The sequence below is a fragment of the Erinaceus europaeus genome, chromosome 12 (assembly GCF_950295315.1).
Source record: "Erinaceus europaeus chromosome 12, mEriEur2.1, whole genome shotgun sequence".
Taxonomy (NCBI): domain Eukaryota; kingdom Metazoa; phylum Chordata; class Mammalia; order Eulipotyphla; family Erinaceidae; genus Erinaceus; species Erinaceus europaeus.
In genome coordinates this window covers 85,429,283-85,546,421 of record NC_080173.1, presented here as the reverse complement: position 1 = coordinate 85,546,421, position 117,139 = coordinate 85,429,283, and the positions used below count along the sequence as shown (strand labels likewise).

Below are 117,139 nucleotides of genomic sequence, written 5' to 3'. Positions count from 1 at the left end.
GGACGATGAGCCAGCCATTTCCAACCGCAGTCAGGCAGCACCATCTCCAGGATGAGGTGAGGCACCCTGCATGTACCTAATCCTGGAGGTCTGGACCAGGTACTGCTGCCTCCATCTGTCTGTGCTCAACCCCTGCCCTGCCCCGCAGGCCCTGTATCCCAGAAGGATGAGCACATTGACACCTCTGGGGCCAAGAGTTTCCCCACAAGGCAGAGAACCAGGAATAGAAGCAGAGGGCACCCAGGTGCCCTTCCTCCCCTGCCTTGGGCTTAGGGTGGAGGGTGGGTGTGGGGCCCAGTCCTGTTCAGAGCAGCCCTCACAACAAGCCTATCGAACCACACTGGTGCTGCCTTAGCTAATCCATTTCTGCTTTGATCCCTGATATCACTGGGCTCAACCTCTTCAACCTCCCCATGTCAACCTCTCACTTTCTCTCTTTGGAGCCTTTGAATGGCTGGTCCTGCTGCTTGGAAGTCTTCCTCTCCATATTCCAAGCTGGCTTTTCTAAGTATAGGAAGCCGAGCCTGGATGGGTGGGGTCTTCGCCCCTGTACCCCACGATCCATGTGATTTCCCCTCACTGCACTGTTGCTCTTGTAGAATTTGTTGATCATGTGTCTTTTTTTTAATATTTATTTATTTATTCATTTTCTCTTTTTGGTGCCCTTGTTTTATTGTTGAACTTATTATTGTTGTTATTGATGTCTTCGTTGTTTGATAGGACAGAGAGAAATGGAGAGAGGAGGGGAAGACAGAGAGGGGGAGAGAAAGACAGACACCTGCAGACCTGCTTCACCGCCTGTGAAGCGACTCCCCTGCAGCTGGGGAGATCATGTGTCTTGTCTCCTCTGCTAGACTCCAAGTTCCAAGTAGAACTTCATCTTGCCTGGGTATTACTGTATCCCCTATGTGCAGTCTGGCTCATTTAATAAGGAATCTTAGGGGTAGGTAGCATAATGGTTATGCAGAAAGACTCTCATGTCTAAGTCTCTGAAGTCCCAGGTTCAATCCCCCACACCACCACAAACCAGAGCTGAGTAGTGCTCTGGTAAAATAAATAAATAAATAAATAAATAAGAAAGAAAGAGAGAGAGGAAGAAAGAAAGGAAGGAATCTGTCGTATGCTTTACATTGGTTTGTTCTAGCCCTCCCCCGCCAAGAGAATTGCATCAGTCCTGTTAATTTCGCGGGCCTGCTTGGCCCCACCCCAAGGAACCCCGAGAGAGGGCTCCTGAGTCCGAGAGTTCCTGAGTTCCAGAGTAAGGGAGAGAGTTCCTGAGTTCGAGAGTTTCAGGGTTACAGAGTAAGAGAGAGTTCCAGTGTGCCAGAGTTTCAGAGGGTTCCCCAGTACGAGAGTTCCAGAGTTCCAGAGTAAGAGAGAGTTCCTGAGTTCGAGAGTAAGAGAGAGTGCTTGCACTGCCGCAAAGAGACAGCAGAGTTCTGTTTGGTGATTAGTTTGTCTTAGTTTGTGAATCGTTGTTCCTGAATAAAGAAATACAGCTGCCCTGCCCAGCCGTTGTCTCCGCGTCTCTGTTACCCGCCCGTGAAGCTAGACCCGCCCGGCAAGAGCCCTCCGAATTTTAACAACAAATGGCGCCCAACGTGGGGCACGAACCCACGACCCTGAGATTAAGAGTCTCATGCTCTACCGACTGAGCTAGCAGGAATCTTTGTTGAACAGATGGATAAGATAGTGATTTTAGTTGAGTGGAACCATTTTTTCTCTGTCCTATCAAATTAAAAAAAAAAAAAAAAGTAAAATGGCCACTGGGAGCAGTAGATTCCTCATGTAGGCACCAAACAATGACCCTGGTGATGATTAAAATAAATAAATAAATAAAATAAGAAGTGACGGAAATATTTATTTTATGAGACAGAGAGAGGTTCTAGTGAGAGCAACTTTTTTTCCCTCCAGAGTTATTGCTGGTGCTCTGTGCCTGCACTATGAATCCACTGCTCCTGGCAGCATTTTCCCCTCATTTTTTTGGATAGGACAGAGAGAAATTGGGAGGGGAGGAGAAGACAAAGAGGGAGAGAAAGATAGACAGACACCTGCAGACCTGCTTCACCGATTGGGAAGCATCCCTCCCCCTGCAAGTGGATCCTTGTGCGCGTCCTTGATGAGTAACTCTCAGTCACAGGTAATTCCGGGGATTTGGCCTGAGGACTCATACACTCTGTCCTCTGAGCCACCTCCCCTGTCAACAAAAGTGACTCTGACATTAAGAGCTACTTTTCCAAGAGTGGTGGTGATAATTTTTTTTCTATTTATTTATTTATTTTCCTTTTCTTTTTCTACCAAAGCACAACTCAGCTCTGGTTTATGATGGTGCAGGGGCTTGAACCTGGGACTTCGGAGCCTCGGGCATGAGAGTCTCCTTTCATAACCATTATGCTATCTACTCCAACCCTTTTTTAAAAAATGTATTTATTTATATATACCAGAGCACTGTTCAGCTCTGGTTTATGGTGGTGCAGAGGAGTGAATCTGAGACTTTGAACCTCGGATATGAGAGTCTCTTTGCATAATCATTATGTTATACAGGAAACTAAGAGTTACAAAGGAAATAAGTTGAACTTAGATTAGGACTTCTTTACTTTTTTTTTTTTTTGCCTCCAGGGTTATTGCTGGAGCTAGGTGCCTTCACCACAAATCCACTGCTCCTGGAGGCTATTTTCCCCCCTTTTGTTGCCCTTGTTGTTTTATCATTGTTGTGGTTATTACTGTTGCTGTTATTGATATTATTCACCATTTGTGAAGTGACCTCTTTGCAGGTAGGGAGCCGGGGGCTTGAACCAGGATCCTTAAACTGGTCCTTGTGCTTCATGCCATGTGCACTTAACCTGCTGTGCTACCGCCCAGCCCCCAGGACTTATTTTCTTTGTAACTCTTTTTTTGTTTTTTAAATATTTATTTATTTTCTCTTTTGTTGCCCTTTTTTTTTCATTCTTGTTATAGTTATTGATGTCGTTGTTGGATAAGACAGAGAGAAATGGAGAGAGGAGGGGAAGACAGAGAGGAGGAGAGAAAGATAGACACCTGCAGACCTGCTTCACCGCCTGTGAAGTGACTCCCCTGCAGGTGGGGAGCCGGGGGCTCGAACCGGGATCCTTGCGCCGGTCCTTGTGCTTTGCGCCACGTGCACTTAACCCGCTGCTTTGTAACTTTTTAAAAAAATGATTAGTTATTCCCTTTTTGTTGCCCTTGTTGTTTTATTGTTGTAGTTATTATTGTTGTTATTGATGTCGTTGTTGTTGGGTAGAACAGAGAAAATGGAGAGAGGAGGGGAAGACAGAGAGGGGGAGAGAAAGATAGACACCTGCAGACCTGCTTCACTGCCTGTGAAGGAACTCCCCGCCAGGTGGGGAGCCAGGGGCTGGAACTGGGATTCTTAAGACAGTCCTTGTGCTTTGGACCGCCTGCGCTTAACCCACTGCGCTACCGCCCAACTTCCCTCTTTGTAACTCTTAGGGCTTCCTGGATCTGAAATTTAAAAAAATATATTTATTTATTCCCTTTTGTTGCTCTTGTTGTAGTAGTAATTATTGTTGTTGTTGATGTCATTGTTGGATAGGACAGAGAGAAATGGAGAGAGGAAGGAAAGACAGAGAGGGGGAGAGAAAGATAGACACCTGCAGAGCTGCTTCACCTCTTGTGAAGCGACACCCCTGCAGGTGGGGAGCCGGGGGGCTCGAACCCGGATTCTTACACAGGTCCTTGTGCTTTGTGCCACCTGTGCTTAACCTGCTGCGCTACTGCCCGACTCCTGGATCTGAAATTTTATCTTCTTCAATTTGCAGATATTCTCAGCTTCTATTTCTTCTTTCTTTTTTTTTTTTTTTTTCCAGAGCACTGCTCAAAAAATGGTGGTGCAGAGGGATTGTGGTTTATGATGGTGCAGGGGGATTGTACCTGGGACTTTGGAAACCTAGGTGTGAGCGTCTTTTTGCATAGCCATTATGCTATGTACCCCCACCCCAATTTTCATTTCTTACAACCACATGGTAAGCTCTTCCCAGATTGTCAGGTGACACTGACACCTTTCTGCACAGTCATCTTGTCCACCTCCCAAACACCCTGAGGTCTACCCTTGCACAATTTACACTTGTGTCTTCAGTTGTTGGAGCCATCAGTCGGTTTATCACATTGTACGTGTCTGTTGGCTGGCTTTCCAAGATGGAAGACTTTTTTCCCCTTTTGTTGCCTTTTTTATTGTTGTAGTTGTTATTGTTATTGATGTCATAGTTGTTGGATAGGACAGAAAGAAATGGAGAAAGGAGAGAAAGAAAGAGAGGGGGAGAGAAAGATAGACACTTGCAGACCTGCTTCACCGCCTGTGAAGCGACTCTCCTGCAGGTGGGGGGGGTCTTGAACCGGGATCCTAATGCTGGTCCTTGTGCTTTGCTCCACGTGCGCGTAACCTGCTGCGCTACCGCCGGACTCCCGCTGGAAGACTTTTTACAATCACAATATTCCTTCACTCTTGGTGGAGCAGATACACGGACACATACAATACTGCACTGTAGCTTCACCCATGACTCTAGAACCTCATTGCTGAGCTGCTATCTTCCCACCCCCTTAGTTTTTCTCTTCACTTTTATTCTTTCTTTTTCTTTTTAAATATTTTTACTTATTATTGGATAGAAACAAAGAAATTGAAAGAGGGGGAGGAGATAGAGAGAAACCCGCAGCCCTGCTTCACCACTCTTGAAGCTTCCCCTATGCAGGTGGGGCTTGAACCTGGGTGCTTGCACACTGTAATGTGAGTGCTGAACCAGGTGTGCCACCGCCTGGCCCCTTCTTCTTTTTCCACCAGGGTTATTTCATTTATTTATTTATTTATATTTTTGTTTTTGCCTTCAGGGTTATTGCTGGGTCTCAGTGCCTGTACCATGAATCCACTGCTCCTGGAGGCCACTTTTTCCCCTTTTGTTGCCCTTGTTTTATCATTGTTGTGGGTATTATTATTATTGTTGTTATTGATGTCATTGTTGTTGGCTAGGACAGAGAGGAATGGAGAGAGGAGGGGAAGACAGAGGGGGGAGAGAAAGATTGACAACTGCAGACCTGCTTCACCGCCTGTGAAGTGATTTCCCTGCAGTTGGGGAGCGGGGGCTCGAACCAGGATCCTTGTGCCAGTCCTTGTGCTTTGCACCACATATGCTTAACCCGCTGTGCTACCGCCCAGCCCCCACCAGGGTTATTTCTTTCATTTTTTTTTTATTTATTTACTTACAACAACAACATCAAGAACAACAACAAACAATAAGGGCAACAAAAGGGAAAACAAATAAATAAATAAAAATAAAAAAAGAGCCCATGCCAAAGGGCAAAATTAAAAAAAAAGAAAAGAAACAGTTTTGCATCCCTGGATGGTGGCACAGTGGATAAAGTGTTGAACTCTCAAGCACAGGTTCCTGAGTTCAAGCTCTGTCTTTGTACATGCCAGGGTGATGACTTGGCTCCTCTCTCCCTCTCAATAAATAAAATTTTAAAAACAAAAAGAAGGGGTTGGGCGGTGGTGCGCCTGTTTGAGGACACATGTTACAGTGTTACAGTATGCAAGGACCCGGGTTCGATCTCCTGGTCCCCATCTGCAGGGGAATAGCTTTGCAAGTGGTGAAGCAGGGCTGCAGGTGTCTCTTAGTCTCTCTCCCTCTCTATCTCTCCCTTCCCTCTAGATTTCTGGCTGTCTCTATCCAATAAATAAATAAAATAATAAATTTTAAAAAAAAGAGGAGCTATCTCCATCCAAGGCTCAGAGCATTCTTCTCAGAAGAGGCAATGTGTGAGTCAAAAGAGAGGGCATCCCAGATGCAGGAACAAGCCCAGGCAAAGGCAAAAGAACAGGGGAAACAGTGTTTGGGCAATTGGAAGTGATTCAGTTTGCCTGTGGGTGGGCAGAGCTGATGGTTAAGGCATCAGGAACATGTAAGCGCCAGGCTCCAGGAGATATTACAAACGTAGGTCACTTACTGAGAAATGAGTTTGTGTCATGTGCCAAGACAGTAAGAGAATGTCTGACACCGGCGCTGCTGCTCAGCCTGAGAGAGATGGCAGGAAGGGGAGGGGACCTTAGGGAAGTTGGTTCTGGTCAACTCGAGTCTGAAGTGCTTATGGAGAATCCAGTTCCATCTGTGTTTGGACAGCTCTGGCCCGAGGACTAAACAATACTGTGAGGAGTTGCTGAAGGAGAGCCTTCAGGGAAGGAGAGAACATCAGGGCAAAGGGCTGGGCCTATGCTCTCTAGCCAAGCAAAAGCTAGGGAAGGAAAAGCTGTCTGTGTGCCATTGGGTGCTGGCTGATACAGAATGAGGGCCTATTATATGTTTGTGTGTTTGGTTGTTTATCTGTTGCCACCAGGGTTATCACTGGGGCTAGGTGCCTGCATGACAAATCCACCGCCCTCTGTGGCCTTTTCTTTTTGATAGAAGTTGAGAGGGAAGTGGTGACAGAGAAGGAGAGAGAGAGGCACACTTTCTTTCCAGCACTGCTTCTCTGCTCCTGAAGCTTCTCTTCTGCAGGTGTGGACCAGAAATTTGAACCCTGGTCCTTGAGTGTGGTAATGAGCATTCTTGCAGGTGCACTGTTACAGGAAAAGAGAGGCAGAAAACCCAAGGCTGTCAGCAGGAAGCACGTTTATTGATGCCAGAAGGCCCAGAGGGTTCTCCCCATTTTCTGGACTCTGACCAAAGGCAGATTTCTCATTTTATATATTTTTCGGTTCTTCAAAATGACGTGGTTACATATATGCCAGTCACACTCTGATTGGCACCCACACACATCAAGGTCTGCTAACTGGAAAGAGCACGAGAGGAAGAAATAGGCAAGAGGGGCGGGGAAGCAACCACAGAAGTGCTGCTGTCTGCCCACAGCCAGGACATTCTAGTCTATATATTTTCTTAATTTCAGTTTTTACAAGAGCAGCTTTTCCAAAATCAGCCTTTCACATGCCTCAGTTTTCCAAAAGCCATCCAGCCCCCCCTCCCATTACATGTTGGGCATAGTCTGAAACATTGTATGGGGACCTCTTTTCCCTCACAGTGATCCTGTAAATTAAGTACTGCTGCATTTCATTTGACTATAAGGTATCAGCTGGGGCTGAGAGACAGCACAACCTATAGGGTGTGTAGTACCTTACCGTGTGGGAAGCCTGGGGCTATGACACTGGGGTAGAGCCACTGATAGTGGGTCCGTGCTGTGGTTCTCTCTCCCCATATATATCACATATTAATGAGAAAAATCAACCCAGGAGCAGTGAAATCACACAGGCATGAGGCCTCTTCACTAAAATAAATACATTAATTAATTAATAAGATATCATCAACTGAAATACAAATGAGGATGGGCAAAATAACTCTCTTGGATAATGTACTGCTTTGCCATGAATGTGACCCAGATTTGAATCCAGTCCTCATGAATTAAAGGAAGCTTTATTTTTTTATTTTTTTTTTTAGGTTTTTTTTTTTAATATTTATTTTATTTTATTTATTCCCTTTTGTTGCCCTTGTTGTTTTATTGTTGTAGTTATTATTGTTGTTGTCATTGTTGGATAGGACAGAGAGAAATGGAGAGAGGAGGGGAAGACAGAGAGGAGGAGAGAAAGATAGACACCTGCAGACTTGCTTCACCGACTCCCCTGCAGGTGGGGAGCCGGGGTTCGAACCGGGATCCTTATGCCGGTCCTTATGCTTGGCGCCACCTGCGCTTAACCCGCTGCGCTACAGCCCGACTCCCTAAAGGAAGCTTTAGTGCTGTGGTCTCTCTTTGTGTGTGTCTTTCTTTATTATTAAAAAAACAAACCTGTTATGCTATAGCATGTTTTCAATTTAAGATAGTATCTTCACAGATGTTAAAATGTAACTAGAAAAAAAATGTATAGAAGGGGCCGGGTGGTGGCGCACCTGGTTGCTCACATGTTACAGTGCACAAGCACCCAGGTTTAAGCCCCTGGTCCCCACCTGCAGGGGGAAAGCTTTGCAAGTGGTGAAGTAGGGCTACAGGTATGTCTCTGTCTCTCTCCCTCTCTATCAACCCCTTCCCTCTTGATTTCTGGAAATTTCTATCCACTAAATAAACATTTAAAAAATGTTTAAATGTATAGATCAATGAAATGCAAGAGGAAGTTGCCAGGCAGGGAGGCACCTAAGCAGGTAGGGCATAGGACGTGAATGCTTGAGACCCAAGGCCTTGATCTGATCGCTGGTACTGTTTGCCAGAGCAGAGAGGTGTTCTGATCTCTCTTTCTCTCTTAAAAGCCTTTAAGGGACCAGGTGGTGGCGTACACCACCTGGTCCCTTATGTGTTAAGCACACATAGTATGAAGGATCTGGTTCAAGCCCCCGGCTTCCCACCTGCAGGGGGGTTGCTTCACAAGCAGCGAAGCGGGACTGCATGTGTCTATCTTTCCCCCTGTCTACCTTCCCCTCCTCTCTCAATTTCTCTCTGTCCTATCCAATAAAACGGAAAAAATGGCTGCCAGGAGCAGTGGATTAGTGCAGGCATCAAGCCCCAGTAATAACACTGGAGGGAAAAAGATTAATTTGTACATCTGGGGGGTTGGGGGGGAGAGAACTCTGGCACATGTGATACCAAGGATCCAACTTAGGACCTTGTGCTTGAGTCCAACAATTTATCCATTGTGTTACTTCCTGGGTCACTATAAATTTTTTAATTATTGGGGCAGGGGAGATAACATAATAGTTATGCAAAGAGACTTTCGTGCCTGAGGCTTCAAAGTCCTAGGTCCAATCTTCTGCGCCATAAGCCAGAGCTGAGTGGTATTTTGGTAATAACAAAATTATTGTTTATTTTTTACTTTTTCAAATATTTATTTATTCATTCCCTTTTGTTGCCCTTGTTGTTCTATTGTTGTAGTTATTATCGTTCTTGTTATCGATGTCATTGTTGCATAGAACAGAGAGAAATTGAGAGAGGAGGAGAGACAGAGAAGGGGAGAGAAAGATGGACACCTGCAGACCTGCTTCACCGCTTGTGAAGTGACTCCCCTGCAGGTGGGGAGCTGGGGGCTCGAACTGGGATCTCTGAACCAGTCCCTGCACTTTGTGCCACCTGCGCTTAACTTGCTGCGCTACCGTCCGACTCCCTATTTATTTATTTTTAAATATTTAATTTATTTATTAATGAGAAAGATAGGAGGAGAGAGAGAAAGAACCAGACATCACTCTGGTACATGTGCTGCTGGGGACTGAACTCAGGACCTCACACTTGAGAGTCCAATGCTTTATCCACTGCGCCACCTCCCAGACCACTATTTATTTATTGTTAACCAGAGCACTGCTATTATAACCACTGCTATAATAACATATATAATATATTATAGCACTGCTATAATAACCCCTGTTATTATCATTTTTCTTTTTTTTATTGGGGGGGATTGACGGTTTATAGTTGACAGTTAAATACAGTAGTTGGTACGTATGTAACATTTCTCATTTTTCCGCTTGACACTCCTCCCACCTAGATCCTCCTCTGCCATCATGTCCCAGGATCTGAACACTCCCCTCCTCCAAGTCCTTTACTTTGGTACAATGCACACATTATTTTTATTTGTTTAAAGAATTTATTTATTTATTCATGAGAAAGAATAAAGGAGAGAAAGAACCAGACATCATCTGGTACATGTGCTGCTGGGGATTGAACTCAGAACCTCATGGTTGAGAATCCAGTGCTTTATCCACTGCTCCACCTCCCAGACCACCATATTATTATTTGTAATGCAACAATGAGGAATAAGCTCAAGTCTCTTGTGCATGTTCAGTACTGCTGTACAACTTCTCTGGCACAATTATTTTTTTTTTAATGTTTATTTACTGAAAGAAAAAAGAGAGACTATAGGACCACCTCACCATCCACAGAGTTCCCCCAGCCATCCATGTGGTTCCCATGGGACGCTGGGTTTCAAGGCCAGGAGTTCATGCATAGTAAAGGACATGCTCTGGGGCCAGGCAGTGGCACACCTGGTTGAGTGCACATGTTACAGTGCACAAGGACCCGGTTCAAGCCCCTGGTCCCCATTTGCAAGGGGAAAGTTTCACGAGTGGTGGAGTAGGGCTGCAGGTGTCTCTCTGTCTCTCCCTCTTTCCATCTCCCCCTCCTACCTCTCAATTTCTGGCTATCTCTTCCAATAAATAAATAAAGATAAAAAAGTTAAAAAAAAAAAAAAAAGGACATGCTGTCCCCGGTGAGCTATCTCCAGGGCCCCTCTCAGATGTCTTCAGCACGTGCTCTACTGGGTGCACCACTGCCCAGTCCCTATCTCATACAGCTTTAAAATGGCGGGAGGTGGCACACGGGGTTAAGTGCACACACTACTGTACACAAGGATCCAGGTTCAAGCCCCTGGTCCCCACCTGCAGGGGAGAAGCTTCACAAATGGTGGAGCAGGGCTGCAGGTGCGTCTCTACTTCTCCCCCTCCCCTTTCTCAGTTTCTCTGTCTCTGTCCAGTAAACAACAAAAAGCCGAAAGCCCTGTAAGAGGTGGGACCGCGGAGGTGGGGGAGATAGTATCAGTTATGCAAAAACATTTTCATTCTTGAGGCTCCAAAGTTCTAAGTTCAAACCCCAACATCACCATAAGCCAGAGCTGAACAGTGCTCTGGTAATAATAATAATATAAAAGTAAATAAAATAGAGGGGCAAGCTGGAAAGACAGCATAATGATTCTGCAAAAGACTCTCATGCTTGACTTTGTAAAGTCCCAATTTCAATCCTTAGCACCACCATAAGACAGAGCTATACAGAAGCCAGACCTTCCACCTTCTGCACCCCACAATGACCCTAGGTCCACACTCCCAGAGGGATAAAGAATAGGAAAGCTATCAGGGGAGGGGATGGGATATGGAGATCAGGTGGTGGGAATTGTGTGGAGTTGTACCCCTCCTATCCTACGGTTTTGTTAATGTTTCCTTTCTTAACTAAATAAAAAAAATACCAAATTTAAGGGCCAGGAGGTAGTGGGCCTGATTAAGTACGCATGTTACCATTCACTGGGTTCAAGCCCCCTTGGCCCCCACCTGCAAGGGGAAAAGTCTCACAAGCAGTGAAGCAGGGCTGCAGGTGTCTCTTTGTGTCTTTCTTCCTCTCTGTCTCCCTTCCCTCTCAATTTCTCTCGGTCCCATCAAATTAAATAAAGTTTAAAAATCTTAATAAAAAAAAGACAGAGCTGAGCAGTGCTCTGGTAACTCTCTGTGTATATCTTTCTCTTGGTCTCTCTCTACCATTTAAAAGAAATAAATAAATGATAAAATAGAGGGGCCAAGTGGTGGCACTTCTGATAAAGCACAAGTTTCCACATGCCGGGATCCAGGTTCAAGTCCCTGGGGAAAGGTTTTGCAGACCCAGGACCTCATACTCTCAGCTCCACCACTATAGTCACTGCGTCATCTCTCTGGCCAATAGAAAACAAAACAAGCAAAAATTAGGAGACAGCCCAGAGCACCACTGTAGCATATGCAGTGCTGCCAGAGATCAAACCTGGGGATGTCTATGTGCAAATCCTTCACTTTTTAAAAAAAGATTTCATTTATTTATTAATGAGAAAGGTAAGAGGAGAGAGAAAGAACCAGACATCACTCTGGCACATGTGCTGCTGGGGATCGAACTCAGGACCTCATGCTTGAGAGTCCAAAGCTTTATCACTGTACCACCTCCCAGACCACAAATCCTGTACTCTTAACTGCTGAGATGATGCTGAGTGTTGGAAGAGGGTGGAGTGTGTACTGGAGTCCCAGTGTATGATGGTGCAAAAGGATCTTAGTTGGGGCTGAGAGTGTTTCAAAGAATTTATCTTAGGGAGATGAGAACTAGATGTCAACCACTGTACTGTAAACCATTATCCCTTCCACCCCTGATAAAATGATTTGGAATTTATTTATTTATTTGATCATTGCTAGGGCTTCATCACTCTGGGCTAAATTTTTCAGATATATAGAGAGAGCAAGAGTAATAGAGAGACCACTGCACTGAGGCTTCTCTCCAGGGAAGTCTTTCTTTTTTTCCTCCACAAGCATAATTACAGGGGCTCAGGACCTACACAACGAGTCCACTGCTCCTAGTGACCATTTTACTTTTTTTTTTTAAATAGAGTCAGAAATTGAGGGGAGGGGAGGAGTGAGGGGGAGAAAGGAAGAGAGACAGACAGACATATGCATCACTGCTTCACTACTCATGCCTCCCCTGCAGGTGGGCACTGGAGACTTGAACCTGGATCCCTGAGCATGGTAATGGTGTGTTACCAGCCAGCTGCAATGTATTTATTTCTGAGGGGGGAGGAGAGGGGAGGGGAGGGGAGAGGACCAGAGCATCATTCTGGTACATGGAATGTCAGAGGTAGAACATGAGACTTCACACTGCATCAGGGGCCCAAACATTGGTAAGACTATTGTCATTTATTTTTTTTCACTGCGCAGATGGTGCAAAGCGCAAGGACCAGCGTAAGGATCCCGGTTTGAGCCCCTGGCTCCCCCACCTGCAGGGAGTCGCTTCACAAGTAGTGAAGCAGGTCTACAGGTGTCTGTCTTTCTCTCCCCCTCTCTGTCTTCTTCTCCTTTCTCCAAATCTCTCTGTTCTATCCAACAACAACAACTACAATAATTACAATAATAAACAACAAGGGCAACAAAAGGGAATGAATAAATATAAGAAAAAAATATTTTAAAAAAAGAAAAGAAAGAAAGGACACCACAGCACGAAGCTTCTTCCAGCATAGTGGGGGCCAGACTCAAACTTGGGTCACACACAGGCACACTATCAAACTGAGCTGTCTTCATAGCCCAGCACTGGAAACATTTCTGGTAAGATTTGATTTTTTTTTTCTTCTTTTTTGCCTCCGGAGTTATCACTAGCACTACAAGCCCACTGCTCCTAGCGGCCACTTTTTCCCTATTTTATTGGGTAGAACAGAGAGAAATTAAGAGGAGGGAGAGAGAGGGAGAGAAAAAGATAGACACTTGCAGACGTGCTTCACCACCTGTGAAGTTACGTCCCTACAGGTGGGGAACCAGGGGCTCAAAAAGGGATCCTTACGCTGGTCCTTGCACTTTGCACTGCTGTGCTACTGACCGACTCACTTTTGTGAGATTTTTTTTTTTTAAGATTTTATTTATGAGAAAGATAGGAGGAGAGAGAAAGAACCAGACATCACTCTGGCACATATGCTGCCGGTGATCGAACTCTGGACCTCATGCTTAAGAGTCCAAAGCTTTACCACTGCGCCACTTCCCGGACCACCTTTGTGAGATTTTTAATTGATGTATCACATATGAGAGTGTCTGTGCTTTACATGAGATGGAAAGAAAATCCACTGCACTGTTCAGTGCTGAAGGTGGAGCTGGGAACCTTAGGCATAAGAGTCTGACGCTCTACCAGTTAAGCCATCTCCCTAGCTGCTTAAAAAAAAGATCTGGTGGTGGCGCACCTGGTTGAGTGCACATGTTGCAATGCTCAAGGACCCAGGTTCAGCTCGCGGTATCCAACTGCAGGGGGAAAGCTTTGCAAGTGGTGAAGCAGGGTTGCAGGTGTCTTTCTGTCTGTTGCCCTCTCTGTCTCCCCTTTCCTCTCAATTTCTGCCTCTATCCAATAAATAAAGATAATAAAAAAAATTTTTTAAAGGTTTTTAAACAGATTTATTTTTTAAAAAGATTTTATTCCGCAAAGCACAAGGACAGGCATAAGGATCCCGGTTCGAACCCCGGCTCCCCACCTGCAGGGGAGTCGCTTCACAGGCGGTGAAGCAGGTCTGCAGGTGTCTATCTTTCTCTCCTCCTCTCTGTCTTCCCCTCCTCTCTCCATTTCTCTCTGTCCTATCCAACAACAACAACAATAATAATAACTACAACAATAAAACAACAAGGGCAACAAAAGGGAATAAATAAATAAAATAAATATTTAAAAAAAAAGATTTTATTTATTTATTTATGAGAAAGATAGGAGAAGAGAGAGAAAGAACCAGACATCACTCTGGCACATGTGCTGCTGGGGATTGAACTAGGGACCTCATGCTTGAGAACTCAGGGCTTTATCCACTGTGCCACCTCCCAGACCACAGATTTATTTATAAATGAGACAGACAGATGAGAACATCACTCTGATATATGCAATTCCAGAAACTGAACTCAGGACCTCATGCTTGAGATTCCAAAGCTTTACCCACTGTGCCACCTTCTGGGTCACTGCCTTGATTGTGTGTATGTGTGTGTGTGTGTTTGATAGTTTTTTTTTGTTGTTGTTTAATCATGTTTTTTAAATAGAAACAGAAAAGTCAGAGAATAATCATAGCACTGCAGCTTCCTTCAATGTGGTAGGGGCCAGGTTTGAAACTGGGTCTTGCACATGGGAAGCAATGCACTGTCCAAAAGTATGCTACTTCGCTGGCCTAATGAGTTATTTCGCTGACCCACCTTGGTAGTTTTCTAATTTTTTTAAAAGATTTTATTTATTTATTGATGAGAAAGATAGGAGGAGAGAAAGAACCAGACATCAGTCTGGTACATGTGCTGCCGGGGCTTGAACTCAGGACCTCACGCTTGAGAGTCCAGCACTTTATCCACTGCGCAACCTCCTGGACCACAGTAGTTTTCTAATTTTATTTTTAGGTAGAAGAGTGATTGAGAGGGAAGGGGGGAGACAGAGAGGGAGAGTGAGAGAGAGAGAGAGAGAGAGAGAACTGCAGACATGCTTCACCACCACTCCTGAAACTTCCACCCTGCAGATGGGGATCGAGAACTTGAGCCCAGTTCCTTGCACATGGTGACGTGTGCCATTGCCTGGCCTCTCACCTGTTTTTAAAATCACCCAGGTGCAGCCCAGGAGGTAACACATAAGTACTGTTAAGCATAAAGTATAGAATTAGATTCCTGGATGGAATACTAGAATGATGCTGTGGTTCTCTCTCTCCTTCTCTCTCTCTCTTACATAAATCTTAAATAAATAAAGTCATGGAGCCAGGTGGTGGAGCACCTACTTGGTCATGAATGCTATAATGCACAAGGACCTAGGTTCAAGTCCTTGGTCCCCACCTGCAGGAGGAAAGCTTTGCGAGTGGTAAAGCAGGGCTGCAGGTGTCTCTCTGCAGGTGTATCTCCCTCTTCCCTTTCAATTTCTGGCTGTCTCTATCCAGTAAATAAAGATACTTTTTTAAAGATTTTATTTATTTATGAGAAAGGAGGAAAGAGAGAGAACCAGACATCACTCTGGCACATGTGCTGCCGGGGATCGAACTCAGGACCTCATGCTTGAGAGTCCAAAGCTTTACCATTGTGCCACCTCCCAGACCACAATAAAGATAATTTTTTTAAAAAAGCTATAAATAAAGTTACCTAGGTGGTATAGATAGGCATCTGGTTAAGAAACTTGTCCTGGATTCTCCAAGTGCCCAGCTGAAAACCACTGGGCAAGTTGAGAGCTAGGATTCCTTCTGGGCCTAGGCCCTTATGATTAGTGAGAAGTCTTTTTTTTTTTTTTTTATTTTTAACACCAGCTCTGCTTATGACTTATGGTAGTGCAGGGGATTGAACCTGGGACTTCGGAGCCTCAGGCATAAGAGTCTCTCTGAAGTCTTATTTTTCATGTCCCATCTTTCATCCTCACACCACACACTCCTGAGAGCCAGGCAACCAACCAAGCAGCAGGACTCCTTAACCCGCACTAGTGGCTCCCTGACCAAGAGACTTCTTTGTGGTGGACACTCCTGTGTTGAGCAGTATCCCTGCTCTCAACCAACTAGATGCCAGTAGCATATTCTCCCCATCAAAGCACACACATACACACACACACACACACACAAAATCTTCAGAATTTTCAGATGTCTCCTGGGGTGCAAAACACCCCCCCATTGAGGACCACTGTGCTCCAGTGATCCTCCCAGTCTCCCTGAACCCTCCCCAGTTGCAGACAGAATGCAGGCAGGGGCGGAGGCCACTGGACAGAGGTTTAGTTAGGCCTGGCAGAAGGGAAGCCTATGCAAGGCCAAGACTGTTAACAGAGGGGATGCACTGCAGCCAAGGCACTGATTGATGTGGTCTCATCCAGAGGGAGGGAGTTATCCAGAACAATCATTCCCAGATTTCTAATCAGTCATCCAGGCTTCTGGGGCAGGCAGCCCCCCCGCTTTCTGGGAAGAGGCAGCAGGGGGTGTAGGAGTGGCAGTGTGTGTGTGTGTGTGTGTGTGTGTGTGTGTGTGTGTGTGTGTGGAGCTGAGAGGATTTTTTTTCTTTGTAGATATTTTCCTGGCATCAGTAACTGCCCGCAGGAGGGGAGGAAATGTTCTAGCTGTGGGTGCCTGGGCCTCTGGAGGCCACCCAACACTGCGACTTGTGGAGTTGTCTGGGTTGCAGGGTCAGAGTTTGACGATTTTAGGGCTGTAACTAAGGGGGCATTAGACTCTGTGAAGTGAACTGGAAGCTGTGGGTTCGCTCTCATTGGAGTCGGAAGTAGGTGGGAGGGGGGTGTCACCGGCATCTTCACAAGTTACCTTTTGCTTGGAGGTAGCTGGACCTGAGGAGGGAGACACAGGATGGGGGGCTGGGAAGGGGACTGGCAGGGAGGAGTACTAGTCAGCTCAGAGGCACTGTGACTGTCTCCTGCCCTGATCCCCAACTTACTCTACCACGAGGCTCACAAAGCCCAGGAGCAGGACAGCCGTGAAGACAGAGAGGAGCAGAATCCTGGCTTCCCATAGGTCGTGGCTTCCTGCAGCAAACCCAGGAGGCTGTGACTGATTTCTGGGGACCACAGCCTCAGCCTCTGGGGTAAGCTAGGAGCTCATTGATCCGGGATGCGGCAGGGATGGGGGCGGAGGTGGGTAAGGACCTGGGAAGCAGCGCTTTCGGGGCCAACAGTACACCTCAAAACCCGCGCAGGTAGAGCAGTTGTACAGGGTAGTGCTGCCCCCTGCAGGAGACAGCGGGAATGGAGCTGGGTGGGGAAAGCACGCCCAGGCTCCACCCTGCAGGGCACCTCACTTCCTCCAGAGCCAGGCTCTCCGATGGCACCGGGAGCTCGGTCCTCTGTCCTCGCTACCCCTTTCCTTTCTTTCCTTTTCTACTCACGGCAGGCAGGAGCACAGAGAGCTGAAATGAGAGATAAAGAGGCTGTGACGGGGAGATGTGCCGCTCAGCCACACGGCTCTTTGCTGGGGTCAGACCCCAGGCACCCCGAACCCTCCCACCCAAGGTCAGTACCTTCCCTGGTGTACTCGGGGATCTTGGTGTTTTGAAGCCATTGCCAGTATGAAGGGAGTGAGGAGATCAAGCCCTTGATCTCTGTGGAGACAGAGCAGCTCTAAGGGAGGCCGGGCAGTTGGCCTACAAGGACCAGTGCAAGGATTCTGGTTCTAAGCCCCCCACACCTGCGGGGGGGGGGGGGTTGGGGGTCGTTTCACAAGTGGTGAAGCAGGTCTGCAAGTGTCTGCGTTTCCCTCTGTCTTCCCCTCCCCTCTCAGTTTGTCTGTCCTATCAAATGAAAAAAAAAAAAAAGCCACCAGAAGCAGTGTATTTGTAGTGCTGGCACCAAGCCCCAGTGACTGGAGGGGGAGAACACACACACACACACACACAGGCTAAGATGGTGGCTCACCTGGTTAAGCGCACACATTACTGTGCTCAGGGACCCAAGTTCAAGCCTCTAGTCCCCATCTACAGGGGGAAAGCTTCACAAAGTGGTGAAGCAGGTCTGTAGGTCTGTCTCTCTCCATCTCCTCCTCCCCTTTCAATTTTTCTCTGTCTCTATCTAATAATAATAACAACAGAGCAGCTTTATCACCCAGGGCCACCCTCAGCATCTCCCTAATACACCCACCTGCTTGTCCCTGCTTCCATAGTCCCCTCATTCAGTCCCACTCACCGCATCTCCCTCCTAAGCAAAAAGTCCTACACTACTTAACTTTCAGACCCCTGCCTTCCCAGTGAGCTCACCTATGACCCTCAGGACTCTGTGAGTCTTCTCCGTGACTTTGCTCATGGACAACTCATCTGTGGAGATGGGCCAGGATCAGCAAGTCCCTCATCAGAGGAGGTGGGACTACTGGGGGGCTTTCCTGACTTTCCCTGTACCTCTCTTCTCCCTCTTGGAGAGGAGAGAGAGGCTGGTGTCCAGAGAGGGTTGTGGTCTGAAGTAACAGATGACGGACACAACTGGGAGCCACATGCTACCCAGCTTGGGGGGCGGGGTGACCATTGCAGGGGCCAGTCTCTGGAAGGTTGGTCTTACCTAAGGCAAAAGTCGAGAAATTCCAGGAGGCCTCACAGTCTGCCCACTGGACCTCCAGCTGGCTGCAGAGCTGAGCTAGGCGGCCTGGCAGGTCTCGATGTGGGAGGTGGCAGAAGATACAGGCCTGGGCAGCTGCCAGGAAGGCCACACCTGGTACCAGCAACCACATGAGGCCCACAGAAGGGAATTAGGGGAGCTGACTCCACCAAGGTTGGGAAAACCTCTAATTATTGGGGTTCCTGATTCCAGTGATCTCCCTGGAGATTCTAGAGTGTTCCATAATAGTAGGAGGTTTAAGAGAATTCCAGAACAATGCCACTATTTACCTTCCTGGCTTGGGTAAAGAACTAGCAACCAAGGGCAGAGGGGAGACAGCATAATCGTTGTGCAAATGAACTCTCATGCCTTAGGCTCCAAAGTCCCAGGTTCAGTTCCCTACACCACAAGATAGAGCTGAATAGTGCTCTGGTAACAACAAAAAGACCCTGGCAACCAAAAGACATCTTCTCGAGAAAGTGGCAATGGAAGAGGAAATGGAGCTTCCGCTGCAAGAGGAACAGCCACCACCACCACCACCACCCCCGCCCCCAAAGGAAAAAGGAAAAAGAAAACCTTGGCCCCAGAGCCTGTACAAGTTTGTGGTTCCAAAAGCATTTTATTTTTCATTCTGTAAATCCTGCTCGATGAGTGAGTGCCTCTCCCAAGTAAAGCAGTTGTGCAGGAGTTTCCCATCCCCTGAAAGATCCAGAAATCCTATCCTTTATCCTCCCCCACTCTCTTAAACTACCTCTTCTCTGGCCAGGGCAGCCTTGGGCCTACCCCAGCTATCTCCTAGCAACAACCCATGTTGCCTTAGCAACCCAGAGTTCCTTACAGGCCTCAGAGGCCTGCTAAGCCCAGTGACTTGCCTTACCTCTCACCAGGAAGAGCCTGGTGACTCACATTCCAACAGGTCCCTCCTGCCAATGTGACGATGTGATTGCACATGCGTGCGCACAGGCACACCCCCTGTGATTAAGCTATTAATTTTTCATTCACTGACATCCACACCACAGACACACCTGGTACCAAACCAGTTGCTGGGCAACCCCAAACAGGTCTGGGCATGCAGAGAGCATGGGAAGGCCGGCGCCCAGACACCGGTGACACAGATGGGAGTCAGGGTGCCAGGAACACATATCTCAGACACCGGCTGAAGTGCGCACACGAGAAAGAAGAGAAGCCAGCCCCTGGCAAGATGCCAATCCCCCCTCCCACCATGACTAGCACCACCATCAATACTGAGCCACGTCGGACACTCAGGCTTCTAAAGGGAATCCTCCCTAGCTCCCTTCTTGCTGTCTTCTGAAGGAGGTGACCTGGAGAGCAGCAGAGTCCTCTTCCCCATGTTCCATAGTGCCCTGACATCTCACTGGTCAGGCCAGGCCTGGCCACCTTCCCTCTCAGAAGCCATCCAGAAGACCACATAAAAGCAACCCAAAGCCCCTCTCCCTCCCAGACTGAAGTGACCTTCCAGGGTCCATCCAGGCCTAACTGTTGTGCCCCCACTCCTCTGGACCTTGAATACTGAGCTATAACCAAGGAAAGGAGGTTCCCCAGACTCAAGCCAGGAAAACTTCCCCTGCCCCACTGGGGGCCAGGGCCGGCCCAGGTCCTCAAAACCACTGTGAGCACAGGGCGGACTCAGGTTCCACACTCTTGCCCGTGTGTCAGGTGCAGTGGGGTCCCCAGCTCTCACAGCGCACAGATCAGAGTGGAGAAGAGGCGTTAGGGGAGCCTCCATACCCTCTACTACCATGCCCACCCCCCAATCAAACCGAAGCTACTGTTCTTAGTTCTCAGTGTCGCACAAAGCGCAGGGATCGCGAGTTGAGAAGGTCTTCGGGATCAGGGAAGACAGAGTCTAGACGGAAGCTGTGCTCCAGGGCTACGCGCAGCACCTCCTCCAGGAAGCCTGGTGTGCTCAGGACCTCCCTGCGCTCTCCCGGCCCCCCAGTCCACAGTGGTTGGAGCCCCAGTCTCCTGTACTCCACCTCGGGGAGTTCCCTGGGGCGGGGGGCCCACTCCAGTCGAAAGTGTGGCCCTCCCTCTGCCCTGTCCTCACTGGCTACACCAAATCGGGCCCGCAGGGCACCCAGACACTCAGAGTCAGTGCAGAACAGGTTGGCTCGGAAGGTGTCCACCTGGACGGAGCTCAGCTCATAGTGGTGTGGGCCCTGGCGAGCAGAGAAGTGTACCAGGCGGGGGCTGGCATCGACATCTGCGTGGAGCAGGGCAGCTGTGGGGGCAGCGTTCCCCCGAGAAGCCTCCAGTTCCTGCAGGGCATCCAGGAGGGGCCGGATCTGGTAGAAGTCAGCCTCAGCCTTGAGAAGGGCAGTTTCCCCATACCCCCGGGGCAGGTCCAGGCGGCCCAGCCTCAGAAAGTTGAGAATGTGCCGGAAGGCCTTGCCATCCCTGTCAATGAAGTAGTGGCCGCCTCCCTGTGGGTTGAGATTGGGAGACATAGGAGTGCCAGCCCTAAACATGGCTCCCAGCATGGAATCTGGGAATCGAGTCAGGGTCTCCAAAGTGGTGGAGTATAGCGTGCCCCCCACATTCAGGGTCACTGGGCCCCCAAAGGAGGGGGACGAAGAGGGCACAGGAGGAGGGGAAATTTTGGGGCGTACAGGACACACCAAAGGAGAAGAGGCAGCACTTCCTGGGGGGTGGGGGGAAGGCTTGCAGGATTTTAGGTGGTTGCGGTTCTTTCTGGCTCTTGAGTTGGAGGCACGGGCTGGAGAACAAGGCAGCAAGGTTTGCGGCTCACCCCCAGCTACCAGGTGGTGGCGGTGGCGGGGAGGAGGGGGTAGCAGTTTCCGGTCACGGAAACCTCCGGAGGTTGAGAAAACTGATGAAAAGCGTAGGGAGACTGCAGTCCGGGCGTGTTCTGTTCTGGGCGGCCGGCAGTGGGTTTCCGGAATCCAACCAGCAGGTGACGGTGGCGAGCCCGGGCCGAGCCTCAGAAGGCCCCGGCTGCCGAGTCCTGCGCGGCCAGTCCACGGCGGGCTGGGTGGGGGCGCGGGGGGCCTGGGCGCGGGTCCCCGGAGCGGGAGGCGGCGCTGCCTGGACGGCGGCCGGAGCTTCCGAGAGGGCTGCGCAGCAACGGTGCAGGCTCGGCCCGAGCGGGCAGTGTCTGAGCGCCGCGATGGGCTCGGCCCGCAGGCTCCCGATGCTGGCGGCGCGGCCTCCCCCCGAGTCGCCGCAGCCTCCCGAGTCCTCTCCGCCCCCAGGAAGTGGCCTTCGGGCAGCCGCGCGGGCCCTTTAAGGGCCGGCCCCACCCCCGGCGCCCCGCCCCCCGCTCCCCGAGGGCCGGAGTCCCGAGCCCCGAGCCGCGAGACGGGGCGGACGGGCCGGGCCGGGCCGGGCCGGTGGGCGCGGGCGGGGTGGGCCCGGAAGGTGACTCAGGCGCGGCTCCGGAGGCGGCCGCCAGGCCTCAGGTGCGCGGCCGCACGTCTGCAGCTCGGCCAGGCTCCGCCTGCAGGCCGGCGGTGGCCGCCGTCGGGGGCTGGGCTGCGGGACTCGCTCTCTCCCGCAGGGAATTTCCGAGGAGGCGGGTGCTGAGCCGCCGCATTCCAGGAATGCCTCCGGGCCGGGGTGGCTGAAGCCAGCCTCTCCATCCTGGGGTGGAGCCGGCACCCCCTAAGGGAAAGCTGCCCCCCCACCTCCCACGCCGGAGCCCTCGGCCAGACTGACCGGCCAGGCTAAACCGGTCCGGCCACGTCGCCAGAGCTCAGAGCCCCGCCCGGCTGCCCGGGGCCAGGGCCCAGGCCAAGCTCACTCCCCCGGTCGCCCCTTGCTGCTGACCACCGAGCTGGCAAACTCCCAGTGGCTCCCGGCTACCCGGAGCCCCGGTGCCCCAACCTTGCAGGTGGATGGTGGCGCCTAATAAATGGACTTGAAGGGAAGGGCAAAGCACAGACGCTTTAATGGCGAAAAGGGCCGCGGTGCAGAGGAAAAGGACTGGGGGTGCGGACCGCAGAAGGTCTGAGGATCAAAGGGTGTGGAGATCCTGACTCCTGCGGCTCAACTTTTCTGGGGCGTCAGAAGCCATGAGGGAGAAGTCTCGGAAGATGTCAAGATATGTCTCATCTCCTGCGGGAATGGAAGAAGGGTGGGGAGGACTGTGGGGACAGCCAAGGGCTGACGCTTGTGCTTGGGCGGGGGACATCTGCCCAATCCCTTTCTCCCTCTGTTCTGAGGGTCTGGAGCTTCCGTTGTGTCCAGTGGGTGGTTGGTGTACAAATTAAGGAATTAACCAATTAAGGTGCCGAAAGAGGGGCAGGTGGTCAGAGGCCTGGAAGGCAGAGTTACAATATTAGAGTTTGAGAGGGTGAGAGTACTTTACCTGCCTGGCCCAAGGCCACTTCAGCCTCTCTCATCTTTGCCAGCCGTAGCCTATAGGCAGTGAAATTAAGGCATGAATGACATTATTCTCAATGTCCCGTCCCGTCCCCCACCACCACCACTACCACCAAGCCTCCTCATGTTTAGAGTTTTGCTGCGTTAGTCGTCACTTTCTCCATCACAGTCTAGTGCTTGAAAGATGCCTGATAATGAAACTGAAGCATAAGTGATGTCTTTCAGTATTAACTCATCATGCACAGGTCCCTGCAGGTTCCCATTTCTACTGCATGTCCCAGCTAACATCCAGTGCTTCCTTTCTCCGCCCTGAGCAGGAGCTGGCCTCACCCAACTGAGGAACCAGGTACTCCCTGGCAAGCCTGGGTCTGGTCTCTAGCACCACCCCAAATGGAGAATACAAACACTAATCTTCCCCGCTTTAAGCATCCTCACAGGGTGACAATGTCAGCATTGGCTGTTTCCATGGCAATGGTGAGAGGGTCCCTGCCTTCAGAGTCCAAAGCCCCCAGATCTGCTCCCCGCTTCAGAAACAGGCAGGCCAGCCTGGAAGGACAGTAAACTTCAGCAGACAATTCACCTCCACCCACAGCTTGCCTCCCTCCTCCTTAAAGCCATGATCTCTGCTACCCCTACCCAGTGTGGCCAAGGATGGTGGCATGGTGCAGCGGACCCCGGCCGTGGTTGTCTGCTTGGTTCACATTAGCTCCGTTCTGGAGGAGAAACTCACAGGCCAGAAGAGAATTCTGCATAGAGAAGTCAAGAATGGGAAAAGCGGTATAGCTCTAGAGACAGATTTAAAAAAATGGGGGGGGGGGAGAGGCTGCTGGGAACTCACACAAAAAGAATTTACTCTTCTGGGGCTGACTCCCTTCCACCACCACCATCACTGTTTTTAAATTTCAGATAGGGAGAGAGAAAGAAAGACACTGCAGCATCTCTCCATCATCTGTGGAACTGCCTCTTGTGCTACCCATGTTTCTCCTGTATGGTGCCAGTGGCTGAACTAGGTCTTTGTACATGTAAGGAGTATGCTAAGATGATGAGTTGTCCTTTAAAAAATATTTAAAGATAATTTTATTTTAATTTCTTTGCAGTGAAATTACACATGTAATTGGCTCCTGGGCCAACTCTTTCTTCCTCCTTTTTTTCCTTCCTTTCTTTTACTCAATAGGACAGGTAGAAATTGAGAGGGAAGAGAGAGAGTTGTAGTCTTGCTTCACCACTCATAAAGCTTTCCCCCTGCAGGTGGGGATTCGGGCTTGAACTCAGCTCCTTGCACTTTAGGTGATGTGTGCACTTAACCAGGTGCACTACCACCCAGCCCTGTTTCATTCAGATAGAAAGACAAGAAGCAGGAGGGAAAGACACCATACCCCCAGGACTTGCACATGTGGTGCCAGGGCTCAAAATTGGGTCATATGGTTGGCAAGGTATACATTCTACCTGTTGAGTTATCTCTCCAGCCCTAAAGATTGTTTTAGGAATCTGGGATGCTGTGTCGGTGGATAAAGCTTTGGGATCTTAAGCATGAGGTTCCAAGTTCAACCCCTAGCGTCCTATGTGTCAGAGTGATACTTTGGTTCTCTCATTAACAGATAGATAAATCTTAAAAAAAAAAAATGCCTGGCCATGTGCACTACCCAGGTTCTATCTAGCCTTGCCACTGATGTTTGTCTTTCTTTCTCTCTCTCTGCCTCTTTGTTTCAGTTCTTTTTCCTTTTCTTCCTTTCCTTTCCTTTTTTTTTTTTTTTTATGGTGATGCAGGGGATTGAACCTGAGACTTTAGAGCCTCAGGCACAAGAGTCTCTTTGCATAACCATTTTACTATCTACCCCTTGTGCCTCAACTTCTCTATCTGAAAAAGTCATTCCAAAGCAGTGATAACCAAAAAATTAAATATTAGTGGTCTGGAAGTTAGTGTAGTGGGTTAATCATTAGACCCTCAACCCTGAGGTATCAAATTCAATCCCCAGTAGTGCATATCCCAGAGTGCTGCACTGGCTCCTTCCCTCTCTCATACACACACACACACACACACACACACACACACACACGGTGGGAGTACATAGCATAGTGGTTATGCAAAGAAACTCTCATATCTGAGGCTTCAAAGTCCTAAGTTCAATCCCCCTACACCACTTTAAACCAGAGCTGAGCAGTGCTCTGGTAAATTAAAAAAATAAAATAAAAATAAATAAAAAACTTTCATGTCTGAGGCTCTAAGGTCTCAGGTTCGGTCACTAACACTACTATAAGCCAGAGCTAAAGCAGTGCTCTGATAATAAATAAACAAACAAATAAGTAAGTAATACTAAAAGAAAAGGGGGGGAAAGCTACTTAACATCATTTAGATTGGGGCCAGTGCAAAGAATGGGGTATGAGGATCAGAAATGGAGAGACACATTAGGAGTCCAGCTCAGCACAGCCCATTTAATGTGTTCACAGCCTAAGTCCACAATCCAGCCTTTAAGAGTTGTGTTAGCCCTACTTAAAGATGTGGCTCAGAGGCTCACAACTGTAAGCTGTGAGGCCCTAAATCCAAACCTCCAAACAATACCAGCTCAGCAACCAGTGTCCCTCAGTTACCACTGCCTATGGAGGGAGCATCCTGCAGGTTGAGGGCAGGGAAGAGCAGGGACCCAAGTCAGCACAGAGGTGAGAGGAGTCTGGGGTGGGGAGGTCAGCGGTCACTCACAGCAGCTGTGGCCTGGATCAGCGGCGTGGCGTTCTCCTGCTCCCCATTGACCCAGTTGACATCAGCTCCGTGTGCTAGTGCGTCGGCCATGGTGGGAAGGCATGGAGGCTGCCCAGCAGCTCTAAACAGCAGGGCCCCAGGGTGCAGGCTGCCCAAGTCATCAGAGGGGGACTCTGTTAGGGGGACCAACAGTGAGCCTAGGAAGGGGAGAGGCACTTTCTTCATTGTGGGGAGGCCTTCTAGACTCAGGTGGAGGTTGTAGCAGGAGGTGGGGGCCATGTGTGTCTCCCAAAAGGTGTGGGGTGAGGACAGCATCAGTATAAATAGATACTTGCCTTGTTCAACTGCCCTGACTGGCTGTGATGCCAAGAGTGACCCTCAGCTCTCTGAGCAACTCCCTCTCTTTACCCTAACTCATACCCTCCTTCCTAGGCTTTTGAAACCCCCCTCCCTTTTTTCCCTTACTCTTGAATCTTGTTTTCATGCTTCTGACACCTTCTCAGTCCCTCCCCACCTACTGTCAGCTTCACCACCTTTCTGAAATCCCTGCCTTGTACAGTGCTGATGTGGTCTGGTCCCTGTCGTTGTCAAGGGGAAGAGTGGGGCTTCATTCTGTGTCTCCCCACAGAGCTTAGCACAGTGCCAAACACACATGTGTAGTGAATGGCCAACCAGCTCTATACCTGGCTTGGATTTCAAGCTTCCTGGCCAGAGCCTAACAGAAGGCTTTGGGGGCACAGGAGGGTGTCCTCTTGGGGGCCCCCGGCCACCTCGTCGACCTCGAATCTCAGGGAGCTTGGTCAGGAACTTCTTCTCCACGTATTTGGCATGAATCCAGGCCTCCTTTTCCTGCCTGGAATGAAGGGATGAGGCAGGGCCAGTCTTTCCTCCGCCTAGCCCAGACCTGCTGTCTTCCTCCAAGAGAAGAACCCTAGCACTTCCACCCCAGCCTTACCGAGAGCAGCTGGGCCCTGGCTTCTTCACTGCCATGCCCTCCACTCGGGCCTCGTAGATCTGGTTGATGACTACATTTCCCAGCTCACACATAAGCTTCGGGTGGCCGAGGCAGAAGCAGAGACAGATAAATGGGGGGAAGGTGAGAGTCTGTCTTTACCCCACCCCCGCACAATCTTCATGACACCCCCAATCACCTTCACTAGTTCCGGTTCCCATGAGTCGAGGGTCAGAGACCGGACTTTGGAGAAATGAACTCCGAGGCTCCTGCAAGGCCAGAGTGGGAGTCAGGCCTCCGTGGGCAGTGGATGCACTACCGCTCCAGATAAGCCCGGACACAGTCAGTGTGATGCGGGGGTGTGCTGCGGGGGCGCGGTACACAATGCTGCAGGGCTGGGAGGCCACAGCCGGGGCCTGGTAGCCTTGAACTGGGTCAGGCAGGAACCCGCCTGGCCACATTCTCTTTTCTCCCTTTTCCCCTCACTCCATTGCAAGGCCCAGCCGCCTCCCTTCTCTCGGCACTCCAGACTGGCAACTCCTTCCGAAGTATTCCTCTCCCCTCCTTCCACCAGCCTGACTCTGGGGGAGGGCCACAGAGACTGCCTGCCTAAGGCCTCACAACAGACCTCTCTCTCTGCTGTCAGTGACTTCCCCACCCGCAACAACCCTGACCCCACACCTCTCTGGTCAAGCCAATGGACTCCTCCAGTGCTAGGTCAGGGCACTAAGTGCCGCCTTGGTCTACCTTGTGCCCCACAAATTAGACCCAGGCCTGTGCTCAGTCACTGTCAGGATCTAAGAGAAGAAGGCAGGGTGAAGTGGGGCACGGAAGAATTTCTGGTTTGGGGGTACCACTTTCCACCACGGCAGCTAGGAGGAGCAGGGCTTGCTTGGGGCCTCAGCGAGTGACCTGTGGATGCCAGAGCACTGAATGCAGAGGGTGACGCCAAGGTTGATGCTGGCCCACTCGGGGGCTGGCTCCCGGCAGTCGCAGCACTGGGCATTGCCATCCACACTCTGCACCTGTGCAGCCACGTGCCCACCTCCCCCAGGCTCCCTGCCTCTCGCCATCCCACTGTAGCCCAGGGTGGCAGCGGAGCCCACGGCCAGGTGTCCTGAGCCCTGAGGGAGACAGAGGAAGAAAGAATGGCTGTGGGGCCAAGGGGAACGGGTACCCCACCTCTCCTTACACCCACTGTTAGGGCACCTGGCCTGGACCCCGGGGACTGTCATCCAGGTGAGCCTGGCTGAAGGCCGTGGCGATGCTGCTTTGCACGGCACTGATCCACAGCTGCAGGAGGCGCTCGGAGTCAGCCTGGAGGAGGCAGGACCTGGGTGGGGGCGGGGGTGGAGAGCACAGAGGAGGCTGAAGTCTGGGAAGCCCTGTAGCAGGATGGGCAGGCTGGCATCCAGCTGGGATTCAACTGGCATCAGCCCTATTCAAACCCCTTTGTACCAATCAGTAACATTATTCCAAATATTTCTCCTATCACCCTCTATGCTTCCCCACCCCCAAGGTGGGTCTACAGTCCAGTCACCAAAGGGCTAATACTCCCTACCCATGGCCCTCCTCCAGGGAGGCTTTGCCATTGGCCTGAAATCTCCAACTAATAAATATGGAGCCACATTTAGAGCATTCACCCTGGGACTGCACTCACTTGCTGGGGGACACCACCTCAAAGCAAAAGCGCCTGTCAGAGTCAGGGCAGAGCTTCACCGTGCAAAGACGAAGGTCATCGACCACTACTGTCACAGGGTCCTGGCAGGAAGAGGGGAAGGGGCCAGATGCCCAGGTAACCACAAGCACAGTTTCCCCAGACTCAGGCACCTGGGCCCTGGACCTACTCACCTTGTACTTCTTCTGATAGACCAGTTGGTTGCTCTGAATAGTGAACCAGCGTCTGGAGGAGAGAGGGATTGTGATTATGAACACGGGCAGTCACAGGATGAGGCCTGGGACTGGGAGAGCAGAGAGGATGAACCTTGCCCCGTGAGGATCTTGCTGAGAGGAAGGCCACCTGGACTGCATGCCCTGTGAGAAGCTCCAGAGGACAGTGAGCAATTGCGAAGACACATAGGTGTTATTTACATCCTGGACATCAGAGCGGGTGGAAAGATAATTTTCCAGTAGATGGCAGTAGAATGCTTTTTCTAATAAAACCAGTCTTAATACAATTTGGAGGAGGGGAGTTCTATGATTTCTTCCTTTCTTTTTCTTTTTTTTTTAATTTTAATTATCTCTATTTATTGGATAGAGATAGCCAGAAATTGAAAGGGAAGGAGGAGAGAGAGAAAGAGAGAGAGAGAGACACCTGTGAAGCTTTCCTCCCTGCAGGTGGGGGCTGGAGGCTTGAATCCAAGTCCTCGCGCATTGTAATGTGTGCGCTTAACCAGGTGCACCACCACTTGGCCCCATCCCTCTTCTTCTTTAATATTTATGTATTTATGAAAGAAATTAGGAGAGAACCAGAGCATCACTCTGGTACATGCAATGCCAGGGATGGAACTTGGGACCACATGCTTGAGAATCCAACGTTTTATCCACCTCACCACCTCCAACGCCGCAGGAGCTCTGTTTCCTTCTTTGTTATTTATTTACCGTCTCCTTTTTTATTTTACCACCAGGGCTTTTGACTGGAGGTTCAGGCCTACATGATCCTACCACTCCAAACAGACTGTTTTTCTCTTTTCCACATAGAGGGTAAGAGACAGGAGCAGAAACACCGTAGCACCATTCCACTGTCTGAGAAGCTTCCCCTTGGCATGGTGCTCACATGTGCTGAGCAGGGGCTCAGACACAGTCCCCTCACATGGTGAAGAGTGTGCTTTGTCCGGTGAGCTAGCTCCTAGTACCTGTAGTGTTCCATTCCCTAATTTGCACACAGGTTATGTGTGAATTTCAGTGGCCCTGGAGCATGAAGCAACCAAGACAGAGCAGACTGCCACCCTGCTCTGCACCCTGCAGCGGTTTCTCGTTTCCCTCCGAGTAAAACCAAAGCGCCTGCAAGGGTCAACAAGGCCTTATCAGGACTCACTCTCCCACTGGCTCCAACTTCATTTCTTTCTATTTCCTTCCTCTTCCCTCTTTCTGTCTACACCTATGGCCTCTTCTCTGTTCTTCTAACACTCTAGGTTTCTCAGGGCCTTGACTGCAGACACCTTTACATCCTTCAAGTCTTCACTCAGCAGCTCACCTTCACATGAGGCCAACCTTGACCACCCTAGTAAAAAAGTGCACACCCTTCCCAGCTCTTTGCACACCTTCTTTATATTTTTCCCTTGTGGCACTATAGCTGTCTTCCATAATGCATAATAGACTTAGTTGCTGTATTGATGGTCTTTGCTAATGGAACGTAAACTCTGTTAAGAGGGCGGGTTTGTTCTTCCTTGCTGTGTCCGGCACACTATGCAAGCCACCTGGGAGGTGATGCAGTGGGTAAAGTATCGGACTCTTTTTTAAAAAAAGTATTTATTTATTCCCTTTTGTTGCCCTTGTTGTTTTATTGTTGTCGTCATTGTTGGATAGGACAGAGAGAAATGGAGAGTGAGACAAGAAATGGAGAGAGGGTGAGACAAGAAATGGAGAGAGAGTGAGTAAGACAGAGAGTGGGGAGAGAAAGACAGACACCTGCAGACCTACTTCACCACCTGTGAAGCGAGTCCCCTGCAGGTGGGGAGCCGGGGGCTCAAACTGGGATCCTTACGCTGGTCCTTGCGTTTTGTGCCACGTGCGCTTAACCCGCTGCGCCACTGCCCGACTCCCAGTATTGAACTCTTAAGCATGGAGGTGGCCTAGGCATGTATTGGAATGATGTTCTGATTCTCTCTCCCTCCCTCTATTTTTCATAATTTTTATTTGCTACACTTTCCCCCCAAAATATTTTATTTATCTACTAATGAGAAAAGGGGAAGGGAGGGGGGAAGAGAGAACCAGCTCATCACTTTGATTCATGTGGTTCTGGAGATCAAGCTCAGGACTTCATGCTTGAGGGTCAGTCCAGCGCTTTATCTACTGTGCCACCTCCCAGGCCACATGAATAAATCTAAAAAAAGAGAAAGAAAGAAAGGGAGAGAGATAGAAAGAAAAGAGATGGAAGGAAGGAAGCCAGGGAGACAGTATAGTGGTTCTGCAAAAGACTTTCTTTTTAAAAATATTTTTTAACATTTTATTTATTTATTTATTTATTTATTTTCCCTTTTGTTGCCGTTGTTGTTTAACATTGTTGTGGTTATTGATGTTGTCGTTGTTGGATAGGACAGAGAGAAATGGAGAGAGGAGGGGAAGACAGAGGGGGGAAAGAAAGATAGACACCTGCAGACCTGCTTCATCGCTTGTGAAGCGACTCCCCTGCAGGTGGGGAGCCGGGGCTCGAACCGGGATCCTTTAGGCCGGTCCTTCTGTTTTGCGCTAGGTGCGCTTAACCCGCTGCGCCACCGCCCGACTCCCTGCAAAAGACTTTCATTGAATCTGAGGTCCCAGGTTCAATCCCCAGTACCACCATAAGCCAAAGCTTTAGTCTCTCTCTGTATCTTTCCCTTTGCATCTCTCTTATTAAAATAAATATGTTTGGGAGTCGGGCGGTAGTGCAGCAGGTTAAGCGCATGTGGCGCAAAGCGCAAGGATCGGTGTGAGAGTCCCGGTTCGAGCCCCCGGCTCCCCACCTGCAGGGGAGTCGCTTCACAGGCGGTGAAGCAGGTCTGCAGGTGTCTATCTTTCTCTCCCCCTCTGTCTTCCCCTCCTCTCTCCATTTCTCTCTGTTCTATCCAACAACAACGACATCAACAATAATAACTACAACAATAAAAACAAGGGCAACAAAAAGGAAATAAATAAATTTAAAATAAATAAATGTCTTAGATTAATAAAACACTCAAAATTATTTGATTGGCAGCCTGTGAGCTGGCATAGTGGATAAAGTGAGACTCGAGTTTGATCCCCAGCATATGCTAGATTGATACTCTGGTTTTTTCTCTCTCTCTCTCTTTAATATTTTATTTATTGGCTAGAGACAGAGAGAAATCGAGAGGAAAGGTGTGAGATAGACACAGAGACAGAGAGACACATGCAGCACTGTTTCACTGCTCCTGAAACTTGAACCCAGATCCTTGTGCACTGTAATATATGTGCTCAGCCAAGTACGCTACCAACTGCCTCCCCTTAAAATAAATGTTTCTTTATTTATTTTGGATACAGAGAAATTGAGAGGGAAGGGGGAAGGGGAGACAGAAAAGGAGAGAGAGAGAGTCCCCTGCAGACTGTTTGCTTGTGAAGCTTCCTCGTTGCAACTGGGTTTAAACCGAGATCGTTGCACAATGTAGTATGTATGCTCAACCAGGTGCGCTGCCACCTGCCTGCCCCCTCCCTCTCTTATTCTCAAATATATATATATAATTTATTTATTTATTTTTTAAACCAGAGCTCTGCTCACTTCTGCCTTATGGTGGTGTGGGGGATTGAACCTGGGACTTCGGAGCCTCAGGCATGGGAGTCTCTTTGCATATCCATTATGTTATCAACCCCTGCCCAGTAAATAACTTTTCTTAAGTTTAATTGGATAGGTTTACCTGATTAGGGAGTTCTTTCCTCACCTGCTCCAGGTCTTAAATGCATTGCTGGCCCTTTTGAAGAGATGCCCTTCCATGACCAGGCCACCGGGCCCCTCTCGTAAGCTGGGCTCCGGCTCCTCCCCACCCAGCTCCTGGGGGCACAAGAGTCATGGGGCAATGGAGATGGGCAGAGACTGAGGCCCTAGGCCCCAGGCCCAGCTGCTCCTCCTGTAGCCCCAGCCTCACCTTCTGTTTCAGCAGCACGTGCCTCTGCTCCATGTCCCTCTTCTCTCGAGCCGAATTCAAGACCAGCTGGTGCAACTGGGCAGAGAAGGAAGGGGCTGTATCAGATAGGTAGACCCAGTCTCTCCCAGCTGATCCAGGAGAGTCATTTCATTTCATTTCACTTCTTTCTTTCTCTCTCCCTTCCTTTTTTCTTTCTCTCTCATTCTTTTTCCTTTTTAAAAAAGTTTTTTATATTTATTTATTTATTCCCTTTTGCTGCCCTTGTTTTATTATTGTAGTTATTATTGTTGTTGTTACTGATGTCGTCATTGTTGGATAGGACAGAGAGAAATGGAGGGAGGAGGGGAAGACAGAGAAGGAGAGAGAAAGACAGACACCTGCAGACCAGCTTCACCGCCTGTGAAGCGACTCCCCTGCAGGTGGGGAGCTGGAGGCTCAAACCGGGATCCTTCCGACTGTCCTTGCGTTTTGCACCACCTGCACTTAACCCACCGCGCTACTGCCGGACTCCCTCTTCTTCCTTTTTTATTGTATATTTGTTTATTTATTTTTACAAGAGAACTGCTCAGCTCTCACTATTGTGGTGAGGGGGGGACTAAACCTAGAACCTTGGAGCCTCAGGCATGAAAGTCTCTTTGCAAAACCATTATGCTATTTACCTCACCCCCTCACCCTACCCCCACCGCCCAATTTTTATTTTTTGTCTTCAGGTTTTGGTACCTGCACTATGATTCTACTGTTCCTGTGACCATTTTTTTTCTTCAGTTTTTTTTTGTTTGTTTTGGTTAGGACAGAGAGAAATTGAAGACAGGAGGGGAAGGGAAGGGAAAATAGAGAGGGAGAAAGATAAACAGCTGCAGACCTGCTTCATCACTTGTGAAGCAACACCCCCCCACACCCCCCAGCAGGTGGGAAGCTGGGGGCTGGAACTGGGAACCTTGTGTGGGTCCTTGTGCTTAGTCTGGTGTGCCACTGCCCGCTCTCCACTTTCTTCCTTTTTCTGTTTACTTATTTATTGGATAGAGAATACAGAGAGAAATCAAGATGGAAGGGGAAAGAGAGACAGGTGCAGCTCTGCTTCACTGCCTGAGAAGCTTCCCCCTGCAGGTGGGGACTGGGAACTTGAACCTGGGCCCTTGCACATGGTAACATGTGCATTCAACCAGGTGCATCACCAGCCAACCCCTCTCTTTCTTTCTTTCTTTTTAAAAAAATATTTATTTATTTATTCCCTTTTGTTGCCATTGTTTTTTTTTAATTTTTTAAATTTTTTTTAATATTTATTTTATTTATTTATTCCCTTTTGTTGCCCTTGTTGTTTTTATTGTTGTAGTTACTATTGTTGTTGTCGTTGTTGGATAGGACAGAGAGAAATGGAGAGAGGAGGGGAAGACAGAGAGGAGGAGAGAAAGATAGACACCTGCAGACCTGCTTCACCGCCTGTGAAGCGACTCCCCTGCAGGTGGGGAGCCGGGGTTCGAACCGGGATCTTTATGCGGTCCTTGTGCTTTGCGCCACCTGCGCTTAACCCACTGCACTACAGCCCGACTCCCCTGTTGTTTTATTGTTATTGTAGTTATTACTGTTCTTGTTATTGTTGGATAGGACGTTGTTGTTGGATAGGACAGAGAGAAATGGAGAAAGGAGGGGAAGACGGGGGGGCGGGGAGACAGACACCTGCAGACCTGCTTCACCGCCTGTGAAGCGACTCCCCTGCAGGTAGGGAGCCGGGGGCTCGAACTGGAATCCTTACTCCGGTCCTTGAAGTTTGTGCCACCTGCACTTAACCCACTGCGCTACCACCCGACTCCCTCTTTCTTTACTTTCTTTCTTTCTTCCTCAGCACCATGGCTTCACTTCTCTGAACCATCTTTTTGTTTTTTGCCTTCAGGGTTAATGTTGGGGCACTATGAATCTACTGTTCTTGGCGGCCATTTTTTCCCCATTTTACTGAATAGGACAGAGAGAAATTGAGAGAGGAGGAGCTAGAGAAGGAGAGGGGAAAGTAGACATCTGCAGACCTGCTTCACCGCTTGTGAAGTAACCCCCCCCCCACACAGTTGGAAGCCAGGAACTTGAACCTGGATCCTTGTGCAGGTCCTTGCACTTCATATTATGTACACTTAGCCAGGTGCACCACTGCCCCCTCTGAACCATCTTTTCTCTTTCTTACTTCCTTTTTTTTTTTTTTTAATAGAAAGCAGTGGGGACCAAGTTTGAACCTGGGTTGTGCATCTGTCAAAGCAGGCACACTGTCCAAATAAGCTATCTTTTTTTGTTGTAATATTATATATATTTACTACTAGATAGAGACAGAAATTGAGAGGGGAGGGGGAGACAGAGAGGGAGACCAAGAGACACTTGCAGCCCTGCTTCATCACTCGTGAAGCTTTCCCCCTCTAGCTGGGGACCAGGGGCTTGAACCTGTGTCCTTGCACACTGTAATGTGTGTGCTCAACCAGGTGTGCCACTTATAGGCCCCCCAGGTGAGCTATCTTGACTGTGTGTTTAAGTCTGAGTCACCTCAGAGGCCCCTTCTTTCCCTCCATCACCTGCCCACTCCCTGGGGCCCTACCTGGGCACCTAGCTCCTTGCGATACTGAGCCAGCCGATTTAGCTCCTCATGGCCCTGTTGGAAATGGGTCGCCTGAGCCTCTACCAAGCGCAGCACCTAGGGCACAAGGTGGACAGGGCACAGAGCTGAGGAAGACTCCTCTCTCTTCCCCTCTTCCTTCTGCTCACCATCAGCCACATCCTCCCATCTCGCCCTCAAAACCACAGTAACTCACAAACTCCATGATGTCAAACTTCCTCTTATCCTCAATCACGTTGATCTGAGGGCCCAAAACAGACTCCAGGTCAGTCTTTAAAACATAGTGCTCTGATGCCGCCCAGACTTCCCTGGACAGACAACCCCACCAATGTGTCCTGGAGCTTTGCTTCCCTGGAGCCCCACCCTACTAAGGAAAGAGAGAGGCAGGCTGGGAGTATGGATCGACCTGTCAACACCCATGTTCAGCGGGGAAGCAATTACAGAAGCCAGACCTTCTACCTTCTGCATCCCCACAGTGACCTTGGGTCCATGCTCCCAGAGGGATAAAGAAAAGGAAAGCTGGGGAGTCGGGCTGTAGCGCAGCGGGTTAAGTGCAGGTGGCGCAAAGCACAAGGACCGGCATAAGGATCCCGGTTCGAACCCCGGCTCCCCACCTGCAGGGGAGTCGCTTCACAAGCGGTGAAGCAGGTCTGCAGGTGTCTATCTTTCTCTCCTCCTCTCTGTCTTCCCCTCCTCTCTCCATTTCTCTCTGTCCTATCCAACAACGACAACAACAATAATAACCACAACAATAAAACAACAAGGGCAACAAAAGGGAATAAATAAATAAAATAAATATAAAAAAAAGGAATAGGAAAGCTGGGAGTCCGGCTGTAGCGCAGCGGGTTAATCGCACATGGCACAAAGCGCAAGGACCGGGTAAAGATCCTGGTTCGAGCCCCCAGCTCCCCACCTGTAGGGGAGTCACTTCACAGGCGGTGAAACAGGCCTGCAGATGTCTGTCTTTCTCTCCCCCTGTCTTCCCCTCCTCTCTCCATTTCTCTCTGTCCTATCCAACAATGACAACATTAATAACTACAACAATCAAACAACAAGGGCAACAAAAGGGAATAAATAAATATAAAAAAATAGGAAGCTATCAGGGGAGGGGATGGGATATGGAGATATGGTGGTGGGAATTGTGTGGAGTTGTACCCCTCTTATCCTATGGTTTTGTCAATGTCTCCTTTTTTAAATAAATAAATAAAACATAGTGCTCTTCCCACTGCACACCAGGGCCCCTCCAGCATCAAAGTGACTGAGACCCGGGCACCCCCAGACCACCAGGCTGGGCAGGCACCTGCAGGGCATAATCCAGTGCCCGTCCCCGGTACCCAGCCCGAGCTGTCTTCAGAGCCGCTCCTGCCTCTTCTGCCTCCTGGATCCGGCGCCTGGGGACCTCTGCGTTGTGGGTCAGGGCAGCCTCCAGGCTTTCAGCCCCCCGCCAGAAATCCCGACGAGCCTCTCGAAACCCTCGGAGACCTCTGAGGGTGAAGGAATGACCCAGAGTCACAGATGTACCCACTCGGCCCTCCGGCACAGAAGTCCCAGGTGAAGGTCCACTCAGAGCCTTTTAGTTAACAGTCACAGCTAGAACTCTGCTTGGGATGGAGGGGAACTGTCAGGCTACCAGAAACCTTCACTTTACATGCTGGGAGGGGGGGACTGGTGTCTGGGAAAGAAGGCTCCTTCCCCTCCCAACTCACTCCTTAACCAGGGTTTGGATTTGCTGCTGCAAGGTGTGCTGGGTGGCATCTAGAAGTTCCTGAGAGGAAGCAGAGACCGGCAGGTAGGTGTCAAGGCCATGTCCAATCTGACCCCACCCCCACCCCAGCCAGCTCTGCACCCCTATTCCACTTACCGAGTGACTGTCCAGCTTGTGGTTCAGGCTCTCAGAGAATTTGTCCAGACACTCCTAGTAGGCAAAAAGAGACAGAAGAATAGAGGGAGAAGGAAAGAGAGAGAAAGAGAGAGAAGAAAAAGGAGGAGGAGGAGGGTACCAGACATGGGGTGATGGGAAGCTTCTAATTCTAGACCCAGACCCACTACACCATAGATGGCAGTCACACCCGGTACTCTGACCCAGGCCTAGACACTGCCAGGCCCCCCTTCCTCTCCCACAGGATCTCTCTGCATCTCAGAACCAGCCCCTCGGCACCCCCACCCCCATCCCTCCCCCACCCCAGGGTTTGGGCCCTCCACATACCGCCATCATGGGCTCTGGCGGACCCAGGCGGGCCAGATCGCAAATGCCGGTGATGAAGGCACGGCCAGCTGCCACATAGTGTCGCCCGCTGTCCAGGAGGCCAGTGCCCAGTTTGAGGAGCTAGGAAGCAGCAATGCGGCAAGGAGGTGAGCGGTGAGCTACCAGACTTCCATTCCTGCCCCGTTTTCTCTTCTTTCCCAAGGCTGCACCCCTTTGCACCCCTACTTCCCAACCTTGCCTTCACTGCTCTTTAGCCATGCAGTTCTCCATATCCTTTCTTTTATTTATTTATTTGTTTATTTATTTATTTATTTTTCCTCTTGTTGCCCTTGTTTTTTTAAAAATATTTATTTTATTTATTTATTCACTTTTGTTGCCCTTGTTGTTTTATTGTTGTAGTTATTATTGTTGTTGTCGTTGTTGGATAGGACAGAGAGAAATGGAGAGAGGAGGGGAAGACAGAGGGGGGAGAGAAAGACAGACACCTACAGACCTGCTTCACCCCCTGTGAAGCGACTCCCCTGCAGGTGGGGAGCCGGGGTTTGAACCGGGATCCTTATGCCGGTCCTTGTGCTTTGCGCCACCTGCGCTTAACCGCCCTTGTTTTTTTATTGTTGTTGTAGTTATTGTTGTGGTTATTGATGTCGTTGTTGGATAGGACAGAGATAAATGGAGAGAGGAGGGGAAGACAGATGGGGAGAGAAAGATAGACACCTGCAGACCTGCTTCACCGCCGCCTGTGAAGTGACTCCCCTGCAGGTGGGGAGCTGGTGGGTGGAACCAGGATCCTTAGGCCGGTCCTCGCGCTTTACGCCACGTGCCCTTAACCCGCTGCGCTACCGCCCGACTCTCCTTTCTCTCTTCCTTTTCCTTTCTTTCTTTCCTTCCTTCCTTCTTTCTTTTTTTCTTGTATTTTTTAAATATTTTTTTTATTAGAAAGACAGAGGGGGGAAAGAACCAAAGCATTATTCCGGCACATACAATGGCAGAAATAGAGCTTTGACTTCATGCTTGAAAGTCCAGTGCTTCATCCACTACCACTTGCTGGGCATTTATTTGACCCAGAGCACTGCTCAGATGTGTCTTACAGTGGCGCTGGGGATTGAGCCTGCAGACTCTGGTACTTAAAGTATAATAAAGCCTGTCTGTATAAGCATTACTGTTATTTCTTCAACCCCATTTAAAAAATATTTTTATTTGGAGTCGGGCGGTAGAAAGAAAGAAAAAGAAAAGAAAAAACAAAGTGTGGATGTGGAGGCCAGGCAATGGCTCACTTGGTTAAGTGCACAAGATCCCATGCGCTAGGACCCAGGTTCAAGCCCCTGCCTGCTTTGCATTGCAGGAGGGAAGCTTCATGAGTGGTGACAAAAGCACTGCAGATACCTCTGTCTCTCTCCCTCCCTATCTCCCACTCTCCTCTCAATTTCTCTGTTCTATCAAATAAAGTGGGGGTGAGGGGAATGGCCACCAGAAGCAGCGGATTCCTTGTGTAAGCACTGACCCCAAGCAATAACCTAGGTCATAATTTAAAAAAAAAAAGACCTGTATTCTCCCCACCTACCCACCCACCCCAGAGTCTTTTACTTTGGTGCAATACGCCAATTCCAGTTCAGGTTCTACTTGTGTTTTCTTTTCTGATCTTGTTTTTCAACTTCTGCCTGAGAGTGAGATCATCCCATATTCATCCTTCTGTTTCTGACTTATTTCACTCAACATGAATTTTTCAAGGGCCATCCAAGATCGGCTGAAAACGGTGAAGTCACCGTTTTTTTTACAGCTGAGTAGTATTCCATTGTGTATATAGACCACAACTTGCTCAGCCACTCATCTGTTGTTGGACACCTGGGTTGCTTCCAGGTTTTGGATACAGGTCCAAGAAGGATTCAGAGGACCTAGTGGGGGTTGTATTGTTATATGGGGAACTGGGGAATATTATGCATGTACACACTATTGTACTTACTGTTGAATGTAAAACATTAATTCTCCAATAAAAAAATCAGAGTATAAAAAAAAGAAAAAAGAAAAGAAAATTAAAAAAAAAAGGTAAGAAAGAAACTGTGGGTGCATTGGGTGTTCAAGGGACGCTGCTGAATATTCTCTTTCTTTCTTTCTTTCTTTAAAGCTTTTATTTATTTATGAGAAAGATAGGAGGAGAGATCCAGACATCACTCTGGCACATGTGCTGCCAGGGATTAAACTCAGGACCTCATACTTGAGAGTCCAAAGCTTTATCACTGCGCCACTTCCCGGACCACTGCTGAACACTTTCTCAAGTTAGTGAAGGCTTCAGGGAAATATCTTGACTTGCAGGGAGCTCTACTGTTCTACCGTTTGTGACATTTTCCCCAGCAGATGGGAACTGGGAGCTTGAACCCAGGTCCACCCATGGTAACATGTGGACTCTATTGGGTGAGTCACTACTCTGCCCCTAAGTATGGAACTTTTATAAAACAAGCTTATTTATACAATATAATAGTATTCAGCAATGCAAAAGGAAAAGAGAAAGGAAGAAAGAGAGAGAGAGGAAGAAAGGAAAGAAAGAAGGAAGGAAGGAAAGAAGGAAGGAAGAAAGAAAGGGAGTTGGGCAGTGATGTAGCAGGCTGAGTGCACATCGCCATGTGTAAAGACCTGGGTTCAAGCCCCTGTCCCTACCTGAAAAGGGAAGCTTCGAGTGGTGAAGCAGTGCTTTTTTTTTCTTTAATATTAATTTATTTCTTTTTTGTTGCTCTTGTTTTTATTGTTGTAGTTATTGTTGTTGATATTGTCGTTGTTGGAGAGGACAGAGAGAAATTGAGAGAGGAAGGGAAGACAGAGGGGGAGAGAAAGATAGACACCTGCAGACCTGCTTCACCACTTGTGAAGCGACTCCCCTGCAGGTGGGGAGCCAGGGGCTCAAACGGGATCCTTCTGCTAGTCCTTGCGCTCTGCGCCACGTGCACTTAACCTGCTGCGCTTCCAGTGCTTTTAAGATCTCTCTCTCTCTCTCTCTCTCTCTCTCTCTCTCTCTTTCTCTCCCTCTCAGATAGTGAGCTACTAACACCATTGGTACACATCTTGAATTTACTTTAAGGGCATTATTTTGAATTAAGAAAATTAACTAGTCTTAAAAGATATATACTGTCGTTTCTTTTCTTTCTTTTTTTTTTTTTACCAGAGCACTGCTCAACTCTAGCCTATGGTGGTGCTGGGGATTGAACCTGGGACTTTGAAGCCTCAGGCATGAAAATCTCTTTGCATAACCATTATGCTACCTACCTCCCCACCCCAGTTTCACTTTTTTAAAACTATTTATTTATTCCCTTTTGTTGCCCTTGTTGTTTTATTGTTGTAGTTATTATTGATGTCCTTGTTGTTGGATAGGACAGAGACAAATGGAGAGAGGAGGGAAGACAGAGAGGGGAAGAGAAAGACAGACACCTGCAGACCTGCTTCACCGCCTGTGAAGCGATTCCCCTGCAGGTGGGGAGCCGGGGGCTCTAACTGGGATCCTTATGCTGGTTCTTGTGCTTAGCACCACGTGCTTAACCCTCTGTGCTACCACCCGACTCCCAAATAAATATTTATTTATTTAACCAGAGTATTTTTTAGTTTTGGCTTATGGTGATACAGGGGATTGAACCTATGCTCAGGGATGAAAGCCTTTTTGTAAAACCATTATGCTATCTCCCCAGCCTTATATAAATATTTTTCAAAAGATATATGCATAGGAGTCGGGTGGTGGTGACCTGGTTGAGCACACATGTTAGAATGCACTAAGACCCAGTCCCCTGGTCCCTTCCTGCAGGGAAGAAGCTTCAGGAGCAGTTAAACAGTGCTACAGGTGTCTCTTTTTCTCTTTCTCTCTCCCTCCCCCTTGATTTCTTTCTGTGTCCTTCCAATAAGTACATTTTTAGGAGCCAGGTGGTGGCACACCTGGTTGAGGACACATATTATAATGTGTAAGGACCTGGGTTTGAACCCCTGGTTCCCACCTGCAGGAGAAAAGCTTTGCAAGTGGTAAAGCAGTGAGGCAGGTGTCTGTGTCTCTCTCCTTCTCTGTCACCCCTTTCCCTCTTGACTTCTGGCTGTCTCTATCAAATAAATCAAGATAATTCCAATTATAGCCTTCAGGGTTACTGCTGGGGTTTTGTGCCTGCACTACAAATCCACTGCTCCTGGAGGCCATTTTTCCCATTAAAAATGTTTTAATTATCTTTATTTATTGGATAGAGACAGGCAGAAATCTAGAGGGTAGGAGGAGATAGAGAAGGAGAGAGAGAAGGAGACATCTGCAGCACTGCTTCACCACTCATTCAGCTTTCCCCCTGCAGATGAGGACTGGGGGCTCCAACCTGGGTCCTTGTGCAGTGTAACATGCGCGCTCAACCAGGTGCGCCACCACTGGCCTTCATTTTTCCCATTTTCATTGCCCTTGTTGTTATTGTTGTTGGACAGGACAGAGAGAAATCGAGAGAGGAGAGCAAGGCAGAGAGGGAAAGATAAGACACCAGCAGACATGCTTCACCCCCTATGAAGCAACCCCCTGTAGATGGGGAGCCAGGGGCTCGAACCAGGATCCTTACACTGGTCCTTGTGCTTTGTGCCATGTGCACTCCATGTGTACTTAACCCTCTGCACTACCACCTGGCCCCCCCAAAATTTTTTAAACATAAAAAAAATATATATATACATATATGCAGTATGACATATATGTAATGTAAAATTAGAAACATAATATATATATTTTGTGTGTGTGGACCCAGAGCCTCATCTATGAACAATTTCACCACTCTAGACCATTTTTTCCATTTTTACAGACACATAAAAAGAGGAGGGGGTGTGGGAGTAGATAACATAATGGTTATGCAAATAGACTCTCATGCCTGAGGTTCCATAGTCCCGGGTTCAATCCCCCACACCACCATAAACCAGGGCTAAGCAGTGCTCTGGTGGAAAAAAAAAAAAAAAAAAAGAGGAAGTGGCACCACATCAGTGCCTCTGGTGTCAGGATTTGAACCTGCATCATGAGTGGCACAGCACCACACTACTTGGTGAACTCTCTCTCCAGTTGACAGATGCATGCTGTTTTAAGTCACTGAATTTGTAATCAAGTTACTACATAGAAATCTAACAAGCGGGAGTCAGGCTGTAGCGCAGCAGATTAAGCACAGGTGGCGCAAAGCACAAGGATCCCAGTTCGAGCCCCTGGCTCCCACCTGTAGGGGAGTTGCTTCACAGGCGGTTAAGCAGGTCTGCAGGTGTCTGTCTTTCCCCCTCTGTCTTCCCCTCCTCTCTCCATTTCTGTCTGTCCTATCCAACAACAACGACAACAATAAAATAACGAGGGCAACAAAAGGGAATAAATAAGTATTTTTTAAAAAAGAAATTAACAAGCTAGTAAAAAAATGTCAAATTGAGATAAATATTATAAAGGAAAATAAAGTCGAATGAAAAGTGGGGTAGTGGGGCATTGAAAAAAGCGAGACAAAACTGGAAAAAACGGGATGTGTGTGTGTCACTGTGTGTGCACGCCCACATACCATCTTCTAAAGAGTGGCCAGGGATGGTCTTCCTGTCTTGTGTTTAAATGTATCACTGGCTTGTTCTTCAGTCTATCTGTGGGCTTCCTGGGTACAGTCTTGCTCCCCATAGTGTCCAGGGCCCACCATCATGTAGAACTCAGGAGCTGACCCAGGAAAGTCCACAGTGAGTCTTGCTTGCCAAGACTTCGGTGACCTTGAGGATACCAAGTCACCTATCTGCCTCTTTGGAGCCTCTGTCAACACTCCCCCTCCCACCCCCACCTTTCACCTCCAGTATTTACTCCCACTTGGTAAGTATTCTACATGCCCTGGAACTTATTCTGCCTCCAACTTTCTCCCCGGCCCTGAGCCTATCTGTCATCTTCACCCCATCCCAGGTCACTTCTCCATGTCAGGGTCACCTTTTCCAGCCGGGTCTCCAATTCTGACACTTCAGCTTCCACCAGCTCGATAGAGGCCCTGGAGTAGGAGACATGGGGGTATGGGAACTGAACCTGGGTCTACTTGGTCTGTCCACTTTGAGGGTCGGGGAGAGTTGGAGCTGGGGGGTATAGAGTACAGACAGAAAACGTTGCTGGATTAAAATGACCCCCACCACCATCTTATCTAGCTTGGTTGCTCTGCAGTGTGGTGGCTCTTCAGGCCCCAGCAGGAAGGGTAGAAGGAGGGTGGATGTGGTGAGGGCAGGAAGTTGCTAACCGCTCAGAGCAGGTGCTGGGGGAGGGGAAGGGGTCCCAGCGAGAGACAGGAGGGAATGCCAATTCTGGGGGTGAGAAAGAGACTGGGAGAGCAAAGGCGGAGAGCAAAGACAAACAGCGTCAGAACATCTGGCTTCAGAGCCATCTTGTCCTTTTAAGGCTTACTCCCTGCAAGGATGTGGGCCTGGGGAAAGGTGTGTGTGTGTGTGTGTGTGTGTGTGTGTATGTTGGAGATGAGAGGAGAGAAGAGCAGGAGAAACCTGCCACCCATCATCTGTCCTCAGACCTGCACACGCTTACCGGAATCGGGGTGAGTCCTTGAGACACTCCTCAAAATCCAACTTGACCGTCATCTTGGTTTGACTGGTGTGTGGCCCCTGAGCCCCGGAACCAGGCAGTGGGGATGCAGGGGCAGTGATGGGGTGAAAGGAGATCCTTTCTTGGTTAGAGACTGAGGAGATTCAATTCTCTCTCCAAGGGGAAGGGGGGGCTCCTAGGAAGAGGTCTCACTACACACTTCCAGGCAGAGCAGGGAGGGGCAAGAGGCGGGGCCTGGGGGGAGGAGAGGGACCTGAGATCAGAGAAACCACAGCCCCGCCCTCTGGGAGTGTATGTCACCTTCCTCCAGGGGGCCCTAGTCTCTCTACTTTTTCCTTCAGTGTTGAGTTTAGGAACCTGGCAAAAACATAGGTTCAGTATCTGTCACTTAGATGTTGTGTGACCCTGGCCAAGTTCCCTAGTCCTTGCTTTCCTCATCTAGCAGATAGGACAACAACCCTTACTTCCAGCGTTGTCATAAGAATTGAAGACGAGGAGTCCGGGGCGGGTGTCGCAAAGTGCAAGGACCAATCCCAGTTTGAGCCCTCGACTCTCCACCTGCAGGGGAGTCGCTTCACAAGCGGTGAAGCAGGTCTGCAGGTGTCTTTCTCCCCCTTTGTCTTCCCCTCCTCTCTCCATTTCTCTCTGTCCTATCCAACAATGACGACATCAATAACAACAATAATAACTACAACTATAAAACAACAAGAGCAACAAAAGGGAATAAATATACATCCAAATAATTAAAAAAAAAAAAAGGGAGTCGGGCAGTAACGCAGCCGGTTAAGCGCACTTGCTGCAAAGCGCAAGGATCAGCGTAAGGATCCCGGTTCGAGCCTGGGGCTCCCTACCTGCAGTGGGAGTCGCTTCACAGGCGGTGAAGCAGGTCTGCAGGTGTCTTTCTCTCCCCCCTCTGTCTTCCCCTCCTCTCTCCATTTCTCTCTGTCCTATCCAACAACAACAACAATGGCAACAATAACAATAAGGGCAACAAAATGGGGAAAATGACCTCCAGGAGCAGTGGACTCATAGTACAGGCACTGAGCCCCAGAGATACTCCTGGAGGCAAAAAAAAAAAAAAAAAAAAAAATTGAAGACGATTGGGTGGGGAATTGGTGTCATGGGCAAAATTTCGGGTTCTTGAGCATGAGGTTCTGAGTCTGACGCCCACCATTGTGTGTGCCAGAGCCACACTTTGGTTCTCTCTCTCTCAAGTAAATAAATAAATAAATCTCCTTTGTTGTTGTTTTTTATATTTATTTATTCCCTTTTGTTGCCCTTGTTGCTTTATTGTTGAAGTTATTGTGGTTACTGACGTCGTCATTGTTGGATAGGACAGAGAAACTGAGAGAAGAGGGGAAGACTGGGAGAGAAAGATGGACACCTGCAGACCTGCTTCACAGCCTGTGAAGCGACTCTCCTGCAGGTGGGGAGCCATGTGTGCTTAACCCCTGCACTACCGCCCGACTCCCTGTTGTGGTTGTATTTAATAAATAAAGATGGGTGACTGAATCATCCAGTCGCTGTGCTGCTGAAGCCAGAGCTCCATGGACCTGAGAGGTTTTGTTGTGCCCAGTTCCTAGGCAGCTACTCCAAGCCTCTCTCTCCAACTTCCTGTGTGTCAACTACCCTCTTAGCCCAGTACCCGTGCAGGCCCCAAGTCACAGCACTCAGACTCCTGCTCTTCTCTTTATTGCCTACCCCTAGGGTGGTGAGGGCAGGGAAAGGTTGGCCCTCACCCCATCCCCCAGTGGGCTGTAGTTTTCATTGTCTGCCTTCTTCCTCCTCGGGGGTCCACTGAAGCCACAGGGTCTCATCTGGAGAGAGAAAGGGCTGAGTCATTGACTTTCTTGCAGCAAACATGACATCTGGTCCACTGACCACCCCCACTCCCTACCTAATCTATTTCCTTCCCTGGCCAGTGCAGGCAGCTTCTGGCCCCCACCTTTGCTCCCCTCTGTGTGTCATGTCTGGGTGGCTTCCAATTTCCCCTTCAAGCTTTCTGGGCATTTCCAGTCCAGTTGCCAGTCACTAACACCAACTAACACTGGTTATTACCTGCTATTGGGGCTGGAAAGGTGATGCAAGAGGTCCCAGGTGGGGGGCTGGGTGGTAGGTAGCACAGAGGGTTATGTGCACGAAGCATAAAGACCCCAGTTTGAACCCCTGGCTCCCCCCTGCAGGGGGGGTCGCTTCACAAATGGTGAAGAAGTCTTTCTCTCCCCCTCTCTGTCTTCCCCTCTCTCTATTTCTCTGTCTTATCCAACAATAACATCAGTAGCATGGGAAGTGGCTTAGTGGGTAAAGTATTGGACTCTCAACATGAGGTGCCAGGTTCAATCCTTGGCACTGTCATGTGCCAGAGTGATGCTCTGGTATTCTTTCCTTCTCTCTCTCTCATAAATAAACCCTTTAGCCAACTTTTAAAATAATTTTTTATTTTATTTTTCAGGCAACACTTTTTTCTTTATTGAGGAAAATAATTTTTATTTATTTTTTACTAGAGCACTGCTTGGCTCTGGCTTACAGTGGTGCTAGGTTTAAACCTGGTAGTTGGAAGCCTTAGGCATGAAAGTTGTTTGCATAACCATTGTGCTGTTCCCCACCCCCCCTTTTAAATATTTTGTTTGTTTTTGTTTTGTTTCCAGGGTTATTGCTGGGCTCGGCCTACACTAGGAGTCCACTGCTCCTGACAGCCATTTTTTCCATTTTCTGGTAGCTCTTGTTGCTGCTGTTGGATAGGACAGAGAGAAATGGAGAGAGGAGGAGAAGACAGAGAGGGTGAGAGAAAGAGACACACCTGCAGTCCTGCTTCACCGCTTGTGGGGAGTCAGGTGGGGAGTCAGTCAGGGGCTAGAACAGGGGTCACTGAGTAGGTCCCCGCGCTTCAAACCACGTGCACTGAATCCAGTGCACCACCACCTAGCTCCCTCTTTGCTCTTTATTGCCACCAGGATTATTGCTGGAGTTTGGTGACAAATCCACTGCTTCTAGTTGTCATTTCTTAGTTTTTTTTCTTATTTTTCTAGAAACAGAGAGAAATTGAGAAGGGGGAGATAGAGAGGGAGAAAGAGATAGCTATAACACTGCTTTGCCACTCCCTACAGGTGGGGAGTAGGGGCTTGAACCTAGGTCCCTGTGCATGGTAATATATGCCCTCAAAGAGGTACAACCCTCCCCCCTAGACCTAATAAGTAAATATATATTTTAAAGGCCTGGAAGATAGCTTAGTGGTTATACAAAATGACTATCATACCTGAGGCTCCAAAGTCCCTGGTTCAATCCTTCACACCACCATAAACCTGAGCTGATAAGAGCTCTTGTAAAACAAACAAACAAGTAAACAAGGGGTGTGGTGACGCTCTATGCCCTGACACAGTGGTGACATCAGTTTTGGCGACAGAAGGCTGACAGAGTGTGCAGTGATCTGCACAGGCGCATGGAGGACTGTAGGTGAATCCAGACTGCTGGTGCAAAGCATTGTGGGTAGGCTGAATAGACTTAAAAGGACGGCCAGCCGGAACTCTGGGGCTCTTTGGCTGCAGCTTCTTCTCCTGGTCAGATGTCTCTCAGCGGAGGTGCCCCAAGCATCCATCCGCCATGTCTACTTCTCCTGGGAACCGAGCACGTGTGACTCTGCTAGCCAGTAAACTTTTAGACCCCTCTACAGCCATGAGCAACCTTTACCGGAGCTGATAATTGTTTATCTTATGGGACTAAACTTTGATAACCATATTCAGACTTTATAGACCTAGTGTAGGTTTAACCCTTGATGATAGCTGCTTATTTTGCCTTTTACCTGTTTCACCCTAATAAACCGTGTATTGATTAAACCAGTTCCCAGCTCCCGCTGTGAATTCTTCTATATGCGCCACAAGCAGCCCCGACCCCCATACCTCTTTTTAAGTTAATTTACAACAAAGGGGGTGGGTGGAGGCACACCTGGTTGAGCGCACATGTTAACAATGTGCAAGGATCTGGGTTCAAGCCTCCGCTTCCCGCCTGCAGAGGGAAAGCTTTACGAGTAGTGAAGCAGAGCTGCAGGTATCTGTCTGTCTCTCTCCTTCTCTATCTCCCCCTTCCCTCTCAATTTCTGGCTGTCTTTATCCAATAAATAAATATAATTAAAAAATATCAAAGTGCACAGACCAGCATAAGGATCCTGGTTCCAGCCCCTGGCTCCCCACCTGCAGGGGGGTTGCTTCACAGGTGGTGAAGCAGGTCTGCAGGTGTCTTTCTCTCTTCCCCATCTTCCCCTCCTCTCTCCATTTCTCTTTGTCCTATCCAACAACAACAATGGCAACAATAACATTAACAACAACAAGGGCAACGAAATGGGAAAAATGGTCTCCAGGAGCAGTGGATTCATAGTGCAGGCACCGAGCCCCAGTGATAACCCTGGAGGCAAAAAACCAAGTAAACAAACCAATAGCTCCTCCCAAAAGACTCACTGAGTCTTTGCAGGACAGGGTGGTACCTGGAGTGGGCTGGGTGGCAGAGAGAAGTCAGGGAGGAAGCACAGGGCCAGGCGGTGATGTCAAGCTGGAGGGGGTTCCAACCGCTTCTGAACCTCCCTGGCTCTTTTCCTCACAATTCGAGCCTTGTGCTCCGCGATGTCTGGGGCCTCTCAGACTTTCTGGTGCCGCTCTACTGACCTGAAGAGTGGGGACTGAGAGACAGGAGCTCATCTCCAGTCAGGCCCAGTGAGATGGTGACCTGTGGCCCTTACCACACTGTGATGGTGTCACTTTTTCATTCAGGGAATTCCCAATGGTGTTGTGATCCAGGAAGGGGCTTCTGTGCGACCCAAGTAGGCAGACTTCAGTGCTTAGAGGACTCTTACTCACCCAGGTCAAATCTGGGGAGTCTGGGAGTGTCATGGGGTCATATCAAGCTACTAGCTCTCCGTTCTCCCACCCCTCAGTGCCTCTCACTGTCCTCCTGCTCTTTTTCTGCATCCTCCTCAAACCCTGTGTGGATACAGCATCTCGGGTTTCTTCCTTTATTGTAATACTCCTTGCATTCCAGACCACACTCCTGCATATGGTGGTAGTGGCCACTGGAATCAAGGACTGATTTCTGAAGGCTGGAGAATTTGAGGAGTCGCCTGAATCAATCGAGCTTTATGAGTACCTGGGTATCTGAGCCCCACTGCAGGGAGAAGTGCAACCCCGGGTTCTCACTTTACTGCCATCAGCTCCTCCCATTTTAGAAATCCTCCAGTAGGGGCCAGGGAGTGGTACAACTGGTTAAAAACACACACACACACACACACACACACACACACACACACACTACAGTACGCAGGGACCTGGGTTCAAGTCCCTGGTCCCCACCTGCAGGGGGAAAGCTTCACAGATGGCGAAGTAGAGCTGCAGGTGTCTCTCTGTCTCCCTGTCTACCTCCCCCTTCCCTCTCAATTTCTGCCTATCCAATAATAAATAAATTTTAAAAATAAAAAGAAACTTAGACTTGCAATAAAAAATAAATAAAAGTGCAGAGCTAGATAGAATAATGGTTACACAAACAAACTGTCATGCCTGAGGCTCTGAAGTCACACGTTCAGTCCCTTGCACCACCATAAGCCAGAGCTAATTAGCGCTCTGGTAAGAATAAATAAATAGGGAGTTGGGCGGTAGCACAGTGGGTTAAGCGCAGGTGGTGCAAAGCGCAAGGACCAGCATAAGGATCCCAGTTTGAGCCCCTGACTCCCCACCAGCAGGGGAGTCGCTTCACAGGCGGTGAAGCAGGTCTGCAGGTGTCTTTCTCTGCCCCTCTCTGTCTTCCCCTCCTCTCTCCATTTCTCTCTGTCTTACCCAACAACAACAATAATAACTACAACAATAAAACAACAAGGGTAACAAAAGGGAATAAATAAATATATTTTAAAAAAGAATAAATAAATAACCTCCAGTGTACCACAAACTATTTCCATGTTCTCTTGGGCTTTCTTTTCCTCCTCACCAGAAAGGCTGCACTAGGCCCTATTCCAGTGGGTACCCACCCCATCCCAGCAGTCCTCTGTCTTCCCTGGGGTCACATTCTGGCACTATCTCCCTCTCAGGCCACAGAGTCCTTCGATGAATGGGTGGATGCTGTAGTGGAGAAAGAACTGGACTACAATCCCCTTGAGTCCCTGGGAGGCCCACCATCGATAAACCCTTGGCTCCTGGGATGTGGCTCCTGTCCACCTGGCCAACATCATCTTTGACTCCTCCAGTCTGTCCTCCCTCCCAGTCTCTCTCCACTGGGCCCAGATTGACATTACCCCCACTGCTGCTCTTGTTATTGTCCAAAGATAGGTTTTTCTGAGCCTTGAGGAACTTCCCTTCATTGTAGTGTGACTTGCGGCGCTTTTCGAAGTCGCTGGAGTCTGTGGGCCAGTGGAAAAGCTTGGCTTTTTAAACAGGCTCTTGCCAAAGGCTCAGTCCACCTCCCCCTTCTGCTCAATCTCCATCTGTCTTACTTGTTTTGGAAAAGCTGTCTGGAGACCCTGAGCTTCTGTTATCACCATACTGACGGACTCTGGGGTGGAAATTGTCCATTGCTGCAAGCCTGAAGGGGAGGAAGATTAGTTGGGCCGCCAAAGGGAGAGAGAACATCAGTGAGGGCAGGTGGTGCATGGGCTGAGCGGGCTGCGCCTCCCACCATGGTTCTCCCTGGTCAGTTCCCATGGGAATTGTTTACTTCCTGCTTAGAGGCAAGAGCTGGTTCAGACCTCAGAGCTCAGTGGAGAGGGGGGAGGAAGACACCCCACACCCCAACCAATCTGATAGAATTCTCACCTCTCGCTTAGCATTCCAGGAGTCACTACCTTAGAGGACTCAGAAGGCAGGTCCTCATCGCTGTCCTGCAGTCTGCAGAGGAGGGAGGAAGCAGTGCCAAGAGGGTGTCAGGTGGTATTCAGTGCCTGAGGACTCTGCCTCCTCCTATCTGTCCCCTCCCCTGAATGGGGCAGATTCTGGGATGAAGGGGTAAGGCTGAGGGTTCAGCACCTGTGGTAGGGGGTGCTGGGTTCATCCACCTTCATGAATCCGTAGTCCTTATTAGTCGGGTGGTAGGTGGCCAGGATATTCATCTCATCCCAGTGTTGAGACTTTTTCCTGGGGTGAGCAGCGGACACATAAAAAAAAAGGAGGGGAACCTAGTGACATCCTCACTTATTTTAGTCATTTAAATTATTTTCCTAGTATCCTGGAAGGTGGCTAAGTGAATAAAGCACTGACTCTCAGGTATGAGGCCCCAAATTTGATCTCTGATATCGCATATGCCAGAGTGATGCTTTAGTTCTTGATCTCATTAATAAATAGCTTTTTAAATGATTGTTGGGAGTCAGGCGGTAGCACAGCGGGTTAAGCACACGTGGCTCAAAGTGCAAGGACCAGTGTAAGAATCCCGGTTCGAGCCCCCGGCTCCCCACCTGCAGGGGAGTCGCTTTACAGGTGGTGAAGCAGGTCTGCAGGAGTCTATCTTTCTGTCCCCCTCTCTGTCTTCCCCTCTTCTCTCCATTTCTCTCTGTCCTACCCAACAACTATGATGACATCACTAACCACAACAGTAACAATAACTACAACAATAAAAAACAACAAAGGCAACAAAAGGGAATAAATAAATATTTTTTTAAAATATGATTGTTTCAGGCTGGGCAGTGGTGCATCTAGTTGAATGCACACATTACAGTGCACAGTGACCCAAGTTCAAGCCTCCATCCCTGCCTGTGGGGAAGAAGCTTCATTAGTGGTGAAGCAGTCCTGTAGGTGACTCTCTATCTCTTCCCTTTTCAATTTCTCTTTGCCTTATCAAATAAATAAATATATTGTTTTTGGGGCCAGGCAGTGGCACATGGGATTAAGTGCACATAGTGCGAAGCATGGGAACCAGTGCAAGGATCCTGGTTTGAGCCCCCAGCTCCCCACTTGCAGGGGGTTCGTTCACAAGCTGTGAAGCAGGTCTGCAGGTGTCTTTCTCTCTCCCCTCCTTGTCAATTTCTCTTTGTCCTATACAATAAAATAGAAAAACTGGCCACAGGGAGCAGTGAATTTGTAGTTCTGGCACTGAGCCCTAGTGATAACCCTGAAGGCAATATATATACTATTTATATAATATGTAACAAAAGCATATTATATATTATAAATATATATTTATATAATATATAATAAAACATATTATATATAATTTTTAAATTTTTCTTTATTCATTCCCTTTTGTTGGCCTTGTTTTTTTTTATTGATGTTGTTGTTCGATAGGACAGAGAGAAATGGAGAGAGGAGGGTAAGATAGAGAGGAGGAGAGAAAGATAGACACCTGCAGACCTGCTTCACTGCCTGTGAAGCGACTCCCCTGCAGGTGGGGAGCCAGAGGCTCGAACTGGGATCTTAAGCTGGTCCTTGTGCTTTATGCCACCTGCGCTTAACCTGTTGTGCTACTGCCCGACTCCCTATATATTTTTTTAACCAGAGCACAACTCTGGCTTATGGTGGTGCAGGTGATTGAACCTGTGACTTTGGTGCCTTAAACATGAGAGTCTCTTTGCATAACCATTATGCTATCTACCCCCACTCTATATTTTTAAGTTTTTCTTTTTTTAATATTTATTCGCTTTTGTTGCCCTTGTTGTTTTATTGTTGTAGTTATTGTTGTTGTTATTGATGTCATCGTTGTTAGATAGGATAGAGAGAAATGGAGAGAGGAGGAGAAAAAGATAGACACCTGCAGACCTGCTTCACCACCTGTGAAGTGACTCCCCTGCAGATGGGTAGCTGGGGGCTCGAACCAGGATCCTTACTTACACCAGTCCTTGCACTTTGCACCGCCTGCACTAACCCGCTGTGCTACCGTCCAACTCTCCACTCCTTTTTTCTTTAAAGAAATGTTTTAGGGGTCCATGTGGTGATGCACCTGGTTGAGTACACATGTTACAATGTGCAAGGATCTGGGTTCCAACTCCTGGTCCCCATCTTCAGGGGAGAGCTTTGCAAGTAGTGAAGCAGTGCTGCAGGAGTCTCTCTTTCTCTTTCTCTCTGTATCTCCCCCTCCCTCTCGATTTCTGGCTGTCTCTATCCAATAAATAAATAAAGATAACAAAAAGCGATTTGGGGGGCTGGGAAGATAGCATATGGTTATGCAAGATTTTCATGCCTGAGGCTCCAAAGTTCTAAGTTCAATTCCTAGCAGCACAATAAGCCAAAGTTGAATAGTGCTCTGGTCTTTCTCTCGCTCCCTTAAAATTATCTTTATTTATTTGATAGAGACAGCCAGAAATTGAGAGGGTAGGGGGATATAGAAAGGGAGAGAGTCCGAGAGACACGTGCAACACTGCTTCACCACTCGAAAAGCTTTCCCCTTGCAGGTGGGGACTGGATGCGGGGAGGAAGGCTTGAACTTGGTTCTTGCACATTGTAACGTGTGCTCACCACCACTCAGCCCCCCTTTTTTATTATAATTTTTTACTTTTATTTATTTACTTATTTTTGTGTACAGGGTTATCGCTGGGGCTCAGTGCCTGTACTACGAATCCACTGCTCCTGGAGGCTATTTTTCTCACTTTTGTTGCCCTTGTTGTTGTTGGATAGGATAGAGAGAAATCAAGAGAGGAGGGGAAGACAGAGAGGGGGAAAGACAACTGCACACCTGCTTCACTACTGATAAAGCAACCTCCCTGCAGGTGTGTGTGTGTGGGGGGTGTGTGTGTGTGTGGCTCGAACTGGGATCCTTACTCGGGTCCCTGTGCTTCAAGCCATGTGTGCTTAACCCTCAGTTACTGCCCACCTCCCCCATTTTATTATTATTATTTTTACCAAAGGACTGCTCAGCTCAGGCTTATGGTGGTGCAGGGGACCTTTGAAGCCTCAGGCATGAGAGACTCTTTCTATAACCATTATGCTATCTACCCTTAGCCCTGGTCTTTCTCTATATATTTCTCACTTAGATATTTTTTAAAGAATTATTTATTCATAAGAAAGACAGGCAGAGAGAGAAAGAACCAGACACCACTCTGGTACATGTGCTGCCGGGGATTGAACTTGGGACCTCATGGTTGAGAATCCAGCGCTTTATCCACTGTGACGCCTCCCGGACCACTAAATATTTTTAAAAGAATTTTTCTAGGGGCTTGGCGGTGGTGCACCGGGTTGAGCGTACAAGTTACAAAGCGCAAGCACCAGGGTTCAAGCTGCCAATCCCCACTTGCAGGGAGAAGCTTCATGATTAGTAAAGCAGTATCTCTATCTTCCCCTTCCCTCTTCGCTGCCTCTATAAAAAATTATTTTAAAATGATTTTTTCTAGTATCCCCTTGTAGTTTCAGAGGCACAGAGGAAAGAGAAGTGGTCACACCAAATGACAATCACGTAGTGTGGTTTATCTGGCGCCTGCTGTTTTCCTAGAATCTCTCTCCGTGTTTGTTGCTGCTGTTTGTGTTTTCCCAAGTGCTATTCAGCTTTGGCTGTGGTGGCGCCCTTGGATTGAACCTGCGTCCTCTGGTGCTGCACTGCCCAGGGTGCTATCTCTCCTGTCCTTTTTTTTTTTTTTTTCCTTTGGAAGCTCAGATTCCTCACCCCAAAGCCTTTTCTCACTTCTAGTTCTCAGGACTCCGCCCTTGGCGTGTGGGGAAACCTCTCAGGGCCCGCGCCCTCTGCAGAGCTGGCACCTTACCGCTCCGTGGCGGGGTGGTTCTCCGTCAAAACGGGGCTGTTATTTTTTAGGATGCCTCGCAGTTGGCTTTCACTGGGCTTGCAGGAGTCCAAGCTAACTGACCCGGAGTGCACACTGTTTCCCGGGATGTACACTCCAGGCCCCCCGGGCACAGGGTCGGACACCGTAAACACGCTGGTTCCAGGGGCGGAGGAGCTGAGTCCGTCCAGGTGTCTGCAGTGCCCAAGGCTGTGGTCAGCCGCCTCCCCAGGGTGCTGTCTGCGCCCAACGTTGAGAACCTCTACTCCCCGGGAGGGCTCGCTGGAACAAGGACAGACTGCCCCCGAGTGCAGGGGGTGCCCAGAACCGTGAGACAAGACTGCTCGGGAGGCCACCCCGGCGCCGGCCTCCATGTCCCTGATGCCGCCTGGCTCGTCCCTGGCCGCCCCAGATTCCGCGTTAGCGACTCCAGTAGCCCCCAGAGGTTGCTGCTCGTCCATGGCCCCACCCGGGGGCAGCTGCCCACTAGCCCGCCCCGCCTCCCTGGGGCCCCGGGCCCCGCCCCCCAGCCCCGCCCCATCGCGGGCGCCCGGGGACGCGTGGCGGAGTCGGGGTCCCCTCCCCCTCCCCCCCCCTCCTCCCCCTCGGCCCCCCGCAGACGCCGTGGGCGGAATCGAGACTCGAGATGGAAACCTCGGGCTGGGAGTCCCTCGGCTCGCCCCTCCCCTCCGGTCCCACCCAAAGGTCTTCTTTCTTTGTCTCTGGGACTTGTTCCCGCCCTTCTCCCCATTTCCGCCCTCCCCCGAACTAGCCAATCATAGTCAGGGGTGCTGGTCACGGGGCCAGAAGCCTGAAGGTGACGTCACAGCCCTCGGGCCGGAGCGCGAGCGTCTGAGCTAGGGCTGGTTAATGGCTCTGGGGGGCACCTTTGGGGACCGTTAGTACCGTTGCTTGAAACTGTCTGCCCGACTCTTTAAACTCCGTACACGAGACTTTAAAATCTAAGTGCTGGCAATATAGTTCAACAGTTATGCAACAGACTTTCATGCCTGAGGCTCCGAGTCCCAGGTTCAATCCCCCACCCCCCGCACCGCCATATGCCAGTGCTACACTGTGCTTTGTGATAATAAGAAACAAACAAAAAGGAAAAACGGGCTCCGTTCAAGGCTTTATTCAAAACAACCCGCTCTCCCCCAGTTGGCCTGCTTTTCCTGTTACGGGAGCTGTGTCCCACCGCGGGGAACTGTGACACTGTCGCAAGACATACAGTCTCAGGGGCCCCGCAGGGCAGAACATGCCACCCACAAAGTTATCGGTTCTCTGGGTCACTCACGCCTGTAAAGCGTGCAACGCAAAGGGAGACAGCCCCCTGCCAGAAAGCAAAAATGTATGCTTTATGTCTCCTGCCCCGGGGGGGCGGGGCTTCGGCGCCTCTGACGCAAAGCTGGCAGTGTCGTAAAGAAGCCTGCGGCAGTCGCAAAAGCTCCCGGCTCGGGCTTTCTACTCGGAGCCACTCCGTCACCTCACCGTGCCGTAAAGCAAGCCTGCCCGGCCCGGTCGTCCTTCCATTCCCACCGTGATAGCGATTCATTCCTTTGCCCGGGGATGTTTCATTGCCTGGCCGTGCCGTAAAGCACATCTGCGCCCCCCCCCCCGTCCTGCTCCCTCAGGGTGTCTGTGCACCGCGGTTGCCACGGCGCCGCTAAGCACGGCTGTCGCGCGGCCCCGGTGTCAGCCGAGATGGCGGCGGGGTCGGGTGGGAATGGGGGCTCTGGGGGAGGCCCGGGGCCGGGTGGGGGTGGGGGCGGGGGCCCCGGGCCCAGCGGGGGTCTGGGCAGCGGCGGGGAGCTGCACCCGCGCACCGGGCGCTTGGTGAGTCTGTCGGCCTGCGGGCGGACGGCGCGGCGGCAGCAGCCGGGCCAGGAGTTTAACCACGGGCTGGTGCTAAGCCGCGAGCCGCTGCGCGACGGACGCGTCTTCACCGTCCGCATCGATCGAAAGGTGCGGAGCTGAGGAGCGAGGGGGGTCAGCGCGGGTCACCGCGCGCGGAGCGCGCTGACAGGCCCGGGGCAGCCGGGGGGGCGCGGGAGGGGCGCGGGAAGACGGAGACCGCAGGGGCGGCGGGGTCTCCTCACCCCCGAGACCAGCGGCGAGGAAGGGGGCGCCTGGTGGGACGGTTGCTGAGATGTGGTGGATGAGAGGTCAGGAGACAACGAGGCGAGAAAGCCACCGTCGAAGGGCAAGCTGGCCTGAGCCGGAAGGACAGTCAGGGTGCCTGTCTGCCTGCCTGTCTGTCTGCCTGCCTGCCTGCGTGCCTGTCTGCCTGCCTGTCTGTCTGCCTGCCTGCCTGCGTGCCTGTCTGCCTGCCTGCCTGCCTGCCTGTCTGCCTGCCTGTCTGCCTGCCTGCCTGCCTGGCTGCCTGCCTGGCTGCCTGCCTGCCTGCCTTTCTGCCTGCCTGCCTGCCTGGCTGCCTGCCTGCCTGCCTGTCTGCCTGCCTGCCTGCCTGCCTGCCTGCCTGCCTGCCTGCCTGCCTGCCTGTCTGCCTGCCTGCCTGTCTGTCTGCCTGCCTGCGTGCCTGTCTGCCTGCCTGCCTGCCTGTCTGCCTGCCTGCCTGCCTGCCTGTCTGCCTGCCTGCCTGCCTGCCTGCCTGCCTGCCTGCCTGCCTGCCTGCCTGCCTGCTTGTCTGCCTGCCTGCCTGCCTGCCTGCCTGCCTGCCTGCCTGCCTGCCTGCCTGCCTGCCTGCCTGCCTGCCTGCTTGTCTGCCTGCCTGCCTGCCTGCCTGCCTGCCTGCCTGTCTGTCTGCCTACCTGCCTGTCTGCCTGCCTGTCTGTCTGTCTGCCTGCCTGCCTGCCTGCCTGCCTGCCTGTCTGCCTGTCTGCCTGTCTGCCTGCCTGCCTGCCTGCCTGTCTGCCTGCCTGCCTGCCTGCCTGTCTGCCTGTCTGCCTGTCTGTCTGCCTGTCTGCCTGTCTGCCTGCCTGCCTGTCTGTCTGCCTGCCTGCCTGTCTGCCTGCCTGTCTGCCTGTCTGTCTGCCTGCCTGCCTGTCTGCCTGCCTGTCTGCCTGTCTGCCTGCCTGTCTGCCTGCCTGCCTGCCTGCCTGCCTGCCTGTCTGCCTGCCTGCCTGCCTGCCTGCCTGTCTGCCTGCCTGCCTGCCTGTCTGCCTGTCTGCCTGCCTGTCTGCCTGCCTGCCTGCCTGCCTGCCTGTCTGCCTGCCTGCCTGCCTGTCTGCCTGCCTGTCTGCCTGTCTGTCTGCCTGCCTGCCTGTCTGCCTGCCTGTCTGCCTGTCTGCCTGCCTGTCTGCCTGCCTGCCTGCCTGTCTGCCTGCCTGTCTGCCTGCCTGCCTGCCTGCCTGCCTGTCTGCCTGCCTGCCTGCCTGCCTGCCTGCCTGCCTGCCTGCCTGCCTGTCTGCCTGCCTGCCTGTCTGTCTGCCTGCCTGCGTGCCTGTCTGCCTGCCTGCCTGCCTGTCTGCCTGCCTGCCTGCCTGCCTGCCTGCCTGTCTGCCTGCCTGCCTGCCTGCCTGCCTGCTTGTCTGCCTGCCTGCCTGCCTGCCTGCCTGCCTGCCTGTCTGTCTGCCTACCTGCCTGTCTGCCTGCCTGTCTGTCTGTCTGCCTGCCTGCCTGCCTGCCTGCCTGCCTGTCTGCCTGTCTGCCTGTCTGCCTGCCTGCCTGCCTGCCTGTCTGCCTGCCTGCCTGCCTGCCTGTCTGCCTGTCTGCCTGTCTGTCTGCCTGTCTGCCTGTCTGCCTGCCTGCCTGTCTGTCTGCCTGCCTGCCTGTCTGCCTGCCTGTCTGCCTGTCTGTCTGCCTGCCTGCCTGTCTGCCTGCCTGTCTGCCTGTCTGCCTGCCTGTCTGCCTGCCTGCCTGCCTGCCTGTCTGCCTGCCTGTCTGCCTGCCTGCCTGCCTGCCTGCCTGTCTGCCTGCCTGCCTGCCTGTCTGCCTGTCTGTCTGCCTGTCTGTCTGTCTGCCTGAGTGCGGAGTCCGAGTAGAATTTGGGAGGCTGGAGAATTGGAATGGAGCCAGCCCGTGGACAGACGGACGCTGACAGCTCAGCGGCCGGGGAGGCAGGGCGTGTGGTAGGAGCCCCAGTGCCCGAGCGCAGCCCCGGGTGAAGGTCTGCAGAGGGAGCCGGTCAGCCGAGAGCGGAGGAAGGCCCGGTGCCGGTGGGGCGACCTCCTCCGACCGCTGTCCCCTCACAGGTCAACTCCTGGAGCGGCTCCATTGAAATCGGGGTGACGGCGCTGGACCCCGGCGCACTGGACTTCCCGAGCAGCGCCACGGGACTCAAGGGGGGCTCGTGGGTGGTGTCGGGCTGCTCGGTGCTGAGGGACGGCCGCTCGGTGCTGGAGGAGTACGGCCAGGACCTGGACCAGCTGGGCGAGGGCGACCGCGTGGGCGTGGAGCGCACTGCGGCCGGGGAGCTGAGACTCTGGGTCAACGGGCGGGACTGTGGCGTGGCTGCCGCCGGCCTGCCGGCCCGCGTGTGGGCCGTGGTGGACCTGTACGGCAAGTGCACCCAGATCACCGTGCTCCCCTCCGAGCCGGGCTGCGGCCCCCCCGCCCCCGTGCCCGCAGCCCCCCTCGAGCCCGCCGCCCCGCCTGAAGATTCCGCAGCGGCTGAGCCGGGGACCTCGGGGGACGAAGGTGAGAACCAGCCAGGCCGTGGTGACCTGCCGGCAGAAGCTGGGAGGGGACAGCCAGGGCTAGCAGAGGGGTCTCCCGCCGGTGGGCCCTGCAGCAAGGGCTGAATCCTTATTCCCCTCCCACCCTACCTGGTCCCCAGCCTTCATGGTGTCCCCAGTGCAGCCCCGGCCGGAGACGTTTCCTAACAGCCTTGAGTCGCATAATGGTGAGGGCTTTGGGGAGGCCCTGGGAAGGGGAGTGGGAAGTGAGGTGGGCGAGGGAGGGGCTTCAGGCGAGGGGCAAGAGTGCTGGGGGGGGCTCACTTCAGCTTCTCTCCTCCTCCTCCCTGCTGCTTGGCAGACTTTTCCGGCATGGAGCTGTCCGAGGTGGTGAGCAATGCCATCCTGTCTGCCTACAACGGGGGGCTCCTCAACGTGAACCTGAGTTCCCCACCCGCAGGGGAAGGGTTGGGGCCCATCGGTGCTGCCACCTCGCCCGTCCTCACTTCCAACGACGCCCTGCTCTTCCACGAGAAGTGTGGAACTCTCATTAAACTCAGCAACAACAATAAGACAGCCGAGCGCCGCCGGCCCCTGGATGAATTCAACAACGGGGTCGTCATGACCAACCGCCCGCTTCGAGACAACGAGATGTTTGAGGTGTGCAAGTCTTGAGGTCTGACCGGCACTTCAGCCTTGGGAGCTCAAGTAGGGCTAGATCCCCTGAGGTTGGAAGGGTGGGTCCCAGGAAAGAGGCCAGGGCTGAGTGTCCTTTCTCCGCGCTGACACCCACTGTTGTCTCTCCTGCTGTTGCTGTACCCAAGATCCGTATCGACAAGCTCGTAGATAAGTGGTCAGGCTCGATTGAGATTGGCGTCACCACCCACAACCCCAACAATTTAGAGTACCCAGCCACCATGACCAACCTCCAGTCAGGTACTGTCGGGGTTCCTCGGGGGGAACGAGGCAGGAGTGAGTTCGCTAAAGGGGTCTTCCAGCATGTCGTGGCGGCGGATGATACACAAACCTCTTTAGGGTCCCGTTGCGGGGAACAGAACCTCTTTACTGACGCGGTTACAAGTTTATAAAGGGGTAGCTAGCCATGCAGGGGAAGTAGCCAGCTGGTCAATGAGGTCAATATCTCTTTATAAGGGAAGAGAGAGCAAGGCAGTGAGAGGGTGTGGATGTGATGCGGGAACAGGGAAACAGAAATATAAGGAAGGCGAAGCCCACTAGAAAGAGAGGAGGGGTGGGTGATGCGGCGAGGCTGATAGGAAGGTTGGAATTCCCCCGTGCACTCTGGCCACATCTCGCTCGACCACAGGGCTGGCATGCCAAGGGGAGGCTGATAGACGGACTTGGGGGGGGGTCAGCCACCCATGATCAAGCGCACATCAGACCCACAAGGTATCACCTTGTCAGGGTGAGGGCACAGGACGGGAGGTACTGAGAAAAGGAAGGCCAGACCCTAACCAGGGTGCATGTCCCCCCACTCCCCACCCCCACCAGGCACCATCATGATGAGTGGCTGTGGCATCCTGACCAATGGGAAGGGCACCCGCCGGGAGTACTGTGAATTCAGTCTGGACGAGCTGCAGGTGCGGATGGGCCTGAACCCAGGCCTGGGCCTTTCTCCAGGGAGCCACTGCTACTTTGCAGGCTTCTTTCTTTCTTTTTTGCCTCCAGGGTTATTGCTGCTGGGGTTATTGCTGCTGAGGCTCGGGGGTGCAAATCCACTTCTCCTGGAGGCTATTTTTTCCCCTTTGTTGCCCTTGGTTGTTTTTTTTTTAAACCAGAGCACTGCTCAGCTCTGGCTTATGGAGGTATGGGGGATTGAACCTGGGACTTGAGAGTCTCAGGCATGAAAGTTTCTTTTCATAACCATTATCCATTATGCTATACTCCCACCCCCTTGTTACTTTTTTTTTTTTATAATAATTGTTGTGGTAATTATTGTTGCTGTTATTGCTGTTGCCATTGTTAGATAGGACAGAGAGAAATGGAGAGAGGAGGGGAAGACAGAGAGGGGGCGAGAAAGAGAGACACCTGCAGACCTGCTTCACCGCCTGTGAAGCGACCTCCCTGCAGGTGGGGAGCCGGGGGGATCCTTACTTACACCGGTCCTTGCGCTTTGTGCCACCTGCACTTAACCCGCTGTGCTACCACCCGACCCCCCCTCTTCTTCCTTCCTTTCTCTCTCTCTCTCTCTCTCTCTCTCTTTCTGTTCATTAATGAGGTGGTAAGAGGACCAGAGCAACACTCCTGCACATACAGTGCCCAAGACAGAACAATGCCTGAGAGACTTGTCACTGTCCTGTATGCCACCTCTTGGGCTGTGGGCACTGTAGATCTTTCATGACCTGGAGAAAAGTTTACTTATTTATTTCTGAAAAAAGAACCAGAGCATCACTCCGGCACATGTGATGTGATGCTGGAGGACCAAGCTCAGAACCTTAGGTGTGAGAGTCCACGCGTGCTGCTAGATCTTGTATTCTTTTGCCTGGAGAGTTGGTAAACTAGTTCACTTGGGTAGTGTGCCGCTTTGCCATGCATATGACCCAAATTCAAGCATGGAAGGAAGCTTTGGTCTGTGGTCTCTTTCATTCTTTTTTGTTTATTTATTTATTTATTTCCCCTTTTGTTGCCCTTGTTGTTTTTCAGTGTTGTAGTAGTTATTCTTGTTGTTATTGATGTCATTGTTGTTGGATAGGACAGAGAGAAATGGAGAGAGGAGGGGAAGACAGAGAGGAGGAGAGAAAGATAGACACCTGCAGACCTGCTTTACCGCTTGTGAAGCGACTCCCCTGCAGGTGGGGAGCCGGGGCTCAAGCAGGGATCCTTACGCTGGTCCTTGTGCTTTGCGCCACCTGCGCTTAACCTGCTGCGCTACCGCCCGACTCCCATCTCTTTCATTCTTTCTCTACTTCCTTGTCTCTGTAATAAAAAGGGGGGGTGGGGTCTGGGTGGTGATGCACTTGGTAAAGTGCACACATCACTATGCACAAGGACCCGGATTCAACTGCGCACCCGCACATGTGTTGCAGGTGTCTCTCTCTATTTCTCTCTATCATAGAGGAGGAGGGAAAAAAGAAAGAAAAAGGAAAATATAATAATAATGGCTGCCAGGCTCTATGGATTTGTAGTTTAGGCACTGAACTCCAGCGATAACCCTGATGGCAATAAGTAAATTTAATAATAATAATAATGGCTTATAAAAAGTGAGCGTTGCCCAGCACTTCTGAACTGAGATTTTATTTATTGATTTATTTATGGATAGAGACAGAGAGAAATTGAGAGAGGAGAGAGAGATAGAGAGGGAGAAAGACAGAGACACACCTGAAGTCCGACTTCACCACTCACAAAGCTTTCCCCCTGCATGACCAGGGGTTTGAACCTAGGTCCTTGAGCACTGTAATGTGAGTGTACTTAACCAGGTGTGCCACTGCCTGACCCCCTGCACTGAGACTTTGGAGTCAATGAATTTAGTTCTTTTTTTATATGGCCATCCATGGTAGTGACTGGAAGCTTAAAGCTTGGCTTTGGTGGTTCACTTTTCCTCTCATGTCTGAAATCAGTTTCTCGTTAGTACACTTTTTTTTTTTTTTCTTCATCCAGGGTTATCGCTGGGGCTTGGTGCCTGCACTACGAATCCACTGCTCCTAGAAGCTATATTCCCCATTTTTGTTGCCCTTGTTGTATTGCTGTTGCTGTTGTTGACAGAGAAACCAAGAGAGGAGAGGAAGACAGAGAGGGGGAGAAAAAGACACCTGCAGACCAGCTTCACTTCTTGTGAAGCAATCTCCCTGAAGGTGGGGAGCCAGGGGCTCGAACCCAGATCCTTGCACTGGTCCTCGCACTTCGTGCCATGTGTGCTCAACCCGCTGTGCTACTGCCCGGCCTCTGTGTTAGTACATCTTTTACTTACTGTTTGAGGGTTAGATAAGTTAGTAGAAGCTGGTATAGCTCTGTGCCTGGCTTACGTTAGGCATTCAGGATAGTCAGAAACTCGTGGGAACCTTCTGGAGCCATCCCCCTATGGCCTAGCGAGAAGGCTGGAGGACTGCTCTGCTCTCTCCGCCTGGCAGCTCACTGTTAAATTTCTCTTCTTTGAGTAGGAGGGTGACCACATTGGCCTCACAAGGAAGTCCAACTCTGCTCTACACTTCTTTATCAATGGCATTGATCAGGGTAAGGGGACACTCAGAGAGGGAGGGCCAATGACCAGGCCTTGCAGTGGTGGGAATGGGGGTTGTACCTCATCCTGCCTATCTTGAAGCTTAACCTCCATATGCCTCCTCTCCCCTCACCCCTGCCCCATTCTCTGTGCCGTCTACTTCCACAGGTGTAGCTACTCCATTAACACCCCCGGTGGTGTACGGTGTGGTCGACCTGTATGGGATGGCCGTGAAGGTGACCATCGTCCATAACAACAACCACAGTGACCGTCTGCGCCGGAACAATGCTATCCTGCGGGCACTGTCCCCTGAGGGTGCTCTCCGCCGCTCCGCCCCTGTCACCCAGGCAGAACCCGAGCGCCTGCTCTTCCACCCCAACTGTGGGCAGAAAGCGGCCATTACCCACGAGGGCCGCACCGCCTTGAGGCCCCAGTATGGCCCATGGGGTGGGGAGAAGCCTGCAGAAGGGGATCTAGTGGGATTGGGCGATGGGTGGGAAGGGGTAGGGGAGAGTTTGGTCTGGGGAGTCCAGACAGGAAAGCAGGAGCTCTCTTGGAGTGTGGCATGTAGCTTGTTGACTTGGGCCAGTGAGAGTCAGGTGGGTGTTGCTGGGCTAGGCTCTGACCCACACAGAGTACTCAGGGAGGCCTGAGTCCCACTTGCTGTGCCCTCAGTGCCACTGATGACTTCAACCACGGCGTGGTGCTGAGCAGCCGAGCCCTGCGGGACGGAGAGGTGTTCCAGGTGCGCATCGACAAGATGGTGGACAAATGGGCTGGCTCCATTGAGATTGGTGTCACTACCCACAACCCTGCCTACCTCCAGTTGCCCTCCACCATGACCAACTTGCGCTCTGGTGAGCTTCCGAGAAGGGCAGGGCCCAGTCCAGGTCCTAGGGGAGAAGCTGTAGTCACATCCTTGAGCCTTGTTCTCTGGCCCCTTTGGCCCTTGTCATGCTTGTGTCAGCTCATTGTCTGGTTTGGGAACCAGTTTTTTTTTTTTGCTGCGCCGTGGGAAGAAAGTCCACAGTCGAAGAGCAGATGGGCTGGGGGAATAGCGCGGAGACTGCTACAGAAGTAGAAGATCCTGCCTGCCTTCCTCATGTCTTCGGCCACTGCTGTCTTCACAGGGACCTGGATGATGACGGGGAACGGAGTGATGCATAATGGGACAACCATCCTGGATGAATACGGGCACAACTTGGACCGCCTCAAGGTGGGAGAGTGTGTGTACCGCCGGGCCCTAGCAGTAGGGAAGTAGGCAAGGCAGGGCTGCTATAGGACCAGCCCAGGCAGGAACTCTGCCTGACTCCTCACTCCAGCCCCCCTTCTTCCAAGGCAGGGGACACGGTGGGCGTGGTGCGGCGGGAGGACGGGACTCTTCACTTCTTTGTCAATGGGATGACTCAGGGCCCTGCTGCCTGGAATGTGCCTCCCGGTGTCTATGCTGTCGTCGACCTCTACGGCCAGGCGGCCCAGGCCACCATTGTGGACGACGTGGGTGAGGGCCGGGCTGGGTAGGGCAGGGGGTGGGAGTGGCCTCGGGAGGCCTCAGAGACAAGTGATAGCCTCACGGGAGGTGCCCACCATTACAGAGGTACCCCCAATCCCTGAGCCACTCCCTGAGGGGAACAACCAGGTATCTCCAAGCTCCCCGTCGTCAGGGGCTGGGGGTTCCGACCTGCGCTTCCACCAGCTGCATGGCAGTAACGCGGTCATCACTAACGGGGGCCGCACTGCGCTCCGCCACAACTGCCGCAGTGAGTTCAACGACGCCATCGTCATCTCCAGCCGGTCAGTGCCTAGACCTCTGTGTCCCCACACCCTACAGCCCAGCCTCAGCTACTCAAGTAAGACCTGTCTGATCACCCCTGTCCTTGGCAGGGCCTTACGGGATGGAGAGTTATTTGAAATTGTCATTCAGAAGATGGTAGACCGCTGGTCAGGCTCCATTGAGGCTGGTGAGGGGGGAAATTGAGTGTGAATGTGAGTGTGTGTGTGTGTGTGTGTGTTGGGTGGAGGTGGATAGGGGGTCAGCTCTGACCGACTGCTGCCTACTCCCAGGTGTGACCGCTATTCGGCCGGAGGACCTTGAATTTCCCAATACCATGACAGACATTGACTACGATACATGGATGCTGAGGTTGGACTGCCTGTTTGGGGAACTAGCTGGATGGAATGGGATAGAATGAGTGAAATAGTTTGGGACCTGTGGTGTTGACCTTGGGCAATGACAGACCTTGGGGGTCTGACTGTAGATATATCCCTTCAAGTCTAGGAAACTGCTACCTCCTCCCACCTCTATATGCCCTCAGAGGCTCAGCCTTCCTTTTAGGGTAGTTCTTGGTAGTTTCTCTGGGAAAATCCCAGGGATATGGACTCACCTTCCGCATTAAGACTCTAGTCTAAGGCACCGAAAGGTTCTGACAGAGACTGGGCAGACACTGACCTATTCTTGCTGCTTGCTCCCCAGTGGCACGGCCATCATGCAAGACGGGAACACAATGCGCAACAACTACGGGTGTGACCTGGACGCACTGGGCACAGGTGCGCGCATCGGCATGATGCGAACTGCCAAGGGCGACCTGCACTACTTCATCAACGGCCAGGACCAAGGCGCTGCCTGTTCAGGCTTACCTCCGGGTAAAGGTGACTATTCTGACTTGCCGTGCCACCTCCAGCCTGGCCTGTGCCAGCTACCAGGCTTTTGATTCCCCTCCTTCCCCACCCAGAGGTGTATGCGGTAGTGGATCTCTACGGCCAGTGTGTCCAAGTGTCCATCACCAGTGCCACCGGTCCCATGGACAACAGCCTGGCAACCAGCAACACTGCCACGGAGAAGTCATTCCCCCTGCATTCCCCAGGTTCTGCTGGAAGGAAGGGAGGAGGGGCATTGTTTGCCTGCCATGGGTCTGAGGGAATCAGTTTCCAGGTTAGGGCAATTGTTCAAAGATAGACTGCCAGTGGGAGCTGCTTCCTGTGAGAGGAAGAAACTTGGGTGGGAAGTGGTCAAGAAGTGAGAGGAAGGGGGGCCGGCGGTAGCTCAGCGGGTTAAGCACACGTGGCGCAAAGCGCAAGGACCAGCATAAGGATCCCGGTTCGAGCCCCCAGCTCCCCACCTGCAGGGGTGATGCGTCACAGGTGGTGAAGCAGGTCTGCAGGTATCTATCTTTCCCCGTCTCCGTCTTCCCCTCCTCTCTCCATTTCTCTCTGTCCTGTCCAACAACAATGACATCAACAAAAATAATAATAACTACAACCACAGAACAACAAGGGCAACAAAAGGGAAAATAAATAATAAAAGTAAAAAGAAGAAGCGAGAGGAGGTTACACCTGGCATACAGTGTGATTTCCCCCCCTTCCCCCAAGGGGCTGGGGTGCCAGAAGCTGGGTATATGTAGCAGATGGGAAGGTTGAGTCTGTGGTAAGGGGCATCATATTTTTAAGGGGATATGACAGATGTGACCTTTGTGTCAGCTCCCCATTTTATCCAGAGACTGTGTTCTGTGTCCCATCTGAAGCCTGCTGTCCCAACCCTCCCTCCTTCTGGTGTTGTCTTTCCACAGTGGCTGGTGTGGCTCATCGATTCCACGGTACTTGTGGCAAGAACATCACCCTCGAGGAGGATGGCACAAGGGCAGTTCGTGCCACTGGCTATGCCCATGGCCTCGTCTTCAGCACCAAGGAGCTCAAGACTGAGGAAGTCTTTGAGGTAGACTATGGAGCTGTGATAAAGGGGACTGTCAGACCCTCAGAACGGGGCCAGACTGCTTCTGCCCATCTGCTCCCACCTAGTGCCCACTGATGTTTCTGTCTTCTAGGTAAAAGTGGAAGAGCTAGACGAGAAGTGGGCAGGATCCCTCCGGCTGGGGCTGACCACACTGGCACCTGGAGAGATGGGGCCTGGAATAGGTGGTGGCCCAGGGCTGCCTCCCTCCCTGCCTGAGCTCAGGACTAAGACCACATGGATGGTGTCAAACTGTGAAGTGAGGCGTGACGGGCAGCTCCAGAGGATGAACTATGGCCGGAACTTGGAGAGGCTGGGGGTAAAGTGGCTGGATCCAGACACGGGGGTGGTGTCGAGAGTGGGCATGGCAGGGAAAGAGGCACTGAGCACTGTTCCTTGTCCCACACTGATCCCAGGTGGGGAGCCGTGTGGGCATTCGGCGAGGGGCCGATGACACGATGCATATCCTGGTAGATGGAGAGGACATGGGGCCCGCAGCCACTGGCATTGCCAAGGTAGACCCACAACCTTCCCTGCAGTCCGGGAATGGGGTTGAGGTCTTCCCCCCTTCTCTGATCTTCTGCATCTCATTTGCCCCAGAATGTGTGGGCCGTGTTGGATCTCTACGGGCCAGTTCGCAGTGTGTCAGTTGTCAGCTCCACAAGGCTAGAGGAGCCGGAAGGCACCCAGCCACCTTCGCCCAGCTCAGACATCGGCAGTGAGGGCGAGGAAGACGACGAGGGCGAGGAGCATGGCCTGGGAGTAAGCTGCAGCAGGGCTTGCTGGGCACATGAGTGGGCCACTGGATAGCAGGTCATTTGGGGGTTCGTCATTCCACTCCTGGACAAGCAGAAGCTCTATGTAAATGCCAGTGGGGTGGCATAGGCCTCACCTGGCAACCCTAGCAGCTCAGTTTCTCCTCTACACCAGGGCCAGAATCAAATGGCCATTGTGCCCACAGCCCTTGAGTTCCTGGAGAACCATGGGAAGAACATCCTCTTGTCCAATGGAAACCGCACAGCTACACGAGTGGCCAGCTACAATCAGGGCATTGTGGTCATCAGTCAGCCCCTGGTGCCCCAGCTGCTGGTTCAGGTGGGCCTCCCCTCCCATTCCCAGCTCCTGATCAGAGTGACCCAGGGCTAACTCTCCTGGAGGGGGACCTTTCTGGGTCAAGGTCAGAGTGGGAGGAAAGTCCCTAGGATGAGTTTCTGGGCCCTGACTCCTGCCATGTCGTGGTGGGTTGTAGATGGGTTACTAGTAACTGGCCAGGGAAGCTGTAGGCCAGGACTGGGGTCGTCCGCAGGAGATGCCAGATCCTGTATATAGGAACAAGAAAGGTTTTTCCCAGGAGAGGCCCTTTCTGTTACAAACTAAATGCTGCCAGAAGTGGCCGAATGAGGAGGCTCTAGGACCATGTTCACAGAGGCAACAGCAAGACCACTGATGAATGTAGGGAGAAGACAGTGGGATTTGCAGTGTCTGGTCTCTCTCAGCTTCAGAAGCCACACTCTGGGGGATGCCATCTTCCCCCCTCAGCTAGGATATGGAGCCTGGACCTGCTGGCTGGGTGGCCCCTTCTCTGAAGGCCACGACTGGGGAGGAGTTGCCTTTTCCTCCAGGTACGGATTGACTTCCTGAACCGCCAGTGGACATCTTCCCTTGTCCTGGGAATCATCACCTGTCCACCAGAGAGACTTAACTTCCCTGCCTCAGCCTGTGCCCTCAAACGGGCAGCCTGGCTGCTGCGGGGCCATGGCGTCTTCCACAACGGTCTCAAGGTAGGTAGGGGGCAGAGAGGAAGGAGAGGGCCAGGTCTATGAGCAGGAGGTACTACCACAAAACGGAAGGGGGAACCCAGCCCTTGAGGTAGATTACAGTTATACAGGGGCCTTATGGCCAGCTCAGTGTGAAACACATGCTGTATTATGAAAGAGGTCTTGGGCTCAATCCCCAGCAACCACCCCTACCCCCTGCCCCATAAAATAGCCATGTTTGCTGGACCCTGTAGTAGATGGGCAAGTGCTGTTATGTGGACTGTCTTGAGCTTGCTGTCCACACCTGTGTCCCCAGAGGGTGGAGGTGAATGAAGTAGCTGAAGCTGGAGTGGGGACTAGAACCCAGCCAGTGGGCAAGTGCGGAGGCATAGCTCAGGGTCTGGTGAGCCAGAAGACAGTGGAGAGCAGATTTGATTGCGTGGGGTCTGAAGACAGTAGGTCTCTTCTCCCAGATCTGTGAGAAGTTTGGGCCAAATCTGGACACATGTCCTGAAGGCACCATCCTGGGACTGCGACTGGACAGCTCTGGAGGGCTGCACCTCCACATCAATGGACTGGACCAGGGGGTGGCTGTGCCAGATGTCCCGCAGCCCTGCCATGCTCTCGTGGACCTCTACGGGCAGTGTGAGCAGGTGAGCAGTAACCTAGGGAAGAGGGAGTGCCTGGGTGGCTGAGCTGTCTCAGTAAAGGGGAAGTCTGCTCCCAAAAAAGGAAAGCAGGCGCTGGGGGCTGGTCATACTCTAGCTGCTCTAGCAGACCATCCCTTGTTTCTGCAGGTGACAATCGTCAGCCCTGAGCCAGGAGCTACTAGTGGGAAGAGTGTTGGAACCCAGGGAGACATGGAGAAGGCTGACATGGTGGATGGTGAGTTAGGCCATTGAAACCAGAATTCTACCCCAGTCCCCGCCTGTGCTTCTGGCCCCAGCTGCTGCTACTTGTGCCCCATCTGTGTCCTCAGGCATCAAGGAGAGTGTGTGCTGGGGCCCATCACCCACCACGAGTCCTCTCAAGAGCTGTGAATACCATGCCCTTTGCTCCCGATTCCAAGACTTGCTACTACTTCCTGGTGAGTCCTTACTTCCCCAGAGCCCCCTTGTTCCCTGACCGGCCCAGAGCTCTGGACATCAGTTGGAAGGGGACCACGTGGCTGAGACTGAGGCCAGGAGCCCCAGCACCAAGCCTTCCACTCACTCTTTCTCAGAGGATTATTTCATGCCTCCGCCGAAGCGCAGCCTGTGTTACTGTGAGTCTTGCCGGAAGCTGCGAGGAGATGAGGCCCACAGGCGCCGAGGGGAGCCCCCCCGGGAATATGCCCTGCCCTTCGGCTGGTGCAGATTCAACCTCAGGTACAGTCATGCATCTGTCTTACTGGTTTTTGCCCCCTTGAGAAAGGAGGGTACCAAAGTGGGGCCTGGAAGAAGTGACAAAACTCCCTGTCTAGGGCATGACCTTGGAGAGTCAGTGACTTGCCCTGTCTGCCACCTAGGGTGAATCCACGCCTGGAGGCCGGGACACTAACCAAGAAGTGGCACGTGGCATATCACGGGAGCAATGTTGCAGCTGTCCGGCGGGTGCTAGACCGAGGGGAGCTGGGAGCAGGTACTGGTGTCAGCAGAGGCGGGGCAGGTTGGGCCTCTGGGATAGGAGGGCTGCCCTGACCCATGTCTCGTCCCAGGATCTGCCTCCATCCTGAGCTGCCGGCCTTTGAAGGGAGAACCTGGGGTGGGATTCGAGGAGCCTGGAGAGAACTGTGCACCTCCAAGGGAGGAGCAGCCCCCTCCAGTGCTGCTCTCTCCCTCCCTCCAATACGCTGGGGCCGAGACTCTGGCATCCAAAGTGCAGTGAGTACACAGGAGGGAACAAGGACCACTGGGTTCCTATGGTTTGTCCTTCCTTTTCTTACCTTGTCTAGCTAGTGCTTCATTCTCCAGCTTAGCTGTCTCCTCGTGGATTCATTTAATAGATACCACTGATTCTGAGCTATTTCAGTGAGCAAAGGAAACTCGGTCTGGTGGGACATATGTCTTCTCACTCTAGAATGTTTATGCCTAATAGTTATTTAGTATTTACCTTTTATAAAAAATTTTAAAAATATATTTATTCCCTTTTGTTGCCCTTAGTATTTACCCTTTTTTTTAATAATAAAAAAATCATCTTTATTTATTGGATAGAGACAGCCAGAAGTTGAGAGGGAAGGGATGATAGGGAGAGAGAGAGAGAGACACACACACACCTGCAGCCCTGCTTCACCACTCACAAAGCTTTCCCCCTACAGGGAAAAGTGGGGACTGGGGTTTGAACCTGGCTGTTTGCGCACTGTAGCATATACGCTCAACCAGGTACATGTTACCAGGTACGGCGCCATCACCCAGCCCCATATTTACTTTTTTTTTAATGTGATTTTTGTTTCATTTTTTTTGGACATAGAAATTGAGATGGGGTGGTCCGGGAGGTTGCGCAGTGGATAAAGCATTGAATTCTCAAGCATGAGATCCCGAGTTTGATCCCCGGCAGCACATGTACCAAAGTGATGTGTAACCACTTTCTCTCCTCCTGTATTTCTCATGAATAAATAAATAAATTCTTAAAAAAAAAAAAAGAGGGGGTCGGGCGGTGGCGCAGTGGGTTAAGCGCATGTGGCGCAAAGCGCAGGGACCGGCGTAAGGATCCCGGTTCGAGCCCCCGGCTCCCCACCTACAGGGGAGTCGCTTCACGGGCGGTGAAGCAGGTCTGCAGGTGTCTGTCTTTCTCTCCCCTTCTCTGTCTTCCTCTCCTCTCTCCATTTCTCTCTGTCCTATCCAACAACGAATTGCGTCAACAAGGGCAATAATAACCACAACGAAGCTACAACAAGGGCAACAAAAGGGGGGAAAAAAAAAGAAATTGAGAGGGGAAGGTGAGGTAGAGGAAAGAGACAGAGAGTTACATGCAACACTGCTTTACCACTTGTGAAATTCTGCCATCCACTTGGGAACCAGGGGCTTGAACCCCGTTTCATATGCACTCTAACATGTGTTCTTAATAGGTGGACCACCACCCAGCCCCAGGATTGACTGTTTTTTATTGTTGTAGTTATTGTTGTTGATATCGTCGTTGTTGGATAGGACAGAGAAATGGAGAGAGGAGGGGAAGACAGAGAGGAGGAGAGAAAGATAGACACCTGCAGACCTGCTTCAACGCCTGTGAAGTGACTCCCCTGCAGGTGGGGAGCCGGGGACTCAAACCGGGATCCTTGTGCTGGTCCTTGCACTTCGTGCCACGTGCACTTAACCTGCTGCACCACTGCCAGACCCCCATTACTGTTATTAATATTTTAAATAATTTTTTCTTATATTTATTCCCTTTTGTTGCCCTTGTTTTATCGTTGTTGTGGTTATTATTGTTGTTATTGAAGGACAGAGAGAAATGGAGAGAGGAGAGGAAGACAGAGAGGGGGAAAGATAGATACCTGCAGACCTGCTTCACCGCTTGTGAAGGGACCCCCTTGCAGGTGGGGAGCTGGGGGCTCGAACCAGGATCCTTACGCTGGTCCTTATAGTTTGCGCAACCTGTGCTTAACCCACTGCGCTACCACCCGACTCCCTGTTATTTAAAAACAATTTTTTTCTTTTTATTTATGTATTTTCCCTTTTGTCGCCCTTGTTTTTTTATTGTTGTAGTTATTATTGTTGTAGTTATTGATGTCGTTGTTGTTAGATAGGACAGAGAGAAATGGAGAGAAGAGGGGAAGACAAAGGGGGAGAGAAAGACACCTGCAGACCTGCTTCACCACCTATGAAGCAACTCCCCGGCAGGTGGGGAGCCGGAGGGGGGGGGGCTCAACCTACTGTTATTTTTTAAACATTTTTTTTTATAATTTTTTATTTATTTACTTATTCCCTTTTGCTGTCTTTGTTGTAATTATTGCTGTCGTCGTTGTTGGATAGGACAGAGAGAAATCGAGAGAGGAAAGGAAGACATAGTGGGGGAGAGAAAGACAGACACCTGCAGACCTGCTTCACTGCCTGTGAAGCAACTCCCTTGCAGGTGGGGAGCGGGGGGGGGGGGGGGGTGTCGAACCAGGATCCTTATGACGGTCCTTGTGCTTTGCGCCACGTGCGTTTAACCCGCTGCACTACCGCCCGACTCCCTTTTTAAACATTTTTTTAATTTGCTTTTTTCCCCTTTTGTTGCCCTTGTTGTTTTTTATTGTTGTTGTTGTTATTGACGTTGTCATAGGACAGAGAGAAATGGAGGAGGGGAGACAGAGAGGGGGAGAGAAAGATAGACACCTGCAGACCTGCTTCACCATCTGTGAAGCGATCCCCCCTGCTGGTGGGGAGCCAGGGGCTTGAACTGGGATCCTTACGCCAGTCCTTGTGCTTGATGCCATGTGCGTTTAACCCACTGTGCTACTATTTCATTTTTATTTTTTTATTTTTTAACCAGAACACTGTTCAGCTCTGGCTTATGGTTGTGCAGGGGATTGAACCTGGGACTTTGTGGAGCCTCAGGCATGAGAGTCTCTTTGTGTAACCATTATGCTATGTACCCTCCACCTATGACCCCCATTTAAAAATTTTTTACCCAGAGCACTGCTCAGCTCTGTAGTACAGTAGGGTGAGGGATTGAACCTGAGACTTTGGAGCCTCATGCATGAGAGTCTATTTGCATAGCCATTATGCTATTTTCCCTGCCCTTTATTTTGCCTCCAGGATTATCTCTGGGGCTAGATGCTGGCACTATAAATCCACTGTTCCTAGTGCCATTATATATATTTTTCTTTTTTACTCGATTAGACAGAAAGAAATTGAGAGGGAAGGATAAACAGAGGGAGAGAGACACCTGCAGACCTGCTTTACCGCTGATGAAGCTTCCCTGCTGTAGGTGGGGAGCAGGGGCTTGAACCCTGGTCCTTGTGCAGGTCCTTCCACATAGTACTATGTGCTCTTAACCAAGTGTGCCACCGCCTGGCTCCCTATTTATCAACTTTTTTAAGATAACAAGCTTGTATCATACACACAAAGTAATATTGGGAAGGCTGGCAAAACAACTCATCTGGACAGTGTACTTGCTTTGCATAATTGTGATCCAAGATTGAGTCCAGCCTCCACCATACGAAAGGAAGCTTCATTGATATGCTGTCATACCTCTCTGTCTCCATTGGAAAAATATGACCTGGAACAGTGAAGGCTCAGCAAAGGAAGATTATGGGGGGGGGGGGATACAAGAAATAGGATTGGGTGAACTACATTAGAAGTGGACTTGGAGGTAGGGCATAGCGGGTTAAGCCCACCCGGTGCAAAGCTCAAGGACCCACATAAGGATCCTGGTTTGAGCCCCTGGCTCTCCACCTGCAGGGGGGCATCGCTTCACTGGCGGTAAAGTAGGTCTGCAGATGTCTGTCTTTCCCCCTATCTCCCTGTCTCTCTCGATTTCTCTGTCCTATCCAACAACAGAAATGACAATTATATATATATGGTATTTATTTCCTTCCTTTTGTTGCCCTGGTTGTTTTATTGTTGTAGTTATTGTTGTTGGATAGGACAGAGAGAAATGGAGAGAGGAGAGGAGGGGAAGACAGTGAGGGGGAGAGAAAGACAGACACCTGCAGACCTGCTTCACCACCTGTAGCAATTCCTTTGCAGGTGGGGAACGGGGGACTCGAACCGAGATCCTTATGCCTGTCCTTGTGCTTTGTGCCACTTGCACTTAACCTGCTGTGCTACTGCCCAACTCCCGGCAACAATAATACTAACAACAACAACAGCAACAAAATGGGAAAAATGGCCTCCAGAAGCAGTGGATTTGTAGTGCAGGCACTGAGTCCCAGCAATAACCCTGGAAGCAACAACAACAAAAAAAGTGGGCTTGCATGGGTATATTGAATAATATAGTCTGGACCAGGATAGAGAGCGCACGAGTTATGCAGAAAGACTCACACTTGAAGTTCAGAGGTCCGACATTCAGTCCCCAGCACCGCCATAAGCCAGGGCCTTGCATTGCTCTGGTAAAATAAGCAAAGAAACAGTAAGAGACTAGAGAGAGCTCACTGGGTAGAGCATGCCTTGCCATGTGAACAGCCCAGGTGTGAATTCCAGCAGCACATGGGAGATGTTATGACAGCAAAGGAAGCTCCAGTTTTTTTCTCTCTCCCCCTTCTAAGCCAGGTGTGAGGGAGGTCCAGTGGCTGTATATAGCTCACTAAGTCATATGGTCTGGCAACTTTTTTTTTTAATTGAATAGAGACAGAGAAATTGAGAGGGAAGGGGGAGATAGAGAGGAAAAAGCAGGAACCAGGCAGTGGTGAACCTGGTTAAATGTTCACATTAAAAAAAAAAAAAAAAAAAAAAATGTTCACATTAAGGTGCGCAAGGACCTGGGTTCAAGTCCCTGGTCCCCCCTGCAGGGGGCATGCTTCACAAGTGGTGAAGCAGGGCTGCAGGTGTCTGTCTTCCCCCTCCCCTCTCTACCTTTTCCTCCCTTCTCCATTTCTTTCTCTATCCACAAATAAAAATTAAAAAAAAAAAAAAAGGAAAAGCCACAGAGAGATGCCTGCAGCCTGGTTCACTGCTTATGACGTTTCCCCAGCAGGTGGGGACCAGAAGCTTGAATTCAGGTCCTTGTGCACTGTAGTGTTTGCACTTAATCAGTGTGCCGCCACTTGGCCCCTAAAATTTAATCTAGCAAACCATATATATATATATATATATATGTATATGTATATATATATTTATCAACTTCAAGTACTACTTTATTTGTATTTTATTAGTGAGATAGAAGAGAGAGAACCAGAACTAGACATTACTTTGGTATATGCAGTTCCAGGGATTAAACTCAAGATCTCATGCTTAAGAGTCCCCCACTTTGGGGCTGGGGAGATAGCATAATGGTTATACAAAAAGACTTTCATGCTTGAGGCTGTGAGGTCCCAGGTTCAATCTCCCACACCACCATAAACCAGAGCTAAGCAGTGCTCGTGTGTGTGTTTTAAAAAAGAAAAGGAAATAAAATGAAAAAAAAATAAAGTCCAATACTTTATCCATTGCCAAAGCCTCCCAGACCACCAAGTGCTAAAATTTAAGTTGACAGCTTCATATGGCCCTCAAATTACGTTATAAAATATCTACATGGACCTTGGCAGGAAAAGAAAAAAGTTCCTCACCCTGCTGTAAATAAACAAAAATCTGATCTGGAAACAATGAAACTGTACACGTGAGGCCCCAGTACCACACACAGTAAATATAAAATGGGTCAGATAGACACTAAGCAGGTGAGACTTGAACAGAGACAGGCACTGGGAGAGTGAACGCAAGCCCTTCGGCGGTGGGGAGTGACTCCAGAGCCGTGGGGCGGCGGTGGAGAGAGAACCAGAGGCCTAGCGCCCTATTTCTGCTTGTCGCCCCACAGATTCCGGGACCCCAAATCCCAGCGGACGCACCAGGCCCAGGTGGCATTCCAAGTGTGCGTGCGCCCAGGCTCCTACACTCCGGGTCCCCCTTCTGCTGCCCTCAGAGAACCTCCAGACCCGCACTTCAGCCCAGCCGAACTTGAGTGGGTGACCAAGGAGAAGGGGGCCACACTCCTCTATGCCCTGCTGGTCCGGGTGGAATGAGGAATGAGACCTCGCGACTACAAGCACAGGTGGGCCCTGGGCCCAGGACTCGGAGCGACGACTGCCTCCACCTCATTCCAGATGCACATGCACGGCATGCAGACGCACAGGAGCATGTGGGCGGCTCGGGTTAGGCGGCGGGCGGGGCCCAGCCCCGCGTCCCGGCCCCAGGCCCTGGGTCGCCCCTCTTCATGCACTGATTTGGGGAACACGACTCCCTGTCCCCCCACCCCGTATCACTTAATTTATTTCCGTTTTTGTTCCTGGTTACTGTGAATCCCAGAGGAGTCTCCCTGTGCCCCACACGAAGCTGCTTTCCCGAGGGCCGGCTGGGCGGGAGTGGGGAAGGGCGGGCGCGAGGGAGGGGCCCTCTGTACAGTCGTTACTCTGATTTCTAAGGAGCCAATAAACACCGTCTCGGAACCCACCCCGCCTCGGCCGGCGCCGCCGCCCCGCCTTCCTCTCAGCCACCCGCGGGGTGCGCCAGCTCTGCCAGTTTGGGGGTCTCGCCACCAGAGGGTCGGAAGTGGGGGGGTTGAGCTGGCGCCCAGCCAAGAGGGGCGCCCGGAAGTCCGCGCGGGGCCGCCGCCCCCGGAGCAGTTTGGGCGCAGCAGGTTCCCGTCGCCGCGCTTCCGCCTTTCTCTGCGCACCCAACCCGCGAGGCCCGCGGCGGGCCTGACTCCGGAAGCATTCCGCTCCGCGGCCGGATGTGACGCGGGTCAGGGCGCGCAGCAGGCCGCGAAGGAGCGGAGGTAGGTAGGGCCGGCGCCGGGCGCTGGCGGGCTGCTCCGGACTGGCTGCACCGAGACGCGGCTGTCGGGCCGGGCGGCGGGCACGCGACGGGCGGGCTTCTGCCCCAGCCCGCGCCGCCCTCCCTGAGCTCCCGCCTCCCCGCAGGCCCGGCAGGCAGTGACATAGCCGGGCGCCCACGGCCCGAGCATCCCCGGCGGCACCATGCCTGCGCTCCTGGAGCGCCCCAAGCTCTCCAACGCCATGGCCCGGGCGTTGCACCGGCACATCATGATGGAGCGGGAGCGCAAGCGGCAGGGTGAGCTGGGGCCAAAGGGGGAGGACACATGGCTCAGAGCGTCAGTGCCATCGCGACACGCCCAGGACCGACCGGTGCGCCTGCCAAAACCAGAGGACGGATGGGAGTTAAAGGGCAGGTCTGAACTCCAGAACTGCTGAGCTGGGAAGGACCTTGGAGAGCACCTCATGACCCTCTGTGCTCCGTCATGTCGCTGCTGTGGGGTAGCGGGAAAGAGCCATTGCTAGAATAAAAGAACGCTGAGATAATAAGTAATTTTGCTGGTCTTCGATTTCTAACTATGGTATCTTAACCACCCTGCCACTTGCCTCCGTGACTCTCTCTACAGAGGAAGAAGAAGTGGATAAGATGATGGAACAGAAGATGAAGGAAGAACAGGAGAGAAGAAAGAAAAAAGAGATGGAAGAGAGAATGTCACTAGAGGAGACCAAGGAACAAGTAAGCAAGCGGCTCCACTTCTCCCAGCCCTTTCCTCCCATGGTCCTCCTGCCTCCATCTCTCCCTCCCTCCCCTCCCAGATTCTGAAGTTGAAAGAGAAGCTTTCGGCTTTACAAGATGAGAAGCACCAGCTTTTCTTGCAACTCAAGAAAGTTCTCCATGAGGAAGAAAAACGGAGGCGAAAGGAACAGAGGTGGGATTTGGGAACTAAAAATAAAATTATAGGCAATCTTGAGTGGGATCATGAAACAAAAGACTAGTGTTTGATGGTAAAAAAAAAAAAAAAAAAGTGGGGGGGGGCCTTGACTTCAACTTGCCCTCCTTTCACTGCAGTGACCTGACCACTCTGACATCAGCTGCATACCAGCAGAGTCTGACTGTTCACACAGGAACTCACCTTCTCAGCATGCAGGGTGAGGACTAAAACCCATTTGTCAGAACCCTCAGGAGGGTTCTGACCCCCCATTGTAGTATCACTAAGCTACACACACACACACACACACCCTCCCCTCACTTCTCTAGGGAGCCCAGGAGGACACAATCGCCCAGGCACCCTCATGGCAGCTGACAGAGGCAAGCAAATGTTCGGACCCCAAGTGATTTCAGTGAGTATTTTATTACTGGATAGAGAAATTTGAGAAGGGAGCAGGAGCTTGACACCTACAACTGTGGTTCACCACTCATGAAGCTTCCTACAAGTGGGGACCAGGGGGGCTTGAACCTAGGTCCTCCTGCACTGTAATGTGATGCTGAACCAGGTGTGCCGTCGCTTGGCCTTTCTGCTTATCCTGTTTTAACTCCTTGGACTCATATACCTTCCCTAAAGCCAGTATTCTGGTTGAGGAAGGATTTATCATTTATATGTATGGGGGGGTCACGTCTATACACAAGCCACTCGAGGTAATTCCTTTTAAGTTAGTCTTACTTCCCACCCCTTGCCCTCTTCCCCCCCCCCCCCAGACTCGACACTACGTGGGCTCAGCAGCTGCCTTTGCAGGGACCCCGGAGCATGGACAGTTCCAGGGCAGCCCGGGTGGCGCCTATGGAACTGCTCAGCCCCCTCACTATGGCCCCACTCAGCCAGCTTACAGCCCTAGTCAACAGCTCAGAGGTGAGTTGTTGGAAGATTGTGTGTGGCATGGAATGGGGGGCCCTCAAGTCCCAGAGGCCTGGGTCACAGCCAGGCTGAGGCTCTGTCCTTTCAGCACCTTCGGCATTTCCTGCAGTGCAATATCTATCTCAACCTCAGCCCTATGCTGTGCACGGCCACTTTCAGCCAACGCAAACAGGTGAGAATGCCCCCAGCAGAGGATCCTAGGCCTATGGCCTCTCCCTCTCATTCTCTATTCATTCCACACACACCCTTCTCCCACCTAGGGTTCCTCCAGCCTGGCAGTACCCTATCCTTACAAAAGCAGATGGAACACACTAACCAGCAAACTGGCTTCTCTGACTCAGTGAGTATGGATGGAGCCTTGGAAGATCAAAGGGGATTGCATCAAGGGGAGTCCCAGGGTGCCTCAGGTTCTCTCTCCTCTCTCTACAGTCTTCTCTTCGCCCCATGCATCCCCAAGCATTGCATCCAGCCTCTGGACTCCTTGCCTCCCCCCAGCTCCCTGTGCAGATGCAACCAGCAGGAAAGGTAAGGCCAGTAGTCAAGTCTACCAGAAAAACAGAAGTCCAGCAGGTGGCCGGCCCTTGGTTTGGGATGGCAGTACAAGGGCAGCTTATGCGCTGAAAGCCATCCATCCTCTCATCTCCACCAGTCAGGCTTTGCAGCTTCCAGCCAACCTGGCCCTCGGCTGCCCTTCATCCAACACAGCCAGAACCCAAGATTCTACCACAAGTGACTTACCTGTCTTCTTCAATCTAACATCCCATATGCCCAGTTGTGTCCCCCAGGCCAATAAAAATCTACTTTCCACTGCCCCGGGTGCTACTCTTCGTGTTGCGCATCGAGATCTAGATGCCTTAGTACAGGTGCCAAATACAAAGCAAGTCACAGAATACCCACTAATGCAAAGATGCAGCCGTTGGGGGGACTTCATATTAAACTTGTAGTTTTATTCAGGTTTGATTTTTAACAAATGTGTTGGGGAGAGAGCCCGCAGGAAAAGGGTGAAGCCCATGGGACCAGGGCCCTCCCAGATGCCTGAAGAGGGGGCAGGTCCCCTCCCCTCTCCTCCTCTTCCCTCCCCTTTTAAAGGGACTTGGGGAGAGAAATAGGCAAGGGAGGGGGCTGGTCCCCAGTTTGTGTGTGGGTGGTGCTGGGGTAATAAAGGGTTATAGAGAATATGGGACCAGATTAGGGATGAGTAGGAAAAGGGTACACGGATCATTTGCCAGAATCCACAGCTTTGATTCCAAATTAAAAAAAAACAAAACCAAAAACTAAACCACAAGCAGCACCCACCCTCTCCCCCACCAGGGCTGTAGTGCGCGGGGAGAAGAGAAGGGGCAGCTTCACCAAGGCCATGGTTCGCTCCTGGCCAAGGGAGCAGGGCGAGGGGCAGGCACTCCCCAACAGACTGAAGGGGGAGGTAGGGGAAACCAAAATAAAACGTCAAATAAATTGTGTAGGAATCCAGCCGTGGGCCGGGCCAGAGCTGGGCCAGAGCTGGGGAAGGGGGCCTCTGCAGGCTTGAGGATCACTGCTGCTGCCACCACCGCCACCCTAGAAGGAGAGAAACCAAACCATTATCTTCAGAAAGAAATGTTAAATGCCACAATAAAACAGAAGCAACTGGGATAGTGGGCCACAGCTCAAAAATATGACTGAGCAGAAGGAGTAGATGCCACTCACCCGGGAGCCAGTTATTTTGCCATGGCTTTGATTGCAACAGCTGCCTCCTCTGTCATAGCGGACAGCACCGTGATCTGAAGGAGCAGGAGGGGAATCTGATCAGAGGAAGCAGCACAGAGCATAAAACTGGACACAAAAAGAGGTGGGGAGTGGGGAGTGTCTGTACCAGGATCTCTTCTCCACAGTCATACTTCTGCTCAATCTCCTTGCCAAGGTCTCCTTCAGGCAGGCGAAGGTCCTCTCGCACTTCCCCGCTGTCCTGAAGCAGTGACAGATACCCATCCTGGATGCCAATTAGCTGGGGGCAGATAGGGGAAGAAACTGAAGGTAGGTCTACAAAGGTCACTCTATAGGCCCTCTCCTGCCATTCCCTCTCTCAGCACAAATGTTTTTTGGTCAGTATACACTTCCCCTCTATAGACCACTAGCCCGGCTACACACAGACCATCGACATACCTGGAAATCATTCCTTTTGATGTTGGGGACATCCATATTGTGAGTTGACGGGCAGATATCTTCATATTTCTTCCCAGTAAAGATGTCAATACCAACCAGGTGGACCTGTATGTATGCATCACATCAAAGAAACCAAACTCTTAGATGCAGAAGATATAGGCTCAAGTTATCCTTAGGTAGTGGTAGGGAAGCCAGAATTGTACCAATTAAGTCAGGAAAAAAAAAAAAGTCAAAGATCACCACAGAGACAAGAAGATCACTATGGGAGCCTAAGTTATTAGTACAAGGTCAGCTACAGGGCAGTCCCAGAGTAGTGGGTTACCTTGAGCTATAAAACATGGACAAGACCCTTAGACTAGCAAGAATTTTGGTGAAAGTATATGATTTTTCCTGGAAGTCAACATAGAAGGGGGAAAGTACAACTGATAAAACAGGAAGAGATGGGTCAGAAAGAACTATATAATTACAAAAGCAGCAACGAAAAGCACAGAATGTATAAGGGCATGACCGCAGATAAATGGCAAATCAGTAAGAGGGAAACACTTATGAAAAGAAAGCCACAAATTTGACAAGGAAAGAGCCTGAACTTGAGGGAGAAGTCTAGAGTGACGAGTAAGAATATCAGGACCAAGAAAGCAAGTAGAGAGGCAGGTAGAGGGAAAACTGGCACTGGAGAATGGTAGCGAGGTTAGAGGCACATGGGAGCCCTGTCAGGGGTAAGATATTCTGTACTGACTTAAGTATGGACAGTTACCAAACGATACATCTACAAAGATTCAAAGGGAGCTGAGCTGGTTGTTGGGATTCTCAAGCTTGAGGTTCTGAGTTTGATCCCTGGTGTCACATATGCCAGTGTCATGTTCTATTTCCCTCTCCAAAGAAAATGAAGGATGAGAAGAAGCAGGAAAGTGAAACGTCTGGAACAAGGAGCCGCTAAACAGCTCAAAAGCTGAAAGCTCAGGAATCAGGTTCACAAAGATGGCAAGAGGTCACCAGGATGATGGGGCATGCCAGGACCGCCAGGAAGCTGGGAGAAAGGTAGTATGAAAAGAACCCGAGTGTTAAATAAGGAACTTGTGGTCCAGGAGGTGGTGCAGTGGCTAAGAAACTAGACTCTCAAGCATGAGGTCCTGAGTTCAATCCTCGGCAGCACGTGTACCAGAGTGATGTCTGGCTCTTTATCTTTCTCATTAAATAAAGAACTTGATGCTAAACAAAGACCACTGACAGGGTGCTGCCAGGAGCCCAAGAATATCAATATAGGTTTAGGGAAGAGCCAAGATGGATAGATGAAATTCGAACCTTGGCGTGGCCGTGCTTGCCAGTCTTGGAGGTAGACATCTCCACAATCTTGCATGGTCGGCCTTTGAGCACCACAAAGCCATTCTTACGTAATGCTGAGCACTGCATTGGGAAGGTGGCGGAGGCCCCTGCATCTCCTGTCTCGAAGTCCAAGTCATCTGCCATTTTAAGAGGCTTCGATTCCAACTAGAGTCAAAAAGAGAACTAGCATCAGTAAGGATGAAAGTTTTAATCCGCCCGCTGTTCTGACGCCTTTGTTCCATCCCATCTTAGTTCCCACCTCGGCAAGGCAGTTCCTATGTTAAAAACTGGTTCGAATCACAAATATAGCTGGGTCTTTTCCCCTTCCGAATCAGAAATCATGGGGTGGCTTAGGAAAGGAAGGCTCCGAGCAGTTGAGATGTCAAATCTCTGAGATGAGCAGGGCCCTAATCGCTGGTAGGGGAGGACTCAGGTGTTACTTGCCACTGAAACCAATCACCCCTCTTCCCTCACACACCGAGGGCTATAATTAGGTGAGCAGCTATGAGCCAGCACAAGGGCGGGGCTAGTGGGCGAGGGAGGAGACCAGGACAGGGCCCCACCCGTCTCTGTTACACCCCCCACCCCATCCGCAAGTCAGTCATTGGTACGGAAAGCCACAGGGCCTCACTGGGGGATTCCCGCCTCTCCGTCCACATCTGCAAAGGCAGCGAAGAGGCAGAAAGTTTTCCAGCGGAGCCCCGGCTGCACACACAGGGAAGCCGGGAACCGAGCCTCTGCGGAGGGCCCTCCCACTCTACCCAGCATGCACCGCTGCTGTCGGCTTTTCAGGCCAGGCCTGCACAGTCGGTGCAAAGTAAGGGAGTGGTGAGCGACAAACTCAAAAGCCGAAGGCTGGGAGTAAAGGGGACTGAGAACTGGGCTGCCGGATTTGATGAGTCTGTTAGCTCCCACGTAGCTGCAAGGCTGACAGGGTGAGGAGCGGCTATGGCAGCAGGGAACCATCTCCCCAGGACGCTGGGGCGCCACCCGCATGCCCGAGGAAAGGTGGGCTCCTGTCCAATCACCCCTTCTCCCCTTCCTCCTGCTGGCACGGAACCGTGTCACTGACATCGGGCTGGCTGCCTCGCTTCACGGGAGTCGTGGGCAAGCCTCTAGGACCCTGAGCCGGGGAAGTGGCAACAAATGCCCGCAGCGGGCTCCCTGCATGGTCAGCATCCAGCTCCCCCGGTGCCCACAAATCTCCAGCTCCCCCGATCGCCCCGTGGACCAGAAGCCCGTGCTAGGGGCTGCGGGCTCCCGCCCACCATGTGGCCGCCCGGGGCTTCCGGTGGCCGAGACCTGGGGGGAGGGGTCCCTGCGCTGCCATGCGGGGCCCGGCCACATTCGGCCATGCGGCCTCCGACCCCGAGGGCAGCCGCCAGCGGGGGCACTTCCGGTGCTGCGCTCGCCCCCTCCTCACAGGGCGCGCCAGGCCGCAGCCACGCCGCCTCCCCTCCCCCCGCCGGCCGCAGCCCCCCCACATGCCCTCACCGAGGAGCCCCCTCCCCCACCTCACGTGGCCGCGCGGTGCCCGGTTCTCCAAGGCCCCGATTCCCCTGGCCGCGCCGGGCCGATTTGGCCCCCGGCCCTCGCCCCGGCGTGGCCGCCCGGCGGCCTCTCCCGCGTGGCGGCCTCGCGGCTCTCAGTCCCCCACCCGGCGTCGCTCCAACGTCACCCGGCCGGCCCTAACCGTCACCCCGCGCGCCAATAGCGCGCGCCCGCGCCTCCCCACACCTCGCGCCACTGGCGGGCAGAATACCGCGCGGCGGCGGCCGCCGCTCCCCTCTGCCCCCTCCCCGACCCCCGCGCAGTTCCAGCTTTGCTCGCAGACTCAGCTGAGGTTCCGCGCACGCGCGTCCTGTCCGCTCTCACCTCGCGCGAACGCACTGACCCGACCCCGTCCGCTCGCCGCGAGCCCAACCGCTGCCTCCGAGCCCGCTGCTGCCGCCGCCGCTTCTATCGCCGCCGCTGCTGCACACGGGTCTTAGTACGCAGGCGCCGACTCCCCACTGACCAACCAAGCAGCCCTGTGACAGTCGCGCAAGCGTGCTATCTATCTCCTCCGCCCTCCACCCCCGCACTGCGCAAGCGCATAGACCCTCCCCCAGCTCCACCCACCCTCCCACCTACCCATCCGATGACGCGTATACGTGAACCCGCCCCTCACAAATCCAGAGCTCGTCCCACCAGTAGGCAATGCGCAGGCGCAGCCGGTACTTAAAGCCCTTCAGCCTCTACTTCCCTCCCCGTGATAGACCACAAGCCTTACCGGACAGGCCTTGCGCCTGCGCAATAAAAAGCCCTGCCCTCCACACCCTCAAAAGGAAACGCCTCATCCACAATACGCATGCGTATTGAGATGCGTCCCCACCCCTTCCACCGCAGACGTCGTCTGTACGCCGGGCGCCGAAAAGACCACGCTACAGAATCGCGGGTCCTGCCTGGAGCGCATGCGCCTTAGGAAATGCCCCACCTCGTCTTTACTCAGGCTTAAAGGACTCACACGTTTCAGAAAAGTTACACTGCAGCCACCCCCCCCATCTCCCCTTCATGTCACATGCGTGCGCGAGAGGTTTCTGCCCCACCCTTCCTCACTCACTCACTCACTCACTCACTCGGCTTCTCGCTTGTGAACTGTACTTCTCGCCATAGAGTTTCCCCGAGCAGATAGAGCGGCCCTGTCCCGGCCACCATCTTGTCCTTCTGTGGAGGCCCTCCTACCGCTGAGGGCTACAGACTGAGTAGCATTTCTCTTGCCGAATCCTCGGTGGTTCCCCCCAAAGGTGTGCAAATACCCGTAAGAAAAAAAGCCTAGACGAGTTTGAATCTCACTTATGTTTTGTAACTCACTGATGACCCTGACGCTGGGGTCGTAATCTCCCCGCTGCCTGCTTCTGGCTCGTAGTGGTGCTGGGGATTGAACCTGGAACCGTGGAGCCTCGGGCCTGAGTCTGTTTGCGTCACCTTTATACTCTCTGCCCTGCCCGATGGGACCGATTTTAAAGCTAGAATTTCAAACAAGGGAAACAGCATAATGGTTATACAAAAGATTTTCGCTTCTGAAGCACTAAAGGTCTCCGTGTATGTGTATATACACACACACCGTCTCCAGAAAGGAAAACAAAGGACAGCAGCAGCTGGTGTGTTTGCACTAAATTAGTGGTGTGTGTGTGTGTGTGTGTGTGTGTGTGTAGGTACTGGAACACGATGGCAGAGGAGGACCTGGGGGTTAGATTGTTACATGGAAAACTGAGAAAGGTTACACATGTACAATTACTGTTCTAAGTAAAATAAATTGTAACTGGAGGCACTTCTTTAGGACCTTGGATTTCAAATCCGTTTTTCTTTTCTTTCTTTTTAAACCAGAGCACTGCTCAGCTCTGGTTTATGGTGGTACAGAGTATTAAATTTGGGACTTGGGAGCCTCAGACAAGAGTCTCTTTGCATAACCAATATGCTATCTACCCCTGTCACTCAAATCCGTTTTTTCTTTTTCTTTTCTTTACCAGAGCACTAATTAGCTCTAGTTTATGGTGGTGCGGGGGGATTGAACCTGAGACTTTGGAGAGTCTCTTTTGCATACCCATTGTGCTATCTACCCCAGTCCCGTTTTTTTCATTTGATGTCAACATCATGAACAATCTAAGACAAGGTTTAGTTTCTTAGTTAGGAACAGCATCACTATAAGCATAATAATAACAGAAACAAGAGAGAGGGAGAGGGAGAGAGGGAAAAGAAAAAGAAACAAGTGGGGGAGGGGTAGACAGCATAATGGTCATGCAAAGAGACTCTCAAGCCTGAGGCTCCAAAGTCGCACATTACATATCCCTGGCACCACCATAAGCCGGAGCTGAGCAGTGCTCAGGTAAATAAATTAATTAAAGAAACAAGAATGTCTGTTGTTCTCAAAGATGTATTATTGTTCATGTCTCAACAAGTCCGCTCCTGAGTATATGTACTCCTGACATGTAAAGATAGGTATTCAAATTCCCCCACAAATGAATATTTACAACAGTTCACTTCACAGTGGGCAGAAGGTGGAAGTAGGGCCAACAAAACAGCTCACCTCAATAGTGTGATACTTTGTCATGTGTGACCCAGGTTTGAGCTGAGCCCCCACTACACTGCAGGAAGCTTAATTGCTATCACAATTTCACTTTGCCTCTCTGCTGTTCTGTGCGTCTTCCCCACCTCCCCCAAAGGAGGAAGCAACCTGAATGTCAAACAATGAACGACACATTGTGGTATATACATATAGTGGGTATTCAGTCAGAAGAAGAAAGAAAGTGATACATGATATAACTAGACGAACTTTTAGAATATACGAAGCAGCCTGGGAGGTGGTACAGTGGCTAGAGCGTTGGACGTTAGCACAAGATCCCAAGTTTGGGGGCCGGGTGGTGGCACACTGGTACGATGCAGAGAACCTGGGTTTAAGCTCCCCTCTGCAGGGGGAAAGCTTCAGGAGTGGTGAAGCAGGGCTGCAGGTGTCTCTCTCTCCCTTTCTTTCAGCCTCTCAATTTCTTTCTGTTTTATCAGATAAATAAGTTAAAAATTTAAGAAAGAAAAAAAAAAGTTTGAGCCCTCAGCTGCACATGTGTCAGAGTGACCCTTCTGGCTCTCTCTCATAAATAGTGATTTTATTTTATTTTATTGCCTCCAGAGTTATTGCTGGGGCTCAGTGCCTGCACTACAAATCCACTGCTCCTGGAGGCCTTTTATTCCTACTTTTGTTATCCTTGTTATCACTGTTGGATAGGACAGAGAGAACTCGAGAGAGGAGGGGAAGACAGAGAGGGGGAGAGAAAGACAGACACCTGCAGACCTGCTGCACCGCCTGTAAAGCCGCCCCCTGCAGGTGGGGAGCCAGGGGCTTGAATGGGGATCCTTATGCCAGTCCTTGTGCTTTGCACAATGTGTGCTTAATCCATTGTGCTACCGCCCGGCCCACAGTAAATAAATCTTTACAAAAGGAAAAAGTGAAACAAGTCAAACACAATAGGAGGTCACACTATCCAATTCTACTGATATGAAATATTAGAACAGGGGAAAAGGTGTGGATAACATAATAGTCATGCAAAGAGACTCTCAAGCCTGAGGCTCCAAACTCCCAGGTTCAGTCCCCTGCACCACCATCAGCCAGAGCTGAACAGTGCTCTGATTTAAAAAAAAAAAAAAAAAATCAAGGGGCTGGGCAGTGGCGCACCTGGTTGAGCGCACATATTACAGTGTGCAAGGACCCAGCGGGTTCAAGACCCCAGTCCCCCCACCCCCCCACCCCCCCCACCCCCCACCCCCCCCCCCCCCCCCCCCCCGGCAGGGGGAAAGCTTGACAAGTGGTGAAGCAGGGCTGCAGGTGTCTTTTTCTCTCTCTTTCTATTTCCCCCTTCCCTCTCGATTTCTGGCTGTCTCAACCCAATAAATAAAAATAATATATATATTTTTTAATTCAGAATAGGGGCGTCGGGCTGTAGCGCAGCGGGTTAAGCGCAGGTGGTGCAAAGCGCAAGGACCGGCGTAAGGATCCCGGTTCGAGCCCCGGTTCCCCACCTGCAGGGGAGTCGCTTCACAGGCGGTGAAGCAGGTCTGCAGGTGTCTATCTTTCTCTTCCTCCTCTCTGTCTTCCCCCATCTCTCTCCATGTCTCTCTGTCCTATTCAACAACAACAACAATAATAACTACAACAATAACTACAACAAGAAAACAACAAGGGCAACAAAAGGGGGGGTCGCTTTGCAAGCAGTGGAGCAGGTCTACAGTTGTCTTTCTCTCCTCCTCTTTGTCTTCCCCTCTCAATATCTCTCTGTCCTATCAAACAACAACAGCTATAACAAGAATAACAACTACAGGGGTCCGGGCGGTAGCGCAGCTGGTTAAGTGCACATGGCGCAAGCGTAACGTCGGGTTTAAGGATCCAGGTTCGAGCTCTCGGCTCCCCACCTGTAGGGGGGTTGTGAAGCAGGTCTGCAAGTGTCTATCTTTCTCTCCCCCTCTGTCTTCCCCATCTCTCTCGATTTCTCTCTGTCCTATCCGACAACAATGACGGCAATAACAACAATAATAACGATAAACAAGGGCAACATAAGAGAAAAATGGCCTCCAGGAGCAGTGGATTAGTAGTGCAGGCACTGAACCCCAGCGGTAACCCTGGAGGCAAAAAAAAAAAAACAAACTTAAAAAGAAACAGGCACAGCAGGTTAAGTGCATGTGGCACAAAGCACAAGGGGCGTTGTAAGGATCCCGGTTTGAGGCCCCCGGCTCCCCACCTGCAGGGGCGTCGCATCACAAGCAGTGAAGCAGGTCTGCAGGTGTCTTTCTCTCTCCCCTCTCTGTCTTCCCCTCCTCTCTCCATTTCTCTCTATCCTATCCAACAACAATGACTGCAATAACAACAATAATAACAACAATGACAATAAACAAGGGCAACAAAAGGGGCGAAAATAAATATAAATAAAAATTAAAAAATCCCTGGGCCCATTAAAATAAAATAATAAATAAAGAAAAGAAAAAGAAAAAAAATAAGAAGAAAGAGAACCAGAATATCACTATGGCACATGATAGAACTCAGGACTTCTTGCCTTCTAGTTTTCTCATTAATAAGTAAATAAAATAAGAGTGGAGGATAGATAGCATAATGATTATGCAAAGAGACTCTCATATCTGAGGCTTCAAAGTCCCAGGTTCAATCCCCCCACACCACCATAAGCCAACAGTGTTCTGGTAAAAAAATAAAATAAAGGGAGTCGGTTGCGGTAGCACAGCGAGTTAAGCGCAGGTGGCGCCAAGCACAGGGACCAGCATAAGGATTCCAGTTCAAGCCCCGGGCTCCCCACCTGCAGGGGGGTCACTTCACAGGCGGTGAAGCAGGTCTGCAGGTGTCTGTCTTTCTCTCCCCCTCTGTCTTCCCCTCCTCTCTCCATTTCTCTCTGTCCTATCCAGCAAGGAGGACATCAATAACAACAATAATAACTACAACAAAAAGGGAATAAATATTTTAAAAATCTTTAAAAAATCAAATAGGGAGTCGGGTGGTAGCACAGCGGGTTAAGCGCAGGTGGCGCAAAGCACAAGGACCCGCATAAGGATCCCGGTTCGAACCCCGGCTCCCCACCTGCAGGGGAGTCGCTTCACAGGTGGTGAAGCAGGTCTGCAGGTGTCTATCTTTCTCTCCTCCTCTCTGTCTTCCCCTCCTCTCTCCATTTCTCTCTGTCCTATCCAACAACGACAACAACAATAATAACTACAACAATAAAACAAGGGCAACAAAAGGGAATAAATAAATAAAATAAATATTAAAAAAAAAGAAATCTAAAAAAATCAAATAAAATAAGTCAGCTGATAGGGATTTTTAGATAGAAGGAAAACACCAATGACTGGGACAAGGTACAAATATTCACAGTGATTATATTTTGTTATCTGGGGACCTGGGCAGAAACTATCTACCTTCTACTCTCAAAGCATAGCATGAAAGTTAAGCATTCCAGTGGCTGGAGAAGTGGTTCAACTGGTAAAGGGTCAGATTTTCATGCCCAAAGTTCCTGGTTGGATCCCAGGTACTACTGAAGGGTGATGCGGTTCCTGTCTTTCTTCCCTTCTCTCTGCTTCACATGATTTCTCTTTTCCCATATGTAACTAAAATAAATCTTAAAAGATGGCATAGCAGGTAGACTTACATGTTTAAGGTACTGAATTTAGGCTGGGGAGACAGCATAATGATTATGCAAGACATTCATGCCTGAGGTTCTGAGGTTCCTGCCAGGTTCAATCTCAACACCACTATTGCCAGAGCTGAGCAGTGATCTGGTCCCTTTCCTTATTCCCCCCCCCCCTTCATCCTGCCCTCCCCTCCCCTCCCCTCCCCTCCCCTCCCCTCCCCTCCCCTTCTTCTTCCTTCCCTTTCTCCCCCTTCCAGAGCACTACTCAGCACTGGCTTATGGCTGTGCAGGGGTCTTCTTTCTCTTTGTATTTCTCTCATTAAACAGACAAAATATTCTTGAAAAGGTCCTGAATTGGCTGGGAAGACAGCGTAATGCTTATGCAAAAGCCTTTCTTGCCTGAGGCTCTGAGGCCCTAGATTCAATCCCCAGCACCACCATAAACCAGAGCTGAGCAGTGCTCCAGTCTCCCCCTCGGTATCTTTCCCTCAGTACCCCTCTGTATCTGCTTTCTCATTAAAAGAGAATATTTTTAAAAAGAAAAAGAAAAGGTCCTGAATTCAATACCTGACACTGCATATTCTCTTCTTCCTTCTAAGTAAATAAACAGATCTTAAAAGAAAAAAAAAAAAAAAGCAAGTTGGACTGAGATAGCATAATACTCATGCAAAAGATTCCCATGCCTGAGGCTAAAGTCTCAGGCTCAATCTCCAAAACCACCATAAACTAGAGCAGAGCAGTGCTCTGATTAAGGGGAAAAAAAATTGTGAGTCCGGAGGTAGCAGGTAGCACAGCGGGTTAAACGCACGTGGAGCTGGTTAAGCGCACGTGGCACAAGGACCTGCTTAAGGATCCTGGTTTGAGCCCCCGGCTCCCCACCTGCAGGGGAGTCCCTTCACAGGCGTGAAGCAGGTCTGCAGGTGTCTATCTTTCTCTCCCTGCCTCTGTTTTCCCCTCCTCTCTCATTTCTCTCTGTCCTATCCAACAATGACAACATCAACAACAATAACTACAGCAATAAAACAAGGGCAACAAAAGGGAATAAATAAGTAATTTTGAAAAAATTAAGGGTGTGGCTAGATAGCATGATGGTTATGTAGAGGGAGTCTCATACCTGAGGCTCCAAAGTCTCAGGTTCCATTCCCACACCACCATAGACCAGAGTTGAGCAGTGCTCTGGTAAAATAAATATTTTTAAAAATTTCATAAAGAAACTAAAAAAGTGTGCAGGGGAGATAGCATAATGGTTATGCAAACAGACTCTCATGCCTGAGGCTCCTAAGTCCGAGGTTCAATCCCCTGCACCACCATAAGCCAGAGCTGAGCAGTGCTCTGGTGTTTCTGTCTCTCTCTCTCTCTCTGTTTCTCTCTCTGTGTGTACGTGTCTGCATCTGTCTCAAAAATAAAATTAATACAAAATTAAAAAAAAAAACTAAAAAGTTAAACATACATGCAGCTGAGACAGCTCAACTGGTAAAGTACTGAACTTAGATGCCTACGGTTCCTGGTGCCCGCTCCAGCGCCACATGTACCAGAGTGATGCTCTAGCTTCCCTCTTTGTCTCATATGAGACAGACGGATGGATGAAAAGTGAGAGCAGTCCAGTAGGCAATAGCACAATGGGTAAAGTGTCGGATTCTCAAGCACACAGTCCTGAGTTAGATCCCCAGTATTGCATGTGCCGGTGAAGTGCTGGTTCCTCTTCCTCACCTCTCAGCAGTAGGTGAGCTGGTAGGTGGGCTTTGGCACACCTGGTTGAGCGGGTATATTACCCAGGACAAGGACCTGGGCTCGAGCCCAGGCTTCGGCTCCCATCTGCAAGAGAGAGAGGGGAGCACCTCAAGCAGTGAGGCAGGTCTGCAGGTGACTTTCTCTCTCCCTATCTTCCTTTTCTCTCTCAATTTCTCTCTACCCTATTAAAAAAAAAAAAAACTGGTGGCAGTAGAAAAAACCAGTAAATCTTTAAAAATTTTTTTTGATATTTATTTATTTTCCCTTTATTGCCCTTGTTTATTGTCATCATTATTATTACTGTTATTGCTGTCATTGTTATTGGATAGGACAGAGAGAAATGGAAGGGAAGACAGAGAGGGGGAGAGAAAGACAGACACCTGCAGACCTGCCTCACCACCTGTGAAGCGACTCTCCTGCAGGTGGGGAGCCAGGGGCTGGAACCGGGATCCTTACACCGGTCCTTGCTCTTTGCACCACGTGCGCTCAAACCGCTGTGCTACTGCCGGACTCCCAGTAAATAAATCTTAGAAAAAATAAAGCTCAGGGGCCAGGTAGTGGTGCACCTGGCTGAGCGCACATATTACAGTGCTCAAGGACCCAGGTTTGAGCCCCTGGTCCCCACCTGCAGCGGGAAAGTTTTATGAGTGGTGAAGCAGGGCTGCAGGTGTCTGTCTCTCTCCTCTATCACCCCCTCCCCTCTCAATTTCTGTCTCTATCCAGTAAATAAATAAAGATAATAAAAAAAAAGTTTTAGGGGGTCGGGCAGTGGCGCAGTGGGTTAAGCGCATGTGGCACAAAGCAAGGACCAGCATAAGGATCCCGGTTCGAGCACCGGGCTCCCCACCTGCAGGGGAGTCGCTTCACAGGCAATGAAGCAGGTCTGCAGGTGTCTCTGTTTCTCTCCCCCTCTCTGTCTTCCCCTCCTCTCTCCATTTCTCTCTGTCCTATCCAACAATGAACAACATCAACAATGGTAATAATAATAACCACAACGAGGCTACAACAACAAGGGCAACAAAAGAAGGAAAAATGGCCTCCAGGAGCGGTGGATTTATGGTGCAGGCACCGAGCCCGGCAATACCCCTGGAGGAAAAAAAAAGTTAAAAAAAATAATAAAGCTGAGGTCAGGTGGTGGCTCACCTGGTTACGTGCATGCATTATAGTGCACAAGGACCCAGGTTCAAGCCTCTAGTCCCCACATGCAGGGGGAAAGCTTCATGAACAGTGAAGCAAGGCTGCAGATTTCTCTCCCCGCCCTTCCTCCCCTCTCAAGTTCTCTGTTTCTATCAAATAAATAAAGAAAAAAGAAAAGAAAACTAAATCCTAATGAATTTAGGATAGGCATATAGGCATACCACCCTTTGAGGTGGGTGTCTTAGACCTGCTCTCAGGATCATATCAGCAAGCTGCATTCCCTGATGGTGTCCTAATCCTTATTTTGTCTATTAAGTGCCAGCTTTTGGAATACAAGGAAACAGCTCCTAAACCCCAGTTAGGAGAGGGAAACTATCAAATAATCTAATATTGCTCTGGCTTCACCAGCTGATTTCATACACGAGGACTGACTTCTGTCTCATGGCCCCACAGTCACCTCTGCTCAACACCAGGTTCTATTGTCTACTTCAGACCACAGGCTCTCAGACAGCAGGGTCTTTGCACTCCCGGTACCCTCCACAGAGCCAGGAATGGCCAACTGAATTTTGAAACGATATAGAGGGAAGTCCAGCAAAGGAAACTGCCATGTGCTCAGCAGGAATCAAGAAGGAAGGAGGGTTGTGAGACAGTGAAAACCTCCTAGGCCCACCTCCCCAGAGCCCTGCCCCACTAGGGAAAGACAGAAGCAACAAGGGGTTCGGATCCACCGGCCAACGTCCATGTCCAGCAGAGAAACAGTTACAGAAGCCAGAACTCCTGGCTTCCACACCCTAAAAACACTTCTGGTCCATATTCCCAGAAGGGGAGAAATGTTAGGGGAAGATGACTATAGAGTTCTGCAACCCAGTTCCATCAGGACCCCGAGAGAGGAGAGGAATAAAAGGAAAAATGATCAGAAGTAGTAGTAACAGTGACCTAGAAAGGAAGAGAAGGCAGGGCTACAGAAAAAACTGGGCATAAAAGGGTGGGGTAGGTAGCATAATGTTTATGCAAAGAGACTCTGATGCCTGAGGCTCCAGAGTTCCAGGTTCAATCCCCCTCACCACCATAACCAGAGCTGTTCAGTACTCTGGTAAAAAAGAAAGAGGGGAGTCGGGCGGTAGTGCAGTGGGTTAAGCTCACATGGCGCAAAGCACAAGGACTGGCGTAAGGAGACCCTGCAGGGGGGTCGTTTCACAGGCAGTGAAGCTGGTCTGCAGGTGTCTGTCTTTCTCTCCCCCTCTGTCTTCTCCTCCTCTCTCCATTTCTCTCGGTCCTATCCAACTACATTAATAACAATAACAATAACTACAACAATAAAACAACAAGGGCAACAAAAGGGAATAAATAAATATTTTAAAAAGGGAGTAGGGCAGTAGCACAGCAGGTGCAAAGCATAAGGACCGGCATAAGGATCCCAGTTAGAGCCCTCAGCTCCCCACTTGTAGGAAAGTTGCTTCACAAGTGGTGAAGCAGGTCTGTAGGTGTCTGTCTTTCTCTCCTCGTCTTCCTGTCCTCTCTCGATTTCTCTCTGTCCTATCCAACGACAGCAACAACAACAACCAGGGCAACAAAAGGGGAAAAAATGGTCTCCAGGAGCAGTGGATTCATGGTGCAGGTACCGAGCCCCAGCAATAACCCTGAAGGCAAAAAAAGAAAAAAAAAAAAAGGAAAAAATATGTAGATAGAAAGATAGATAGCAGACATACAGGCAGATATCTATAGAAATAACAGTCAACCCTTATCTGTGACCTTGGGAGAACCACTGCAGTTTCCACTAGAGGGAATGAGGAAAGAGAACTCTGGTGGTGGGAATGGTGTGGAATTGTACCTCTGTTATTTTGTAATTTTGTCAATCATTAATTAAAAAAAAAAAAATTGAAGCTAGAGCTTAAAAAATACACTCCAGCTGCCCGGTTGTGTTGTGGTAGGTTTGGACTTGAAAGCATGAGGCCCCAAGTTGGAACTCCAGCACTAAATATGCTAGAGTACTACCCTGGACTGTCTGTTTGTCTGCCTGTCTATAATGGAATAAATAAAATCAGTCTTGGGGGTGATAGTTAGAATACACTCCAAAGGACTGTCCTGACCAGCAAAACAGCAAGGAAACTGTCCTGAGCTTCCTTCTCCTCTTCAGGTGGCTTGGTCTGGTTTAGAATATATGAGGCTTAGGGAGTCAGGTTAAGCGCAGGTGGCGCAAAGCGCAAGGACCCGTGTAAGGATCCCGGCTCAAGCCCCCGGCTCCCCACCTGCAGGGGAGTCGCTTCACAGGCGGTGAAACAAGTCTGCAAGTGTCTATCTTTCTCTCCCCCTCTCTGTCTTCCCCTCCTCTCTCCATTTCTTTCTGTCTATCCAACAATGACGACATCAATAACAACGAAAATAATAACTACAACAAGAAAACAACAAGGGCAACAAAAGGGAAAAAATAAATAATTTTTTTAAAAAGATGGGAGTCGGGCGGTAGCGCATGGGATAAGCGCACGTGGTGCAAAGCACAAGGACCTGCCGAAGGATACTGGTTCGAGCCCCTGGCTCCCCACCTGTAAGTGAGTCGCTTCACAGGCGGTAAAGCAGGTCTGCAGGTGTCTGTCTTTCTCTGTCTTCCCCTCCTCGCTCCATTTCACTTTGTCCTATTCAACAATGACAACATCAACAACAATAACTACAACAATAAACAACAAGGGCAACAAAAGGGAATAAATAAATAAACAAATAACTACAACAACAATAAAAAACAACAAGGGCAACAAAAGGGAAGATAAATAAAAATTAAATAAATAAATAAAAGTTAAAATAAAAGATTAAACACTTGGTGCAAAGCACAAGGACTGGCGTAAGGATCCCAGTTAGAGCGCCCGGCTCCCTACCCGCAGGGGAGTCGCTTCACAGGTGGTGAAGCAGGTCTGCAGGTGTCTATCTTTCTCTCCCCCTCTCTGTCTTCCCCTCCTCTCTCCATTTCTCTCTGTCCTATCCAACAACGACGACATCAATAATAACAACAATAATAACTATAACAACAATAAAAAACAAGGGCAACAAAAGGGAAAATAAATATAAAAAAGAGATAAAAAGAAAAGAATATATGCTGCTGGGTGGGGGAGACAGCAAAATGGTTATGCAAACAGCCTCTCATGCCTCAGGCTTTAAGGTCCCAGATTCAATTTTCTTCATCTTATTTTATTTTATGTATTATTGGATAGAGTCTGAGAGAAATTGAGAGGGAAGGAGTGAGGGGGAAAAGTGGTGATGCACCTGGTTGAGTGCACATGTTACAATGCACAAGGACCCAGGTTCGAGCCCCTGGTCCCCACCTGCGGAGACAAAGCTTCACAAGTGGTGAAGCAGTGCTGCAAATTTCTCTCTCTCTCTCCCTCTCTATCATCCCCTTCCTTCTCAATTTCTGGCTGTCTCTATCCAAAAAAAAAAAAGAGGGAGAGAAAGATAAGATACTTGCAGCCCTGCTTCACCACTCCTAAAGCTTCCCCCCTGCAGCTGGGGGGCAAAGACTTGAATCTGAATCACTGTGCACTGTGATGTGAGCGCTCAGCCAGGTGCGCCACAGCTGGGCCCTTCAGCCTCAAGTCTCTATCCCCACCCCCAACCTCACCTTTACCATTAACCAGAGCTGAGTAGTGCTAAATAAATAAATTCTTCTTCTTCTAGCGTTTGCCCTTCTTCCATAGCCAGTCAACAGCGTCAGGTTGAGCCTGATGTAAAGTTTCGAGACCTCCTTTGAATCTGGAGAGGTGGCAGTCGTTGACTATGTGGGTCATGGTCTGTCTGGAGCCGCAGGGGCAGTTCGGGTCGTCTCTGGCTCCCCAGGGATGGAACATAGCGGCGCACCGGCCATGGCCTGTTCGATACCGATTGAGGAGGGCCCAATCATAACGTGCTAGGTCAAAGCCGGGTTGACGCTCACAGGGGTCTGTGATGAGGTGTTTGTTCTTTACCTCGGCTGACTGCCAGCTCTGTTTCCAAGAGACTGGAACAATAAATAAATAAAATCTGCTGCTAGCACAGCAAGGAGCTACTCAGCTGGCAGAGTACAAGACTTACATTCTTGAAGCTCCGAGTCGTATGTACTAGGCGGTGCTCTCTCCTTTCAGTCTCACTCATATATAATTGTCTCTAAGGAATAAGTAAAATATATCTTTGAAAAAAAAAAAAAGAATATCTGAGGGGATAGCACACTGATTATGCAAAAGACTTCTATGCCTAAGGCCCTAAGGTCCCAGGATCAATTCCCCATACCAATCAATTCCCACAAGCCAGAGCTGTGCAGTGCTCTGGGAAAATTAAATTTTTTTTTCTTTAAATAATAGAGGGCAGATGGTAGATAGCATAATGGTTATGCAAACAGACTTTCATGCCTGAGACTCCAGAGTCCCAGGTTCAATCCCCCACACCACCATAAGCCAGAACTGAACAGTGCTCTGGTTAAAAAATAAATAAGTAAATAGAATAAAGTATCTGGTGCAGGAGGTGGCACAGTGGCTAAAGCATGGAAGTCAAGCTTGAGTCCTGGCATTGCATGTGCTAAAGCAAGGCACTGGTTCTTTTCTTATTTCTCTTACCAATAAATAAATCTTTATAATATTAAAAAATTTAAAAACCTGCAGAGGTTAGCTTCAGTTGCAGTGAAACACTGCTGAAGGTGTCTCTTTCTCTCTCCCTAGCTTCTCCTCCTCTCTCAATTTTTCTCTATCCTATCAAATAAAAAAGTAGTAAATGAAAATTTTAAAAAAATAATAAAGGATATCTAAGGGCTGGGAAGACAGTGTAAAGGTTATAAAAAGACATTTCTTGCCTGAGGTTCCAAAGGTCCCAGGTCTAGCACCTCCATAAGCCAAAGCTGAGCAGTGCTCTGGTAACACACACACACACACACACACACACACACACACACACACACACACACACACACCGAGAATATCTGGGCTGTAGAGATAGCTCACCAGTCAGGGTGCCCGCACTGTCTTGTGTGTGACCCAGATTCAAGTCCCAGCACCACATGGGAACTGCATGGCAACGGAAGAAGCTTTAGTATAACAGTATTTCTCCATCTGTCTGTTTCTCTGAATAAAAAAATAAAAGTGGCTTGGAGCCAGCCAGTGGCACACTGGGTTGAGCGCACATGTTCAAGGACCCAGGTTCAAGACCCGTCCCCACCTGCAGGAGGAAGGCTTTTCAAGCAGGGCTGCAGGTGTCTCCCTCCCTCTCCCTCTCCCTCTCTCTCTGTCTATCTCTTCTTTCCCTCTAAATTTCAGTCTATATTTAAAAAGCGGGGTGGGGGCAGCAGCCTGTGGGGTGGCACAGTGGTAAGACTCTAGACTTGCAAGCATGAGATCTTAAAAGTTTGATCCTTGGCACTGCATGTGCCAGAATGATACTGGGGGTGGGAGGGTCAGGGTAGCACACCTGGTCAGGTATATATATATATATATATATATATATATATATATATATATTTTTTTTTTTTTTATTTTTCCCTTTTGTTGCCCTTGTTTTTCTTTCTTTTATTGTTGTTGTTGTTAGATAGGACAGAGAGAAATGGAGAGAGAAGGGGAAGACAGAGAGAGGGAGAGAAAGACAGACACCTGCAGACCTGCTTCACTGACTGTGAGGTGATTCCCCTGCAGGTGGGGAGCCTCGGGCTCCAACTGGGATCCTTATGCCGGTCCTTGAGCTTTGCACCACGATCTCCACGTGCGCTTAACCCGCTGAGCTACCGCCCAACTCCCTGGTCAGGTGCGCATATTACCACGTGCAAGGGCCAGGTTACAAGCCCCTGCTCCCCCGCCTGCAGGGAGATGACTCACGAGGGGTGAAGCTGGTGTGCACGTGTGTCTCTGTCTCTCTCCCTCACTATCTCTGCCACCACCTCAATTTCTCTCTATCCTATCCAATATAGAAGGAAAAAAGATAGGAAGAATCTCTGAAGGTTTTTTCTGTTTTTTTTTTTTTTTTTTTTTGCCTCCAGGGTTATCACTGGAGCTCAGTGCCTGCACTATGAATTCACTGTTCCTAGAGCCCATTTTTCCCTTTTGTTGCCCTTATTGTTTATCATTGTTGTTATTGCTGTCGTTATTGTTCGATAGGACAGAGAGAAATCAAGAGAGAATGGGAAGACAGAGGGGGAGAGAAAGATAGACACCTGCAGACCTGCTTCACTGCCTATGAAGTGACTCTCCTATAGGTCGGGAGCCGGGGCTTGAACTGGGATCCTTATGATGGTCCTTGCACTTCGCGCCATGTGTGCTTAACCTGCTGTGTTTAACCTGCTTCTCCTTTGCAGAGAGTAGGATTTGGTGAATTCCACTCAGTTCTGGCTGGGCATGTATATATATGGCTCAGTTCTGATTTGCCCGGGCTTCAAAACTGAGTGGAATTCACCAAATCCTACTCTCTGCAAAGGAGAAGCCAGTCTTGGATCTGGAATTTGGGTAAGAAAGAGGACTCCCCTATTTAGCAGCCAACCCAAAGGAAGAGGAAGGCCTCCTTCTTCAGTCCCACAGTTAGTTAATCTAAACAGTCCACCTTGGACTACCTTGGGTCCCCAGACTGAACTGTAATATCATGTTTGATCTGAGAGGCTCTGAAAAACACCCCTCCCTCCTCACTGACTCTTGGATCTCACCAACCATGCCCGAATCTCCAGCAGTGATGATTCAATGTAACAAAGAAGCGATTTTGCCTGGATTGAAGGCCTGCCAGAACTAGCCTCCCACCTCCCTACCCTAGCTGCTAACCCAGAAAACCCCTGCGCCTTTCCTGCACTTCTGCATCATGCTCACCCCTTCCCATCTCTAGGTCATGCACTCTTTAGTTTTGTCTCAGTCACTTAACTTTTGGGGAAGGTTTCCTCATTTCTGTCTCCCTGAAATATTTTTTATCATAATATTTTTATCATAATCCACTTTATTACTGGATAGAGACAGAGAAGTTGAGAGGGGAGGGGGAGATAGAAAGGGAGAGAGACAGAGACATCTGCAGCACCATTTCACCACTCGTGAAGCTTCCCCCCTGCAGGTGAGGACCAGGAGTTTGAACCCGGGTCCTTCCTTTCACATTGTAATGTGTGAGCTTAACCAGGTGCACCACTGCCTGGTCCCCCTCTTAAATATTTTTGCTTTATTTTATTTTTCATATATTTGATAGGACAGAGAGTAATTGAAAGGAGAGGGGAGACAGACACTTGCAGCACTGCTTCACTGCTTGTGAAGTTTCCCCTGCTGGTGAGGACCAGGAATGTGAACCCAGGTCTTTGTACATAGTAATATGTGCGTTCAACCAGGTGCACCACTGCCTGGTCCCTTTCTCTTTTCTTTAAAAGATGTATATATTTTGCCGGAGACTTCAAAGTCCCAGGTTCAATCCCCCGCACCACCATAAGGCAGAGCTGATCAGTGCTCTGGTTACAAAAAAAAAAAAATGTGGGAGTCAGACGGTAGCGCAGCGGGTTAAGCACAGGTGGCACAAAGCACAAGGACCCGCGTAAGGATCCCAGTTTGAGCCCCTGGCTCCCCACCTACAGGGGAGTCGCTTCACAAGCGGTGAAGCAGGTCTGCAGGTGTCTGTCTTTCTCTCCCCCTCTCTGTCTTCCCCTCCTCTCTCCATTTCTCTCTGTCCTATCCAACAACAAGGACTTCAAAAACAACAACAATAGTAACTACAAAAATAAAACAACAACAACAAGGGCAACAAAAGGGAATATATATATGACAGAGCAAGAGAGAGAGACAAAGAGAGAGAACCAGAGAATCACTCCGGCATAAGGCAATGCTGGAAATCAAACTTGAAACCTCGTCGAGAGTCCAGTGCTGTATCCACTGTGCCAGCTCTCAGGCCAATAGAAAAATCTTGGAAATGGGGAGAAGGGAGAGGAGAGAAAGAGGAAGAAAGGAGGCAGGGGAGGAGGGAAGTGGGGCTGTCAAAACACCTCACCTGGGACTATGCCTGCCCTGCCGCACGCAAGGGGCACCTCACCTGGGACTATGCCTGCCCTGCCGCACGCAAGGGCCACCTCACCTGGGAATATGCCTGCCCTGCCGCACGCAAGGGCCACCTCACCTGGGAATATGCCTGCCCTGCCGCACACAAGGGCCACCTCACCTGGGACTATGCCTGCCCTGCCGCACACAAGGGCCACCTCACCTGGGAATATGCCTGCCCTGCCGCACGCAAGGGCCACCTCACCTGGGAATATGCCTGCCCTGCCGCACGCAAGGGCCACCTCACCTGGGACTATGCCTGCCCTGCCGCACGCAAGGGCCACCTCACCTGGGAATATGCCTGCCCTGCCGCACGCAAGGGCCACCTCACCTGGGAATATGCCTGCCCTGCCGCACGCAAGGGCCACCTCACCTGGGAATATGCCTGCCCTGCCGCACGCAAGGGCCACCTCACCTGGGACTATGCCTGCCCTGCCGCACGCAAGGGCCACCTCACCTGGGAATATGCCTGCCCTGCCGCACGCAAGGGCCACCTCACCTGGGAATATGCCTGCCCTGCCGCACGCAAGGGCCACCTCACCTGGGAATATGCCTGCCCTGCCGCACGCAAGGGCCACCTCACCTGGGAATATGCCTGCCCTGCTGCACACAAGGGCCAGTCGCCGCTACACTGGTGCTGTGATGTCTTTCTGTCTTATCTCTTTCTTTCTGAAAAAGTTGGCTAAGAGCACTGAAGCTCTGGCCCCAGCAGCAGTGGCATCAACAACAAAGAAGGGATTGCACGTAGTTTAAAGAGACTAGGAGATACATTGGTAGAATGGATATTTTTCCATGCATGAATCATCACATGTGAGCGCCATGCAAGGGCAAACTTCGTGAGTGGCGGGGCGGGACTGTGGTCTCTCTCGGACTCCATCTCTCACCCTCTGTCTGGGGCAAGGAGAGTCCACTGGGAGAAGTGGAATTATGAAGGCACAAAGTCTCAGAGAAGCCCCATGGCAGAGGCAGGTAAGGTAGGGGAAGCTGAGGACTCGAACCGGGATCTTTACTTCCGTCCTTGCGCTTTGTGCCATGTGCACTTAACCCACTGCGCTACTGCCCGACCCCTGGGAAGAAGGTTTTTTAATTATTTCTTTTCTTTTCAGATAGAAAGATTGAGACAGGGGCTGGACAGTGGCACACCTGGTTGGACTATACAAGTTTCCATGTGCAAGGACCCTGGTTCAAACCCCACTCCCCACCTACAGGAAGGGGTCTTCACAAGGACTGAAGGTGCCTCTTTCCCACTCTACCTCCTCCACCCCCTCAATTTCTCTGTCCTATCAGAAAGAAAGAAAGAGAGAGAAAGAAAGAAAACAGGGAAAATGGCCACCAGGAACAGTACATTCATCATGCAGGCACTGAACTCCAGCAATAATTCTGGTGACATTAATATACCTACACACACACACACACACACACACACACACACACACACACACATGCCAGAGCACTACTGTGGAACATGTGGTGCCAGGGATCAAACCTGGAACCTTTTGGCACTCAAGGCCAGAACTCTATCAGTTAAGGTACTTCTCTGGTTGCAGCTGATATACTGACATATATATATTTTCACTATTACCAGAGCACTGCTTGGATCTAGTTTATGGTGGTGCTGGGGACTGAACCTGTATATTTTAAATCTTACAACTAAAACAGGGTTTACCTCTCCCTTTCCAGACCATTCCCTTTTTCACCCTCTAATTTTAAGTAAGTCATAGTTGAGTTGCCTGGACCTTCCAAATGGCTCTTCAGTGGCAGGTGCCAGTCACATGTGAAGTAACTTTCCTGCCTTCCAGCGGCCTTCAGTCTTAATGCTTCTCGAATTCCTTGAGGTCAGGACTGGGAAATCCATGTTTAATAGCCTAAGGGGGTGGTCTGGGAGGTGGTGCAGTAAAGCGGGTTGGCTCTCAACTTCTATGACCCTGAGTTTGATGTCCAGCAAGTAATGTATGTACCAGAGTGCTGCTCTGATTCTTTCTTTCCTCCTAACTCTCATTAATAAATACAATCTTGGGCTGGGAAGACAGCATAATGCTTATGTAAAAGACTTTCATACCGGAGGCTCCAAGCTCACAGGTTCAGTCTCCAGCAGCACCACAAGCCAGAGCTGAGCAGTGTTTGGTGTTTACGTCCGTGTCTTTCTCTTAGCATCTCTTTCGTTAAGATCCAATCCAATCCAATCCAATCTTAAGAGAGTCTATTTGTGTCCTTCACAGCCCCCACTGCGACTTGCTGTTCTCTCATTCTCTCTCTCCACAGTGCCAGCTACCTTGGGAAACAAGATTCTCAACTGAGAATTTAGGGGCTACAGTTATGCAAAAGACTCTCTTGCCTCAAGCTCCGAGGTTCCAAGTTCAATCCCCAGCACCACCAAATACCAAAGCTAAGTAGTGGTCTGGTCACTCTCTGTATCTGTCCATTTGTATTGGTCTCTCATTAAAAGAAAATAAGGGAGTCAGGCGGCACCGCAGCGCACTAAGTGCACGTGGGGCAAAGCGCAAGGACCGGCCTAAGGGTCCCGGTTCCATCCGCCGGCTCCCCACCTGCAGGGGAGTCGCTTCACAGGCGGTGAAGCAGGTCTGCAGGTGTCTGTCTTTCTCTCCCCCTCTCTGTCTTCCCCTCTTCTCTCCATCTCTCTCTGTCCTGTCTAACAACGACGACATCAATAACAACAATAATAACTACAACAACAATGAAAAACAACAAGGACAACAAGGGCGTAACTCAAAAGGTCGAGAGGTAGACTGGCTTAGCTGGAGGGACCGCAGCCGGGAAGCTGGCACTGACGGTGCCCGAAAGTGGCCGCCAGAGGGCGCGCCAGGAACGAGATTGGCGGCGGCTGTGGCCGCAGAGGGCGGAGCCCACAGCTGCCCGGAGCCGCACTTGAAGCACGTGTGCTGCGCTGCCCCGCGCTCAGTCCTGCGGCAGATATTCGCTGCCTGGCTCCGGCCTTCCCGAGGAGCAACTTCTGGAGCTTCTTTATTCTGTGACAGAGATCATGGCTCCTGTGGTCCGGGAGATGGTGCAGTGGATAGAGCATTAGAGTTCAATCCCCGGCAGCACATGTGCCAGAGTGATGTCTGGTTCTTTCTCTCCCCCCTATCTTTCTCATTAATAAATAAATGAAACTTGAGAGAGAGAGAGAATGAGATCGTGGCTCCCGACCTAACCTTTTGAGAAACTCAGGCCTTTGCCTCAGTCTCATCAGACATAGGGGCCATTCATTTATTCAAGAAAACTCTTTTAGACTTTTTTTTCATATGTAAATAGATATTTAATTTTTTTTTTTTTACTTTATCTTAGAGAGAGAGAGACCAGAGGATTGCTCAGTTCTGGTTATGGTAGTGCTGGGAATTGAACCTGGGGCCTTAGAGGTCCCAGGCATAAAAAAAATATTATTTATGCCTCCAGGGTTATTGCTGGGGCTCAGTGCCTGCACCACGAATCCACTGCTCCTGGAGGCTATTTCCTCCCCTTTTTTTGCCTTTTTTTTTCTTTTATCATTGTTGTAGTTATTATTGTTGTTGATGTCATCGTTGTTGGACAGGACAGAGAGAAATGGAGAGAGGAGAAGAAGACAGAGAGAGGGAGAGAAAGATAGACACCTGCAGACCTGCTTCACCGCCTGTGAAGCGACTCCCCTGCAGGTGGGGAGCCGGGGGCTCGAACCGGGGTCCTTACACCGGTCCTTGCGCTTTGCGCCACCTGCGCTTAACCCGCTGCGCTACCGCCCCCTCCCTCTTTATGTTTTTTATTATTATCTTTATTTATTGGATAGAGACAGCCAGAAATCGAGACGGTAGGGGAAGATAGCGAGGGAGAGAGACAGAGAGACACCTGCAGCCCTGCTTCACCACTTGCAAAGCTTTCCCCCTGCAGGTGGGGGCCGGGGGCTCGAACCTGGGTCCTTTGTAACACGTGTGCTCAACCAGGTGCGCCACCGCCCGGCCCCCTTTCTTTCTCCTTTCTTTTTACTTGACAGGACAAAGAGAAATTGAGTGGTCCGGGAGGTGGCACAGTGGCTAAGGCACTGGACTCTGAAGCAGGAGGTCCTAAGTTCAGTCCCCGGCAGCACATGTACCAGAGTGATGGCTGGCTCTTCCCTCTCTATCATTTCTCATGAATCAATACATAAAATCTTAAAAAGAAGTTGAGAGGGAGAGGGGAGACAGAGAGGGAGAGAGAAGGAGAGACACCTGCAGACCTGAGTCGCCTCTCATGAAGCGTCCCTGTTGCAGGTGGGGTGCGGGGACTCGAACCCGGGTCCTTGCGCCTAGTGCTAAGCGCGCTTAGCCGAGCGCGCTGCCGCCCGGCCCCGAGAGCAATCACACCTTTCGAGTGACGCGGCTGGAGGCAGGCCCGCCCGAGAGGGCTGCGCCGTCGGGCTGCGCCGTCGGGCTGCGCGGGGCCATCCTGCGGCCGGGGGGAGGCGCTGCGGGCAGGCCCGGCTCGAGGGTGCAGGCGAGCCCCGCGGCTGTCCGCCAGAACGGTGCCTGCCCGGGCCCCCAACGCGGGTCGTCAGGGGCAACCTGCGAGCGGGGCGCCCCGCCCTCGGTGCGGAGAACAGGTGGCGGTTGAGGCGCCACCAGCCCGTTTGATTTGCCGCGGCCGGTGGAAAAGGGAGGAGGGGGAGGGGCGACGGGCCGTCGACCAATAGGCTGAGCCAGGCGCGGTCACGTGGCGGCGTCGGGGCTCGCCCCCTGGTGTACTTACGAGAGCGCGGGCTGAGGCCTCGGCCTCCGCTCGAAGTCCGGGAGGCGGGGCTGCTGTGCCGGCCCGGGGTCCGCTCCTCTGGGATTGGCCCGCGGTCGGGGGCGGGGCCAGCGCGCGCCGCGGTTGCGGCCTGCGATTGGCCGGGGCTCGGGACCGGCTGCCGGCGTGCGGGCCTGGCTCGGGGCGCGAGGACCGAGCGGGGCGGCGGGGTCGCGAGCCGGGGGGAGGGGCCGGGGCGGTGGCGGCGGAGGAGGTGGCGGTGGCGGCGGCGGGGGCCGGTACTGGACCCGGCGGGATGAGCGAGGCGGAGGCGGCAGCGGTGGCGACAGCGACCCCCGCGGCGACGGTGCCCGCGACGGCTGCGGGGGTGGTCGCGGTGGTGGTGCCGGTGCCCGCGGGGGAACCACCGAAAGCAAGCGGCGGGGCGGGCGGCGGCGGGGCGGGCGGCGGCGGGGTCGGAGCCGCCTCGGGCCCCGCTGCTGGGACCCCCCCTGGGCCGGGCGCCCGCACCCCTGGCACCCCGGCGACGGCGGCCTCGGGGACCCCCGCGCCCCCGGCCCGGAGCCAGGCGGACAAACCGGTGCTGGGTGAGGGGGGGCCCCGGAGGGGGGCTGGGGACCCCGGGACCAAAGGGGGTTCCCGGGGGCGGGTGGGTGGAGCCCGGGGACTCCGGGTGACAGGTGAGGCGCCCTCAGGTGTGTCGGGGGAGGGACTGGTGGGCCAGGTGAGTACCCGGGTTCAGGGCAAGCGCCGGAACCGGAACCGGAACCTGAACCTGAAAGGGCGTTCGCGGCCCACTGTTGCAAGCACTTGCTTTCTGGTGGAGCTGAGCGTAGCAAAGCCTGGGGAGAAACAACCTGGTGGGCTTGACGTTTGAGCTGAAGAGGTGACACAGAGAAAGTTGGCTCGGGTTACTGGAGCGCCTAGACACTGAGTCCCGACTCCATCTCTCCCCCCCACCCTCAACCCCCCGTCTTGCTGCCCCCGCATCTCCGCCTGGCAGCTATCCAAGTCCTGGGCACTGTCAAGTGGTTCAACGTCCGGAATGGTTACGGATTCATCAACAGGTATCCGAGGAGCTCAGGGAGGGGGTGGAGTGGAGGTCTCGTGCACTGGCCTGTGGCCCAGCACCTTCCCCACCTCGCCTCTGCCCCCGCCGAGGCACATGGCCGCAGCAGCCAGCTGGTGCCGCTTGAAAGTCTTTAAGCGCCGCGCCAAGGTGGGCAGAATGAAGGCTCCTCCGCATCTTCCAAGGGCAGCCAGCAGTGGGTTAATGATCTCGGAACTTGGCAAACCTGATTCTGACCCTCCGGGCCTGTCCCCGGCTGTCCCCGGCAGCCTCACCTCCCTTCTGGTTTAGCCTGCCACGCCTTGGGGGCAGAATGTACCTGTGCTGTCTGCCCTCGGGGCTCCCCCAGCTGGAATCCTTGCTCATTTCCTATTTTGGGCAGGCACATAGCACCCTCGTAACTCATCTCCCTCGGGAGCGCTGCTGGCTCCTATGACTGCCCCACCTGACGGGGCCATCTGGGTGGGCGGGAAGGGGGCGTCTAGGCAGAGGCAGCCCTGTCCCCCAGCCCCGTCCCCCAGCACCGCGAGCCGGGGCTCCCCCAGTGGGCTCTTCCCCAGCCTGGGCACCCTGCCCGGCCCAGCCCTCCCGGGAGGCCCTGATTCCCTCTGAACAGGCTAACCTTTGTGCAGATTCAAGTGCCTTCAAGGGAAGGGTCTCTTGTGTTCCCAAAACTTAGGGCTCCTTAAAGGTCTTGAAGGGAAAGCCTTCCCCTTTTCTTCTCCCCTCTGACCACTGGGGTGCTCACTTAAATGGGCAATAGGCAGGGTGGTAGCAAATGATCTCTCTTGCCCTTGGCCCCTTAGTTGAATGCTAGTCCTGGGGTTCACCTCCAGGCTGAGGGAGAGAATAAAGTGTTGTGGCTGTTTGGAGCAAACACTTATTTAGCATATCATCCCTTCTCAAAGGTATTCTGCACCTCTACCCCGTCCCCACTTTCTCCCTCCTTGAGTACAGAAGGAAGGAGATGGAGTGGAATTTTCCAGCCACCATGGGAGTTGGGGGGGGGGGGTGCAGGCAAGGGACAGTTACGCCCAGCCCAGCACTACCAGGTTCTGAGGTGACCCTGGGATAGAGAGCTCAGCAGGTAAAGAGCTGGCCCCGCTCCTTCAAGGTGCCCTTGCCTCCCCCTGCAGCCTTAAAGCCCAGGACTCACAGGTATGCTTTGTGCCAACTTCTGGGAGCTGCCTTGCAGGCTCTTGTTTCAGTCCTGGGTGTTGTCTACTGTCGACTCCCCAGCAGCTGTAAAAGGCTGGAGCGGATAGACACACTCATCTTTGGAATGGGAGGCTAGGGTGACCTTAGTGGATGAGAGTCCCTGACCAAAGCCACCTCCTAATGACTCATCCTGTTCTGCAGGAATGACACCAAGGAGGATGTCTTTGTTCACCAGGTAAGAACTAGGTTGAGTTTCTGAGGAGAGGATCCCATTTTCTTTAACCAGAGCACCGCTCAATTCTGGCTTATGGTGGTACTGGGGATTGGACCTGGGAGCTCAGAGAGCCTCAGGCACGACAGTTATTTTGAACCCTAACCATTAAGCTGTCTCCACCATCATTCGTGGGCCATACAAAATTATCAACTTAAAAATTAGCACTTAGTGTCACTATATAAGAAACTCTACAGTTGTCTTGGGAGGGCCAGATAAAATGATTTCTTGGCTAGTAGGTCATGTGTTCCCCATCCTTGCTCTAGCCTCTGCCCACCAGGAAATCAGCCCCCTCCTCCCCGGCTGCCCCAGGTGCCTGTCTTAACCACCACTGACCCTGTTTGGGCTGTCTCTAAGAAAGGTACATGCTGTCCTCTGGGCACACAGGCTTCCCACGAACACTCCAGGAGTAAATGCGGGGCACTGTTGAGAAGGCAAGGACACAGGCTAGAATGACCTGACCTGGTGCGCTGGTTTTCAGAGTGTGTGGTCCCCTGCACCAGCAGCATCACCTGACACCCTCTTTCTCTGGGACTTGGGGAAGGGGCCCAGCAATCTGTTCCAACAAGCTCTCCAGGTGATTCTGATGCTCACTAGTTTAGGCTAGTTTAGAGTCACTGTTTTGGTGGAAAGAGCTCATAGTGAGCTCGAGGTAAGAAGCACAATATTGGGCAGGGTAGGTAGCATAATGGTTATGCAAAGAGACTCTCATGCCTGAGACTCCAAAGTCCCAGGTTCAGTCCCCTGCACTACCATAAACCAGAGCTGATCAGTGCTCTGGTAAAAGAAAAAAAGAAGCACTATGTTTTGCCTGCTTTGCGGGGTTTTGTTTCTTAAACTAGAGCACTACTCAGCTCTGGTTATGGTGTGGGGGATTGAACCTGGGACTTTGGTGCCTCAGGGATGAGAGTCTCTTTGCATAACCATTATGCTACCTACCCCTTCCTCCCCCCCTTACCTGCTTTGCATCTTAGACTGTTTCTGCTTTCTACTTAGCTTTTGAGTTGATGTTTCTTGCCTCCCTTTTTAAATTTCCTGAGGACCAAAGGAAGAAGGGAGTGCTAACTGCACAATTCTTCCTGAGACCCCCTGACTTCCAGCTTTCTTTCTGTACCTTCTCATGCCGGCTTCTAGCTAAAGCCCACAAGTAAAATGTGGGGAAGAAAGAAATTGGGTGGTGATCTCAGCAGGGGTGAGAGAGGCTCCCATCTTGCTGTCCTCACCCTTGTGACCTTTCCCCCAACCAGACAGCTATTAAAAGAAACAACCCCAGGAAGTTTCTGCGCAGCGTTGGAGACGGGGAGACGGTGGAGTTTGATGTCGTGGAAGGAGAGAAGGTTTGGGGGCTGTGGAGGGGCACAGAGTTGACTGAACTTGTGGGAGGATGGCCTGGAGGTGTCTCAGGCTATGGTCCTGAGGCTAGCTCTTGAGACTGGGGGTGGGGCTCACCCAGTCATTGTCTCCTTCCTTAGCCCCCAGCTGCTCTAAGGGCTGTCCTATCACCAGTGACATCTGGGTCTCTCTGAAGTACACCAAGCACTTTGTCTGTTCTCCACAGGGGGCCCCGTCATCAAGGACTGAATCAATCCTCTGGCAAGACAGTTGCTGCCAGGCCTCTTCCTCCATCCCCTCCTCCACTACCAGTCTTAAAGTTGAGAGAGTACAGTAGCATCTATTTCCAAAGGACAAGTTGCAGAGGTGGCTTCTAGAAGGGTCCTAACATATGTCATCCCCCCTTCCCCATGGGGATGCAGGTTGCAGAAGTAGAGCTAAAAGGAAACTGGTGGACTAATGTTCTAGCCAGTCCGGGCATCCTGCACGTCTGTTGTTGGAGTAAATCCTCCCTATTTCCTCCCTGCCTCCTTCCTAGGGTGCAGAAGCTGCTAATGTAACTGGGCCTGGGGGGGTGCCAGTGAAGGGCAGCCGCTATGCCCCCAATCGACGTAGGTTCCGCCGATTCATCCCCCGGCCTCGCCCAGCTGCCCCACCACCCATGGTGGCAGAGGCTCCCTCAGGCGGGACAGAACCAGGCAGTGAAGGGGAGAGGGCTGAAGACTCTGGGCAGCGGCCCAGACGACGGCGCCCACCACCATTCTTCTACCGAAGGCGCTTTGTGCGAGGCCCTCGGCCCCCCAACCAGCAGCAGCCTATAGAGGTAAAGATGGGGAATATGAGAACTGCACTCCAAGTCTGGAGAAAGGAGCTGGAGTTGAGGAAGAGAGAGAGCAGAGGTCCCAGAGGAAGTGATATAGAGGGTTAGGGGGAGCTGTGGACACCTAGCTCACCCAGGCTTTTGTATCCTCCCAGGCCACCGATGGGGTGGAACCCAAAGAGACAGCCCCATTGGAGGGGGACCAACAGCAAGGAGATGAGCGCATCCCCCCACCCAGATTCCGGCCCAGGTACCGAAGGTAAGACTCCTGTGGCACTGTCTTCCCCACCCCATCCCTGTCCCTAGGGGAAGGGGGAAGAGTTCAGCTCTAAGAAAAGCCTGAAGCTAGAAGAGGGGGGAGGGGGATGACTCACTGCTTAGGTGCCTGGAGCACAGTAGGCACCCCTAGAAGTGGGGTGGGGTGGGGAGGCTAGCCCACCTGTTCTGGCAGAGTCCTGGGCAACAGGGGAGGTGGTCCAGGTTCCTTTCTTCCCTCAGAATCTTCCCTTCTACTGCTAGGCCTTTCCGCCCCAGGCCACCCCAACAGCCTACTACAGAAGGTGGGGATGGTGAGACCAAACCCAATCAAGGCCCCACTGATGGTTCCCGGCCTGAACCCCAGCGCCCACGAAACCGCCCCTATTTCCAGCGGCGACGGCAGCAACCTCCTGGACCCAGGCAGTCCACAGCCCCAGAGGTGAGGACCATGGAGCATCTGGTGTGAAAGGGGAGGAAAAAGTTAGATTCAACTTCCGCCTTCTTCTGTCTTTTCTTTTTCCTCTTGCCATCACTGGATCTCCACTACTACAGGCTGACCTTTTCTTTTAAAAAAATTTTTTTATTAGCTTTATTTATTGGATAGAGACAGCCCAGAAATTGAGAGGGAGGGGTGACAGAGAGGGAGAGAGAGAGTCACCTGCAGCCCAGCTTCACCACTCGCCAAGCTTTCCCCCTGCAGGTTTGACCGGGGGCTCAAACCCGGGTCCTTGCACATTGTAACATGTGCGCTCAACCAGGTGTGCCACCCCCCCCCCCCCCGGCCCCTTCAGACTGACTTTTTCAGCTAGACCCAGAGACAGGGTGGCGGGCACCAGAATCCATGACAGAGTGCACTGTCCAACTTAGCTGCCTCGCCCGCCTTTTTCTGTCTCTCATCTTCTCACTCCATTCTTTTGCTGCCCAATCCCCTTCCAGGCAGCCAGTGTAGCAGGGTTCACTCCTGGAGACCTCAGCTCAGCTTGGGGGCCGGCTTGTGGATGTGACTGGGAGGAGCTGATAGGGGAGAGGAATGGAAAGGGAAAAGGTGGGAGGAGACGTTTGAATGGGGAGGTTGTTAAAAAGCAAGTGGGTCTCCATGGACCACCCTTGTTTTGCCTAGACCTCAGCCCCTATCAACAGTGGGGACCCCCCCACCACCATACTGGAGTGATTCCAACTCAAAAGGATACCCAGAGCCACCATCTGGTGAGTGGCTGCTTCTGGGGCAGCCCGCAGGTGGGCAGCCAGGCAGGGGTTGGGGTAGTGGTAGGTTGCAAGTGCTGACTTGCCCATTTCTTTTTCTCTTAGGTATCTGCCAGTTTTTCCAACTGACCTGTACCCTACCCAGCACCCCTCCCCTTTTCCTCTTCAGGACATCTAACACCGGCTTTCGCCCCTTTTCCTTGAGACTCAGGAGGGCCCAAACAACAGCCTTTTGCTTTTTTCCCCCTCTCCCCGACCGAGGGCTGAAGGGAAGGGATCCATCTTTGTCAGAGGCACCAACTCCCACCCCTATATAAGGCTGAGAAGGAAGTAGCCAGCTCTTACCTCCTCCTGGTGGTTTTCCTTTCCCACCCCAGTTTATTTTTTGTTTTCCTCCTACCCCCTACCTCTGAAGCCATTTTATGAACTGTCATGTGCCACCTGAGCCTCCAGTAAAAACAAAAACAGGCTTTCCTGTCGTCTTGGTCTCTGCTTTGTTTCCATTCGGAGAGTTGCTGGCAACTGGCTGGAGCGGGGAGAAGGTGGGGCAGTAGTGGGCAGGCCTGTCTCAGGCTTTTGGATTTGCGACTCATCAGAACAAGTGACTTGACTACTGTGAGTGCCACTTTCCCCGGCTGGAAAATGGGGAGACTCTCCTTTGCAGAACAAGTCTTACGTAAAGTGCCAAGAGAAGTGTCTGGCACTTGTAGCTGCAATTTATTGAGCACTTACTATTAATAGAAGCAGTGACTAGAACTGTAAGGGGGGGCATGCGGGCAGACAGGCAGAGAATTCTTCAGTTTTCAGCTTAAATGGCTGGGAAGGGCGTCGTCATGGTTCCTAGTTCAGCCCATCTTTGAGTGCCTTCACACTAGGACACTGACCTCATACAGTGATTTTTATATCCATATATATACACATATATATACACACACATATACATTTCATACAACAAACCTTCAGTTGCTTCTCCCTACCTTTTTCAAACATATACAAAAAATATTTGAAGGTTTTTAACTTCCTTAAGTTGGGGAAAAGCCTGAGTACAGTGCCCTATCAAGATGGGAGAGGAGAAAAAGGTTTACTTCTCCACACCTTACCCACAGCTTGGCAGCTTTGGGGGACATTCAGGGTAGGACCCATAGCCCTAAGTCTGCAAGTGGGATCCTGCTGCATGCGAGAAGGGCATGTGTTTCCTCTTGCCCAATAAGGTTAAGTGAGAGGACAGCCTGCAGAGAGGGGAGGTTAGACACAGCAGAGCATGTCCTTTGTCCTGCGAGGGTTAACTTAGGAAAGTCCCTCCCCGATTCACCAGATTCACCCGAGTCTGCGGCAAGAGTTCAGAAGTGCCAGATAGTGAGAAGTTAAAGGGGGCAGGACACTGGGTTTCTCTTCTTCAGTCCCGCTCTGAGATTCACTTGAGTCCACTAAAATAGCAGTCCTAGAGTCAACCCCCTTCTATACCCTCTTCTCTAGCAGAAGAGGGGGTGTATTCTGAAGCTAAGACTGGGTAGGATGGGGGGGGGGGGGGATGAGGGAAGAATGGCCCATCCTGTGGCCACAGCCTAACCACAACACATAAATAATCCAAGAGATCACACACAGGGAACGAGGGTCCTCAGACCACCCCTCAGCTTCCCAGTCCCACCAGACTGTAGGGATTTTCTCAGTCTAGAAGGCATGGGGAAGAGAGGGTTAAAGTGCTGTAGAGAAAAAGGGGGCATCTTGGGAGGTGAGAGTACAGGCTCTCCCACCTGGGCCAGCCCCTCAGTCATTCTCCTCTGGCCCTAAGTACTCAAGCTCCGTGCTGGGTTTCACTTCTTGCTCTAAGAGAGAGGGCGTCCGGTGGAAGGCAGCTGAAATCTGGTCAAATGTCCGGCCTCTGGTCTCAGGTACTTTTAAGAAGGTGAAGATGAAGAAGCCAAGCAGGAGGGCCGCAAATAGAAGGAAGACGTAGGGCCCCATAGCATCCTGGGGACAGCAGGAGAGGGGAGGGGTGATTCAGGAGAGCCAGGGACTCAAATTCCTCACAGAGATCCAGGGACACTACGGAAAGCAGACATCTCCTTGGTGGGGTGATGTTAATGACCAGGAGTGAGAATTTAGTGAAAAAAGGATTCCTTAGGGGATGGGTGGTGGTGCACCCATATCTCCCCCAGCCCTTTCTCCCTTGTTCTTTTCTGCTTTCCCTCTCCATTTCCCTCTGTGTCAAATAAAATTAAAAAGAAAAAAAATGTGGTCTGGGAGGTGGCGCAGTGGATAAAGCATCAAACTCTCAAGCATGAGGTCCTGAGTTCAATCCCCAGCAGCACATGGACCAGAGTGATATCTGGCTCTTTCTCTCCTATCCATTCATAAATAAATAAAATTAAAAAGAAAAAAAATTCCTTGAACTTCAACTCTTCCCCTAGTTCTTCACCATCTTTCCCATCCTGAATTACTGCACTCAGTGGATTCCTAGTCATTTGCAGCAAGAATGACATTTATCATTTATTCCCAGTCTGTAGTTATGCCACTAGTTTCTTTTGAAGATAACTGCTGCTATCCTGTCTAGTTAAGCCTCGTTTTCCCCTTTGATTCTAGTGGAGCAGGTGGTCTGTAGGGCCCATCTAGCCCACCACAGTGACCCCCACACTAGTGGGTTGGGGGGGTAGTGGTGTCTCCAACTGAAAAGCAGGTGGCTAGGCTACAAGCTGCCTCCCCTCCTCTGCTCTACAGTGTGGGGTACTGGGACAGAGGCAAAGAGACTTACCGCAACATACTGGAAACACATGCCAATGATGAAATTGCACGTCCAGTTGGAGAAACCAGCCAGGGCCATAGCTGCTGGGCGGGGCCCCTGACTAAAGAGCTCAGCCACGATGAACCAGGGAATGGGGCCAGGGCCAATCTCGAAGAATGCCACAAAGCCGAAGATGGCCACGATGGAAACATAGCTCATGGCAGGAACTCGCTCCTGGGAGCCAGACAGGAAGGGTAAGGAGTTTAGGGTTGGTCTTCCCCAGACTACTGAAATCTACCCCTCCCCGTAGCTCATGGGGGTAGGGGGAGACTCGTTACCCTAGATTAAAACAGTTGCTTCATGCTGATTCAAGACAGAAGGAATATTACAGCCTAAGCTGTTCAATTCCCACTGAGTTCTAAAACTGGGTCCTGGGTCAAGAAGGTGGCTCAGTGATAGAGTGCATGCCTTGCACGTGTGAGTTCAGTATCAATGCCAAGTATAAGTATTACATAAAATGACAATAGTGGGCGGGAGACAGCTCATCTGGTACAGCACATGCTTTCTGTGCATAAAACCCAGGCCCTCATGGAAACATGGACACTTCCTGGGGAAGCGCCATGGATGATGAAACAGTGCTGTGGTGTTTCTCCTCTTTCTCCAGAGAAATAAAGAATTATAAAAAATTATTGGTCCAGAAGGTGGCATAGCAGCTAGAGCTCTGGACTTGCAAGCATAAGGTCCTGAGTTTGATCCCTAGTACTGCTTGATGCTAGCTAGCATGCTACTCTCTATCTCTCAAAGATTTATTATTAAGAATGAGAACCAGAGCGTCACTCTGACATACATGATACGGTGCTATGATCTCTCTCTCTCTTTGTCTCTCTCTCTCTCAATAAATAATAAAAAGAGGGACAGGGAGACAGTTCACCAAGTAGAGGGCAGTTCACCATACTTGAGGACCCAGGTTCAAACTCTCAGTCACCACACTGAAGTATCACACAAAGGGGAAACTTGAACAATGGGTCAGTATGATCTCTCTCCTCTCTTTCTCTCCCTATCACCTTTTTTTTTTTAAATATTTTATTTATTCCCTTTTGTTGCCCTTGTTGTTTTATTGTTGTAGTTATTATTGTTGTTGTTGTTGTATAGGACAGAGAGAAATGGAGAGAGGAGGGGAAGACAGAGAGGAGGAGAGAAAGACAGACACCTGCAGACCTGCTTCACCGCCTGTGAAGCGACTCCCCTGCAGGTGGGGAGCCGGGGTTCGAACCGGGATCCTTATGCCGGTCCTTGTGCTTTGCGCCACCTGCGCTTAATCTGCTGCGCTACAGCCCGACTCCCTCCCTATCACCTTCTATCTTAAAAAACAAAACAAAACAAAAAAACCTGGGAGTTGGGCAGTAACGCAGCTGGTTAAGCGCACATGATGCAAAACCAAGGACACACGTTAAGGATCCTGGATCCCGGTTAGAGCCCACGGCTCCCCACCTGCAGGGGAGTCGCTTCACAAGCGGTGAAGCAAGTCTGCAGGTGTCTCTCTTTCTCTCCCCCTCTCTGTCTTCCCCTCCTCTCTCCATTTCTCTCTGTCCTATCCAACAATGACGGCATCAACAACAACAATAATAACTACAACAGCAATAAACAAGGGCAACAAAAGGCAAAATAAATATAAAAAATGTAAACACACACATGCAAAATCTGCGGGGCCAGGTAATAGCACACCTGGTTAAGCCCATGCATGACAGTGTGCAAGGACCCAGGTTCAAGCCCCTGGTCCCCACCTGCAGAGGGAAAGCTTCACAAATGGTGACATAGAGCTACAGGTGTCTATCTCTTTCCCTATCTCCCCCTCCCTTCTCAATTTCTCTCTGTCTTTATTCAATAATAACTAAATTTTAAAAAAGATTTTAATCTGAGAGTGGTGGTGGAATCCTGCCCAGTGAAGCTCTAGGTAGGTGGATGGGGGGGGGCAGTAATAAAATCAAGCTGGGGGTTCCTGGGAATTGTGAGGAATCATTATCCCTGTGGCTTGACAGTGGCTCTCCTTCCTGGCCACTAGAGTTGAGCTGCAACTTCCATCAGAATGGGTCCTGCTGCAGCTTACCTGGAGACACGGACCAAAGTCCTTGCCCCACAGCCGGCCCCCAGAGCCTCCTGGGGCAGACCCTATGGGCTGAGTTGCGGGCTCCCTTCCCACTGCTGATGCCTCACCAGCAGAAGCAGAGCCACAGTCATCAAGATGGCACAGCCACACATTCCTGCCAGGCCAAGGAGATGGAGCGTCCGGCGTCCAGCCCTTTCCACCAGGAATACCTGTTGGGGGGAGAACCAGGGTCTGGTAGGGGTCTTTCAGAGCACACAAAATGGGAGGCATGTGGGGCAGGGTAAGAAGAGGGTGACCTCCAGGACACCCAGGAATGTGAAACCACTGGTGGGGGTCATTCCAGGAGCCAGTTGTTACCGAAGCCAAAGTGAAGACTGTGTTGACCACACCTGCTCCTATGGTGGCGTAGGCCGGCTGCTCAACTCCTGCTGACTCAAAGATGCTGGTTGAATAATAGAAAACCTACAAGTGAGGGAGAAGAAAAGGAGGTGGCAGGATGGTCCCTTCCTCCCTTACAGCCACACTAAGCTGGAGTGATCTGAGTTGTTTTTATTTTATTATTTTTTTAAAGTAGGAACTGATGATATTACTTAGATCCTGTTAGAAGGGAAGCACTATGACCTTTTAAAATATATTTATGGTTTTGAAATAAATATATATGTATATATATATATATTTATTTATGGGAGTCAGTAGGTAGCACAGCAGGTTAAGTGCACATGGTGTGAAGCACAAGGACCGACATGAGGATCCCGGTTCAAGCCCCCGGCTCCCCACCTGCAGGGGAGTCGCTTCACAAGTGGTGAAGCAGGTCTGCAGGTGTCTATCTTTCTCTCCCCCTCTGTCTTCCCCTCCTCTCTCCATTTCTCTCTGTCCTATCCAACAACAACGACATCAATAACAACAGCAATAATAACTACAACAACAATAAAAAACAATGGCAACAAAAGGGAAAATAAATAATAAAAAAC

General features: G+C 51.0%; 9 protein-coding genes and 1 long non-coding RNA gene across 23 annotated transcripts in view; 3 read left to right on the top strand and 7 right to left on the bottom strand.

Moving 5' to 3' along the window:
* Window positions 1-13,914: 13,914 nt before the first annotated feature.
* Window positions 13,915-16,171, bottom strand: LOC132542048 (uncharacterized). Its single transcript, XR_009553189.1, has 2 exons — window positions 14,588-16,171; window positions 13,915-14,420 (listed from the first exon to the last, which is right to left on the bottom strand). It is a non-coding gene; the product is annotated as an uncharacterized LOC132542048 (long non-coding RNA).
* A 46-nt stretch (window positions 16,172-16,217) lies between these two features.
* TMEM95 (transmembrane protein 95) lies at window positions 16,218-18,729 on the bottom strand. 2 transcript variants are annotated; one of them, XM_060204290.1, is made up of 7 exons: window positions 18,229-18,729; window positions 17,934-17,990; window positions 17,202-17,282; window positions 17,070-17,090; window positions 16,831-16,935; window positions 16,623-16,710; window positions 16,218-16,515 (listed from the first exon to the last, which is right to left on the bottom strand). In XM_060204290.1, the coding sequence occupies exons 1-7, from the start codon at window positions 18,395-18,397 to the stop codon at window positions 16,482-16,484; spliced, it is 555 nt and encodes a 184-aa protein (XP_060060273.1). In that variant the 5' UTR covers window positions 18,398-18,729; the 3' UTR covers window positions 16,218-16,481. The 2 variants fall into 2 exon arrangements, with proteins under 2 accessions (XP_060060273.1, XP_007523388.2); XM_007523326.2 differs by having other exon boundaries at window positions 16,831-16,911.
* Window positions 18,730-18,863: 134 nt separating this feature from the next.
* On the bottom strand, window positions 18,864-21,449 carry KCTD11 (potassium channel tetramerization domain containing 11). Its single transcript, XM_007521929.3, has one exon. The coding sequence runs from the start codon at window positions 20,763-20,765 to the stop codon at window positions 20,067-20,069; it is 699 nt and encodes a 232-aa protein (XP_007521991.1). The 5' UTR covers window positions 20,766-21,449; the 3' UTR covers window positions 18,864-20,066.
* Window positions 21,450-22,168: 719 nt separating this feature from the next.
* On the bottom strand, window positions 22,169-43,910 carry ACAP1 (ArfGAP with coiled-coil, ankyrin repeat and PH domains 1). 3 transcript variants are annotated; one of them, XM_007521922.3, is made up of 22 exons: window positions 43,391-43,901; window positions 42,794-42,851; window positions 36,871-36,990; window positions 36,526-36,579; window positions 36,371-36,429; window positions 35,965-36,148; window positions 34,861-34,905; window positions 34,647-34,742; window positions 32,072-32,146; window positions 31,868-31,977; window positions 28,128-28,179; window positions 27,937-28,037; window positions 27,486-27,609; window positions 27,189-27,400; window positions 26,476-26,545; window positions 26,280-26,374; window positions 26,008-26,177; window positions 25,325-25,497; window positions 23,263-23,372; window positions 23,062-23,172; window positions 22,613-22,662; window positions 22,169-22,359 (listed from the first exon to the last, which is right to left on the bottom strand). In XM_007521922.3, the coding sequence occupies exons 1-22, from the start codon at window positions 43,441-43,443 to the stop codon at window positions 22,259-22,261; spliced, it is 2,223 nt and encodes a 740-aa protein (XP_007521984.1). In that variant the 5' UTR covers window positions 43,444-43,901; the 3' UTR covers window positions 22,169-22,258. The 3 variants fall into 3 exon arrangements, with proteins under 3 accessions (XP_007521984.1, XP_060060270.1, XP_060060271.1); XM_060204287.1 differs by lacking the exon at window positions 42,794-42,851 and having other exon boundaries at window positions 43,391-43,896; XM_060204288.1 differs by lacking the exons at window positions 23,062-23,172; window positions 23,263-23,372 and having other exon boundaries at window positions 43,391-43,910.
* Window positions 43,911-45,084: 1,174 nt separating this feature from the next.
* On the bottom strand, window positions 45,085-54,589 carry LOC107522425 (protein phosphatase inhibitor 2-like). Of its 2 annotated transcripts, XM_016187535.2 has the most exons (7): window positions 54,060-54,587; window positions 50,404-50,511; window positions 50,194-50,265; window positions 49,875-49,963; window positions 49,677-49,781; window positions 47,886-48,077; window positions 45,085-45,225 (listed from the first exon to the last, which is right to left on the bottom strand). In XM_016187535.2, the coding sequence occupies exons 1-6, from the start codon at window positions 54,536-54,538 to the stop codon at window positions 47,914-47,916; spliced, it is 1,017 nt and encodes a 338-aa protein (XP_016043021.2). In that variant the 5' UTR covers window positions 54,539-54,587; the 3' UTR covers window positions 45,085-45,225; window positions 47,886-47,913. The 2 variants fall into 2 exon arrangements, with proteins under 2 accessions (XP_016043021.2, XP_060060272.1); XM_060204289.1 differs by lacking the exon at window positions 47,886-48,077 and having other exon boundaries at window positions 54,060-54,589.
* Window positions 54,590-55,561: 972 nt separating this feature from the next.
* On the top strand, window positions 55,562-76,351 carry NEURL4 (neuralized E3 ubiquitin protein ligase 4). 7 transcript variants are annotated; one of them, XM_060204282.1, is made up of 29 exons: window positions 55,562-56,039; window positions 58,229-58,673; window positions 58,813-58,878; window positions 59,013-59,311; window positions 59,476-59,587; window positions 60,161-60,249; window positions 62,767-62,839; window positions 62,994-63,258; window positions 63,501-63,682; window positions 63,956-64,041; window positions 64,148-64,322; window positions 64,421-64,619; window positions 64,710-64,786; window positions 64,890-64,968; window positions 65,299-65,468; window positions 65,558-65,689; window positions 66,392-66,537; window positions 66,647-66,871; window positions 66,969-67,067; window positions 67,153-67,314; window positions 67,483-67,647; window positions 68,175-68,333; window positions 68,783-68,962; window positions 69,107-69,194; window positions 69,289-69,396; window positions 69,532-69,676; window positions 69,817-69,929; window positions 70,006-70,171; window positions 75,720-76,351. In XM_060204282.1, the coding sequence occupies exons 1-29, from the start codon at window positions 55,779-55,781 to the stop codon at window positions 75,922-75,924; spliced, it is 4,671 nt and encodes a 1,556-aa protein (XP_060060265.1). In that variant the 5' UTR covers window positions 55,562-55,778; the 3' UTR covers window positions 75,925-76,351. The 7 variants fall into 7 exon arrangements, with proteins under 7 accessions (XP_060060265.1, XP_060060266.1, XP_060060264.1 ...); XM_060204281.1 differs by having other exon boundaries at window positions 55,563-56,039; window positions 65,299-65,474; XM_060204285.1 differs by having other exon boundaries at window positions 55,564-56,039; window positions 64,236-64,326; window positions 65,299-65,474.
* Window positions 76,352-76,664: 313 nt separating this feature from the next.
* On the top strand, window positions 76,665-79,337 carry GPS2 (G protein pathway suppressor 2). The gene is made up of 10 exons (XM_007521891.3): window positions 76,665-76,972; window positions 77,301-77,410; window positions 77,491-77,603; window positions 77,744-77,823; window positions 77,933-78,015; window positions 78,371-78,521; window positions 78,616-78,699; window positions 78,788-78,867; window positions 78,957-79,052; window positions 79,177-79,337. Exons 1-10 carry the CDS (start codon window positions 76,879-76,881, stop codon window positions 79,258-79,260), a joined length of 975 nt encoding a protein of 324 aa, XP_007521953.1. The 5' UTR covers window positions 76,665-76,878; the 3' UTR covers window positions 79,261-79,337.
* Window positions 79,338-79,453: 116 nt separating this feature from the next.
* Window positions 79,454-84,047, bottom strand: EIF5A (eukaryotic translation initiation factor 5A). 3 transcript variants are annotated; one of them, XM_007521873.2, is made up of 6 exons: window positions 83,868-84,047; window positions 81,972-82,157; window positions 80,670-80,774; window positions 80,380-80,511; window positions 80,214-80,287; window positions 79,454-80,084 (listed from the first exon to the last, which is right to left on the bottom strand). In XM_007521873.2, the coding sequence occupies exons 2-5, from the start codon at window positions 82,134-82,136 to the stop codon at window positions 80,225-80,227; spliced, it is 465 nt and encodes a 154-aa protein (XP_007521935.1). In that variant the 5' UTR covers window positions 82,137-82,157; window positions 83,868-84,047; the 3' UTR covers window positions 79,454-80,084; window positions 80,214-80,224. The 3 variants fall into 3 exon arrangements, with proteins under 3 accessions (XP_007521935.1, XP_007521943.1, XP_060060269.1); XM_007521881.3 differs by lacking the exon at window positions 83,868-84,047 and adding an exon at window positions 83,507-83,652; XM_060204286.1 differs by lacking the exon at window positions 83,868-84,047 and adding an exon at window positions 83,065-83,087.
* Window positions 84,048-105,359: 21,312 nt separating this feature from the next.
* YBX2 (Y-box binding protein 2) lies at window positions 105,360-111,809 on the top strand. 2 transcript variants are annotated; one of them, XM_007523313.3, is made up of 9 exons: window positions 105,360-105,815; window positions 106,232-106,295; window positions 107,657-107,690; window positions 108,974-109,063; window positions 109,597-109,881; window positions 110,034-110,137; window positions 110,398-110,575; window positions 111,257-111,342; window positions 111,445-111,809. In XM_007523313.3, the coding sequence occupies exons 1-8, from the start codon at window positions 105,524-105,526 to the stop codon at window positions 111,305-111,307; spliced, it is 1,098 nt and encodes a 365-aa protein (XP_007523375.2). In that variant the 5' UTR covers window positions 105,360-105,523; the 3' UTR covers window positions 111,308-111,342; window positions 111,445-111,809. The 2 variants fall into 2 exon arrangements, with proteins under 2 accessions (XP_007523375.2, XP_060060263.1); XM_060204280.1 differs by having other exon boundaries at window positions 105,433-105,815; window positions 110,377-110,575.
* A 414-nt stretch (window positions 111,810-112,223) lies between these two features.
* SLC2A4 (solute carrier family 2 member 4) overlaps window positions 112,224-117,139 on the bottom strand; it is a 9,241-nt gene continuing 4,325 nt past the window's right edge. Inside the window, exons 8-11 of the mRNA XM_007521857.3 lie at window positions 116,526-116,630; window positions 116,276-116,377; window positions 114,092-114,295; window positions 112,224-113,310 (exon numbers count right to left, since the gene is read on the bottom strand). Coding sequence (XP_007521919.1) covers window positions 113,107-113,310; window positions 114,092-114,295; window positions 116,276-116,377; window positions 116,526-116,630 — 615 coding nt within the window. The 3' untranslated portion in view covers window positions 112,224-113,106. The remainder of the gene's footprint in view (window positions 113,311-114,091; window positions 114,296-116,275; window positions 116,378-116,525; window positions 116,631-117,139) is intronic.

Coding starts and splice junctions, on each gene's coding strand:
- TMEM95 (XM_060204290.1), bottom strand. CDS start 18,397: ATGTGGTTGCTGGTACCAGGTGTGGCCTTCCTGGCAGCTGCCCAGGCC. Junction 17,091..17,201: donor CCCCGAGTACACCAGGGAAG/GTACTGACCTTG, acceptor CTCTCATTTCAG/CTCTCTGTGCTCCTGCCTGC. Junction 16,516..16,622: donor TTTGTGAGCCTCGTGGTAGA/GTAAGTTGGGGA, acceptor CTCCCTCCTCAG/GTCCAGCTACCTCCAAGCAA.
- KCTD11 (XM_007521929.3), bottom strand. CDS start 20,765: ATGCTGGGAGCCATGTTTAGGGCTGGCACTCCTATGTCTCCCAATCTC.
- ACAP1 (XM_007521922.3), bottom strand. CDS start 43,443: ATGACGGTCAAGTTGGATTTTGAGGAGTGTCTCAAGGACTCACCCCGA. Junction 36,991..42,793: donor TGGAGACCCGGCTGGAAAAG/GTGACCCTGACA, acceptor GCTGCTTCCTAG/CTCCTCAAACTGGGCACTGG. Junction 26,178..26,279: donor CCAGGGCCCAGCTGCTCTCG/GTAAGGCTGGGG, acceptor CCTTCATTCCAG/GCAGGAAAAGGAGGCCTGGA.
- LOC107522425 (XM_016187535.2), bottom strand. CDS start 54,538: ATGGACGAGCAGCAACCTCTGGGGGCTACTGGAGTCGCTAACGCGGAA. Junction 50,512..54,059: donor AACCACCCCGCCACGGAGCG/GTAAGGTGCCAG, acceptor TGCTCACCCCAG/GAAAAAGTCTCAACACTGGG. Junction 48,078..49,676: donor TAACAAGAGCAGCAGTGGGG/GTAATGTCAATC, acceptor CCTGTCTCTCAG/TCCCCACTCTTCAGGTCAGT.
- NEURL4 (XM_060204281.1), top strand. CDS start 55,779: ATGGCGGCGGGGTCGGGTGGGAATGGGGGCTCTGGGGGAGGCCCGGGG. Junction 64,620..64,709: donor GCCATCGTCATCTCCAGCCG/GTCAGTGCCTAG, acceptor TGTCCTTGGCAG/GGCCTTACGGGATGGAGAGT. Junction 65,475..65,557: donor AGGCTTACCTCCGGGTAAAG/GTGACTATTCTG, acceptor TTCCCCACCCAG/AGGTGTATGCGGTAGTGGAT.
- GPS2 (XM_007521891.3), top strand. CDS start 76,879: ATGCCTGCGCTCCTGGAGCGCCCCAAGCTCTCCAACGCCATGGCCCGG. Junction 78,016..78,370: donor TCGGACCCCAAGTGATTTCA/GTGAGTATTTTA, acceptor CCCCCCCCCCAG/ACTCGACACTACGTGGGCTC. Junction 78,868..78,956: donor AAACTGGCTTCTCTGACTCA/GTGAGTATGGAT, acceptor CTCTCTCTACAG/TCTTCTCTTCGCCCCATGCA.
- EIF5A (XM_007521873.2), bottom strand. CDS start 82,136: ATGGCAGATGACTTGGACTTCGAGACAGGAGATGCAGGGGCCTCCGCC. Junction 80,775..81,971: donor GCAAGCACGGCCACGCCAAG/GTTCGAATTTCA, acceptor GCATACATACAG/GTCCACCTGGTTGGTATTGA. Junction 80,512..80,669: donor TCAAAAGGAATGATTTCCAG/GTATGTCGATGG, acceptor ATCTGCCCCCAG/CTAATTGGCATCCAGGATGG.
- YBX2 (XM_060204280.1), top strand. CDS start 105,524: ATGAGCGAGGCGGAGGCGGCAGCGGTGGCGACAGCGACCCCCGCGGCG. Junction 105,816..106,231: donor GGCGGACAAACCGGTGCTGG/GTGAGGGGGGGC, acceptor TCCGCCTGGCAG/CTATCCAAGTCCTGGGCACT. Junction 106,296..107,656: donor GGTTACGGATTCATCAACAG/GTATCCGAGGAG, acceptor CCTGTTCTGCAG/GAATGACACCAAGGAGGATG.